This window comes from Lemur catta, chromosome 19 (assembly GCF_020740605.2).
Source record: "Lemur catta isolate mLemCat1 chromosome 19, mLemCat1.pri, whole genome shotgun sequence".
In the NCBI taxonomy this organism is placed as follows: Eukaryota; Metazoa; Chordata; class Mammalia; order Primates; family Lemuridae; genus Lemur; species Lemur catta.
Genome location: NC_059146.1, coordinates 12,972,518 through 13,115,860, shown reverse-complemented (window position 1 = coordinate 13,115,860; position 143,343 = coordinate 12,972,518). Strand labels below are relative to the sequence as shown.

Here is a 143,343-nt window from a genome sequence, read left to right as displayed (position 1 = left end):
TACAACAGCTTTAGAAAATAAACAAATGCATGGGTAATTCCAGAGTGGCTTATGTTAATAATTACCGATGATCGTGAATATACTGATGTAATATTAGAGACATAGTCTCCTCTAAAAATTCTCTTAGCACTTTGCTTTTCTTATACAAACCTAGGGGCAACATATATAGTGCATGGGAATTAAATCATGCCTATATATCAATATGTGTATATGTTTGTTTTATCAAAGCACAAACACTTTATATATCTTTGGCTACATTATCCCAACTCCTTTCAGGAAATTACTTTTATATTCTCATGACAACTCTCTTGTGTCATCAATGTTTTCTTTTCTTTCTCTCATTCAGGCAGACCCACTACGTTCTATGAGACAATGAATAAAGCTGACATGTGGCTTATTCGAAACTATTGGGATTTTGATTTTCCTCGCCCTTTCTTACCAAATTTTCATTTCATTGGAGGACACCATTGCAAACCTGCCAAACCCCTGCCTAAGGTGAACATATTCCTATTTGTTTGGTTTTGTTTATTTATTGTAAGAGTTGAGGCTCTTCACCATTATTCTAGCTTAAAAGGAACACTGTTCCTCACCAATATAAAGGTGTTCCCAAATATTGACAGCAAAACTTGTTTACTTGTTTCATTCCAGCATTGAAATTATTCCTCACTGAGACCCCAGAGTTTTACCTCTTAGAGCATAAAAGGGATGGTTTACCTTATCAGAGCAGGTGTTTCCTGCCTTAGGCCAAGTCTATAGGATACCTCAATAAAGCTTCCTGAGGAAACTTTTTGTCTGGACATCATAATGGCCTAACAGAGAAGTTCAGAGTAAATGTACAGTCCATATATAATAAAGATCAAATAAATTCTATTAATTGTATCTGAAGAATGACCTTAATTTTGAGTTACAAAACAATTCTGCCAGCATATGAAATAACATTCCATATGATGGAGCACAAGAACCCAATATATTTTATTGTGATATCATACTTTTAACACAAAAGGAAAAGTAAGCTTTTTAGTGCACTATCATATTAATGTAATATCTTAGGAAATATTTTTGGTCTACCTTTTTATTAGCACCAACATAAAACTGAAATCTTATTCAAAGATAAAACCCAATATTTATGTTGAGTACAAATTGCTTATGGTAATTTTCACCAGAGACAAAAGGAGAGGTAAGATTAATGAAAATTCTGTGCACTCTAACCCTATTAATAAATTTCCCCACCTACTTTAAGGGAAGATGATAATGCCAGTAAGAAGGGAAGAGAGTAGGAGAAGGAGGATAAGGAACAGGAAAACTAGTAGTAAAATAGTGATAAATACTAATACTAGCCATTGCTACTAACTTGCATAATGATTTGAATTCAAGTCAATAGTTGTGAAATGTATTCTCTAATTATTATATAAAGTAATTATTCCTACAAATTGCTAACTTTTCCATTAAATATTAAGTTCTGAGATAATACCTGTGTACTTTAAAATAGTAAGACATTTGGCAAAATATATCAAGCATTTTAAAAATGCATATAGCTGTTGGTTTCAAAGTATATGTATATGAAAGTATATAAACCAAAAATAAAACAAGGTGGGCATATTTAATATTTGTGGCAGATATTCATAAAATTAATACTGGAAGTAGTTTAAATATCTTATACGAAAAAAAGATTAAAAACTTATCCTATGTTCATGCCATATTACTACAATAATTTTACCAAAAAATAATTAATCAACCATAATGCAAGTTTTGTTGGAAACTGAGGGGCAAAATGATGAAGAGAACAAGATCACAATTTTTTCTATGATTTCAATTTATATACAATAAGATTAAAATTTTCTAAACATACGTCACATAAATACATTGAGTTCTATAAACAGAATAAAAATAATAATGAAAGCACATAAACTTTAAATTGAGACTATCTGTATACAGAGAGTTTGGATGAAACTCAATATCTTTTTCTTAATGTTTCATACTATTACAAAATTTCTTACATTGATCTTATATTATTTTTATAAAGGTGTCACAGAGTGAGATCAGTAATGAATCTGTAAAGAGAAGTTGTATTACTTCATACTGAATGAACGAAGGTTTTTATAAGTAGTCAGCCAGTGAGACAAAACATTGAACACAAGTTACATGAAATGTGGCTTCAGGTAACTTGAATCACACAGAACACCTGGATGTCCCATGTATTACATGGAATAGTGTTAAGAGTGCAGTGACTCTCCTATTAAAACTAATGTCATTGGTTAAGACTATTTTTTTTGTGAACAATTGTTTTAAATAGATAGTTCATCCCAAGGATTAACATATGAAAGTTTACTTGTTATGTAGAAAGACATTGAACATTATTTTGCAGAGAGAAAGAAACAAGGAATTTAATATGAAAGGAACAATGACAAAAAAAGAGTATATGATTTGGATGAGATGTACAGGAAACACTTGGTTCTACATGTCTTTTTGTAGTTTCTACTCTTTGCTTTTTTTCAAGGGGGGCGGGGGTTGGTTGGTTGTTTTCTTTGGTGGGAGAATACATTGAATAGTTTAGAATATTCCTATATAGAAAGTATTAAAATTTAAAAATTGGCATAGATGGAAAATACAAGTCAAAATAATTCTCAATCCATTCCAAGCAAGCACATAGTCACCAAGAATTTCACATATTGCCAGTGAACTACTCAGGAGAATCACCAGATCTCCATGACAGAAAGGCCTGGTGGTTCTCTCCAGTGTGGCAAAGGTGCTGTCTGTGGGACACAGTGAGAGAATAATGACAGTCCCTCCCAGACAGTTATAATAGCACATCAATTTCAAGTGTAATTGCAGAATAAAAAATGTCTCATACCTAAACAGTGACCTAGGAAGTATGATCATTCGACTATGTAACTATATACCATCTACTTCTATGTATAAATGGAATCCTTGGGACTATTTCACTAAAATTCTAAACCACAATATCATAATCCTGAATAGCAGTGATTATTAACCTTCACCTATTTTGTGTGTGCGTGTGTGGGAAAGACTGCCAAATTTTGACAAACTTTAAGTGAGGTAGAAAAGATTGGAGAACTGAAGAAATGTAGATATAAAATCATCCCAACTCTTAGTAAGATTTCCTCCTTGTAATACTCAGAGAATGACTCCAATGGCTCCAAACCAAACAAAAATCTACAGAAAAATGCCTGAAATGAACAAAAGTAATTTAGAACTACAAACATATAGAATTAAAGCCAAATGAAGCCGCCTTTAAAAACTAAATTATAATAGCAAATACAATAATAAATGGAGAGTCTGGGTATAATATTTTCTAGCATTGTCTCTCCCAACTACATTGTAATAGCTCTACTTTATTTCTTCCTCCTGCACACACACATACATGCATACACTGCAAGCACATATTTGCACAAATATGCACAATAAAAGCCATCTATCTCATAATACACATTACGTTCCAAATAAACTTAGTGATTAGCTCAGTTAAAAAACAGCCCTTGCTGTAATAATTCCTGATAATACTTGATTTCCTCTTCTTAGATGTTTTTAGCAATCTTTTCAAGTATGTTTCTTATACTGATACCTGTTTGTGATGGCCACATTCTTTCTTCACAGGAGATGGAAGACTTTGTCCAGAGCTCTGGAGAAAATGGTGTTGTGGTGTTTTCTCTGGGGTCGATTGTTGGTAACATGACAGAAGAAAGGGCCAATGTGATTGCTTCAGCCCTTGCCCAGATCCCACAAAAGGTTAGATAAAGTGCCTGATGGTGGACAGCTACTGAATGACTCTGCTAAACTTTGTAAAGAGCACAGCTGCAGAAATTTTCTGTCCTAAAGATTATCTGTTAGGATAGCTCTACTTATGTCAGATATCAGCTCAAAATCTAAAATATATATGGAAGATGCTACAATAGTAAAGAGAAGGGATTTCATTTTCAATAACTTTGACATTAACTTTGTGATCATAACAAATATACTGAAAGATACAGTGAAGTTTTGATATTATTAAATCTCATGGTATTGAAAACATGTGCACAGAAATCACCAAATTCTACCCTGTCATTTAATCCTATTGTAACAGACTTCCTGAGGGCACCATATACACTACAGATATTATCAGAAAGGAGTTAAACTGTAGTGAGTGTCTGCACTAGCACAAAAACAATAAGCACATATTGAAAAAGTCTGCACTGCATTGCAGTTTAGCCTTCCCATGCAATCTGACCATTTGTACCTCCTATAAATTTGGAATAGGCCTATTTGGTGTGCTGTTCAGGGTTCTACTCAGAGAAAGGATGGCCTGGGCTGAGAAATCACCACTCCAGTTACCCGCCTAGCCAAGTAGAATCAGAGAAAGAAAAACTTGCCTGCCTTCCTGGAAGGGGCCTGCATGGAATGTAAAGATGCAGATGGGATCCTGCCCTTACAGTAGAACCTGTGCATTATAAAACGTGGTCCCACAAGACTCTGATCAAACCACTAGACAAACACCTCCTTTGGATTGAGGAAGGAGCATGGAAGAAAGGAAGGGGTCAATCAGAATGAAGGCAGGAATGGGAAGAGGTTCAGATAGATACCCCTTCCATAAGATATAGTAGGAAAGTTATTTCCCATTAATAATATAAACAATACATTTGCAGTCCATGTGTATTTCTGAATTACTTTTTAAGTTTTCTATCTGACATAGAATTCTTCTAATGACCTGTGCTACTTTTTTGCTGAAAATTCAAAATACTTCAACACTCAAATAGCAAGTGGAAGGTAAACACTTCTAAATTTTATTCAGGTTTATAAAGATTGTCTTGGAAGTCTACAATCAGCTTATTTCAGTACTGGGCATGGAAATGGCTCAGTTATAGCAGACCATAGGAATCACTGCTGTAGCCTGTCATCTAAGTGTTAATGATCTATGAAGCAAAATTTAACAAAACACAATTTTAGACTTTTTCAACAGCTGTGTTGTTATTCATAAATTGACTACATTCAAAGAGTTTTCAAAACTAAAAATAGCAGTGACACTCTGAATTTTTGTCAAAAATTGCCACTTACACTTTTTCTTAGAAGAAGTACGGTAGCTGATCTTACAGATTATTTTTGTAAATCAAATAATGTCAAACTGTAAAGAAATGACTTATATAAAAAGTAGATATAAACAAACTACTACTCATATCACTCAAATCCTTGAGGTGACAGCTACCACAATTATCATGATTTCAATGTTACACATTATATGCCTGTATGAAGATATCATGTTTACATATGTACAACTATTAAGTGTCCAAGATAATTAAATATAAACATTTAAAAGAAGGAATAAACAGAAAATTATTAAATTTAGAAGATGGCAGCTACTAGAAAATACACAAGTAAAATAAATGCAAACATCATTACTGATGTATGTGTTTTATACATACATTGTCAGTTTCGTAAGCACTTGAATTTACCATTGAAAATATCATTAGTCTGTTACTTAAAATTGTTTATATTCCAAAGTGATTGTAACCATAAGCACGTGAAATCTGGTTATCCTATTTACCTCGGAGTTTTAGTAGTTCTCATTACTTTAGAACCTTGTTCTCATTTCTTCATGGTTTTTTTTTTTTTTTTTTTTTGAGACAGAGTCTCACTTTGTTGCCCAGGCTAGAATGAGTGCTGTGGCATCAGCCTAGCTCACAGCAACCTCAAACTGCTGGGCTCAAGCAATCCTCCTGCCTCAGCCTCCCGAGTAGCTAGGACTACAGGCATGTGCCACCATGCTCAGCTAATTTTTTCTATATATATTTTTAGCTGTCCAGATAATTTCTTTCTATTTTTAGTAGAGACGGGGTCTCACTCTTTCTCACGCTGGTCTCGAACTCCTGAGCTTCAACGATCTGCCCGCCTCGGCCTCCCAGAGTGCTAGGATTACAGGCGTGAGCCACCGTGCCCGGCCCATTTCTTGATGTTTTATATGGAGAGGATTTAACCAGATGATTGATAACCCCGTTAGAGTTTTACTGTGCCATAACTTCAAAGTTCCACCCATAGAACAAGGTATTTTCTTTACCTTATCAGGTTCTATGGAGATTTGATGGCAACAAACCAGAAACCTTAGGACCCAATACTCAGCTGTTCAAGTGGTTGCCTCAGAATGACCTTCTTGGTAAGATACTGGAGAAAAAAATACTGAATATGTGATTAACAGCCAATTAGAGTGAATGTAGGTCAACAGCAACTAACATATTAAATATTTATTTTTGAAACCTCAAAAATAAACCTGACTATATTTATTTTCAAGCCCTAGGGGGGAAGAATAAACTATAACCATTGGCATTTTGTTAGGTACACTCATATTCTTTATGACCTAAAACAAAGTATCTTTACATGAGGTGTAATTGCTTCTCAGATAATTTTTCAATAGCTTCCTGGGTTGTCTCTCTGTCTCCTATTTCTACAACTGCACCCCTACCCTTTTCCCTCCTGCAAGGTTATTCCACATGACACGGAAAAATAACAGTCGCTCTTCTATTACCAGTGACTGCATTTTCTCTGGGAGTAAATCCCTAGGCTTTATTATAATGTGTTAACACCTTCGCAGTGAAGTGTGGCCTGTCCTTCCTCTGATTTCAGCCCTGCTCCCATGACACTCCCTGCTGCCTTGGACACTCTACGTGTCAGACTCAGCGACTGCGCTATTTCTTTAAGAGAACACATGTTTGTTAACATATGCCCAATCTTTTTCTTTTCTTCTTTCTTTTTTATTTTTCACACATTTTATTTCTTTTATACAAAATGTGCTTTTTCATCTTCTCTACTTGCTAATCTTGTGTTCATTTTTCCATTCTCAGGTCACACGCCTTTTCTTCCATGCAGGTTTCACTTTCCTCTCCAGCAAAAGTAGGTGCTTCCTCCTGTGAAATCTGACAGCAATTTCTGAGCAGTTTTATGGGTATTCTAATCTGTTCTCTGGAAAACATTACCACTTTCAATGTCCTGTAGTATGCGTTTCTCATTTTATTCCTAAGACTTGTAATGACTAATTTTACTGATATTCACCCAATTCTAGGTCATCCAAAAACCAAGGCTTTTATAACTCATGGTGGAGCCAATGGCATCTTTGAGGCCATCTACCACGGGGTCCCCATGGTGGGCATTCCTTTGTTTGCGGATCAACCAGACAACATTGCTCACATGAAGGCCAAGGGAGCTGCTGTTAGATTGGACTTTGAGACAATGTCAAGTACAGATTTGCTCAGTGCTTTGAAGACAGTCATTAATGACCCTATGTGAGTATATTAATTTTTTTGCTCTGTGGTATTTATAGATAGGTTCTCTTGTCAACAAGGAAGATGAGATTCATCCCTTTTTAGTACATTAATATTGGAAGAATTTAAATTACACAACCAATGTGAAATCTGCTTTTATTTTCTACCAGTTCAATGCAATTTCACAGTTGCATTGAACTCTACAAATTTAATGAGTATTCAGTTAGTGCAAAAATCTTCTACATAAAAATAACTTCTGATATATAGATAAGTATAATGGATGAATTTTAAAAAACAAGACTGAATTCAAAGTTAAAAGGAGTAATGAACTTAGAAATATGATAAAATATTTTAATTCAATTCCTAAAATTTCTGAATGTTACTTTTTTCTTGCCCCAAAATTTACTTTTATATTATCATCACTTTAATAGGTTTTGATAACATACAATTTACAATGCATAAAATTCACCTATTTAGAGTATAAAATATAAATATATTTAGTAGCTTTAAAAAATCATTAAGCCATCACAATAAGATAAGTTTAGAACTTTTTTATCAACCCCAATGAAACTTCATAGGGCATAGATATCTTTTGCAATAAGCCCCTAACCCCAGGTAAATATCAATTTATTTTTGTCTCTGTGGATTACCCTTTCTAGAAATCAGACATAAATAGAATCATACAATTTATGGTGTTTTGTAAATAGTTTTTTTCACTAAGCGTATTGTTTTTAGTTTTATCCATGTTGTTGCATGTACCCACCCATATTTTGTTCCCTTTTATAATATCCTTTGGTATATGAATGTATCAGAATTAATCCATCCACTTATCAGCTCATGGACATTTTGTTTGTTCCAATTATAAACATTGTTATACACATTTTGGTGTGAAAATATGTTTCTTATATTATGGCAGTAGAAATTATTAGTGGAATTGCTGGTCAATACGACAAATTTTATTTATGAAAAACTGCCAAGTTGTTCTCCAATGCACATGCATCATTTTTCATTGGTACCAGCAGAATAGGAGGGTTTCAATTTCTTCATATTGTTTCCAACACTCCTCATCTGTCTTTTTATTATAGCCATTATAGTGGGTGTAAAGTAGTCTCTCATTAGTCTTAATTTGTACTTCTCTTATGGCTAAAAATATTGAGCATCTCTTCCTGTGCTTACTGGTCATTCACATATCTTCTTTGGAGAAAGTTCTATTTTAATCTTTTGGACATTTTGTTAATTTTAATTTATTTTATTATTGATTTATAAGAATACTTTATATATTGTGATAACATCTCTTATCAGATACATGATTTTTAAATATCTTCTTCCATTCTGGATGTGTTGGTTTTATACATTCTCAATGATACCCTTTGAAGCACAAATTTTTAATTTTGATAAAATAAATCTTTAATAATTAATTGTTTCCATATTCTTCAGGAAATAATTTGGAAAATGTTATGCCTAAACCAGCTACTATCAATTCAGCACTTCTTACTACTATCGATAATATTGCTATATAAGGAGGTATCACCTAAAGGAATACTTTAAAAAAATGGTAAACAATAAGTGATAAGAATACTTTAAAAGAAGGCAACAAAAAATTAGAAAATAAAAATAAAACAGATTGGAAAATTGAAGAGAAAATACAGAATGAGATGTTAGATATAAATGTAAATATACCAGTACTTGTATTAATATAAAATCTAAACAAAGAAAAGACAAAATAATGATTAAGGACATAAAGCCTTTGAAGAACACAATATAAAAGTGTAATCTATGTGACATATGTTCAGATATTTATGTATAGCTTATATATGTACGAGATGTATATGTACATATGTTTATGTGTGTATAAACTGGAAATACACATTTGTCAAGAATATATAGAATAGTTATCTGAACTTACCATATAATGGGTTATAGATCACAACTCAGTAAATTTTTAAAGATTCAAAATCATAATGATACATGGTCTAGCCATCCTATATATATGATTTAGAAATAGTCAAGGAAATGATAATTAAAAATTTTATATTTAGTAATTAAAAATATACTTTGATAAAATTCAGAGTCAACAAAAAAAATCATAGTTATGCACACACCCTTGTCTGAGAAATTCCTCACCCAAATATATAAGAAGCAGAAATGTATAAATACATAAACCTGATGATACATATACTAGAATATTTATACCAGAATTATTAGTAGTGTCCAAAAATGTTAACATCATAAATATCCATCAAACGTAATACAAAGAAATAATCTGTAGCATTTGTCAATCAAGAGGATACTACACAGCAATAAAATTAACAAAAACTGCTAGAGAAACACAAATACAGACACATTCTATGACTTAATGATATAAATAAGCAAAGCTAATCTATACTGTTAGAAATCAGGGTCACACTTAATTTGAGGATGGGGGTAGTGACTCAAATGGTCTATGAAAAGGGGATCCTACTAGGCAGTTGTGATACCACATGTCATGATCTGAGTAATAGGTACGTTGGCATCTACATAATTTTTGTGTTAATTTTTAGCATTTGAGCTGTTTAGAGTATGTACATTTATCTTATGCATTTCCCTTTTAATGGTTTATTTCAGAAGATATACAACATATTTTAAAACTCTAAGATCAAAAGAAAAATAAGCACACTATAAAAGAGGAAATCCTAGGGGTGCCACCATACCAGGAAAAGCCTCTCTGAGAGTTAACATTTAAGGGGAAGCCTCAAAAAGAGATAGAAGCAACCATTGTGTTGTTTCTGTGAAGAATGTTCCAAGTTAGGGAGAGAGGGGACAAAAAGTTTAAGGTGGTAAGGTGAGCACACACGTGGTAGCTAAAAGGACAAGAGAAGGACAACTTCCCTGGAAGAGAAGGTGCGTGGGGAAAGTGTTAGATGTTCAGGGACCAACAATGTAGGGTCCTGTAGAATGAAGAACAGATTCTTAATGTGATGAGAATCCAGATGGAAATCTTATTCTCGGAGTGTAATAATATGACCCTTGTTTCATAGAAATTCGTTTTGGGTATTGGATAGGAAACAGAGAGTAGGAGACAGAAAAGTAGAATAGAAGCAGAGAGACTTCTCGGGAGGCATTTCAACCACCATGACAGAATTCCCTTTGGAAACAACAAGATGATCATTCTCAGATTGCATTTCCACTATCTTTCTTACAGCACATGGAATGGCTCATATTTCTTCTGCTAGAAAGATATTAACTTTCCCGCCTGACCTCCAATTTTCCCTTTTAAAAATATATTTAATGATAAAATTCCAATATAAAGATCAAGCTGTCTATAATGACTCATATTAAAATATTCAAATTCTATGTCAATTTTGTGACATTTCCTTTGAATCATTTGTATGACACTTTTCAAAAACCTTTCATGAATTTGATATGTTTAGTCAATTAACTTACTTTCAGTGTTGGAATCTTTATGTTTTTTTTTTTCCAGGTATAAAGAGAATGCTATGAAATTATCAAGAATTCATCACGATCAGCCCATGAAACCTCTAGATCGAGCAGTCTTCTGGATCGAGTTTGTCATGCGCCACAAGGGAGCCAAACACCTTCGGGTTGCAGCCCACGACCTCACGTGGTTCCAGTACCACTCTTTGGATGTGATTGGGTTCCTGCTGGCCTGTGTGGCAACTGCTATATTCATCTTCACAAAGTGTTGTCTGTTTTTTTGGCTGATGTTTGTTACAGCAGGAAAGAAGGAAAAAAGGGAGTAATTAGATTTAGGCTTGAAACTATAATCTCTGATAGATGGGAGTCCTTCAGTTTATTTGAGCAAGAAGAGTTTGTGATGTAAGATTCCCTTCCTCCTGTGACTGCTTGATTTTTCACAATCTAGTTTGTAAAATCAAAGTTTGTTTATGAAATAGTTGATACTTTTTTTAAAGTTAGAAATGTTTTATTGTGAAGTGAAAAGAAAAGCTGGGGGAAAATAAAAAAAATTAAATATGATATGGGTTTATGTAGACATGTACTACTCTAATTCAGAAATTATATCAAAAATATTTATTAAACTTTACCATTTACATAATGTACATGAACATGAGACCACCAAGATATCCTGTCTCAGTATTAATATTGTTTTACAGATGCTTAGAATTATTAACTTCATTTAGGTATAGTATTTGAACTGTCGAAAACTGTTCAATAGTTAGAATTGCATAAAAACACTTACTAGAGAGAAACAGGGACAGATGGCCAACCTGGGTCATTGGTCACCAGATCATCCTAAATAGAAGAATAAGTTTCAGGGAAGAAACCAAAGACCAGGTGAAATATGTTGGAAAGGTTCCAGAACCTACCCTTACTGGAGATCACACGGGAAGAAGTTGTGGAGCAGAACAAAAAGGAGAAAGGTTTTGGCAGAGTCTAAACACTGAGGGATTCAGCTCCTGGTGGAAGAGGCAGGTGGGAGTGTTGACTTTTCCTCCCCTCACGTCTGTGCCAGTCTTCCAGCTCCCAATCTGTCAGAGAGCTCCTCTACCCTGACAAATCCAGGCCCTGTGGCCATCGCTGAACTGAGGGCTTCTTGGGAGCAGACCAGTGGGCTGTGGGCCCATGGAGGGTTGCTTCCCCCACCACATGCTCCATCTGAGATGGCAGGTGCCATAGTGCCTGCACACAGGCTGGGGGCCTCTATCCTGTGGGGGAAGTCACAGCCCCTTAGTCTCCCTTTTACTGGATCCCACACCAACATTCCCAAGAACCCATTTGGAATGAGATAAACGCAAAGGAACAGGGAGATGCAGGAGAGCAACAGCATTCCTGGAGTTCTCACCCATGAGGCAGGCTGCTTCAAGGGGCCTGGGGAGTGCCACAGTTGGTTTCTAAGGACAGAGGAAGGCAGAATGCACAGTCTCCTGCACCAAAGGGACACTGGCTTTTGGGTGCCACAGGACAAAAGCTACCACCTCCTATAAGGGAGGGTGGGGCTACCAGTTCTCTCCTGAGGTGCCTGTCCCTTCTGGGAGGAACTTACCACCACTGGAGGCAATTAATTGGCACAACCACACCTCAACCACTGAAGCATTTCAGCCCCGTCCCACAGCCAGTCTGGTATCCTTGCACACAAGAGGTTGAACTAAATTCCGCACCTCTCTTGCCGCTGGACACAGGTGGGAGCTGGGAATCTGGGTGCTTTTGTGGTCCTGAAGGACAGAGACTGCTGAAACCGCCAAGAGAGAAAGTTGAAAGCAGCTTCTACATCCCACAGCTGTCTGCCTCTACTAATCTCACCCAGAGGTGCCCACGTCTCCTGACCCAGGCACCCAGCGCATCCACCTCTGTCCAGCCTGAGTATTCTTCTGAAGCAGGAGATCACCCAACCCATCACTATCACAGCCAGCCCCTGAACCCCAGGAAATGTGAGGGCAAGTTGGCCAGCTTGGTCTCCATCTAGTGCCCCCAGGACTCACACACACCATCCAGGGGACTGGACATAGGGGATTACCTAACCTATGCCATCACTACTGACAGCTGAACACTTCCAGGGGTCTGAGCCAAGAGATCCAAATTTCTAGCCACACCATAGTTGGTACCTACCAGCATGAGTGAAAATTCAGTTTACCTCTTCTTCTTTACACTGATCAACAGAAATCCTTGCAGAGAACAGGAGAACCATGAACCTGTTTAGTCTGAGGAAAGAGGTTCCAGGTAAAAAAAAAGCCAGCATAAGGATACATAAAGGCAGGCTGTTTCAACACCCCCAAATGATCACACTAGGCCTCCAGCGAGGGACTGCTACCTAAAAGAAATTTTAGAAATGTCAGATATGAAATTCAAAACATGGATCACAAGTAAGATCAATGGTTTTGATAAGAGATTTGACAACCAACACAAATAAAACAAAAAAATAATTCAGGATATGAATTAAAAATTCATGCAGATGATGCGCACTCACTAAAAAAAAAATGAAACAAAAAAACAAAAACAAAAAAAGTATAAAAAAGGAATTAAAAATTCAGTAATAAGATACATCTTCAAAAATACAGTCTAAACTATTGGAAATGTGAGTCATTTAAGGAATTGAAAAATACAGAGGAAAGTTTTAAAAACAAACTAAACCAATCAGAAGAAAGAATTTCAGGACTTGAAGACGAAGCTTTCGAATTAACCCAGTCAGTCAAAAATAAAGAAGAAAAAAAGAATAAAGAGAAATTAACAAAATCTCCAAGATGGTGGGGGCAGGGGAAGGGTGTATACATACATAATGAGTGCGATGCGCACTGTCTGGGGGAGCTCTGACTGGGGGGGGAGAGAGGGGGCAAGGGCAATATACGTAACCTAAACTTTTGTACCCCCATAATATGCTGAAATTAAAAAAAAAGAAAAAAGAGAACGACAAAAAAAAAAAAATGATGGGACTTTACTGCAATATGTTGATGACATATTAGTTGCTAGCACCACAGAAAAGGCATCCAACCAGAACACTATACTAACTCTAAACTTCCTGGCTGAGCGAGGGTACAAGGTGTCCAAAAAGAAGGCTCAGATTTCACAGCCTTCAGTTAAAATCTTAGCTTCAAGTTTTCCCAAGGACAGAGAAACCTGCTCCCTGATTAGACGGGGGCCGTTGCAGCAGTAGCGAGATCTCCCACTCGGTGATAGCGGTAGAGCTTCTTAGACAGGCCAGTTTCTGTCGCATCTGGATTCCTGACTTTGGACTTATTGCTAAGCCTCTGTACGATGCCTTAAGGGGAGGAGATAATGAACTGTTAGAGTGAACTGGGGACTGCCACAGGGCTTTCTTAAATATCAAGGAAAAACTGTCGACTGCCCCAGCATTGGGACTCCCAGGTATAAGAAAACCTTTTGATCTTTGGGTGCATAAGAAGCAAGGAACGAGTCTAGGAGTTCTAACTCAGGACCTGGGAAATATTAAGAGACCCATTGCTTATTTCTCAAAGCAACTGGACATTGTCACAAAGGAATGACCTTCTTGCATTCGGGCTATCGCTGCCAGTTGTGACCCTCTTCAAGAGGTAGAGAAGTTTGCCATAGGCCAGCCCACCGCTGTGCACACCCCCCACAGTGTGCTCCCCTTCCGGGAACAGAAAGGAGAACACTGGCTGACCTCTGGGGGGCCTTACAGATAGCAGGTCATCCTTTTGGATAATCCAAATACAACACTGAGAGCAGTCTCTACTTTACATCCTGACACCTTACTTCCTCAGATGCCATCTTAACCTGAGCATGACTGTTTACAGTAATTGAACAAGTTTATTCTAGCCGGCTGGATCTGACTGACACACCCCTAGAAAACCAGACCTAGAGATATTTAGTGATGGAAGCAGCTTTATGGGTCAGGGACAATGGAGAGCTGCCTATGCAGTGATAACCCATGAACAGATATTAGGGGCTGAAGTGCTCCCTTCTGGAACCTCGGCCCAGAAGGCAGAACTCACAGCCCTTGTCAGGGCACTCCAACTAGATAAAGGCACACAAGTGACCATTTACGTGGACTCCAGGTGTGCTTTATCTGTTGTTCCTGCTCATGTGGCCATCTGGAAAGAAAGGGGACTACTCACATCCAATAATAAAGAAATAAAACACATCAAAGAAATCCTAGCCTTGCTAGAAGCCATTTTAGCCCCCAAGGAAGTAGCTGTAGTGCATTGCCTTGGTCATCAGCAGACAGACAGTCTAGTGGCAAGGGGCAATCAGCAGGCAGATCAGGCCTCAAAGGAAGCAGCTACCCTTGGCATCATAGTAAAATCAATTTTCCTGTCCTCTGTTGGCCCTTGAGCCCTGGCCTGGACTGCTTGTGCTGAAGGCAAGGGCCGTTCGGGGTTGTTCTGAGCACATAGGAGATATTTTTCTGTAACCGCATGAACAGTTTTTTGGTTTTTTTTTTTTTAGTAGAAGATTTTTACACTAATTGGTTACCCATTAAATTTACAGAGTTCAATGCAACTGTGAAATAACTGGTGTAAAATAAAAGCAGATTTCACATTGGTTATATAATTTAAATTCTTTCAATATTAATCTACTGAAAAAGGGATGAATCTCATCCTCCTTGTTGACAAGAGAACCTGTCTATAAATACCACCTAGTAAAAAAAATTAATATACTCACATAGGGTCATTAGTGACTGTCTTCAAAGCACTGAGCAAATCTGTACTTGACATTGTCTCAAAGTCCAATCTAACAGCAGCTCCCTTGGCCTCCATGTGAGCAATGTTGTCTGGTTGATCCGCAAACAAAGGAATGCCCACCATGGGGACCCCGTGGTAGATGGCCTCATAGATGCCATTGGCTCCACCATGAGTTATAAAAGCCTTGGTTTTTGGATGACCTAGAATTGGGTGAATATCAGTAAAATTAGTCATTATAAGTCTTAGGAATAAAATGAGAAACGCATACTACAGGACACTGAAAGTGGTAATGTTTTCTAGAGAACAGATTAGAATATCCATGAAAATTCCCTGAAATTGCTGTCAGATTTCACAGGAGGAAGCACCTACTTCTGCTGGAGAGGAAAGTGAAACCTGCATGGAAGAAAAGGCGTGTGACCTGAGAATGGAAAAATGAACACAAGATTAGCAAGCACAGAAGATGAAAAAGCACATTTTCAATAAAAGAAATAAAATGTGTGAAAAATAAAAAAGAAAGAAGAAAAGAAAAAGATTGGGCATATGTTAACAAACACGTGTTCTCTTAAAGAAATAGCGCAGTCGCTGAGTCTGACACGTAGAGTGTCCAAGGCAGCAGGGAGTGTCATGGGAGCAGTGCTGAAATCAGAGGAAGGACAGGCCACACTTCACTGCGAAGGTGTTAACACATTATAATAAAGCCTAGGGATTTATTCCCAGAGAAAATGCAGTCACTGGTAATAGAAGAGCGACTGTTATTTTTCCGTGTCATGTGGAATAACCTTGCAGGAGGGAAAAGGGTAGGGGTGCAGTTGTAGAAATAGGAGACAGAGAGACAACCCAGGAAGCTATTGAAAAATTATTTGAGAAGCAATTACACCTCATGTAAAGATACTTTGTTTTAGGACATAAAGAATATGAGTGTACATAACAAAATGCCAACTGTTATAGTTTATTCTTCCCCCCTAGGGCTTGAAAATAAATATAAAGTAGTCAGTTTTACTTTTGAGTTTTCAAAAATAAATATTTAGTATGTTAGTTGCTGTTGACCTACTATCACTCTAATTGGCTGTTAGTCATATATTCAGTATTTTTTCCCCAGTATCTTACCAAGAAGTTCATTCTGGGGCAACCACTTGTACAGCTGAGTATTGGGTCCTAAGGTATCCGGTTTGTTGCCATCAAATCTCCATAGCAGCTGTTAGGGTAAAGAAAATACCTTGCTGCATGGGTGGAACTCCAAAGTTATGGCAGGTAAAACGCTAAAGGGGTTATCAATCATCTAGTTAAATCCCCTCCATATAAAAGATGAAGAAATGAGAACAAGGTTGTTAAGTAATGAGAACTACTAAAACTCTAAGGTAAATAGAATAACCAGATTTCACGCGCTTATGGTTACAATCACTATGGTATATAAAGAATTTTAAGTAACTTAGACAAATGATACTTTCAATGGTAAATTCAAGTATTTAAGGAATTGACAATGTATGTGTAAAACACATACATCAGTAATGATCTTTGCATTTATTTTGTGTATTTTCTACTAGCTGCCATCTTCTAAATTTAATAATATTCGGTTTATCCCTTCTTTTAAATGTTTATATTTAATTATCTTGGACACTTAATAGTTGTACATATGTATACATGATGTCTTCATATGGGCATAGCATGTGTAACATTCACATCATGGTAATTGTTTTATCTATCACCTCAAGCATTTGAGTGATACGAGTAGTAGTTCATTTATATCTACTTTATTTTATTTTTTTATTTCAGCATATTATGAGGGTACAAAAGTTTAGGTTACATATATTGCCCTCTTCCTCCCACCCCGAGTCAGAGCTTCAAGCGTGTCCATCCCCCAGATGATGCGCCTCTCACTCATTATGTATGTATACACCCATCCCCTCCTCCCCTCTCCCATCTGCCCAACACCTGATTAATGTTATTGCTAAATGTGCTCTTAGGTGTTGATCAGTGAAACCAATTTGATGGTGAGTACATGTGGCGCTTATTTTTCCATGCTTGGGATGCTTCACTCAGTAGAATGGGTTCCAGCTCTATCCAGGAAAATGCAAGAGGTGCTAGATCACCATTGTTTCTTATAGCTGAGTTGTTATATCTACTTTTTATGTAAGTCATTTCTTTACAGTTTGACATTATTTGATTTACAAAAATAATCTGTAAGATGAGCTACTTGTGAGAAAGATACCAATGCTGATGTGGTAGTATGCATGACTACTGTTAGGTAGAATTTATTAAGCACTTCCTCCAAGAAAAAGTGTAAATGGCAATTTTTGAAAAAAATTCAGTGTTATTGCTATTTCTGGTTTTGAAAATCCTTTCAATGTAGAAAAATAGAGCCAGTGGTCAATTTATGAATAAGAACACAGCTGTTGAAAAAGTCTAAAATTGTATTTTGCTAAATATTACTTAATAGATCATTGCCACTTAGATGACAGGCTGCAGCAGTGATTCCTAGGGTCTGCGATAACCGACCATTTCCATGCCCAGTACTGAAATAAGCTTATTGTAGAATTTCCAGACAATCTTCATAAACTTGCCTTCAGCACAAGCAGTCCAGTCCAGGGGTCAACGGCCAACAGAGGACAGGAAAATTGATTTTACTATGATGCCAAGGGTAGCAGGAAATTTCAGATATTTACTTGTTTTTGTGGATACCTTCTCAGGCTGGGTTGAGGCCTTTCCTTGCCAGGCAGAAAAAGCTTCTGAAGTGGTTAAGGCCTTAATAAAAGAGATTATTCCGAGGTTTGGAGAACCAGTTTCCACCGGGAATGACAATGGTGTGGCCTTTGTGGCCCAGGTAACACAGGGTGTTTCCCAAGCCCTCGGGATAACTTGGAATCTCCCACAGTCTGGAGACCACAGTCTACTGGAAAGACTGAAAAGATGACTTACACTGTAAAAAAGACCTTATCTAAGATTTGCCGAGAAACTAATTTGACTTGGAATAAAGCACTGCCAATTGCCCTGCTTAGAGTAAGAATGGCCTCTAGAAGCAGGCTCAAGTTGAGCCCTTATGAAATTCCATATGGGAGACCCTTCCTGTGCTCTGTCTCTAGACTAAGGGACCCCAACAGCTTACTCATCAAAGAGCTAGATATCATTAGACATGTACAATCCATAGGTCTGGCTCTATGGATTTGTGAGATTGCTTCCAGCAAGTTGTGGTTCCCTGTGGATGTTCGTTACATCATATCCAGCCTGGAGATTGGGTACTGCTTAAGACCTGGAGAAATCAACATCCTGACAAGCCCCAGTGGCTGGGGGCCTATGAAGTCTGGCTGGTGACCCACTCCTCTGTCAAGCTCAAGGGAGTCAAGCCTGGCATTCATCACAGCCAAGTGAGGCCAGCCAGCCCTGCCTGACTTCTGGCCCAGCAAGAAAAACCAAGGAGATAAACTGAGGGCTCACAGGTGAACTAGTGAGCCCATGACAGACCTGAAATATCTCTTCAAGAAAAACCCTAGAAAAGTCGTTCCTTTTGATCTTGGCCATTGTTGTTGATTTATGGGAAAAGGTGTGATACCCCCCCACACCTTTACTAGATGTATAGTTCATAGGTTATTTTATCATTGCCCCAGTTATCATTATTACTGGGATTATCTGTATCTGAGATATTCTATGCCATGCCAGAATGGTCCCCTGCTAACCTTGGTTTAGACACTCTCACTCCTTATTTCAGGGCTTAGTATCTATCTAACATTTAGGCTTTGGTGTTATGACTTTAGCCACCCTTCTATCCCCCTTCCTTTGCCGCATGGCCTAGAATGGCATGAAAGCACAGTAGTTAAACTATCCCAAAGTATCACAATAGGGGGAAATCTGTTGAATCATTGGATTTGCCAGCATCTCCCCAAATCCAACCAAGATAAACATCTGCCATCTGTGACCCCTGTTATTGACTTTTTAGACAACCCTGATATGACCACCCACTTAGATCTTCCTGTCGTTACCCACTTTTCAAGTTCGATTGATCACTCGTCAGGATACCCCTACCCCACGTTATGACTTGTCCCAACTCCTCAAGATCAGTAGAAAACAGTGGTCCACAGGACCACCTCAATCCCTAGCTTATTGGACCAACAGATATAACCGGGATGGATGGAGAGTCAGGTGAGGGAGGTGTCAGCTTAGTGCCAATAGGTAAGTCACCTGAAATACCATGTAGATGGACTTTGGAAAGCTTGTGAATATTATGACTCTTGTTTTGATTCTGTGCTGGTTAAACTCCCTATGAATGAATCCATAAATGAATACATGCTTGGAGGAATTACATGTGCACCCCAAGGATATACGTTTGTCTGTGGCATGGGGTCTGACCCTCCATTGCTGTGGTGGGCCCAACGTTGTTTAGACAGCTTGTACATAGAAGGCTGCTGCCTGCTAGGTCATTTCGTAACTCCATTTACTATACTCCCTAACAATAAGAGTCTCAACTCCTTTCCACATAGATTTAAAAAAAGGTTGCCAGGAGGGTACCAGGACACATGGCAGCAAAACCTGGTGAAAGCACTTGTCCCTAGTTATGGAGTATGTGCCAACAGGGACAGAATTAGAAACCATCCCGCAACTCTAGGACTGATCACAGAAGAAATTGCAAAAAGCCTTAGGGCTCAACAAAGATCTCTCAACTTGCTAGCCCAGCTAGTCTTAGATAATCAGGCAGTGCTAGATTTCTTGTTGGCTAAAAAAGTGTACAATCAGCTCAGTGAAATCTACAAAACACTACAGAAAGTAATTAAAGAATATATAATTAAATGAAATAGAATCTCAGGTTCCCAGATTGAAACACTTAGTATTGTTATAATGGCCATATTATATTCCCCAAATTGATATATAGATACAATGCAATTCTAATAAATATCACAGCTCACTTCTTTACATAAATTGATAAGCGGATCCTAAAATTGGAAGAAATACATCTTGCTTTTAAAGACAAATACAAATCTATGGTAATCAAGAGAGTGTGGTAGTATGTGGTATAGTCATGAAGATAAACATATAGATCAATGAAATAAATTTTGGAATGAAATCCAAACATATACCCACACATTCATGGTTTTTTTTTTTTTTTTTTTTTTTTTAGAGACAGGGTCTGGCTCTGTTGCCTAGGCTTGAGGGCAGAGGCACAATCATAGCACACTGCAACCTTTAACTTCTGGACTCAAACAATCCTCCCACCACAGCCTATCAAGTAGATAAGACTACAGGTGCATGCCACCTGCTTGCCTAACTTTTTGTTTATTTGTTTTAGAAAACATGGTCTCGCTAAGTACCCCAGCCTGGTGTGCAACTTCCAGACTCAGGTGACCCTCCTGCTTTTGCCTCCCAAGTGCTGGGACTACAGGCCTGCACCACCATGCCTGGCCACATTGCTGGTTTTTGACAAAAGTGACAAAACAATTTAATGGCAAAAGTACAAGTAATTTAACAGATGTTGGTGGCAAAATTGATTATCCACATACAAAAGAATGAAGTTGAACTTCGTACCTTAAACCATTTAAAAAATTAACTCAAAATAGATTTGAAAAAACTTAAATATAAGGGCTAGAACTAAAAAACTCTAAAAATAGAACATAGAGATTAATCTTTGTGACCCTGGATTTGCTATTAGTTTCCTAGATATGACACCAAAAGCAAAAGCAATCAAATTAAAATTGAGAAATTCGACTTCATCAAAATTAGCACTTTTGCATTTCAAAGGACATGATCAAGAATATGAAAAGAAAGCACCCAGAACTGGACAATATATTTGCAAATTGTATGTCTAATGCAGGACTATCATAAAAAATATATTTTAAAAATACAACTCAATAATAAGACAAATAAGCAAAACACAAAGGGGAAAGAGATCTAAATAGAAATGCTGCCAAGAAAAATATTCAATGGATGATAAACACAAAAAGAAGTCTCAAGACTTTTAGACAACAAGGAAATGTAAAACATAATGAGATATCACTACACTCCCACTGGCTATAATCAAAAGATATATAATAAAAAATGCTTGCCAGGATGTAGAGAAATGGAAGTCCTCATAGATTGCTGGTGGGAACGGAAAATGGTGCAGCCATTGTGGAAAAACAGTCCAGCAATTCCTCAAAAGGATAAACCTACAGGTAGCATATGACCCAGTAATTCTACTTATAGGCATATACGAAAGAGAAATTAAAATATGTCCACGCAAAGCTTGTACCTGAATGCTGATTAACAACATTGTTCATAAAAGCCAAAAATCAAACAAAATCAATATCCATCACTTGATAAATGAACAAATAAAATATTTATATCCATACTATGGAATGCTATTTGGCAATAAAAAAGAATTAACTCCCTATATAAAGCATACCATGGATGATCCTCTTTAAACATTATGCTAAGTGAAAAATGCCAGTCACAAAAGACCGCATATTTATGATTCTATTTACCAAACTGGCCAGAAAAAGCAAATTTATAGACACAAAAATTAAATTAGTGATTGCCTAGAGCAGGCAGGATGGAGAAATGCAGAGTGGAGAGATAAAAGCAAAAGTGCACAGAGTTTCTTTTAGGGAGATAAAACTATTTGTTGTAGTGGATGCACAATTCTGTGAATATACTAAGAAATATTGAATTTTAAACAATAATGGTGAATAATATGGTGTATGCATTATATATCAAAACAGTTTTACAAAAAATATTTGAACCATGTTAAGCGAGAAATACTGACTCAGCTGTATAATTACTTTATTTCTAGTTCTGTGTCAAGGGACTGCAGAGGCAGGAGCCTCTCACTTGCCACTATTTTTGACAGTGCTCTAAGAGATATTACATGGGGCATATTACTTGCACATGCCAGGTCATCAAAATTAGCTGGATTAATGCACTTATAAACAGAAAGGGACATTAAACACACTTGAGTAAACACGAGGTCATCTGCCTTTGTTTTGTCCACTTGCCAACCACATTCTCAGACTGCTCAGAGAACGTACTTTTAGTGTAGGAGTTAAATTTTACCTTGATTGATTTATCCTTACTTATAAGCATGAGAAATGACAGAAAGGACCAGCAACTGGAATAAAAAGCATTGCATTTCACCAAGATGGCTACGAAATTGGCTTCAGTTCTCCTGCTGATACAACTGAGTGGTTACTTTAGCTCTGGGACTTGTGGGAAGGTGCTGGTGTGGCCCACAGAATACAGCCACTGGATGAATATGAAGACAATCCTGGATGAGCTTGTCCAGAGAGGACATGAGGTGACTGTACTGGCATCTTCAGCTTCCATTCTTGTTCATCCCAGCAAAACATCTGCTATTAAATTTGAAGTTTATCCTACATCTTTAACTACAAAGGACTTTGAGGATCTTTTTATGACACTGATCGACAAAGTAATATACGATATTCCAAAGGATGTATTTTGGTTATATTTTCCACAAATGGAAAAACTCATGTGGCAATATTCTGACTTTATTAGAAAGCTTTGTAAAGATGCAGTTTTAAACAAGAAACTTATGACAAGGTTACAAGAGTCAAAGTTTGATGTGGTTCTTGCAGATGCCATTGGTCCCTGTGGTGAGCTCCTGGCTGAGATACTTAAAACACCCCTTGTGTATAGTCTCCGCTTCTCTCCTGGCTACACATTAGAGAAGTATAGTGGAGGACTTCTATTCCCTCCTTCCTACGTACCTGCAGTTATGTCAGAATTAAGTGATCAAATGACATTCATGGAGAGGGTAAAAAATATGATGTATGTGCTTTATTTTGACTTTTGGTTCCAAACATTTAATATAAAGAAGTGGAATCAGTTTTACAGTGAAGTACTAGGTAAGTCATGTTTTTAATTCATGGTTGTTAATTCCTGTCTTTCCTTGTGAATTGGAAGGTGAGCTTGTATGAATATGAAATCAGAGGACTGCACGTTTTGTAATCAAAATGATTAATGGAAAATATAAAATGATCTATCAACTGCACAAACATTATGGAAAGATTATAGGATCACTTAGAACCTTGTGGCTGTCACTCCTATAGGACAATCCATGAAGTCATAAATGTGCAAATTAAAGCATTTAAGATTTCTTTAAGCAATCCCATATCCATTGTACCATCCATTTTTTTCATCTTTAATAAAAGTTCATAGATATACCAAGAAATATCTTGATGAAGGCAGATGTGTAGACTGAGGAATTACACATTGTTCTAGCACAACTATCAATGTAGCATTGAGGAAATGTTTCTCCTTGTATACCTTATTTTCCTTATTTATAAATTAAAATATTTTTCAATATATCAGAAGAATTCCTTCACAGTTGAGAGATGGCTGTATCCTAGAAACAGACACTTGAAATTTGAGGTTTCTAATATTTCTACATTCCTTCACTAAGGGCTTGGAGATTATTTATTATTTCTACATTCCTTCACTAAGGGCTTGAACATCCAAGTTTTTATCTATATTTTATAAAATATACCTCTACATTGTGAAAAATAGGAGCTAAATGAAGGGGGAGCAAAAATTATCCATTTCTATAACTTTTGAAAATTTCCACCTGTCATTTCCAAGTATGTTTATTTTTAAAATATTAATATTATTAAGATCGTCACATGAACCAAAAGCTGTAATAGGTACAAGGATTTCAACCCTATTTTCAAAAAACTCTTGATATACTTGGAGAAGCAAGGATCATGAGACTAGCTTCATAAATTGAAGAAACAAAATTGAGTACTTATTAGAAGGAAGTTTTTATCAGTTTGGTAGGAATAATTGATAGTGGAGCTCAAAGAGTTTTTAAATGTATATTTGTTCCTATTGCAGCTTTAGAAAATAAACAAATGCATGGGTAGTTCTATAAGGGCTTATGTTAATAATTACTGATGATTGTGAATATACTGATGTGATATTAGAGACATAGTCTCCTCTAAAAATTCTCTTAGCACTTTGCTTTTCTTATACAAACCTATGAGCAACATATATAGTACATGGGAATTAAATCATGCCTATGTATAAATACGTGTATATGTTTGTTTTATCAAAGCACAAACACTTTATGTATCTTTGGCTACATTATTCCAACTCCTTTCAGGAAATTACTTTTATATTCTCATGACAACTCTCTTGTGTCATCTACCTTTTGTTTTCTTTTTTCTCCCCTTCAGGCAGACCCACTACGCTATATGAGACAATGAATAAAGCTGATATGTGGCTTATTCGAACCTACTGGGATTTTGAATTTCCTCGCCCACTCTTACCAAATATTGATTTCGTTGGAGGACTCCATTGCAAACCTGCCAAACCCCTGCCTAAGGTGAACATATTCCTATTTGTTGTGTTTTGTTTATTTATTGTAAGAGTTGAGGCTCTTCACCATTATTCTAGCTTAAAAGGAACACTGTTCCTTACCAATATAAAGGTGTTCCCAAATACTGACAGCAAAACTTGTTTACTTGTTTCACTCCAGCATTTAAATCATTCCTCACTGAGATCCCAGAGTTTTACCTCTTAGAGCATAAAAGGGATGATTTATCTCATCAGAGCAGGTGTTTCCTGCCTTAGGCCAAGTCTATAGGATACCTCAATAAAGCTCCCCGGGAAAACTTTTGTCTCAACATCATAATTGCCTAACAGAGAAGCACAAAGAAAATGTACAGTCCATACACAATAAAGACCAACTAAATTCTATTACTTAGATCTAAAAAGTGACCTTAGATTTGATTTACAAAAGAATTCTGCCAGCATATAAAATAATATTCCTTATGATGGAAACTAAGAACCTGATATATTTTACTTTAATATCATACTTTTAAGATTAAAGGAGAAAATGGGCTTTTTAGTGCACTATTATATGATCTTTTACAAGATCTTTTTTGTCTACCTTCTTGTTAGCACCAACACAAAACTGAAATCTTATTCAAAGATAAAACTCAGTATCTGTGTTGAATGCAAATTGTTTATGGTAACTTTCACAAGAGACAAAAGGAGAGGTAAGATTAATGAAATTCTATGCAATCTAACCATGTTCTCAATAAATTCCTCCATTCACATTAAGGGAAAGTAACAGTAGGAGGGGGAAGAGAGTAAGAGGAGGACAAGGAGCAGGATGAGTAGTAGTGCAATAGTGATCATTACTAATACTAGCCATTGCTATTAACTTGCATAATGATTTGAAGTCAAGTCAATAATTGTGAAATCTCTTCTCTAATTATTATATAAAGTAATTGTGACCCCAAATTGTTTGCTTTTCCACTAAATATTAGATTCTCAGATAATGCCTGTATATTTTATTAATAAAATAGTAAGACATTTGGCAAAATAGACCAACTGTTTTAAAAATGCATATAGCTGTTGGTTTCACAGTATACTTACATGAAACTATACAGAGAAAAAAATCAAGATGGGCAGATTTAACATCTGTGGCAGATATTCATAAACACTGGAAGCAATTTAAATATCTTACATAAAAATGATTAAAAACTCATACAATGTGCATACCATACCAAAACAATAATTTTACCATAAAATAATTAATCAGCAGAATGCAAGATTAGTTGGAAACTGAGGGGCAAAACAATGAAGAGAACAATATCACACATTTTTGTAAGATGAAAGGTATATAAAATAAGATGAAAATTTTCTAAATATATGTCACACAAGTATATTATGTTAAATAAACAGAATAAAAACCATAATCAAAGTATACACATTTAATTGGGAATATCTCTGGAAAGAGAATATGGGTGAAACTCATTATCTTTGTTCTACATTTTCATTCCATTACAAAATTTCTTACATTGATCTTGCATTATTTTCATAAAGATATCACAGAATGAAATCAGTAATGAATCTGTAAAAAGAGGTTGTATTACTTTGATACTGAATGGATAGATGAATAATGTTTTGGCGGACAGTTAGCCAGTGAGACAAAACATTAAACACAAGTTACATGAAATGTGACGTCAGGGAACTAGAATTACACGAAATACCCTCTTTTCCCAAGTATTATGTGGAAGAGTAACATGCTGATTCTCCTATAAAAACCGATGTCATTTGGTTAAAACTATATTTTTCAAATTTGGATTTTTTTTTCGTAAACACAATTGTACACAGAAGGTTTACTCAAGGATTAATATATGAAAGTTTACTTGTTGCGTTGAAGGAATGATTATTTCACAGAGAAGGAAAAACAATATATGAACTTAGTATGAAAGAAACAACAACAAAAAATGAGTATATGATTTTGATGTAATATCCAGGAAATGCTTGGCTCTATGTTTATTTTTTTTTCTCTTTGATTTGTTTTTTTGTTTGTTTGTTTCTTTCTTTCTTTTGTGGGAGAATACATTGAGCAATTTGGAATTATTCCTGTATAGAATGTATTTAAATTTAAAATTTGGCACACAATGGAAAAGAGCAGTCAAAATAATTCTCAGTCAACTCCAAGCAAGCACATAATCACCAAGAGTTTTATAGAGCTCGATTGAACTCTTCCAGACAGTCACCAGATCTCCATGATACAAAGCTTGGTGGTTCTCTCCAGTGTGGCAAAGGTGCTGCCTGTGGGACACAGTGAGAGAACGATGACAGTCTCTCCCAGACAGTTATAATAGCACATCAATTTCAAGTATAATTTCAGGATAAAATATGTCTCCAGCCAGGCACGGTGGCTCACGCCTGTAATCCTAGCACTCTGGGAGGCCGAGGCAGGTGGATCACTCGAGGTCAGGAGTTTGAGACCAGCCTGAGCAAGAGCGAGACCCCGTCTCTACTAAAAAATAGAAAGAAATTATCTGGCCAACTAAAAATATATATAGAAAAAAATTAGCCGGGCATCGTGGTGCATGCCTGTAGTCCCAGCTACTCGGGAGGCTGAGGCAGGAGGATTGCTTGAGCCCAGGAGTTTGAGGTTGCTGTGAGCTAGGCTGAAGCCACAGCACTCACTCTAGCCCAGGGAACAGAGTGAGACTCTGTCTCAAAAAAAAAAAAAAATATATATATATATATATATGTCTTCTACCTAAACAATGAATTGGGAAATACGATTATTCAACTATGTAACTATATACCATCTACTTCTATATATAAATGGAACCCTTGGGACTATTTCACTAAAATTCTAAACCACAATATCAAAATCCTGAATATCAGTGATTATTAACCTTCACCTGTTGTGTGTGTGTCTGTGTGGGGAGGGGGAGAAAACTGGGAAATCCTGACAAAATTTAAGTGAGGTAGAAAAGATTATAGAACTGAAGAAATGTAGATATAAAATCATCCCAACTCTTAGTAAGATTTCCTCCTTGTAATACTCAGAAAATGACTCCAATGGCTCCAAAAGAAATAGAAATCTATAGAAAAATGCCTGAAATGAACAAAAGTGATTTAGAACTACAACCATATAGAATTAAAGCCAAGTGAAGCTACCTGGCCTATATTATAATACATGTTTAAAAAACATATAATATATTTAAAAAACATATATTTTAAACATATATTATAATAGTAAATACAATAATAGAAATGAAGAGTCTGGGTATAATATTTTCTAGCATTATTTCTCCCAACTACACTGTAATAGCTCTACTTCATTTCTTCCTCCCACACACATACATACACACACATGCAAACACATATTTGTAGAAATACCCACAATAGAAGCCATCCATTTCATAACACATATTGCTTTCCAAATAAACTTAGTGATTAGCTCAATTAAAAAATAGCCCTTGCTCTAATAATTCCTGATAATACTTGATTTTCTCTTCTTAGACGTTTTCAACAATCCTTTCAAATATGTTTCTTATACTGATACCTGTTTGTGATGGCCACATTCTTTCTTCACAGGAGATGGAAGACTTTGTCCAGAGCTCTGGAGAAAATGGTGTTGTGGTGTTTTCTCTGGGGTCGATGGTCAGTAACATGACAGAAGAAAGGGCCAATATGATTGCTTCAGCCCTTGCCCAGATCCCACAAAAGGTTAGATAAAGTGCCTGATGGTGGACAGCTACTGAATGACTCTGCTAAACTTTGTAAAGAGCACAGCTGCAGAAATTTTCTGTCCTAAAGGTTATCTGTTACGATAGCTCTACTTATCTCAGATATCAGCTCAAACATTAAAATATATATGGAAAATGCTACAATAGTAAAGAGGAGGGATTTCATTTGTAACAACTTTGATATTAACATTGTGATCATAACAAATACACTGAAAAGATACAGTGAAGTTTTGATATTATTAAATCTCATGGTATTGAAAGCATGTGCACAGAAATCACCAAATTCTACCCTGTCATTTAATCCTATTGTAACAGACTTCCTGAGGGCACCATATACACTACAGATATTATCAGAAAGGAGTTAAACTGTAGTGAGTGTCTGCACTAGCACAAAAACAATAAGCACATATTGAAAAAAGTCTGCACTGCATTGCAGTTTAGGCTTCCCATGTGATCTAACCATTTGTACCTCCTATAAATTTGGAATAGGCCTATTTGGTGTGCTGTTCAGGGTTCTACTCAGAGAAAGGATGGCCTGGGCTGAGAAATCACCACTCCAGGTACCCACCTAGCCAAGTAGAATTACAGAAAGAAAAACTTGTCTGCCTTGCTGGACGGGGCCTGGATGGAATGAAAAGATGCAGATGGGATCCTGCCCTTACAGTAGAATCTGTATATTATAAAACATGGTCCCACAAGACTCTGATCAAACCACTAGACAAACACCTCCTTTGGATTGAGGAAGGAGCATGGAGTAAAGGAAGGGGTAAATCAGAATGAAGGAAGAAATGGTAAGAGGTTCAGATACCCCTTCCATAAGATATAGTAGGAAAGTATTTCCCATTAATAATATAAACAATACATTTGCAGTCTATGTGTATTAGTGAATTACTTTTTAAGTTTTCTATCTGACAGAATTCTTCTAATGACCTGTGCTACTTTTTTGCTGAAAACTCAAAATACTTCAACACTCAAATAGCAAGTGGAAGGTAAACACTTCTAAATTTTATTCAGGTTTATAAAGATTGTCTTGGAAGTCTACAGTCAGCTTATTTCAGTACTGGGCATGGAAATGGCTCAGTTATAGCAGACCCTAGGAATCACTGCTGTAGCCTGTCATCTAAGTGTTAATGATCTATGAAGCAAAATTTAGCAAAATATAATTTTAGACTTTTTCAACAGCTGTGTTGTTATTCATAAATTGACCACCAGCTCTATTTTTCTACATTGAAAGAATTTTCCACACTACAAATAGTAATAACACTCCAAGATTTGTCTAAAATTGCCACTTAAAATTTTGCTTGAGAGAAGTGCTTGATAACTTATTTCTAACAGTAGTTATGCATACTACCAACGAAGCATTGATATATTTTTGACAAGTAGCTGACCTTACTGATTTGCTTTTTTGTTAATCAAATAATGTTTAACTCTAATGAAATTATTTATAGGACAAGTAGATATAAACAATTATTCATATCACTCAAATGCTTGATGTGACAGATACCACAATTACCATGATTTGATTATAACACATTGTAAGCCTATATCAAAACATCACATGTACCCCATACATATTTTGTGTCCAAAATAATTAAAAATAAAACATTGAGAAAAACAAATAAACAGATTAATATTAACTTTATAAGATGACAGCTAGTATAAAATAAACAAAATAAATGTATAGATCATTACTAATGTATGTTTTTATACTAGAATTACCTTGACTGTCAAATGATTTCTTAAATATTTGCATTTATCATTGGAAATACAATTTTCTAAGTTACTTAGAATTCCTTATATACCAAATTAATTATAACAGTAAGCACAAGAAATCTGGTTATTCTGTTTACCTCAGAGTTTTAGTAGTTCTCATTACTTAACAACCTTGTTCTCATTTCTTCATCTTTTATATGTAAGCGGTTTGATATATGATTGATACCTCTCTTTCAAGTTCTAACATGTCATAACTTTGGAGTTCCACTCACAGAACAAGGTATTTTCTTTACCCTAATAGGTTCTTTGGAGATTTGATGGCAAGAAACCAGGTACCTTAGGACCCAATACTCGGCTGTACAAATGGATGCCCCAGAATGACCTTCTTGGTAGGATACTGGAGAAAAAAAAAAAAACTGAATATATGTGCAACAGTCAATTAGAGTAAGAGTAGGTCAACAGCAACTAACATATTGAATATTGATATTTGAAAACACAAAAATAAAACGTAACTACTTTATATTTATTTTCTATTCCTGGGGGAAAGAATAAACTATAACAATTAGCATTTTGTTACATGTATTCGTATTCTTTATGTCCAAAAACAAAGTATCTTTATATGAGGTGTAATTGCCTCTCAGAGAATTTTTCAGTAGCTTGCTGGGTTGTCTCTCTGTCTCCTATTTCTACAACTGCACTCCTATTGTTTCCTCTACTGCAGGATTATTTCACATGACACTGAAAAATAACAGTTCCTCTTCTATTACTGGTGACTGCATTTTCTACGGGAATAAATCCCCAGTCCTTATTACAATGTGATAACAGCTCCACAGTGAAGTGTGGCCTGTCCTTCCTCTGATTCCAGCACTGCTCCCATCACACTCCCTGCTGCCTTAGACATTTACATGTCACACTCAGTGACTGCACTGTTTCTTTAAGAGAACATGTTCTTACATGCCTGACCCTTTTCTTTACTTTTCCTTTTCCATTTTTTTATTTGCACGTTTTATTTCTTTTATCCAGAATGTGCATTTTGTCCCCCTGCTAACCTTGTATTCATGTTTGCATTCTCAAGTCACACACCATTTTTCCATGCAGCCTTCACTGTCCTCTGAAATCTGACAGCAATTTCAGGGCAGTTTCATGGGTATTCTAATCTGTTCTCTAGAAAACATTACCACTTTCAGTGTCCTGTAGCGTGCATTTCTCATTTTATTCCTAAGACTTGTAATGAATAATTTTGTTGAACTTCACCCAATTCTAGGTCATCCAAAAACCAAGGCTTTTATAACTCATGGTGGAACCAATGGCATCTATGAGGCCATCTACCACGGGGTCCCCATGGTGGGCATTCCTTTGTTTGCGGATCAACCAGACAATATTGCTCGCATGGAGGCCAAGGGAGCAGCTGTTAGAGTGGACTTCCACACAATGTCAAGTACAGATTTGCTCAGTGCTTTGAAGACAGTCACTAATGACCCTATGTGAGTATATTAATTTTTTTTACTAGGTGGTATTTATAGATAGGTTCTCTTGTCAACAATGAATGAAATTCATTCCTTTTTTAGATTAACTTTGAAAGAATTTCAATTATTTAACCAATGTAAAATCTGCTTTTATTTCCACTAGACTGTTATTTCACAGTTGCATTGAACCTAATAAATTTAATGGGTAACCAATTAGCACAACAATTTTCTACATAAAAATACCCATAACTTCAGATATACAGATAAGTATAAAATGATGAATTTTTAAAAATAAGACAGACTCCACAGTAAAGTAATCTCTCATCAGTCTTGATTTGTATTTCCCTATGGCTAAAAACATTTAGCATTTTTCATGTGACTACTGGTCATTCACATATCTTCTTTGAAGATAGTTCTACTTTAATCTTTTGGACATTGTGCTATTTTTTAATTTATTTTATTAATGAATTATAACACTATATATTATGGTTATAATCCCTTATCAGATATATGACTTTCAAATATTTTCTTCCATTCTGGATGGGTTCATTTTTATACATTCTTGATGATATTCTTTAAAGCACAAAGTTCTTAATTTTGATAAAATAAATCTTTAATAATTAATTGTTTCCATACTCCATAGGAAATAATTTGGAAAATTCTATGCCTAGACCAGCTACTATCAATTCAGCATTTATTACTACTATCAAAAACATTGTTATATAAGGAGAGATCACTTAAAGAGATACTTTAAAAATATTTAATCAAGAAGAAAATAGTAGGACAATAAATGATAAAAATACTTTAACAGAAGGCAGGAAAAAATTAGAAAAGAAAAATAAAACAGATTGAAAAAATAGAAGAGAGAATTCAGAATAAGATGTTAGATATGAACATGGATACACCAGTACTTATATTAATCTTAAACAGATAAAGAAAAGACAAAATAATGATTAAGGACATAAAGCATTCGGAGAACACAATTTAACCAAAACCTTTGTGGTTAGGGCTTTTTGTATCCTGTGTAGGAAACTTTGTATTCCCCAAAGTTATGATATCCTCCTATGTCTTCTTTGGAAACTTTATCATTCTAGGCTTTAGATTTAGGTTTATATTCCATCCTGAATAAATTTTTGTGAATGGTAAAAAAAAAAAAAAGTAACCCATGCGATATACATATACATAATTATGTGAAGCAAATACATATGCAATATATATGTACACATATATGTGTGTATGTTTTATGTATATACTGGGAATATATATTTTTGAAAAGCATATAGAATTACATACACTCTTGAAATTCAGTTATCTGAATAGACCATATAATGGGTTGTAGATCAAGAGTCAATAAATTTTAAAAGATTCAAAATCATAAAGATATATGGTCTAGCCATACTATATGTATGAGTTAGAAATAGCCAAAGAAATGATCATTTTTTTACATTTTAGTAATTAAAAATAGACTTTGATAAAATTCAGTCAACAAGAAAATCATAATTATACATGTACCTTCATCTCAGTAATTCCTTCCCAAGTATATAAGAAGCAAAAATGTATAAACATATAAGCCCGATAATATATATACTAGAATGTTTATACCAGAATTATTAGTAGTATTCAAAAATGTTAACATCACAAATGTCTATCAATGATAATATGAAGAGATAATTTGTAGCATTTGCCAAGCAAGGAATACTACATGGCAATGGAATTAGCAAATAACTGCTATAAAAAAAGTCAGACACAAATAAGGACACACTATGACTAAATTACAGAAATAAACAAAGCTAATCTATGGTGTTAGAAGTCAGGATAATACTTAATTTGAAGATGAGGGTAGTGACTAAAAATGGTCTATGAAAAGGGGACACTACTAAACAGGTGTGATACCAAATATCAAGATCTGAGTAAAACGTACATGGTGTCTTCGGTAATAATTTTTGAGTTAATTTTGAACATTGGAGCTGTTACTTAGAGTATGTACATTTATCTTATGTATTTCACTTTTTTTTTTTTTTTTTTTTTGAGACACAGTCTCACTTTGTTGCCCGGGCTAGAGTGAGTGCCGTGGCGTCAGCCTAGCTCACAGCAACCTCAAACTCCTGGGCTTAAGCGATCCTCCTGCCTCAGCCTCCCGAGTAGCTGGGACTACAGGCATGCGCCACCATGCCCAGCTAATTTTTTCTATATATATTTTTAGTTGTCCAGATAATTTTTTTATTTCTATTTTTAGTAGAGACGGGGTCTCGCTCAGGCTGGTCTTGAACCCCCCACCTCGAGCGATCCACCCGCCTTGGCCTCCCAGACGGCTAGGATTACAGGCGTGAGCCACCGTGCCTGGCCTGTATTTCACATTTAAGGGTTTATTTGAGAGGATATACAACATATTTTAAAATTCTAAGATCTAAAAGAAAAATAAGCACACTAAAAAGCAGGAAATCCTAAGGATGGTACCATACCAGGAGAAGTCTCTCTGAGAGATAACATTTAAGGAGAATCCTCAAAAGAGATAGAAACAAAGCTTTTGTTGTTTCAAGGAAGAATGCACCAAGACAGAGAGAGAGGGGACACAAACCTTACAGGTGCTAAGGTGAGAAAACATGTGGTAGCTTAAAGGACAGTAGGAGGCCAATGTCCCTAGAAGACAGTGTACAAGGGGCAAGTATTAAGAGAAGATGTTCCAGTGACTGATGACGTAGGAACCTGTAGACCAAAGAACAGAGTTAGATTTTATTCTTCATGTGATGAGACGCCAGAAGGAAATCTTAACCAGGGAGCATAATTTATATGACATTTGTTTAAAAGAAATTCATTCTGAGTACTAGGTGGGAAACAGAGAGTAGAAGACAGAAGAGTAGAGAAGCAGAGAGACTGGTTAGGAGGCATTTCAACCACCATGACATGATTCCCTTTTAAAATCAAGACAACCATTCTCAGATTGCATTTCCACTACCTTACTTATAGCTCTTAGAATGGCTCATAATATTTCCTCTGCTAGAAAGATATTAACTTTCCATTTTTGATTTTAAAAATATTTGTTGGCTGGGTGTGAGGGTTCGTACCTATAATCCCAGCACTTTGGGAGGCTAAGCTGGGAGGATCACTTGAGGTCACAAGTTTGAGACAAACCTGGGCAGCATAGTAGGACCCCATCTCTATAATAATTTAAAAATAAACTAGCCTGTATATGGTGGAGCACTCCTCTAGTCCTAGCTACTCAGGAGGCTATGGCAGGAGGATCACTCAAGCCCAGTAGTTCAAGGTTACAGTGAGCTATAATCATGTCAACAACTGCAGCCTGCGCAACAGAGTACGATTTTATCTCTGTAAAAAATAAACAAATATATATTTTTTTCTATATGCTTTTATGTATATATTTGTTAATGAGAAAATTTCTATTAAAAACCAAACTTTCCATAATCACCCAAGTATAACTGTACTTCTCTAAGGCAATTCTATGGCATTTATTTTGATCCTTTTGAAAAAAATCTTTCATGGATTTTATATGTTTAGGCAATAAACTTACTTTTGATGTCGGAATGTTGATGTTTTTCCTTCAGGTATAAAGAGAATGCTATGAAATTATCAAGAATTCAACGTGATCAGCCAGTGAAGCCTCTAGATCGAGCAATCTTCTGGATCGAGTTTGTCATGCGCCACAAGGGAGCCAAACACCTTCGGGTTGCAGCCCACGACCTCACGTGGTTCCAGTACCACTCTTTGGATGTGATTGGATTCCTGCTGGCCTGTGTGGCAACTGCTATATTCATCTTCACAAAGTGTTGTCTGTTTTTTTGGCGGATGTTTGCTACAGCAGGAAAGAAGGAAAAAAAGGAGTAGTTACATCGAAGCCTGAACCTGGGATACCTGAGCGATGGTTGTCCTGCAGTTTATTCCAGCAAGAAGGGATTGTTACGGAGAATTCTCTTCCTCCTGGGACAAAACATCTTTTCAGTACTTACTTCGTCAAGTCAAAATTTGTTTTCCAGAGATTTAGTACCTATTTAAAAGTTAGAATTGTTCCATGTGAAATTGAAAAAATACTAGGAAAAAATAAAAATAATGTAAAATATATGAGTTTATAGCTAAATTTATTGTTCTAATTCATAAGTTATAGCACAAACATTTATTGAACTTAACTATGTTTCACACATTGTACATGGACAAAAGAACATTGAGAAGTCCGCTCACAGTATTAAGACTGTTTTGCTAATACTCAGAAAACTTTGGCTTCATTTTGAGCCGAATTTTGTTGTTTTAATTGTTACTGAAGAAACTATTCAATGATTAATTTCTGTAAAAGGTCTCTTCCTTCCTTTTGATATTGTGGTACCAGCGATGCTACTTGGCTTTTACTGGACATGCAACCTCAGTACATCTTCTTTCCTAAAAGACATGGCAAGACATTTATTTACCTTCTTAGAACTTCAGGTATTTCCCAGGGGGAACGTATGTGGAATTAGAAATATAGTAACTACTACCTGTTTCCTACAGTAAATTGAACTATGTTATAAACTCTTTGGTTTCACAAACCAGTTTTTAAGGCCATTTTAAAAGATTTACCAGAACGATTTCCCAATTCAAGGGTCTACTCAGAGTCCACGTGGGTCCTTGGCTGAAGAATTTAAGAACAAGTAGACACTTAGAAAACACGTAGGTGAGCCCAGCTAACACCCAGACTGTGAGAGATGATAATTAAATAATTATCATTCTTTTAAGGCCCTACATTTGAGGGCCATTTGTTACGCAATAGTACCAATATTTCTACATATTTTAAGTTATCCATTTACAATAAAATTATAATTGATCAACACTTATGTGCACATATGGGAAGTAACATTCACAGGATGTTGGGCAGGTGGGAGGGGGTAGGAGGGGATGGGTAAATCCATGCCTAATGCTAGCGAGTTCACTTTAAAATATATATATGTATAGTTACAAAATGCAAACTGGTGGGGGGGGGGATGGCAGATTAGTGGCGACCTCCTGGCTCTCTGCTCCCAGAGTAGGAGGTGAAAAACAGGGACAGCCACACACCAGTGCATCGCTCTCCCACGGGAACTGCATCCTGAATCTGCAGAGAAGCAGCTCTGGGGGGGAGGAGGGAAGGGTGCATTGGAGAATTGACCACTAAGTTTGGAGGGTGTGAGATACACAATAGGGAATACGGCATGGGACGGCCCCCGCTGGCTGGGCGGGGCAGTGTGGTCTGACCCACAGGAGGACGACTCTTCCTCCACCGACCTCCACACCCACTCAGGCAGGGGAGTGTCTGAAGTCAGTGGGAAGCTGAGGCACGGGCTGAAGGGTAGTGTGCAGGAGACACAAAGCCAGGGGACATTTGAACTCTCCAGTGCAGGGTGCTGGGTCCACATTGGGCGGGGGAGGGTCAGGTCTGAGCGGACACTTTCCAGATCCGCAGCAGGGAGTTTGGAGACAGGCTTCTCGCCTCCGGAGCTCACGGGGTCCAGACCAAGGGAGAGGTGAATGCCCAGGGAGAGGTGAATGCCCAGGGAGAGGCTCTGCCCCCGGAAACCACCGAAGATTCGAAGATTCGGCCAGTGCAGGGTGGGACAGAGTTTGTGGGACTCTCTACTGGATGGGCGTGAGTCAGAGCGTCGGGGAAGCGGTTTTGTAGATATGCTTTATTGTTTTTTATACTCTATTTAGGTTCTTGCAACACTAATTTATTGCAATATGCATTAAATTAATAAGATTTATCATTTTTTAAAATTGAAATGAAAAATTAGAATAAATCCTCACAGTCAAAGATCACCTTGACAAATTTGTTTCGGAATGATCCCAATGAAACTTCTTTTGTAGAATCAAAATTAAGCAAGAAACCAGCACATTCTGTAGGTCTAATTTTCTAGTCATTTCAAAAAAAATTATTAAACTTATGATCGAGTACCATATTTTTGAAAACTAGACTGTAGTTTCATTACAGTAACTGTCATAATAGCTACCATGTCTTGAGTACCTACTGTGTTCCAAGAAAGTGCTAAGCACTTTTTAAACATTCTCAGTTTTACCCCAACAACAATCATTTGAGCAAATATTAATATTATCTTTTTCATAAAGGTGAGTAAATTGAGGCTTAGAATATTTAAATCATCGATCTGGTTTAAGTCACACAGTTAATGTAAATCTGAGATTACTTTTTAAAATCAATGTGTAAATAATAATAAAGCTACGTTTTCTGTGTAATGCAAAAATAAAAGTCATTTAACAACATTTATTAAGAGACTTATACACAGACCACTTTACTAAGTGCTATGGAAAGAAAGATAAAAGATACAGAAGACGAACTGCCTGCCTACCCTCTTGTACAATTAATAAATATCACAGTCGTGTCTTCTTAACCTTCTCCAATGAAATCATTACCACATAATGTCAAAATTACAGACTATTTTTCAAAAGAAGTTACCATTTTATAAATATGATAGTGTATTATCTATTTCTGTATGCACATAAAGTCTAAACTATTGCATATATGTTCACTGTTATCCAAACCTTTATTTCTCAAATCCTTTGTAAAATCAACACGAATTAATTTTTAAATGCCATTTTCAAAGATGAATTGTATTCTTTTGGCTTTGCAAGATCTTTATACAGAATTTAGAGTACAGTTTTCATTATTACTTAAACATCCAGGCATCCTTCCTGAATCCGGACGGCGGGCCTCCCTTTATCTTTCTACAGCTTGAGGGCTCCACCTAGAGGCCCAACTGCAGAATATACTCAAACAAGGGAAATTCATCTTTAACAGAACACTGAGAGCCATTTAGTTTGAAATGTACTTATATCTTTACTTAAAATTCAACATTTTTCTCAATATTGTTGTTTCTCAAAGGATTTTATTAAACGGAACAAAACAGTTTGTGCAAAATATTTAACACTGTCAATTCATGTCAGTTTTTGTATCTTATTTTCGCCAAGTGCCTAAATTTTATCAGTTCATATGTCAATGTTATTCAGGTCAATAAAAGTCAAATTTTTCCTGCTAATGTTGGTTTTCAAAGTGGCTGTTGTAAAAATACAGAACTTATATTAATAGCTATATACAACAAGGAAAGAGTAACAAAAAGATTCAGTAAAATCTAAACCTCAACATGCTGTATGTCTTGGCACCAGTTCTAACTTCACTATGGCCTAGATCATTTGAATGTTGTGTCTCTAATAGCTCAGTCATAATTTGCCAAAACCAAAATTATAAAGATGGCCAATATTATGCATTTACTCTTCAGTTTTGTATCCAGGCAGTTAGCAATTTAGTGTCATACTAAAGTCAGCAGGGAGGCAGCTTCCAGGATATCTTCCCATCTCAGCTCAGATGAGTCTAACAGGACCACTAGCCATGTGCAGACTGTAAACACAGCAGCAGGGGAAGAAGAATATCTGCAAGCATCTCAAAATGGAGGTCCAAGACCCAGCTTCAGTTGCAAGACTACAGCTACACACTGACACCTGGACCTTACTCCCTTCAAGGATTTGCAGTTTGGGAAACCGTTAGATGCACAAACACTTCGTGATAATCCCACCGCAGTCAATAGTTTGGACTGGTCCTCTCTTCATTCCCTGCCATTCAATGCACAATTATTTTACTACATTCTGATTGTTCTTAAATGAATTTTCATTCTAGCCTCCCATTTTAAAAGAATTTATAATAATAAATTAACTAGTAACATTTTCCCCATCTTCCCTTTCTTCATGGATTATCATATTATAATGTCAAGCAAATGGGTGATTGATTTATTTTTTATTGTTGTATATGGACATCCTCAGCAGTGCAATGTTAAATAAATATTGTTTGCTATAACCTGTTTAGAGCAAGTACATTACATGGAGTTTGTATAATTATTGTAGGTCACAGAAAACAGAATCTTCCTCACATTTTCCTCAGTAGTTGTTTGGAAATAAAAATAAAGCTAAATCTTAGTTTCTCTCTGGACTTCCTTAATTGAGTTTCTATTCTTTCTCCATCATGAAGCAGTTGAAATTCTGCCGTCTCTGTCTTCTTAATCTATCCTAATAAATATGATCATTTTTCACACATTGCACTATGAAAAAAAAATACTTTTCTGTACACAAAAAAATGTAGGTTTTTTCTTTTCATATTTTCTTTTACTTCTTGCCCTTTACCTTGAAAGCAGACATTTACTAAGATGAGAGAAGCTTAAGGAAATCAAGGAAGGGATTGCTTCAAACTGTATATAGGCATGAGAAATTTATATCAACAAGTCAAAACTGTGATGACAGAAATCTTCTAGAAAACAAATGAATGCAGTTTGGGACAGATGATCTGGCGGAAGCAAGATGCTCATATATAGAACAGAGCTAAGAAGGAAATATATGCATCAAGCTGACAGTTTAATGAGATCAGTCAGATCCGGGCGATTTGCAAGGCTTCTTCTGCAATTCTGTATCTGGAAGAATGGATGATACACAAAAAATGTGTTCCATTCTACCAGGTTTTTCTTAGATACCAGTTTTGGAAGCGATCCAGTCCCGGAAGGCAGTAACTCTAGTGTAAACACCAGGCTTATTGGGCTTTGCGCATTCATCTCCCCAGCTCACTATTCCAGCGAGGTACCAGATATCTCTAACATCTGCACTGACCAGTGGTCCTCCAGAGTCACCCTAAAGGGGAAGAGAGAGATTAGTAATTCATAATTCAACTCATCGCAGAGAAATTTGCTATTTTTCTAACTTAAAAGGGTAATAAAAGGAGTGATTTTTAAGTCTTCAGTGTGTTCAAACTCAGAAGCGATTCTATCCATCTATGTCAGTTATCCACCTAATGGAAGAGCTCTAATACCTGGAAAATTGATTTAGCCTCAGGGTTCGGTACACTGAGATTGAAGGCCCCATCTCTTTGGGGAACAGTATTCTTAACTTATCTGATACATCTGACAAAATAACTTCCTATACAAGTTACCTGTTTATTAATGTGACATAACTCCAAAATAAAGGTGGGAGGAGCTGGTAAAAAGTCTATTACTGATAGGAAGCACAGAAATTAGAGTCAGACACCTGGGTTTCTACCTCAAGTTTGGCCCTTCCAAGCTGGCAGACCTTTCATTTACATATTTGTAAATACTCCTAATTTGTAAATGCTCTGATAATTACTATGAAGACTATGCAAAACAGTGAAAGTAAAGTGCTTAGTCCAGCACAAAGCAGAATTTAGGGAATGTATATATAAAAAGATAAATTCTAATTGTTTCTATCCTGCAAATAACAGAAGTCTGTTTCTTCACACAGGTCATACAAACAAGGTATTGACTGATCATTCCTGGGACGCTAGTTATTGATCACCCATTTAAGTGCTCAGCACTCTATGAAGCTCTTAACTAACATATTATCTCATTAATTCATATAATTCTTGCACAAAAATCCATAGAGTTAGATTTAATATTCTCCAGTTTAGCAATAAGGAAACTGAAACTCACAGAAATTAATGAAATTGCCTGAGATCACATGCTAGTCAGTGGCAGAACTTGAATTTGAATCCAAAGCTATCTAACTGAGAAGCCCATGCTTTTTTCCCTATATTACACTAAATTCCTTATGGGTTTTCTTTTGTCCATTTACAAATATCATAAATTCTATGAGAAAGTCACTGTGTAATTCTATTTATACAACATTCAGAAATTACAAAATTATAGAAATGTAGAACAATTTAGTGATCGCCAGACATTAAGGGTAGCGAGGGGTGAAGAAAGCTACTCTTGAGGTAGATTTTTGTGGTAATAGAATAGTTCTCCATCTTAACTACAGTGATGATTACACAAATCCACACACATGACAAAATGCCATAGAATTAGACATACACTTTATACCCCTGTCGATTTTCTCAATTGTGTATTGTACTATAGCTATGTGAGATGTAACCATTGAGGAAAACCGGGTAAAGGGTACATGTGACTTCTCTGTACTGTCTTTGCAGTTCTATAAATTTATAATTCTATAAACCCATAACTGTTCCAAATAAAAGTGAACAAAAAGTTATGCAGCATATTAATAGGTAAAACCATTTACCTGGCATGCATCTTTTTTTCCTTTTAAGAAGCCAGCACATAACATTCTAGGAGTTATAGCACCATTGTAAGCTTGAGGTTCATTGCAGGTTTTAGTGTCTATGAGAGTCACCTGTACCTGCCGAAGGTGATTTTGACTAGTACCTAAAGGGAAAAAAGTCTTTATATTTGTAGATATACATATATTTTACAAACCTGAAGAAATTCTTTCATAATTATTGGATAAGATAGTGTATAGTTTTAGATGCAGTAATATTTCAGAAAAGAATTCTTTCCTAACTACTTTAAATGAAAAGTTAGATGCTTAGGAAAGAATCTCAAGTTATTTAACTCCATTCTTAAGATTAGAAGGAAATTTTGGTAGGGGAGAATGGTCGCTTTATGATTGATCTTCGCAATTGGATACACTAAAGATCTCTAGTCTCTTAAGTGATAATTCCCTAATAAAAAGTTCAGTGGCTAGGAGACATATTTGCTCTTTCAGAAACCTCATCAGCACCATTGTTATAGTACTAATGATGCACTGAATAGTAACCTAGGGAGGAAGGAATTCATGTGTCTTCTAAATGACTTACTTCATCAGTAGGATCTGACTTGGCCTGAGTCCATATGACCAAACAACAAACATTTATTTTGGCATAATGGCGCTTCATTCTTTAGATGCCATAGAATAACAAATTAGATTTGATTTCAGTTTCTTTTCAGATGCTCACCATCATTTTGCAGTGCTCCAAATCCTGTCACAAACATCTCATCACCTGGGTGGAAGTCATAGGATGCATCAGGGAGACAAACTCTATGTACTGCATTTGTGTAGGATACAGGGCTGGAAAGCTCTGCAAGTGAAATGTCATAGTCATGTGATGGGTATTTGTATTTTTCATGGACAATTATCCGCCGGAGACCTCGTTTCATTTTCGCAGGTCTTAGCGTTACTCCAAAGGAAGCAGTCCATCTGGCTGGGTCCTTATATCTGGGGAGAAAATATGAAGAATTAATTCCAGTCTACCATGCTACCAATCAAATAATTTATATTAAATAATTTAGTCTATAGGTATAGAGGTTTTTTTCTCTTTTTAAAGTTATAGTTTCTGGCTGGGTGTGGTGGCTCACGCCTATAATCCTAGCACTCTGGGAGGCCGAGTTGGGTGGATCGTTTGAGCTCAGGAGTTCCCAGCCTGAGCAAGAGCGAGACCCCACCTCTAATAAAAAAAAAATAGAAAGAAATTAGCTTGACAACTAAAAATATATAGAAAAAAAATTATCCGGGCATGGTGGTGCATGCCTGTAGGCCCAGTTACTCAGGAGGCTGAGGCAGGAGGATTGCTTTAGCCCAGGAGTTTGAGGTTGCTGTGAACTAGGCTGATGCCACAGCACTCTAGCCTGAACAACAGAGTGAGACTCTGTCTCAAAAAAAAAAAAAAAAAAAGAAAGAAAGAAAAGAAAAGCTATAGTTTCTATGTATAAAAACAAACTCTTTCTAAACTGAGAATCAGGCTCAGGGGTCAGATCAGGTGGAAAAGCCACTGTTTCCTAAGACATACATGCTACTCCTTGTGCCAAGTCAACCACTCCACATTCTAGAAACTTTTGACATTTCTGGACACCAGTGACTCTAAGGGACATATGGAAATAACATCCTTTACAGAATGAGAGAACTAAACATATTCTATGTGCCTCATGTCTCCTACTCAAAAATATATACATATCTCTGAAAGCCATAAAGGCCACACAATAATTTAACAAAGTAAAAATGTAATTTTACTACTCTATATTCTCCTGCTGCCACCCATGGTCCTCCATTTCTTGTAATGTTACTATAACTATTTACTCTATTCGATTATACAATTTGCTACTTTCAAATTTCTTCATACTCAATTATCTTTCTTTTTTTTTTTTTTTTTTGAGACAGAGTGTCACTTTGTTGCCCGGGCTAGAGTGAGTGCCGTGGCATCAGCCTAGCTCACAGCAACCTCAGACTCCTGGGCTTAAGCGATCCTACTGCCTCAGCCTCCCTAGTAGCTGGGACTACAGGCATGAGCCACCATGCCCGGCTAATTTTTTTTTGTATATATATTTTTTAGTTGGCCAGATAATTTCTTTCTATTTTTAGTAGAGACGGGGTCTCACTCTTGCTCAGGCTGGTCTCGAACTCCTGACCTCGAGCGATCCACCCGCCTCGGCCTCCCAGAGCTAGGATTACAGGCGTGAGCCACCGTGCCCAGCCTCAATTATCTTTCTTACCATGTAGAATTTCCCCCCTGTGCTCAAACCTACAACCTATCCAGCCTCCATCTCTGCTGGAGATACTCAACAGAGAGATACAGCACTTCTCTTTGACATCAAGCTCAAAGTGCAAAGATGATTTTAAAATTCCTGCTTTCCTTGACAAACTATTGTGTATTTACCAATAAATAATTTATCTCCATGTACTTTGGTGCTGTTTCCATTTCCAGTCTATAAAACCTCTTAGTAAAGTTTATGAGTTTCCCATTCCCTTTGTGATACACACATTATCTTTAATTTATACTAAATTCACCTCTTTCAAAATTCATGAGGTATATCCTTTTTGCCAACACCCAATGCACTTTGTTAAGCCCCAGTCATTCACAAGGTTCAAGACTTACGTTCTAAAGCAGTGAGCGGCACTCACAAGCCACGTGGCATTAATCAAAGTCGCTCCACAGCGATGGATCCCATCCCACTGCAGGCTAGCTTGCCACGGCCATTCACCCTCTTCTACCTCTGTCCCACCAATGATCCTGAGACTCTGTCCTGCAGATTTACTCCTTCGTGTCCCACAGCCTGCCAAAGAGAAAGTGCATTAGTTAGCTGTTGTTTTAAGCATCAGATTGTGTTAGTTGGCCCAAAATTGTTTGTGTTTTGTGCTTCAATAGTATCAAACGTTTTCTCATGCTCTTACTTTTCCATAAATTGTAATGTTTCATTTAGTTAACTCCTATTCATCTTGTAAGACTTATATCAGTTGTTTCCTCTTCTAGGATGTCTTCTCTAACAATTCCTCTGTCTCCAAACTGGATTAGTTATAACTTTCTTGATGCTTTCATAATAATGACAATAATAACAAATATTCTCTCTCTCTCTCTCTTTTTCTCTCTTCTCTCTCTCTCTATACACACACACATACACACAAAATGCCATAATGAGGCATTATATCTAGAGTATCAAATTTGCCCTTGTTTGAGAACTGTTGTTTCAGAATTACATGTTCATGCATTAGTCTCATGCATCTAATCCCATTAGGGTATCAGCTGCTTTAGGCAGGGATTATATCTTGCCTGTTTTGTATCCCTATTGCTTTACACACTACTAGCACACAGTAGGTTCCCAATAAATATTGGTGGTAAGAATATATGCCATTTAGATAATGGGATTATCTCTGGATTTTTGTGTTTAGTTGAGTTTATAAATTAACCACCATTCTGAGCTGACGGGTAGCACATTTTCTTCCATCTTTTAAGATAAATGTAGTATGAAATAATCCTGTAACTATTAAATTTATTTTCTAAATCATGATGGGGTACTCTGCTATAGTGGAAGGAAAGTACTAGGCCTAGAGTCAGCACTTTTAAAATGCAGGTAAAGATATTATCTAGATAGACCTTCAGGAATTTCATCAAAATATATCCAACCCCATAATTGCCTGCAATTTCCACATGGGATTAATAACATCAAGAAGATTTTATTTAAGGTAAAGCAACAATCAAGTTTCTGCCTCTAGCTAAAAAAATTGACATACAGATTCCTTTTATATACTCTTTACAAAACTTTTATGAGAGTATATTATAGACATCTGCAAACAGAACATTGATAAGTGAACATTTTTTGCCTCTTTTTTTTTTTTTTTTTTTTGAGACAGAGTCTCACTTTGTTACCCGGGCTAGAGTGAGTGCCGTGGCATCAGCCTAGCTCACAGCAACCTCAAACTCCTGGGCTTAAGCGATCCTCCTGCCTCAGCCTCCCGAGTAGCTGGGACTACAGGCATGAGCCACCATGCCCGGCTAATTTTTTTGTATATATATTTTTAGTTGGCCAGATAATTTCTTTCTATTTTTAGTAGAGACGAGGTCTCACTCTTGCTCAGGCTGGTCTCGAACTCCTGACCTCGAGCGATCCACCCGCCTCGGCCTCCCAGAGCTAGGATTACAGGCGTGAGCCACCGCGCCCGGCCTTTGCCTCTTTTTTAATAGTTGCACAACTCACTTCTACACATCTGCCACCCATACATCCACTCCAAAGTTCTCCCAATTTTATTATTTTTTACTAATAAAGGGTGCCTCAGAGATCAGAGAAAGCATTAGGAACTTTGCACAAATAAATCAAATTTTATTTGTTCTGTCCCTATAAAATCAACACAAAGTATGCCTAAATGATCAAGAGTGTTAACTTTTTATATTCAAGTAATGCCATTTTAATAAATATATTAAACTTACAATTGTTCAGGTAGTTGTCCGTTTCTGTCTTGTTGATTTCTGAAATACACAGACACGGTGAATAGAACAGGGTCAGCACATCAGAATTGCACTATGCCTCTGAGTATTCCAAATATTAAAAAGCTTCTTGATTACATTAGAAGATAATATCTCCAGGTTATAAGGAAAACAACATGGTTAGTTTATCATAGACATAGTATGTTTGTTGTCTTAGGAAGGAGGGCATACATGAACAGTGTTCCTTAAACTTCAATATGGGTAAGAGTCATACAGGGAGTATATTTATAATGCAAACTCCTGTTCCCCTTCCCAGCAATTCTCAGTAGTTTTGTATTGAAGCCCAGAATCTGAATTTTACACCAGGAAATAAGATACAGCTAGTTCAGAGACCCTCTTTAGGAAATACTGATCTAAACCATAGTATTCATTACCTAAATGTTTACTGACCGTTATTTTTACTGACCATTACTTCAGATCATTTCACTAAGCTTATAAACGAAGTCTCATTTGTATAACACATGTGGGTAGCATATCCATAAATTAGTCCTCGCTCATATTTAAAAACAATGCTATATCTAAGTCTTCTTTATGTTATGTTTTAGAAGGACAGTCTGTTCTCTGTCACTCTGTCATTCAACTCCAGCCAATGACTCCTTCGCTTGTTGACTTCTCAACAGTCAGGCCTATGCAAACACTAACTCAGCCAATAGATACCTCAAACTCTAAACCCAAACTTTACCAACTCAGTAAATTTCCAGTGACCAAACTGTTTTCTTTGAACATGGCAGGTTGGATGTCCTTAATGCAAAAATATTAATCTGTCAATTTTTCTTTTAGTATTGAATAGTACGGATTTACTGGAAATCTGTATTCTAGAAAGTATTCTTTCTGACTTTATGTATTCTGGCTATTTGTGGGCAAAATGGCAAAAATAAGGAATAATTGGCCCTTTATTCTCAATTAACACTGAAAGAACCACCTTATTTCTCTATTTCAAATAACCTATTCTTCTCTATCTCAAGCTGTTCCTATGGAAAGTTCTGGCTTTGCACGTCGATACAGCTGAGAAGGCTGACTTCACGTAAGTGTGACTTATACATCCACAGGGTCCCACAAGCATAATTTGGCCCTGTGCTTGGTAAAATGTTCTGCTGTGGCTGACTTGAAATTCTCAATAATTTTATCTTCTAACTTGTGAAAATGAAGTCCACTAGGATAATGGAACATGATGTGAGCAGAGGAGATACATACAATGTGTGTTTCCACCATTTCTCGCCACCCCATTTTCATATATCATTCACAATCCCTATGAAATCAGAATTCCAGTGGACCCACAATGTGTGAGAGTTCCATAAGACTCAAAGCAAATATAAGACAAGTCTGTTATGCCTTCCACTAAGTGAACAGGGGGACTCTGACAGTCTCAGGAGGCCATGTTTTCTGTTTGAACCAGAGATTGCTTAGAATCCAGAAAGAGGGCAATGGCATTCTAATAAACACAAATGAACAAGAGACGCTATCATATGCTTTCTTGCTCCTGTGACTTCCTATTAGCCAACAGCTTTTGCTGAAAATAAGGACATAGAAAGAGAGAAATAGGGAAATCCAGAGCTCCTTTTTATTTCAGTCTTCCTCACTCCTCAGCTGAAGGTAGAGAGCATTGTTAATGTGTCCATGTCAACAAGGGAAATATTATAAAAAGAGTCAAGTTAGCCTTGTGTACCATTTCCATTGATTTGGCAAAAATGAAAAACATGTTTGAGCTACGAAATACAGCTCAGTAAGTAGGGTGGCTGACCATCACTTTAGGTCTCCACTTAGATGTAATAGGTCTTATGTTAGCACTTTATATTCATCGTCTCTACTTGTCCCCTATTCTCTAATTTCTAATGTGCCATATCTGTCACCATATCCATCAGCCACATGTGGCCAGGGAGCTCTTGAAATATTGCTAGTCTAAATTGAAATGTGCTATAAATATAAAATGTACACTAGATTTCAGAGCTTTAGTTCAAAAAAACAATATAAAGTATCTAATGAATAATTTTTACATTGACTACTTATTGAAATAATACTTTGGATATATTGGGTTAAATAGATAAATTATTGGAATTAATTTCACATGTTTATTTTTACTTTTCTAATGTGACTACTAGAAAATGTAAGATCATACTTGTGCCCACATAGCATTTTTATAGACCTGCACTGTTCTATAGCACATGACTTGGCCCTTAACCATACCTTTATTTCCACTGAGAATCTCGTATTTCTTACTTTCTAATAGTAAGAACCTATCACCACTTATTTTGTCCTCTGTGGCTCCACAAACAACAACAAAAAACAAACACCACGACAAAAAAGTCTACCTCCAAATTTTCACTTATAGTTGTAATATGTCAAAAATAAATATAAGTAAATTATAAATTTTTCATTGGTAGATGATCTAAGGGAAGAAGCTATAACAAAGTATATTAATGACATTTGAAAGCAAATGTGTGGATGGCATGAACCTTTCATATATCATACTCTCAGAACATAAAATGAAAGCAACAAGAAAAAGTAGAGGAATATATACAAAGCCACTTTCTCCATTCATAATTGGATTCTATAGCCAAAGTATAGGGCCCAACATAGAAGAACCTGTCCAAGAGTTAATGAAACTATACCTCTCATACAATAGTTTTAAAAATTAAAATACTTCATTAGGACCAATTTAGTCCCAAAGAAATATTCGATTGGTGGCAAGATCCCAGAATTCAAGAATATTTTTTTTTAAATTTAAAAATAAGCTGTTCTATGTAAGAAGAATAAACTAAATAAGGGCAATCAACTTACTTTTAATTTCAACTGATTCAGGATCTACTTTAGGGGGTCCTACAGCATCTCGCAGCTTTTCATGTAGAACATGTTGAACAATTTTATTTACTGTTTCAGGGTCTTCAGTAGTGTGAAATTTACAAATCAGCAGCATATGAGCCAACACTCCATGTTTTTCTTGACTGTGGACAAAAAGGAAGGAAGGACGGACGGAAGGAAGGATTGATTTATGGTATCACAATCAGGTTTTTTTCTTTGTAATTTATTTGAAGCACATAAAAATAAATCTATAAATGCTTCTTTCTATATTTCTATTGTTTAATATGTACAGAACCCCAAACTCAGCCGCCCTGATTGTAATCTAGTATGTTCCTGTGGTTTCCCTCATCACCAACGGGTCTCATTAAGGACACGGCTATTAATATAAAAAGACATTTATCTTGTCAACCACTCAAAATTACTAAATATAATGTAAGTTAAATATGAAATCAACTGTGCCTTTGGCTTTCAGGTTTCATTCCCATGACTCAAATCCAGTGATCTCTCCTAAGCAATCTTCAGGTTCTCCTATACAACTCCTAACCTAAGGGTATGAGAAAGCTTGACCAAATTGTATTGACCTCATGTGACTGTATTTTCAAGATACAGTATTAATTAGCCTTAATGTTATTTTTACAAATTGCTACCTTGGAATCATTCTGCCAGCTATTTTACCCCCGCCTTTTCATAGCCAGTTTTCAAAGAATCTTACCACTCACTATACACTGCATCAAATCCAACTCTCATAAACTTTAAAGGGGAATATAAATTGGTATCTTATTTTTAGAGGGCAGTTTTGTTTATCTGTTATAAATTTGAATATCCATCTTCTCTGACAGAGCATTTCTACTTCTAGAAATTAAATCTTCAAATGTACTCTCAAGTGTGCAAAGAGTACAAACATGTTCATTATGACCTTGTGTTTATAACAGGAAAATAAATAACAACCTAAGTGTACATTAATAGGGCAAATCAACAGTGTCTAAATCAACACTGACACATACTTGTAGTGAAATACTATACAGCCAGCTAAAGAACAAAATAGATCTATATGTAGTCATTGGAAAGATGTTCAAAATAAATTAAGAAGATGTGTTGTTTGTGAGAGTGGAATTATTGGACAGGAGGCTTTCTTGTTCTACTTTACATAATACTGTGTTATTTGAGTTTTGTATAATTTTGTATTGCTTTTGTAATCTGGAAAAATAGGGCTTTAAAGACATTATTATTATGTATCTCAAATCTTTTCACTGCCTCAACAACTCAGTATCATCAATTATGTATTATTCTTTCTCTTAAACTAGTCCTATACCTGCTGGCTGATAAAAATAAAAGCAAATAAAATCGTCTCTCAATCTTGCTATTCTATTCAATGCAAACCTTCTTATCATAGAAAACCTTCTTGAAATGATGAATTACTCTCTACCTCATACTGGCTTTCTCACAGTCTGCTTCTCTCCTTCATTTCCAGAGTTGTTTCTCTGCTCAGACACCAATGGCCTACTGGTTGACATACCCAGTGGATTGTTTTCAGTATTTATATTATCTGGTCAGGAGTATTGGTCAGTGCTGGCCAATCTCTCCTAGAAACTCCTTGTCTTTAGCACAAGGGTTGCCTCGCTCATGATTTTTCTTTTTTCCTGCTCCTTTCCTGTTTCTAAGGTCCCTGTTTTTCTTCCATCCCCTTAAATATTCTTGTTCTTCAAACTTTCTTCATCATTCTTTTTTTTGCACCTTGTATTACCCTTTTCCTGAGAAATTTACACCCATGCTTTCCAAAATTTTGATTTGATGATGAGCAAATTTATATCTTGCACTCATTTCCCTTTCCCTCCACCAAGTCACACTCGTTTTATAGTCCCCTAGTATCTTAGCTCAACCTGTCTAAAACGGACTTCATCTTTCTAATAAACTTGCTTTTCTTACTGTTATAGCAACAGAACAAAGAATAATGAGTAGCAGTGGCAAGATCACTGGGATGAAGAGGTAAACAAATTACAAAGTGATTTGGGAAATAGAATTGGTAGAACTTAGTTATTCATAAAGTATGAGGGGCCCAGAAAAGGGAGGAGTATATGATGACTTCCAGGTTTCTCATTAATGTGACTAACTCCCTTGAGTTAGAGAATTTTCCCTGGAACTTCCATGTGGAGATGTGCATGGGCAAGCATATAATTAGAAAAATTGAGAAAATAATCCAGACTGGAGATACAAACTGGATTTCCAATAGCACATGAAGCCACATGTGTAGAAGAGGTCCCTTGAGAGAGTGGAAATTTAAGGATCGAAGAAGTAGATGTAGTTCCAAGAAAGGATACTATCTCAAACATCAGAGAATACAGAATTTTCAGGAGAAAGTGGTAAAAGTAATGCCTCAGATGTTAGCTAAATAATAGACTAGGAAGTAACTTCCAGAGTTTTGTCTTTAGAATAATATTGGTAACAGTTCTTATCTTTTTGAAAAATACAAATAATTTGTATTAAGACAATATATTATTTAAAATCCTTATATAGTATTTTGTTTAAAATGTTAAGTTATGAGCCTATTTATTAATGGCTGATTAACAGAGGAGATCTTCTTAGCTAAATATTTGGAACATAAAGAGGTGGTATAGAGGAAAGTAAAGAAAATTGGCTGGGGCCGGGCGCGGTGGCTCACGCCTCTAACCCTAGCACTCTGGGAGGCGGAGGCAGGTGGATTGTCTGAGCTCAGGAGTTCGAGACCAGCCTGAGCAAGAATGAGACCCCCGTCTCTGCTAAAAATAGAAAGAAATTAGCTGGACAACTAAAAATATATAGAAAAAATTAGCTGGGCATGGTGGCACATGCCTGTAGTTCCAGCTACTCGGGAGGCTGAGGCAGAAGGATTGCTTGAACTCAGGAGTTTGAGGCTGCTGTGAACTATTATGACGCCGCTGCACTCTAGCCCGGGCAAGACTGTGTCTCCAAAAAAAAAAAAAGAAGAAGAAAGTAAAGAAAATTGATAAGGAGGAGAACCAGGGGCTGAAGACAAAATCCATCTACCACACTATTTTACACAGGGCACTACTTACTATTAAACCCAGGATGTGTGTTAGGTCCCTATTTGTACTAGATAGAATTTCCCAAAACAATATTATAGCATAGGCACTAATTATACTTCTGTCCCTAGCAGTCATCTTGCAAATGCTTACTTTTGGATTTAAAGAATGAATAAGGGACTTTATAACTTGTGACTTACACAGAGCATGTGCCAAATAAGTGTTTATTGAATTGAATTTCATCATGTCATTAATACTTCCAAACATGCTTATTGCTGACCAGGTTAACAGCTTCAGCTTTAAATTAGATGCAGAGGTCAGCATTTTAGATTTACATACCTGAACTTGATAACATGAGACTTGACAAATTCTCTCCTTAATGGAGATCTATAAAATGCATTTTTCACCTGTTTGAAAAATAATGAACATATGTCAGCAAGAACAACTCTCTGAAATTCCTCAAGTTAATTCAAAGCTCTATGGAAAATTAAAAATCAAAACAAAAAAACGTTGACCAACATTTCACAATGTGCTGAACCTGAAGAAGACTGAGGAATCGTTTTTGGTATTCTCAGGGATTTCAACTGAATTCTGCCTTAGGAATGATAAGAGCTGGGGAATTATAGTGGGGCCAGAAGAAACATGTGCTGTTCCACACTAAGAAAGAGACCAAAGGGAATGAACATGCTACGTCTTGAAAAGTAAGAGTGAGCACTAACGCCCTGAGAGAAGGACTTTTACTACATGTAGACAAAGAAAATAAAACAATTCTGCCAGGTGGTAGTTGGATCAGAGAAATGAGCGCATGGCAGTGTCACATGGTTTCCAAACCTAGTGAAAAAGTTGCCAAGTGTCCTGGCATAATGTGTATCCAGTTCAGCACTTAAAATGCTCTTAGAGCCGTGTGCACTGGGATACGTAGCCTTACACATCTGTGTTACTTTGATAAAATGAAAGAAGGTAATTTGTAAAGCTATTTCTTACTATAATGAAATAAAAATAAGAATTCTAGCCAACTTAATGTCTTAAATTAGGAGTTTAAGTAAGGAAACACTTCAGGTGTTTCTTGTCTTCAGTATTTAGATATATACCAAACAATTACTACAAGCTGGTGATGGATTAACAGAAGCAATGAGCCTTTTTATTCTTTCTTATGTTTTATTGACTCCTGAGTTTTCATATCCAAGCATGATGCCTACAGTTATGAGACAAATCAGCACAGTTCAAGTAAGTCCTCTAAATAGGATGACGGTATTCACGGGGCAATTTTTATGTAAGGGTTTATTTTTATCAAGTAATTTAAAAAGTATTATTAACTATAAAGGTATTAAAGAGTCCTATAGATTTTAGATTTCTTTAGATTTAAACTCATCTGGCTTTCACTTATTTAAATAAATAAAATGTATTTGGGTGAATAGAACCATACACAATAGCTCATGCCTGTTATCCTAGCTACTCAGGAGGCTGAGGCAGGAGGATCGCTTAAGGCCAGGAGTTCAAGGCTGTCATGAGCTATGATCATGTCACTCCACTTTAGCCTAGGTGACAGAGTGAGATCCCATCTCAAAAAATATATATATGTATTCACCAAATATACACATATATATATGTGTGTGTGTGCATATATATATGTATGTGTGTGTGTGTGTGTGTGTGTGTGTGTGTGTGTGTGTGTGTGTGTGAATGGTACAAAGAACTAGGAAAATAATTGTATGTTTCCTTGACCTTTTTGGTTCCATTTCCTTTCCTTTATTTTGCATATGTATTTACCCTTATAGAAGAGCTTCTTCACCTATTTCCCTGATTTGGTGTTTGCAAGTACAAATGTAAGCAGGATTCAATCTCTGCCTCAGCCAGGTGGCCAAATCCTCAGGCATCCAGTCTACTAGGCAATCTCTGGGAACAGAGGGATGGGCGGGGGGCACTTCCACTTTGTCATTATCCCAGATATTGGAACTGGAAAGCAATTTGGAAATTACCTAACCTAATACCTTAATTTTCATATAAGGAAATTTGTCTAGAATGATAAAATGATATGCCAAATGATACACCCTTAGCTAGTAGATGGTACTAGAACTAGGTGTTCCTCCCAACTCTTAGCTCAGTGTTATTTACAGCACATTGTACCACTAATTACCTCACAAGCTAACAGAAAAAGTGAAATATTCTTTAAGTAATCTGACAGTGATGACAAGTCATCACCCAGGCCCTTGCTCTTTGGGCCTATACTGCTAATTTTTCCAGTTTCTTAAACATTTGATTCATCCCTTAGGATGAATGTTGTGATGCCTTAAGGATAGAGATGAGTATCCATGGATTTCCTATAGACTTTCATGCCAAAAACCTGTTGAAGTTTAGATATTTTTAAAAAAAACTAAAATGCTATTTAGGTATGAGTCTGAATAGTTTCAATTTTGGCAATCTTTTGCTGGAGGTCTCTTTTTTAGGACATCTAGGATATAACAACCACATTTGGGGCCACCTTCACAGTTCTAAACTTTCTGGACTCTGCTGATCAAGAGTGTAGCACTAGCTAAGTGAGAGTCAGTAGGAGGGACATCAATGAATGGCTAAAAGTGCCTTCGTTCAGCCTTGCGAGGCTTAGGCTTCTGAGCCACGTAACTGTCAGTTTTGTTTTACATCCCTTAGACAAGGCCTCTTCCCGTTTTGCAAAGATACACAAGGATAACTCGAATGGATGTTTTAGATGCTAGGGTACTAAAAAATATGGTAAAAAGTGACAGCAAATGCCCTGGAAGTAGAGGGAAAATTGCTTACCATTAATTCAAGTCTGTGGCTCATTTCTGTAAAATTTTTAGAAGCCTCTCTTCCGAAGTCAGCATACAGTTTGTCACTTGTGAATGACAAGGTGCTATAGTAATTATAGGTCTTCCTTTGATCTACAAGGAAAGGGACAAAAATCTCATCATAATTTTTATCAGATATGTGTAAAGCATCATTATTTCTCTATTTGGTGGTTGGTAGAAATATTGAGACAAGGAGGAATACTCCCAGTCCAGGTTATCATCTTCATCATCATCCCACCCAAGATCATAGTTATCTCAAGATAAAGGACAACAACATTCATCATCATATAATTTAGGGTATAAAATCTATAAGAAATGCCTGGTGTTCCTGCAGCATTGCTCACATACTGCGGTGGCGCTGTGGGCTGATTACTCACGTGTTATCCATTCCCGAATATAAGCCACAGGGAGAACAACTCACGCTATCTGAGCACACAAACACGGACGGATTCAGAAGCTTCCCAAGGGTGAGTGCATTTTTATATTCCAAAAGTAGATTTCCCTCTTCAGTCAACTACACATCAATTCTGGCCACTAGAATTCTAGTATGAGAAAATTTGTTTTGGCTAAAGAGGAAGATGAAGGTAGATATTAAAACGCTAGGGATTCAGTAAGTAGAAGTTTCAGGAGCTAGAGCTGCCACCTGGCATAAATTCCAGGGACACTGTGTCATTTCGCCAGGCTTCCTTGTTACTGCATTTTTTTTTTTCCACCAACCACAGGGGTTGGTTTGGTTTGTCTGCTCCTTAGCTACTGTCTCCACTCTCTGCATTCAGTTTAAGCAACCCACAGTTTTGGCCTGCCGAAGAGTTAATGCTATATGTATGCTTCTATCCTCTACCCTCCTATTCCTGAAACAAGAACAGAGCCATCAAAAGATTCATTTATTCATTCAACAGATATTAATGCTACTTTTCTGTGAGTGACACTGTGCCAATCATTAGGAAAACACTGGTGATCAAGACAGTTGTATGTGGTTATTATCAGAAAACGGAGCATGGCTCATCCAATCTTAATCTCCCTCCCTTCTCATTCTTTCCCTCTTCACCTAAACCCCAGAGGAAAAGGAAACTAACACCGAGCACCAGCATCCCAGGCATATACCCATAACTCCTTTAAATCACAATAGCCCTATGGGAAGGCAGTATCATCCACATTTAACAGACCACGTTCTCAGAAATTTAAATAACTTGGCTAACCTCAACATGGCATAGCCTGAAAAAATAGAGTTGAGCTTCCAGCCTAGGCCTAACTTCTAAAGCACAGACTAATCTTTTACATATTGCTCACACAGAAAAAAAAAACAAAGCCACTGATTGAAGCTATAGGAGAAGTCTTTTGTTATATAAAAGTTATGCAAAAAATTACGGGTAAATTTCAAAAGAGCACCCGGGACACCAGAGGCCAGAGGATTTGGTGGGAAAAGAGGAAAGTTGCTGTCGGACTCTAACATAGGCCTAGGGAGGGGCTGGTGATGAATAAAAGAGATGGAGGGCAACCTGGAGACGCTGAAAGTTCAGGGTATCCTGAGCATTAGGGCCCTAGGTGGGGAACTAGGGAGGTTTTGCCCCTCTTCTATCCTTTCTCACCTCCCTTGCCCGGAATGGCCAGGGTGACATAAAATGCAGGCAGGTCCCTGGCAATATACATCATTTCAAGTAAGGTTTTAAATTTATTGAAATATTGAAAAATAACTCATAGCTATCTTTGTAAATGACTGTTCTATTACATTTGCATTTTTTAACATCTATCTAGTGGTTAACTACAACTTTCTGTGTGGTTGCATCCATTGTTACAGAATGCAGCTTTCCAAACTTTAATGTGCAAATGCAGATTCTGTTACATTAGGTCTAAATGTGGTTTTGCATTTCTAACAAGTTCCCAGGTGATGCTGATGCTGTTGGTATCTAATCACACGATGACTAGGAAAGTTCTAAAGAGGAGAATAATAGACACTCTTATACCCTTAGACCTGGTTTTTTAAATTATTATATTGATTCATTCGAAATTGCCATAAATATAGGTCAAAAATGGTCAAATATTGGCAATTTCATATAGTTCAACCAAATTAACAACTTATCATTTATATTCAATATTTTACTTTGCTCTATAGACTTAAACAGGCCACTAAGTGTTGAAACATATTCCCAGCTGCCAGAAATATATAGTATGTATAGTTACTGAAAAATATCATTGGAGACATTAACAGAAAAGTAAAATAAATAAGGATGAATGTCAGTTTGTTGATAATTTTCCAACAGGTTTGTTATTCCATAACCTGCAATAATGTTGCTCATAACAGATTCACCTTCTGACATCCAAATCACACAGGGGCAGAAATGCAGCCCCAAGGCCCTAGACACAAGCTACACATAGAATTCTGTGCTCTCTCAGGCTTTATGAAATGAGAGTCAAAATGATGTTTTGGCCAAATCCAATTACCTTCATCTGTATCTATCTCTGGGACAGATTTGTTTGGTTATTTTACCATGCTGGCTCCTAATTGCTCATGTGCTTCTTACCTCCCCAAAACAGAGGGCAGGTCACAAATATAAGACAGAAACACACATCACAGAAATCACTGTTTATTCAGGTGTACGGTGTAGACAGAAGTTGTGTGTTCCATATGACTCAACTGATCATCACAAGAAGATCCAACAACAGGTTACCGGAAAAATCCTGTCAGGTTTTCTCTGTACACATATGAGTAAGATGTATAAACCTTATAAAATTTGGCTCGGGAAGAAGCAAAGGAAAAATAGTAAGGAACATTTTCTTTCATTGAGATAATCAGGCCCCTAGCAATATTAGGAATTCCTTGTGAAGTCAGACAATGCCCCAGGAAAATATCATAAGTATGACTCATTCATTTGTATCACCCAGTATTCAATAAACATTGATATAGAACTTGATAGGTGCCAGAATTCTGCTAAGTTCTGGAAATACAGAAGTGAGTAAAACATAGTCCTAGGCAGCAATAATGAGCTTAAAACACAATGGGACTCAATATACTCAACAACTGTATAATTGTAAAGTTATTTCAGCAATTCTTTTTTATTAAAAGCATACTCAAGAAAAATCTGTTATCAAAATGCAGATACCCCAAATTTAAAGAATTTAAAAAATTTTTAAAAAAGGCTTTGCTTTAAATAGTTTTTTAAAACTACCCAGGAGTAATCCACCTTACTTTGGAAATCAAGATTGAACTTTTATGGATAGTGGAGGAAGATAGTCAGTTTATGGATCACTCTTTCTCTTTATAGGAAAGCAACTTCAGCAAATTCCCAATTAAATTAGAATCAAGTGATTAGTTTCTATGGTTACAGGGCTTTGAACATCCAAGTATAATCTAGTCACAGAGGGAGATATTAAACTAACAGGTCATAGTTGAGTCAACTAATTAAAGCGGGAGGCAAAGTAGAAGGAAACTTCAGAAGCTTTGTTATACTCTAGAAGAACAGCCCTGAAGTACCCTGGAGACCTTCCTAATAACATAGCAATAGCAATTCATCTAGCAGTGAAGTAGCTGATAACCTCAGACTGAACCTTGTTACAACTAACCTCCTCAGCATATCCTATCCTCTTTAATCACTGACAGTGTATCCCAAGATGAGCTTTAAATAACAGAAATAGGCACTTATTCAATAATATGTCATTGTGAACATTTTTCCAACTTACTAGTACAGAAGAGAGCCTAGTTCTCTATGACCCTTGATTGTGTAATTGATTTCTGGGAATGTCAGGATTTCAGTGAGTTGGCATTCTTTTGAATCAAGATGATTGCCCTGTGACCTCAAACAACTCAAGACATTAGGTTCTAGCTATCCTATGGTTTTCTCCTATTTACTACTTGATTATTGCTTATTAATGAATACAAAAACTAGCATGCTATTATTCCCAGCAGAAAGCAATGCAACATCAAAGACAGAAGAAAGAATCCTTCTTAGCTTATTAAATAAGATTAAATAAGAGATTAAATAAGGATTACATAAGAGACAAAGCAGGTAAAGTGTTCTTTGTACCAGCTATGCAAATGAATCATAGTGATGAATAAACAAGCCGGAACAAATCAAAACAGGAAGGTACAGCGGGAAATATATTTGCAGTAAATCACAGGACAGCAGAGCAGCTCCTACTTACTGTATCTCACATAATGAACAATGAGTCCAATGCACACCGCCAGGACAATCAGGGATATAAAGGTGATGAGGCCAATAACCCAGGGCTCCAGACACACTCTTCTCCTAGCCCTTACCACAGCTTGCCTACGGAAGAAAGTAAATAGATGGATTATATCAGAGCTCCCACCACGTCCACTCCTTAGGCAAAATGTATTTCTGGGGAATAAACATTCAGTTAGGTGGTAGTGTACTGTCTTGATTTGGAACACAACCTGGTCCCAGGCTGCTCAAGCCAATCCTGGCTCCGGCTGCCTGAACTTAGGTGGGAAACTTGACTTCTCCGTGCCTCAGTTGCCTTCATCCGTAAAAGGAAGATGATAATGACAGAATTAGTAAAGTGTTCTGTGTAAAGCGCCTGTACATGGAAAGTGCAATGTAAGTGTTAGTTATCCCTTGCCGAGCTTGCTATGAACCTGGTATAGAGAGTTAGGCACTGTAGGAGCTACAAAAATGTTTCAAGGCTGTTCTAACACCCTGGAATCTTAAATGGCCTGTGAAATGTATTGTAGCTCGAATCATATCTGGTTCCTGATAGAATTCGAATTCTATTCTTCTTTTTCTGATTTATTTCCAAACCAAACTTTGAGGATATACGTAAGAGATAACCAGAAACCCCCTTCTAAAGCACCTGCATTTTTGAGCTAATATTTACCTCTGAGCTTCAGGAAATCCTTTCTGCCTGAGATTCCTTTAACCCCTTCCATTTGTTCTGCCTCCAAAAACATATGTTACTGAAAAATATTGATCAACCTTGTTTAGTTGTTGAAGCTGTTGTTCCCTTGGGTTATGATAATGGGGAAGCAAACTCAAAAACAAGAGAAAATGAAATATGTAATAATAAGTCAGAACTAAGGAGCTCAAATATGATACTGTTATTTTAAATTTTTTTGAGGCATTTACCATGCTGGTATGTGCTGTACTTTTTTCCAAAGCGCTACCTGTCTGGTCCATGAGGACTTGGGGGAAATGTGATGTTCCCCTGGAGAAGCACCGGCTGTTGAATCAGAATAAAGAGGATCCTAAGTCCAGCCCTTCCATTACCAGCTCTGAGACTTAAACAAAGCATTTAAACTCTGAGTTAAGTTTTTCCATCTATCAATAGGGGGCAGGAGACTCATTCTGTCTAACGCACTGTGGGACCCAGAAGGAGATCATGAATGTGTAAATTTCTTGCAAACTGCAAAGCATTTCACAATAATTATTTTTTGCTTATAGAAATCAAGGAGACTCTGTTTCCTGGTGATATAGGAACAGGAACTGATGCTATTAGCATACTGGTCCCTGCCACAGCAGGGAACAAAGTCACAGAGGTTAATGGTGTTATCATTGCTACATAACTCTGCCCATGCTGAAGGCACTAGGATGTAGTGGAAGACTCCAGAGACTCTACTTGGTCTCCTCCCTTGTTTCTAGGATTTCCCCACAGGGCTGTAGCCAGGGAAACCTCATCTTCCTCTCCCCAACCTTTCCTGTCTCCAGTTTTCCCTTGAGTGGGATTCCAAATACCTGTTCCTAGAATGGCAGTCACTGCAATATAAAGAGACTTATCCATAAGGAGGTTATTTCTTTATGTGCAATTGTACCTAAGAAGCTCCCAAAACTGACTCCTGTTTCCTCATCCCTGGATGCTTGCTATTCATCTGTTGGAGAAGAAAGGAGATGTGTATAGCAGACGTAAGCAAAACTTTGAGGGGAACGGGGAGGGAAGGGTTTCTCAGCTAATGTCAAAACATGCCATTTGAAGAATATGAATGTGTGCTTAAAAGAAATAGGATAATAGTAAAGTATATGATTGCTAGGTAAACTTGTGAAATGCCAAACAAATTCTATTTGTTCTGTAATAACTTTTTTCCCTAAAAAGTATCAACTAGAACTGATATAATAGCTTTTTTTAATCAAGACAGTAAACAATGCAGTCATTAAATTGAGGAGGTAGATCTCATGTATTAACATGAAAAAGGTCAATGATACATTTTAAGGAAAAACATTTTCAGATAATATGCATTTTATGTTCTAGTTTTTATAAATAATAAAACCATATATATGTGTGTGTACATTAAAAAATGTATAGAAGGAGACACACCAAATTGTTAACAGTAAGAAGTAGAATAAGAAATAAGAGAGAAACTTTCATTTTAATTTATGTATTTTTTTGGTTTCATGGTGGATTTCTTTTTAACAACAAGCATCATAGCTTTTGAATTAGATGAGAGGGAGAGAAAGAGAGATTTTTTAAAGAAGAAAAAATAAATGAGGAAGATTACACATGTCTTTTCATGGAGTTCACATCACCACTATGTTCAAGGTACCATGATGCCCTCTTTCCTGACTCCCACAATTATTTTAGTGACATGCTCTTCTTGGTGGCTTAGAAGCAGACAAGAGGGACAGCATAGGATAAAGAGAAAAGAGAATACAATCAAAAACACTTTGAATCAACAATTAAAAGTTTACATTTCTGAGCCCCGTAACCAAGTTATTTATCATATAATCTTATACCAGCAGATTCAGTTCTCTCTCTTATTTTCTCCATATGAAAAACAGGCCAGCCTAAGCAAGAGCAAGACCCTGTCTCTACTAAAAAATAGACAAAAATGATCTGGACAGCTAAAAATATATAGAAAAAATTAGCCGGGCCTGGTGGCGCATGCCTGTAGTCCCAGCTACTTGGGAGGCTGAGACAGATGGATTTCTTGAGCCCAGGAGTTTGAGGTTGCTGTGAGCTGGGCTGATGCCATGGCACTCTAGCCTGGGCAACAGAGTGAGACTCTGTCTCAAAAAAAAAAAGAGAAACAGGGATAATAATTCCTGACCCCTCCCAACCTAACGAGCCATGTAGAGATAAAAATGACAAGATGTTTTAGTACTTGGAGCTCCCAAGTAGAAAAATCACTGTATGAATAATAAGGATGATTATCATCATTATTTTAATTATTAATAATAATGGTAATACCCACATTACTAACATGTTTGTCATTTGAAACATTATCTTCTCCTTATCCAGTCTGTATGGCATTGCTTTTCAAACTGATTCACTCTATTCTTTTTCAGCTTTATTGAGGTATAATTGATCCTGTTTCTTACTTTTTTTTCTTAGCAAGTGATTCAACACTGAATAACTCCAAATTAGATGTGGTAGGCAGTGTGCTCAAAAAAAATTCATGAAATGGAGGAACAAATTAATGTTATATATCAATAGATACTTGTGTAATTAACCTTCTCCTGTACGTAAATGCTTGTCCAATCATTATTTCTACCTGTCTAAACTGAACTGAATCTTCTCGTGTAAAATTACCTTCATATAGACTGGGTGGATTTTAATAGCTTCAAGGGTATTAAATTGCTTTCTATGATCTTTGTTTCCAATTTTGGGATGTGTAATTAGTGACAAGCCAAGTGACTATAGCAGTTAAAGTATGTGTATGTTTTTATTAGCCCCAAATTGTCAGAAGACAAGCAATATGTCCAGAGTTCATTATCATTATTATTTAATATGCCATTCTTTAGTGCTAAAAAGAAGCAGCAGCAATAATAACAAAAAGGCAAGGAGAGAAATGCGCTAATGCAAATAAACCTTGTGGCAAGTAGTGGAAAATGCTAAGTGAAGGTGCGCAGTGCTTCAAAGGAGAATTTACCAGAACAAGCCCCTACACACCACCACCACCACATACTGACCAACAGTGGGTCATCTCGAACTCTGCTCGTTCTTCCTAATGATAAGCAGCACTGATACTCTCAGTTCTCGTGTTTTACCAGCTTAGTCCAGCTAAGCTGTTTTGAATGAACATGTTCACGATTTATATAAAATTGGTGGTTCCAAAGCATTTTTATCAGCTACTTAGGGGATCGGCAGACTTTTCTGTAAAGGTCTCTCTTAGCCTAAGAGTCCCCTCTTCCTGAAGAGCTCTTTGCTTTTATTCCTGCTGCCTCCTATGTGTAGTAACTTGGAGTCTATTTTTGGCTTGTATCATCAAGCCCTGTGTGCACTTAAGAACCAGTTCAAAAATCCCCTCACTCTAGTCAGGTCTATTCACTCCTGAGCATCATGTTGACACATGCATTTTGAGCTCCTAGAGGGTGGAGTCTGAGCCTTATTTTTCTCTATATTCTTTGACCACATGCTCAAGAAATGTTCACAGAAGAAAATTGATTTGAAGTTGACTAAACCAATTGAACTGACCATTCATCAATACCACAATACGGGTCACTCTCTCTCAATGCACTTGGAGTCCACTGTAGTCCTAGAAAAAACTTTGACTATTACCCACAAGGGAAGACAGATCAGGCATGATGAAGAACAACTGATATTTAAGTAAAGCCTGATTCAGTAAAATACTTCATGCAATGATCAATCTTTGTGGTTAATATTTCTATTTAACCGGTATTTAAATTAAACGACTTCTCAACTACGTGTTCTGTCTACTGTGAAAATGTTATCATAGCACAGAAAGTGCAAATGCAAATAAGAAGACATTAATTTCAGGTGACACATATTATACAAGGTCATTGAATGTATGAACAAAAGCACAAAGAAAGAAAGTCATTAGAAAAGAAAAATGAAGTAGCAGAATACTTCTCTACGATATTGCAAGTTTCCTAAGTCAGTGCTTAAGATTTAAAATATCAATTAATAAATATATTCAGGATTTATTATGCATTTGACACTAGCTTTGGTCATAGGATTGTGCCTGCTTGTGCTGTCCACACAAATATTTTAGATGTTTTTTACTTTGTGGAAATCTCATACCAGCAGACATTGATGAGATCTTCAATTTTTCTCATACTTTCTAGAACAAGACTATAAAAATACCTACAGTAGAAATAAAATATAATTTTGTATATGTGTGCATGGACCATGTTTTCATTGCTGTTATTTAAAAAAAGAAGAAATACAAGGAAATTACTCCTCATAAAATTACAGGCCAGGCATGGTGGCTCATGCCTGTAATCTCATTGCTTCGGGAGGCCAAGGTGGGAGGATTGCTTGAGGCCAGGAATTTGAGACCAGTCTGGACAACAGAGTGAGACCCCCATCTCTACAAAAATAGAAAAATTAGTTGGGTATAGTGGTGCACACTTGTAGTCTTAACCAATAGGCAGGCTGAGTTAGGAGGATGGCTGGAGCCCAGGAGCTTGAGGTTGCAATGAGCTATCATTGCACCTCTGTAAGTGCAAGACTCTGTCTGTAAAAAAAGAAATTACAAATAACATATTTCTTTCCTTTCCACTGATAAACAAAACACATTTGTAAAGTATCTAATAGTGTCTGCCAGGTCCTTGGACTGAATTATAATGTGCGCATCCTCTAAAATGATAAATATGTATAGTTCTCATACAGAATTTACAATTATAGTGGCCGGGAGTGGTGGCTCATACCTGTAATCCTAGCACTCTGGGAGGCTGAGGCAGGAGAATCACTTGAGCTCAGGAGTTCGAGACCAGCCTGAGCAAGAGCGAGACCCCCATCTCTACTAAAAATAGAAAAAATTAGCCTGGCGTGGTGGCACGTGCCTGTAGTCCCAGCTACTCGGGAGGCTGAGGCAGGAGGATTGCTTGAGCCCAGGAGTTGGAGGTTGCTGTGAGCTAGACTGATGCAACAGCACTCTAGCCTGGGCGAGAGAGCAAGAATTTGTCTCAAAAAAATAAAAATAAAAAAATTACAATTATAACAAGATGCTACCAATTATTTCCATTTTCTTTTTATAACACCAGACAAATGATGGGAAATTCATTGTTTTGATTATAAATGTTTCTATTTATATCCCAACTTGTACCAGACTAATTTAAGGGTGGCTTATAAAGACATTATACACACACACACACACACACACACACACACACACACACATATATATGGGGGTGTGTGTATGGTATTAAATTAAATTTAGAAATGTAAGATGAAAGCAAAACATAAAATGGGAATAATGCTAAAACCACATATTATAATTCCCATCTAGACATTTACTTAAGTCAGCCCACGATACTGGTAGGTAACCTTCTAGTAGCCAACTCAGAAACAAAACTAAACAAAAGCAAAACATAAACAAGCCAAACCCTGTTCAGGAACATTTTTCATGCTAGGCATAAGATAAAAACAGCAATACAATTATTTTAGGTTGTTATAAAAAAAATGCTAAGTAATGTGACAAACTATAGTCTCTACAATATTGTTAGCATGGAAACAAAATTAGTTTTTTAATACTCAGTATATTCTTAAATACTGGCCAATGGCATCAATTACTACTCAGTAAAAGCAATTTGCTGTAGGGGTAGGGTAAGGGGGTTATGTGAAATCATTGAGTCACCAAGCTCTGTGATAATTTCTTTAAAATATCTGATGACCCTTTCTTAATTATTGTTGAAATGGCTCCAGAAGGCATTTCCACATTATAAAGATATTCTAAAGATTATTGAAATAGTAGGCATAAAACTGGACTTTTAAAAATATGGTATTACTTAGCATAGCAGTAAGTTCTTGGTAAATATTGTGAGTGAGAGAAAATCCCACCACTTATTAACTGTTAACTTTGGCAAAACCCAGAGTTTAACCATTTCTCTATTTAACCAACCATAAAACTCAAGTGATGGTATCTTTCCTCCCATCTACTTTAAAAAGAGGTTGTGAAGACTGCATATGATATCATCAGACCGTGTTAGGTAGGTGTATCATGTAAATATTAGTGGCAACTCAACAGCAAGCAATGTTCATCTTTTTTGTGTAATCATCTAGGTCTTCATTAAGTTCTCAACCAGATACGGTGCTGCATAACTTGCTACAAACTGATATTTAAGCTGACACTTCGACCTCTAGGAACTTACAATTACAGATAGATGGGGTGCAAAATACTTAAAGTTATGATTAAGTAATAAGGTATGGATTTATAGACTTATAAATTGAGCTATTGCGAGTTTTAATTCCACTAATATATTTGCTTTCTTTTCCTCAAACTCTTTGCAGTTTGAAATATAATAATAAATTGGTATGATCTGAGTTAGCAACTTTATTTATTTATTTATTTATTTATTTATTTTTTGAGACAGAGTCTCACTCTGTGGCCTGGGCTAGAGTGCCATGTCAAACTCCTGGGCTCAAACAATCCTACTACCTCAGCCTCCCGAGTAGCTGGGACTGCAGGCATGTGCCACCATGCTCGGCTGATTTTTTCTATATATTTTTAGTTGTCTGGCTAATTTCTTTCTATTTTTTTAGTAGAGATGGGGTCTCGCTCTTGCTCAGGCTGGTGTACCCACCTCAGCCTCCCAGAGTGCTAGGATTACAGATGTGAGCCATCGCGCCCAGCCTGAGTTAGCAACTTTAAAAGCAGCAATATCCTACAGAGAAGTTAACGAGGGATGCCAATGCAGCCAGTCTTAGGGAATTGAACACACTTAAGAAAAATGGTTAAGAAACCTGAGCTAAAGACACTCTTGTGACCGCTAATATATAGCTTTAGACTTTCAGAAACTTTTTGTAATGTTAGCTATCTTCCTACGAAATCTTGCTGGTGACTTTGTCCCGATGCCTTCTACGAGAGTTGACATGATACAGTGGAAATAGCTCTGAACTGCAAGACCAGTGACCTGTATCTTAGTCTCAGTTTGAACAGATGAAAAATCTGAGAGCATATTCAACATCACACAAGTTCCAGCATCCCCTGGCCCCCAACGTGTATGATGGCATGTGTTCTCATTTTCTTCATTTGTTGAAAACCCAATGGAGATTTAAATTGACCTAGAGATGCCCTTTAATTTTTACCAAAACTAATGTTGCATGTCTCAAATAACCCAGAATGCTTAATATAATAATTAAAATTCAGCATTTATTAAACATTAGCCTTCATGTAGTTTTTCAAATGCACCATTTTTCTGTTGACTACAATGTTAGAAAATTTGGAATAATTTGTAGTCACACTAAGGGACTGCAAGTTATTTGAAATAATCCAAGTATACTCACTTTAACTTCATCATATTCTAATATATTGTCACTTTAATAACATAGTGAAATAAGCTCAGGTTCATATTAGAATAAGGTAGAATTTTCTGTGTAAATTAGCAACATAAAAATTATAACAAAAGTAATTATTTTATCCAGAAGAACCAAATATTTTTAGTTACCAATGTCTGTGAATTTACTTCGTAGCTATATGCTGATGGCTACCAAATCCATAACTGCAGCTCAGCTCACTTGCCTAAACTTCAGACCCATATATCACCCACATACTGTTCATCACAATGGGATGTACCTCTTATCATTGAAATTTAATATATCTATGTTAGAGATGTTAGAGATTCCCAGATGCTTATCCCAGATATTTATTCTTTAACTTTGATATTTGGTTAGGCACATTGACACCTGGAAAATAGAATAGTGTCCCTTGTTCGTACGAGTCACCATATGATTAAGTGCTGACCAATGGAGTCTCTATTTTGGTGGCTAGAATCCTAATGTGCACTTCACAGAAAGAATACATATTTGCTAACCACAGCTCAGACAGCCACATTTCCCCACCAACAAATAGAGACGATCGGTGATAGAACCTAACTCATAGGGTTCTTCTGAAGGTCAAATAAAATAACACAGAGCATCTGGCACCATGCCAAGCACACAGTAACTACTCCACAAATGTTGGCTATTGTCATTATTTCCTCCTTCATAATGAGAAATTAATTTTCAAGTGAGTTGAAAAACCTGTCCAGATGCCTCACGTGTGCCTGAGGGGTAAGAGGAGGGAGGGAAAGCAGAAGAGGCTTCTAGCCTCTGTCCCGCCCACTCCAACAGCAATTCTGCTCCAGACATCAGGGGTTTGTGTCAGGCCTTCTGTGCAAAAAGAGATTCGACTAGTAAACGAACTGTAGAAAAGCACTCATCTTTGGACCCAGCTGGCTCTAAGAGTTTATGAGTCAGGCAGCTGCCGATTGTCAGCCATGATGTACATAGTTCAGTGCAAGGATTTAGAACACTTCCTAAAAGGCCACATCCAGCTTTGTTGTTAAATCCAGTAATTTATGTGCAAGTGCTTAATAATGGCTTGAATGTACCGTGTAATTTGAAAGATTAGTGTGAAACATTTTAGATGTCTTCATTTATCATCGGTGATATTTTCTTGATTAGAAAAGTTGAGACATTAAGATTAAGCCTAATTGTCTGAAGGTCAAGGGAAGTTAGCTCTGCTTAACCAAGAGAGTGTCTGTGATTCCCGGGATCATGACTTGGTAGAGGAAGCAGAGAGGACTAGAAAGTACAGGGCCGAGGTGAGAACATGTGTGTTCAAACTCGAGCTCTATCGACAACTTACTCAGAGATTTGGAAGTCTGTCTTCCTAACTTTTGGTTTTCCTATCTGTAAAGTCAGGGTAATATTAAAATTATCTGCCTCACAGGGTTATTGATAAATACCAAATGAGAAAACATATGTTGGAATTGTATATATGGCATATACATACACACACACACACAAGAATATATGCATACTCACACACATATATATCAAAGAATATTTTTATTCCTACTATATGTACTCTCTCTAAATTTTTCTAAATGTGACCTGACAAGCTTTTGACATGAAATAACTAACTTTAAAAGGACCATATATTTTTATACAGGCTCAAATGATAATAAGTAATAATAATATTTCTTGGGTCATGTAGTCCTCTGTGTTAATTTAACTCTTCACTTGACTATATTGGACTCAGTAGGCAGGTGCACTGGGAGGACAGATTCTACGTCTGGTATTGATTGACTCACCCATTCCTGTGGCCACATGCAAATTATCTAATCTTCGAGCATTTTAATCCCTTACTTTATAGAATGCATACAGCAATGCTTCCTGTCTACCAACTCCAGAGGTCTATTTCAAAGATTATCCATTGAATATAACATTGTTCCTTGGAAATATAAATTTTATATATTTTAACACAATAAGACAGTTAATCAGAGTAGTAGAAGAACCAGCTAGGCAGACAAAGAAGACATGGTGGGAATGGGATAGCATTGTGATTAAGAGCATAGGACAGGCTTTGAAGTCAGGTGAACCTGTGTAATTACCAGTCCTGCCATTTATTACCTCTGGACAAATAATGTTACCTGTCTGAGCCTCAGTTTTCTCATCTGTAAAATGGGTATAATAATATAACCATAGGTTGTTATAAAGGTTAAGCACACATGATGTTTTAGGACAGTAGTTGGCACATAGTACATGAGAAACAAATGATGGCAATTACTATTTTGTCTTGCACTGACTCACAGTTCAACTTTAAACAAAGGGCTAAATCCTCTGTGTCTGCTTTTGCAGCTTCAAAAAGGAGGTATATCATTTGGCATCTTCAGATGAAAGGTTACAAGATAGTATGGTACTTTGGATTCCCCTAAGATTTGTTCTGTTATCTTACAATCACCATTCTAAAAAATCTCAAAAATTAACCAACCACACAGGCTACGTACGTACCGGGCAGAAGAAGGTTGGGCTGGCAGGTTCTGGCATGAGTTGGTGGCTCTGCAGCCCATTTTTCTTTCTCAACCTTTTAAAACCTTCCCACTCTCTAATCCAGTGATTTCAAACCTGTTCAATTATGTCTGAATCTGTGAGAATATTCTTCACAATTCTCATACATTATCTTCAGTGAGAGCAGGTCCAAAAGAGTGTACTTGAAGAACTTCTTAGTGCAGTTCCTCTAAACCCTAACCCTGATAGAGCCATGAAACAAGCCAGAAAACTCATTTCACCACCTACCATCTCAAAAGATCTGCTCCACAACTGCTCAACCCACCCCATTCCCAAGCTCTAAAGCCATCAGGCACAATTACAAACCTCAGTACTGATATTGAAATACATGATAGTGCTGTTTTTCTTGAATGTTTCTATTTATTTACTCTTTATGTTGAAGCAATGACATATTTTTGGAAGAAATCAGACAACAATGACAGAATTACAAAGGTCCATTTGACAGTTAGTTACTACAGACCAATATATAAATTAGTTCCCTAAAATGCTGCACTAAGGTGAACTTGATTTTCACAATATAACAAATGTAATTCTTTTTAGAAAACAGAGATGATGCAATTGAAGCATGACACTCTCAGTCACTGATCACCTTTTAAATAATATGGAAAAATTAGGTCACTGCTTATCTTATGTAAATACAAAGACAGTTTTAAGAAAATTAAATAATAGTAGCCAGTGAATTCTTTAAATGTTTCTAAAACCTATAAATAAAAGCAAAATTGTACCTCCACCCTCCCTCCCTCGACATAAATGTGCATGATTTCATATTAATCTTTATAGTACCAGGTGTTTTTTGCCAATACAGTCACATTTTCTCCATATGTGTATGTGTGTGTGTGTGTGTGTGTGTGTGTGTGTGTGTGTTTCATTTCTGTATTAGAGCATAAACTTTCCAAAGATTCTGCTTTGGAAATGCGTTATAGGGAAAAGAACATAGACTTTAAAGCCAGAAAGACCAGGGTTAGATTATAGATCCAAAATTTAATAGAAGCCTGGACAATCAGCACCACAGTGACTTCATCTTTTAAAAAGGAAAGAAAACAATACCCATTTCTCAAAGTATTACCAAAATTCAATGAAATTGATTTTATAAAATGCACAGTATGTAGTAGGTGCTCAACAGATAGTTTTCTTCAACAAAGGACTTATTACACAAGAACTCACTAATAGTTGTTATATGGATCAGGGCTGGTCTTAGATGGAGGAGAATTGTGAGCACATGTTAAATACTTGCAGAACAATCATACATTAACTCAAAGCCTAAACTTCAATGGAGTGTCCCTTCAGTATCACCATTGACTAATATCAGGGGGTGACATTGGTAGATTAGTTTTACTATGAATAAACAGATTTTCAAGATTCAAATAAAAGCACATTCTCTATTTGACACAAACTACCCCAAAAATGTCTGTATCCTCCCTTTATTTTCCCATACCTTCTTAAGTTATCCTGTCCTCCTGAATCATCACTCTGTTGCATAAATGAGTACTCTTCTACCTCGGAGGGAAAGGTGACTCGGGAGACAGCACCTCCCATTAAGATATAATTATACCAATTTAAATAAAACAAAGGGTCACCTCTTTTCAAATGACCTATTTCATTTATGCTTTAATTTATTTCAGCCTCACAAATTCCTTTCCTTTTTGTCTTTACACAGTCAGTGCTTCTCAAACTTTAGGGTGAATAAGAATTATATTGCGTAAAATTTTAAAATATGACTCTCATGCCTCAACTAGAGATTCATTAAAATTTCTGGGATGAGAACTGGCCTTACCTATTTTGAGTAAGCACTCATTGACTCTACTCAGGGGGTCCATGGGCCCCACTTTGAGAAACAGTGCTTACTCTATTACATAAAAATTAAAATTATCCATCTTGTTTCATTTCAATATTACTCATTGCACCTTCAGCTACCTAAATGTGCATAGATGTGAATGTCTATAAATTCGGTCTGCTTACTTTTAATTCTAATCAGTCACGCCATTGCATATAGTGAGCATATACCCCCAACAGCAATAAATATATTTGATAAATATGAGGTATGGTCTTCTCTTCCCAAACCTCTTCCTGATAGTTTTCTTTAACCTTCTGGCGTGTGTGTGTGTGTGTGTGTTTACAAAATTCATGTGTTGATCATTCCATGCTCAAAGAATAGTATAAAAGAAGACTGTGGAGAAAATGGCAGCATCAAAAGAATAATGTTTACCTGCTCCAAATTTTTCTTACCCTTAAATTCTAAAAAAGTGATTCTCATTCAGGTGAAATGAGGGAGGAAGCTATCAGAAATGTGCCTGAAGAGGGATGAGTGTGCTATTTAATAGACCTTCCTGCCTGTTTCTTATATGTTTTCCCAGTTATAAACAAACGTCCTTAGAAAGAAATTATCTACTTATATCCCATTATTTCAATTATAACTCTTTTCTTGAGAACATTGCTGTTGGCACACTTACATCAGCAAATGTGCATAATAAACTTAATCTCTTTCCCACTCTAGCCCATTTTCTTAACATTGCATCTCATCGAGACCTACTTGAACATCCATGTGCTTCATCTTTTGTGCAATCTTCAGATCAGGAAGATGCTTTTGTTAGTGGGTTGGTTAGTTTTGTGGTTTGGGTTTTTTCCCTGAGAGGTAACTTACATTTTCTCTGAAGTAGGACTTTGAAAGTTAGGCACATAATTTGCTTCAAAGTAGAGACTATACTCAGAAAAATTCACTCCAATATCTCCACATTATAACTAACTCTTCTATACATTTAGAATTAAATTCTGACTTACTCAGATCTAGCATAGACAAAACTTGGAATCTATTTAGCATGTTGAGTCTGTTGGGAGCTTTCTTGAAGCACTGTTTTCTACAGCAATATTCTTAAAGAAAATGAGGGAAAGAAAGTAGGATACAAAACCATCATGGATAATAAATACTTGAGATGTCTGACTAAATTTGTTAATATCTATAGCTCTTAGTGGCTTCACTGATGTTATAGAATAATATTAAACTTCTCATTATAAGTATGTAGAATGAAATTTCTATCGATAAAACCCAACTGTTTTTCCTTATTAGATGAAGACCACAGATTTTACTGGGAGTTCAATATTTTTCAAACTTTTCTTCTCAAAGTAGAAATTAATCAAAAATGAGATGCCAATATGTAAATCAGAGAAAATAAATTTTAATCTGAAGATAAGATTATTTTCAGAGTCAAAACTGGTACCCTGAAACCTTGTTACTAGTTGGTTTCTAACTCTGAAAGAAAACAACCTAAAAACGACTATGACCTACCTGTTAGAGAAGTTGATTGTGACCAGGCACATCACTGGATTTATTTTTAAAATCCGACTATAATAATTTAGTCATACCAACTTCTTAAATTGCTTCTGAGTCTTTAAAAACATCTACAATTTTTAAATTTTAAACCACTTACAGAAATAAACATAATTTTGATTGGCATAATTTCACATTTTTTTTCACTTGTATACTTGCTGAAATAAAAGTATTTCTCCATAAGATAAATAAAGCCCAAGCTAAAAGTACATTCTGTTTTTCTTGAATCAAACAAATAAACAAACTAACTTAAAGACAGCTGTCAAACACCATGTACATTTACATTTTGTAGAACCTTCTAACTAACAGTATACAGAAAAACACTGTGCGCTAGAACACGAAAGGACAGGGAGGACTAATACAGAAAAGGTAGAAATCTATGTCTTGATATAACTTCATATAAAATCTCAAACATATTTATCTGTATTAAAAATACCAATAAATTGAAGATGTACGCATTCCTTGGTGTGGCTTATGCCACTTTAAACTACAAGTTACCTTAAGACAGAAAGGCAAAGGGACTCACCGATACATTGCTGACCAGCAAGGAAGAGTCTCGTGAAGACTGAGGTCTACAACCAAGCGTGTGCATCCAGCTCTATCAGTGACTTGCAGGCTGGATTGAAGTGAAGAAAGAAGTTACTGATGATCTGAACAGAACCAGTCTGACGAGTCTTGACTAGTGTGGTGGGGACTGTTTGTGTGACTAGTAGGACAAAGACAAATTTCACAGGGAGCCTGAGCAAAAATAAATGATGAGCACTTTCTAGGAGTGGGGACTTAAATACTATTGTCTTAAGATAATTTTTTTTAAAAAATACTAGCATAAACCAGATTTTTTAGAAGTCAGATGTATAAATCTAGAAAGAAATTTTAAAACTATCTTGCTCAGCCTCCTCACGTTTCCAGTGAAGAAAATGAGGTTTAATTAAGTTAAATGGCTTGGGCAAAAATCCCATGGTTAATGAACTGCCAAACCAGAACTAACACCCTTATTTTTTCAACTAATCTGATACATTTTCCACTTTATCTGCATTATAATAAATGTTTTTCTTTGGTATTAACTACGTCAGCTCTTGAAAATACATGAGAGATTAGAAAAGCATTTTCATCTTAAAATTATGTGACATCATGTTTTCCTAGAAAAGTCAAGTAGTTTACAAATATTAGCCCCCAATTGAGACGGTATATTTCTTTCATTATACGGGAGACAGGCATATCAGCTAACATTGGATCACTATTATCTTATTTCTGGAAAGTAAATAATGCATATTTTTTAAATCTGTGCTCACACATTGTATGCAAATATCTGAGTGTTTGTGTTAGGTTTAATCTTTAAATTGCCTCCTCTGCTCCCCATAAACCAGATCAGGTGTTTCTCCTCAGTGCTCTCATGGTGTCATAACATTTACCTCATTATTCTGTAATAGAATTTTTGCTTAATTGTATCTCAACTCCACTAGGCTGTGAGTTCTTGACCGACAGGAATTCCTAGCATATATGGGCTCTCAAAAATATACATGAAAGGGACAGAAGGAAGGAGGGAGAAAGGAGGGGTTATGTGTGATCAGTCTTAAAAAATCACCATAAAGAAAACAAGTAAATCCTATTTAATTCCACTACACGTCCATTTAGCCAATGGCTCACCTGAACAGATGCAGAAGTTGGGATTTATGGTAAAGTGTGGGATTAGGCTGCCAAGAATTGGAATCCATCACTAGCAGTAACCCAAGAAACCTCTGTGTTAGGGCAGATTGTGCCGGGCTCTAGAACCATATATCCTTTTATTCTGGTCAATATATCACTTAACAGTGATGAATAGCAGGTATATTTATTCACTTGGAGTTATGCAATGTACAGTTCCTGTCTACTCACTTGAAAATTACAATTTAGCCAAAAATAAAGAGGTAACAACATAGTAAAAACTTCCCGGTTATGAGATTAAGCTGTTGTTCTTATACAGCCTTAAAAAAGTGAAATCTCTGCCAATGAAATCTCAATGTGGCTTAATAATACTATATTCTATTTTATACTACCATTCTATGAAAATACTGATTTTTCTCTTGCTTTCAAAGGAAAATAGATTGTTCTTCAGTGTAACTTTGGGCCAAGACTTGTCAGACTCATTTTACAAAAATCTCAGGAGATTTTGTTTTCTTTTACAAAATCCAGATTCTAAATTTATGGCCATATGGTCCTGTGTACTTAGGTTTACGTATAACTTAGAAATGTAGATGCAGAAAATGAGATGGCTCCCATGAATTTTTTTTTAAAACCCTGTGAGTATAAGCTATAATTTGCAGAAAACCAGAGATTAAGGGTGTGTAAATAGAGGATAAGTGGATGTCAGCCTAAAAATAATCATGTCTGTCCTTTAAATATTAATGGCCTTTGCTCCAGGTTGCTCAAAGGTTATTACAGTATATGTCATTAAATTTCATGATATACCTCACATTTTAGTAGATATTTGAAGAATGATGGGGAGAGACAGAGGAATGAAACATCAGACTAAATTATACACTGAGTAAGTCATATCATGTATTTAGGTATTTCTTTGATAGTTACTCTTGGAGTAGTAGGATATAAAAGCAAAGTGAATCATTTCAAAATTAATTGATCTATAATAGAAAAAAAGAGATGTTAAAGTTTGTCTTTCATTCAAATATTTTTTTCTTTGCTCTTTTGTTGAAATTGTAAATTTTTTTTCTTCAATCCTTTTGTCCTTAACTATGGTGCGAAGAAAATATTTTCAAAAAGTTACCCTTCTCTCTTGTGCATGAATCAATTGGTCTGTCTTCCCCGTGCCATTCTGTGCAATGGTAAGAGCAGCGTCAAGAGAAATATATTTGTAGACTTGAGTCTCTTGGAAACCCACAGTCGATATGTTACACTGCATAACAAGGAAAATAGCAACTTGACCACAGGCATTTTTATCAGCCAACAAATTATTCCATAGTCCTTTCTATACTTAACAACGTCATAGCAATGAGGCATCTAATGGCCTTAAGCTGCAGAAGTATAGCGCCAGCGTGGCTAGTCATGGATGATTTTTATCGTTGTTTGAACATCTCCTAGCTTGTACCAAGTTCGTTTATGCCTGATAATACATAAATGCCTATGTTTAAGAATCTGATTAATTTAAGGAAGCCCTTAAAGTTATACCTGGGTTATGTCTCTATAATGCTAAAGCAATCATTTTATTGGTCAGTTTATTGGGATGTACATTACAGACTGGCCAATGTTGTTAAACTAGTGAATGAACTAGTTGCATAAATACAGCTATGGTCATTGTGGATCCATTCCCTCTTATCATATACTGTTTTGAAGGTATCCATATGCCTTAATTTTTTTAACCTGAGAAAACAAAGAACATCAATATAATTATTTAATAATTACCCTTTGTCTCTATCTCATCAAGAAGAGATCATGTAAAAGTGCTGCTGGAGAACAAGCCATCACTACTCTGTCATTGACTCTGTTTTTCTTTGTCTTGGATTCTTAGATAAAATGGGATCTGTCTTCTCTATTCCTTTATAAGAAGTTCTGCAACTACTATAAATGTCTTCATGATGCTGTGTGTAATTTTTCTGGACATTAACGTGAGGATCTGCTAAGATTTACAATACATAGTGTTATATATAATAAAAACCAGAGATAGGGCTTTTAGAATTAACCGGCAATAATAATGCTAAAACAATTCCTTTATTGTTAAATTTATTGGAATATACGATACAGACAGGTTAATGTTGTTAAACTAGTGAGTGAATGAAGATAACACTTTGGACCCATTTTAATTCTCAGTTTTTTGCAATTCGTCTTGAAAACACTTATAAGATTAATCAATTTCTTTTTTTTCCTTATTATCCTTAGTCCAAAGTCAAGATTAATCAATTTCATTATGATGTATCATCTATCATTCTTTGAAACAGACTCTTAATGTGATATGAAAAAATTATTTACATATATTTATCTGTTTACAAATAGACATTCCCCCACAACATACAATAAATTGGTAAAATAGGGCTCAAACTCAAGAAAAAGTAGAAATGCAAATATGTTCGACACACTGTTTAAGACACTTGCTCTAATAGATCTGTAAATCTGGCTTTGAACTTCCTGGCAGCAAGGATAACAAAGGAAACTTAGAAAGTTTTACAATCATCATTATTGAAAACAAAGGAACACATCAAGAGAGAATTCTTCCTGCCACTAAGTTGATGAAGAAATTTCTCAAACAGAGATTACACCCAGCCATGCATTGAATAATCAGCAATATGTTCACCAAAAAAAAATAATTTTATATAACTATTTCTTATGAATACAGTCATCCCTTTGTATACTCAGGGGATTGGTTTCAGGATCCCCCAGCATATACCCAAATCTGTGTACCCTCAAGTCCAGTCGGCAGCCCTGTGGAACCTGTGCATATGAAAAGTCTGCCATCTGTATATGCAAGTTTCACATCCCTCAAATACTGTATTTTCCATTCACATTTGGTTGAGAAAAATGATTTTGATTACAATAAAGGGAAAGGCTGAGATTTCAATCTTTTTTTTAATTGATATATCATAGTTATACGTATATTTTGCAATCTCTAAGAACTTTCCTCTTGTTTATCTTTTATTTCTCATAGAATCTCGCACAATGCCTAGCACAGCAGGGACACTCAAAAGTTGCTGCAGAATTACTGGAAACATTGCTGTAAAATATGTTGTTCTGCTTGTTTAAAACTGGACCTATGTGAACACCTTTTTGGTTTTCCTCTAAGACCATAAACAAGACTATTTTGATCTCTGGAAGCCACAATTTCCTATCTCTATCCCAAATCCTAGTTGACTACAGTAATCTGTTTTCCTACCTATTAGTGGTTTTGTTTGGGCCTAGTCATGTTATAATTAAATACATAAGTGATAATAAGACCTGCCCTATGTGTGGAATATCCGGAAATAGGAGATACAAATTATTAAAAATAGAACCCTCCGACAGTCTGTCAGAATGAACATGCCATTTCTTTATCATCTGAAAAGATTTATGGGAGAATATTCCATATTGAGTCACTTTCTATAGCATTTCATATATACCTGAAAAAGAACAGAAAAGATGGCTAAAGCTGGAAAAGAACAAATCTAGACAAAACAGGCTTTTGTTTAAATAACTCAAGGTGCAGGACTACATATCCATAGGAGGACACGTGCAGGCCTTTCTTCATCTGTTTTCCTATTCCTCTCCATTACTCAGCCCTGATGAACTGTGTGTCCTCTATCTCCACCTTAGAGGAGTTCACCAGTGCCTGGGTGTGTCTGTTTCTGAATTACTCAATGGGAAATGAGCCTCACATCACGTTTCATCCTCTAGGAGAAATGCCAACATCACCACCACTATCCCATTCTTTTATTGAGAAACAGGAAAGAAAAAATAAACCTACACTTTCTGAATACTGAAGAGTAGAGTCTTTTAATGACTACGTAAGCAAAATAATCAGTTGAGTCCGAAAACAGAATTAAATTTTAATCAACTTAATCTGTAGATTTTTTTAAAATATCTATTATGGTTCAGTACAATACAGAGTTCCGAGGTAAGGAGGTGGAATGGTTAATGTCCCTCTAGTAGGAAGGCGTAGGAAGAGACGCGCATAGGGATGTTCTGCATGTGGTGTGGAGATGAAGGGCTAAGAGAAGAGAAAGAATGGGGCGATGGTTCTGCCCAGCAGGACGACTGGTTTCTGTGAAGGGAACACGGTTACTGTCCAATCCACAGCCACAGGTAATCAAACTCTTCACACGTGTCCCCTCTAGATGCGTCAATGTAACAAGCTCCCATACTGAATGCTGTTTTTGACAATCCCTTTACTTCTAAGAAACCATCCTTCGTGGTTGAGCAAGAGTAAGTTTTTATTGAGATGGAGAAAATTACCACCGTTTCCTTTTCTTTGTTCTCATCATACTGCCTCACATTCTCGGAAGACCTCCCTGATCCACTGAAGGGACCCTGCATTGTACTTCATAGGAGGCAGTACTTCACCCAACTGAACCCTTATTCACTCGTTTAGTAATTGTCTAAACATTTTTTTGTGACCTTCATGTCTTTAGCCTTCTTAAAGAGAAGGCTTCTGTCCTTTTTAACCCATGTATCACCAAGGCCTAGCTAATTGCCAGAAACATAGTTGGCGCTAAATAAGGATTTATTCAATGAATGAGTACCTTACACCTTGTGGTTTATGGATCTGAGATCCTCTTGCAGGGTGTTGGGCCAGGCCTGGCTAAGGCAAGAGTCTACAAGGCTGGAAAGTGAGGATTAGTTCTAGGGTAGGGCATACAAATTGAGGAGGTCTAAAGTGGAAAAAGCAAGAGGATTGAATTCAAAGCAAAGTCCTCAAAGAGAATGGGGTTTCAAAGTCAAGGAAACGAAGCCAAAGGGCAGAAGCAGGGTCTTAAGTGGGAAAAAAATCTATCTAGGCTGTGCCTCTTAAACTGGGGACCTTGTGTTCACAGGGGTATTTGTCAGGGTGCCTCGGAGGACAGGAAGCCATAAGACCAACATGGACCGTCTTCCTACAGTGTCAAATTTATTCAGTGGTGAGTAATTTAAAACATCCTATTTCTATTAAACATTGGTAGATAAAGTAAAACGAAAATTTTACAGATTTTAAAATAAAAATGAGATGTTAAAACAGCTGCATGTTTTTGGTGAGCCACTTTCTTGCATACATACAAGCCCCCAGGTTTATATGCTTTTTCCACTGCAGTACAAATTTTTGAAAAGCATAGGTAGGGTAAGAAACTAAGAAAAACCAAACTTTCAAAGAAATATATGTCTTTGCCGGCTGCAGTGCTGTGTCCCTGTAGTCCCAACTTCTCGGGAGGCTGAGGCCAGACAATCACTTGAGCTCAGGAGTTCAAGTCCAACCTGGACAACATACAGAAACTCCATCTCTAAAAACTATATGTGTGTGTGTGTATGTGTATCTAGAGAGAGAGAAAGAGAGGGAGTACTATTTGAGAGGAATCTTGGGGCAACTGACAGAAATGATATTGGGCTATCCTTAGCTAAATTCTAAATTCTACTGAATTGCTTTAAAGATATCCTATGGATAAGATAAAATGTTAAGCAGGTGACTAGATCTCAGCTTCTTTTTGACTGAAATCAACTGTTTTTCTTATTACAAAACAATGCATGGAACAATTTTTTTTACAAGTTGATAACGGTTAAAGTCAGGTGATTAATACTTGAGGGTTAATTGTATTATTCTCTTTATTTTTGAATTTACTTGAAAATTTCCCTACTAAAAGGTTAAAGAGATAAAAATAATACATGCTTATTTACAGAAGACTATTATATACAGGAAAGCAAAAGGAAGAAAATTAAAAAGAAATGTAATTCATTGTCCAGATAAAATCATAATATTAATTTTCTAGAATATTCATAGATAGAGATTTTTAAAATTATGTTTGACTTCCCAAATGCATGCCACCCTGTTCTCCATAGAATGGCAGCACTCTGATTTTGGAAACTGATCTTAGCTCAGTGGGTGAGACTGACTGATCTAAAGATAGTCACATTCCCTTTGTCAACCATCAGTTGAGAAATCAGCATATGATGCAATTCTAGCAAATAATAAATGAAGAGATGGTTGCTGCAGACTTCTAGAAAAGTTCCTCTTTGGTCTTTGCAGAAAGTGACAGGAAGCCATTCTCTCCTTCTCCAGCAAATGAATGAGGAAGCAAGTAGTTAAAGCCAATTGCATCTGGGATGTATCTTACAGTTATTTGGGGAACCAACTGCAGGGTAAAGCAAATATTTTAGGTGACAGAGCAGAGAGATGGAAAGAACCTGGTTCTCTGATAACATTGTTGGGTCACTGAATCAACCAACCCTGAAGCCTGCCCTACCTTTGCAATCGATTAATTAGATTAATAAATATAATAATTATAAAAGTAAATGTCTTTCTTTAATTCATTGTTAATTGGATGCTCTTTTATTTGCTGCCTAAACTATCCTGACACCACATATTAGTTGACTCTTTTTGACCACTCAACGATATATCATAAACATCTTTCCATGTCAGTAAATGCAATTCCACAGTCTCATACGGAATGCCTGTGTACTCCGCTGTGTCCAACGTCTACTCTTGCACAATCTTGTCAAATGAGTGAAATTTTTTAGTGGTGAATCTGCTGAAGACATGGTCCCATTATGAGTACTCTTTCGATGACAGAACTGTTCCTCCATAAAATGATCACTATAAATAAGATAGTAATTATATGTTCAAAACCATTTTATCTAGGTTCAGGATCTAACATCAAGATAACCCTTCATTCTGATAAACCTGTGAAAAGTTTTCCATAATACTGTATTCTCTTCACTTCTAATTAAGGAAAGGTTACTACAACCTGATACTAAAACGATAGGATGCTATGCAAAGTATCTCCTCTCTGAGCTCCAGGCAAAGGTAGGGCTCAGAGGTAAGAGATTTGTTATGATTGTTTTCCTGGCATACTCATGTATCACTCAGAAGAATCAGAAAGTAACGAAACTCTGGCTATGGTAGGGAAAGACAGGTTTTGAGAGACGCATTTAGGGGTTTTTAAGCTTAATATGCCATGTTAACCACATAACTTTGATTGGCTGCAATCTTCTCAAAAAGGATATTGCATTACCAGATTAAGAGTAGGGTTACATGAGGAGAATACACAGTGATTTTTCTTTTAGCTATCATGTCTTTATCTGTTACTGAGGAGCCCCAATATGGGTAGAGAAAATGTGAAAAAGGTCAATAATTCATATATGTATAGTCATTTCAATAAATAGCCATAGAAGATACTATATCATGATGAAACGAACATGACTGTGTCATAAATATCACAAGTATCAGTGTTTTCGTAAATACAACTGCCTCTGCATTACTTTCCTGGCTATTGGCCTCTTCTTAAGGTGAATTTCATGTCAAAATCTTAAATACGCGTATCATTTTGTATTTCATGCAGAGGCAAGCCTATTTATTTTCCATTATACTCATCTGTCATGATGAGATAATTGCTACTGAATTGGTAAAGGTCTTAATCCAGATTACTTTATGAATGGAAAATTAAAAGAAAAATTACGGGCACAAAATAAAACCACAGTAGATACTTACTGCAATCTACTCTTCAATTATCAATACCTAGCACATATCCAAAGACATACCTACAGTCTAAAACTTCCCCCACCCATCATAATCCATGTGCCACCTAAAATCCCCACCTCCCACCCAATGGGAAATTACACAAAATCGTGTCCGTTGGACCTTTTCAGAGAATGTCTGGAGGTCCGTGCTCTGCAAGTCCAGCATTCTGTGAGATGTACAGTCCCCTTCAGTGCAGTTGAGTCAGACCCTAACGTGAAGTTCCAAAATACCACAGTCTTGAGTTCCATGATGAGTTTCACTGTCCTATCAATCAGAGTTCCAAGAAGAAATAGAAGGCACATTTAAAAAGGAAATTTTCAAGAAGGGACTATCTACTAACGTATGGATGTAGGGGAATCGTTACAAAATATAATTTTGAGGTTTTGCAGCAGTTAGGCTGTTACCCCTAGGCCAGAAGTTACCAAGGGAGTGAGAGTCACACAGGGTCATTTGGCTTGAGATGAGCATTGCCCTGCAATTGAGGGACACAGGAAGCAACTTTGCAGGAAGGGAGGCTTGAGATAAGTACCGGCATCTTACCCTCCCACTTCCCTCATATCTCCTGCTTTGCCTCCCCATTGGATGAACCCAGATGGAAGCCAGAGGACATAAGAATCCACTGAGGTTGTTCCCAAGTCAGCGTCCCAGGACAGAGAGTAGAACAGAGGAGGGTCGATGGTGGAGAGCGGACTCAGACAGGCAAATGAAGGCGCACCAAAGGCAGAATAACTACAATTAAATGTCTCATTTAGAGAGAAGAAAGAGGGCAAGGAATGATCCCTTATTAGGAGAGTGTACTATAAAATGCTGTTGACTTGCTTTCTTGGAAGTAGAGGAAATGTCTTAGATATGCCAATCTGCACCTTGAGTTCTCCTCCCTTCTTTCCCTTGTCTTCTAACTCTCAGAACTGCCTCTAAGAAGGATATTGGAAAGATTCTTTCTAGGTAGCTGTGTTGACTTTTCAAATCTAAACCTTCTTACAGTGTAGATACTTATGCCTGAAGATTTCATTACAAGTCGAGAAATCTCTCTCTGTTCCTAGGGCTAGGGGTTATTTCCCCCCCTAGAAATTTCAGTTAGTTTAAAACCTTTTCTGGCTTCAAGTCAATGTGAATTCAATAGACCCTATTGGCTAATTACTAAAAACAAAAGGGAGAGGGGATGGGTGTGTACATAGTGAGTGCAATGCTGCAGCACCGGGATGGAGGTGCTTGAGGCTCTGACTGGGGGGTGGGGGGTGGGGGTGGGCAAGAGCAATGTATGTAACCTAAACTGTATTATGTTGGGAGAATCTTAGAACCTGACCCTTTGGTCCCATCATGACAACATTCAGGCATTTTAACAATGTGCACGTTAACAACTGGTCACCAGCATAATTTCTCTGGGATTTGCCTACTAATCTCACCACTCACAGAAACAGTTGTGAAACTGTTGATGTGTGTAGTCATTTTTTAAAAGCCCCAAGATAGATATTAATTATAGTATAAAGATGAGTGGATGTATATAATTTGGAATTTAACTCGGAGATCCCTATCTAGAAACTCCCTGACGATGAAACTTAGTGATGCCTTCGCACATGCAGAGAGGACTCAAATGCCTGGAAAAGAGGGTGTAGCAAGCTGGGTGGTGCTTTGGTTGCAAAGCTCTGGGGCAAATGCTGAACACTGGTGTTCCTCTTTGGCTTTCCTTCCTTTGTTTTCAGTCTCCTAGATGCTGAGCAAGCTCATTCACAGTAAAGTCTGAAAATGTGAAAGTGCTTGAAAATGAAATTGAAAAATTAGCAGTTTCTCATTTTCAGAAAGCAAAGAATCTCACCTTTGCAGGGAAGAGGAAGTCATTTTCCAGTGGATTGGGAAATCCTTTCATTTTTCCCTGGAAAAGACCTCTTAAAAGCTGCTTGAGCTTCCATACCTTTTTAGCTAAAATTGTCAGTTGAAAGTATGATGTGTGATTTGGAAATCTTTTGTCCTGTCATTAGAGTGGAGTCATTGACTCATTTCTAAAAGACTATCCTGAAACCCTCATTTGAGGAGCCACTACTTTTTATCACGAAGTTGAGCAAGTTTTAAAATTAGTGACATGCAGAGACAATCTCTGAAGTATGAGTCAGGCCTCTACCTTGGGATGAATAAGGATTTAAACACTGTAACTATCACAGGGTGCATCTAACAAAAAGAAGGGAGGGAGAAAGAGAGAGAGGGAGAAAAGAGGAACTCTCTTTCTAGGCCAAATCACAGTCATTAAGACACCACCCCCCCCACACACAGAGGCATAAATACTCATTTGGGATAGAGTCATCCTTCAAATGATGAGTTAATACTAAAGAATTGTTAACTGAAAAAAATAACAAGTTTTATACTTTGGAAAAAGGAGAGCTTTATTTCTCATAAAGGGTAGCAGCCTGCTGGGTGTCCATTGCAACAGGTTAGGAAGCAGTGCCCCACCAAAAGCCAGGCACACATGCTTCAAAGGACAGACAAAGGGAACAAGATTTTATATACTGAGCAGGGTGGTCAAATATTCAACAAGCTATAGGAGGAGTCACGAATATTTATGAAGGAAAATCATGCCCATGTGCAATTGTGCTTTATATCTCTCCCGTCCCATCATGGCTGGGAACTCAGTTTTAAGGTGTTTCTGGGTCTCTTTGGCCATTGCTAAAATGGGCCTCTTGGCCCTAAGAGGGGTCCATTCAGTTGGCAGAGGGCTTAGGATTTTCTTTTTATTTCACAGAATTTATCCAGAGCAGGATTCATGCGGACCACACTGTTTAAAGACTGACAATTTCTAGTGTCCCTCAAATATGATTTAATACCCATCTCTCCTCCTTGTTCCACAAAGTTCAGCTCTCTGAGGTCCTTCTGCACCCTACAGACTAAATTAGCTACTTCCTTCTCTTTGCCTGCAGAGTACTTTATAGATTCTGCTACTGCAATCAAAGTATATAATTTACCATATGTTGGACATTGTTCTAGGTTCTTTAAATATATTAACTCATTTAAATGCCAAGTAAGCCCATGGGAAGGTTCTATTACTATGCCCATTGAGGCACACAAATGGTAAATAACTTTTCAAAAGTCATGCACGCAATCTGGTTTTGATTTCGTGTTCTTAACTACTATACTATTTCATTAAATTGGATCAGAATCTTTACATGTCTCGTTCCTCCTTACGGACTGACTCTTCACTCCTTGAAGGTAGGGGTTGTAACTTACTCACCTTTGTATCTTAAGTACAGTACAGGAGCTTAATAGTTTTTGTTGAAATGAATTACAGACTCTTTAAAGACTAGAATCTTTATTCTTTGAACACTCATAGTATTCAGTGTAGTTTGAATGCTCTGCGCACTAGGAGTAATAAACATAGTGTTAATGGGGAAAAAATATCAAGCTCTGTAAAATAATTCAAAGAGGTTTATTCTGAGCCGAATAAATTGATGGCCAGGAGATTCATAAACCCAAGAAGCCTTGAGTAAATGGTGCCGAGGTGGTCGGATTACAGTTTGGTTTTGTACATTTTAGGGAGATAGCAATTGCACGTAAAATCATAAATCAATACAAGGAAGGTATACATTGGTTTGGCCAGAAAAGGAGGGACATGGGACATCTCAAAGCAGTGGGGGGCAAGGGGGCTTAAGGGACTGAGTGTACTTACAAGTCATACGTGAGTTTAAAGATTTGATTTGTAATCGGTTAAATAAATAAAGCTTTGCTTAAAGACTTGGAGTCAGGAGAAGGAATGCTTGAGTTAAATTAATGGGGTCTGCTACCCGTCATATGATGCTTGCTATGCCAGAGTGAGGTTGCAAAGTAAGCCACATTACCCTGGATTAATTTTTTAAAAATTCATTTAACAGGCTTTTATGGTTTGTAAGGCCTGACTTAACCTTTGCCTTGCATGGCCTTAGGTCCTGTTTGCAATTTGTTATAGTACTTATTGCCACAAAGAGTCTGTTTTGTTAGTCTTATGGTCTCTATTTTATCACTAATGTTGGTGTGTCTAAACTCCAAAAGGCAGGGAGTACTAGGGGATGTGTCTGACCTCCCTGTCTGTCATGGCAGGGAACTCAGTTTTAAGGTTTTTCTAGGGTCACCTTGGCCAAGAAGAGGTCCATTCAGTCAGCAGGGGACTTAGGATCTTATTTTTAGTTTACAATAGATAAACGAACGAGTTTCTCTCCTTATGAATAGATAAATCTTATCAAAGAGAAAGGCAGCAAATGCTGAAAATATAAAATATAAATAGAATTTTTTTAAAGTGGGAAATGTTAAAGATTAAAAAGCCAGCAAATCTGACTCCTCTTCAAAAAATTCACTTTTCTGTCTCCTTCACAAGTTTCCCAACAATTCACTTCTCTTAAAACCAGATTTGCATCATTGTATGCACTGACTAAATTTTTCCTTGGGAATTCTTAACCACTTGTCTCAGATGAACAATCCTGAGCCTTTTTTCCTTCTTGACGCAGAAGCTCCTCCAATAATACAAGCTGTGGGTAACACAGGACTAGCTAAAACTTTATCCTTTCCGTCCATGATGTTTTTTCATGTCACTCGAATGCCTCCCACTCCTTCCTAATATTCTATCCTAGGTGACATCCAAACTCCCATTCCTAGGCTTGGAATACCACTTCTTAACTTCTTGTTTGTTTCTGGGTTTTATTCTGTTCTGAAGAACTAGTTATTCATTCCCACTTTTCCACCTATTTCTTCACTAATAATCCTATTTAAGTATGGAATATACTTTGCTTTCCAAGAATTCCTTTTTATATGATCCCCTCTCTGTTCCAACAGACCAACAGATAAAAATCAGATTGCACAGGATTATTGATCAATCATATATACAGATTTATTTAATCTGATAAACATAATTTCTTCTATATAGTATCTTTGAATATGATAGTTATTTTATTTGCCATGGTAGGACTTGCTGGCCACTATAAACAGCCATCCCAAAATCTCAATGACTTAACAAAACAAAGTCTCAGTCCAAAGTTGGACTGGCAGCTCTCTACAGCAGCTCTCTTGCAAGTGTTGACTCAGAAAGTTCCACTCTCCCAGAATCCTTTGCTTATAGTCATAGGACAGTAGACAAAAACCTCCTGTCTGAGGACCCAATTCTTTTTTTTTTAATTTTTAATTATTATGGGTACATAATAGTTGTATATATTTATAGGGTACATGTGATGCTTTGGTACAGACATGCAATGTATATTAATCAAATCAGGGTAATCACCTCAAGCATTTATCATTTCTGTGTGTTAGAAATATTCCAATTGTACCCATTAAGCATCCCACTTTATCCCCTCTCCCTGCTACCTTTCTCAGCCTCCGGAAACCATCATTCCACTCTCTGTCTCCATGAGATCAATTGTTTTAATATTTAGCTCCCACATATGAGTGAGAACATATGAGATTTGTCTAATGACCCAATTCTGATGCTGATTTGATTGAAATCGGTTGGCAACACAATTTCTAAATTTCCTCCCTGCAACTATTAAAATATAATTAACATTTTATTAATATTTAAAGATAATATTTTTAAGATCATAAAAGAATTAAGATAAGACAAAATACTTCCCACAAAAGGCCTGATGTTGTGAATATTCTGTTCACTGTCCAGCATGGGTATTTTTTTTCATTTCCAGATTAGGTAACTTGACACAATTTTAGGTTGTTTTATATAGTTTGTTTATATATAAAAACTTAACAAAACAATGGTGAGGTGTGTCTGATACTATAATGTGGTTTTCTTTTTAAATGTTTGGGTACATTTCGGTGTCAAAATATTTCTTCTTTGGAATTTGCTTTCCATTACCCGGTGTGGCCACTAGATGGCGATCGATGACAATTTACCGTTTTGTGGTCTATGCTGCCTTGGAAGATAGCTGTTTAATTATAATATGCCTGTACAGGGTCTTGTCTTAATGAGGTGAAAAATTAATATTCTGGTTTAAAAAGGGAATCTAGAAGAAGTCTTTTTTCCCCTAAAGCACTAAATATGAGCTTTTTAAAAAGCCTTCTTTGTAATGCTTCCTCTAAATCTCCCTTTTCTTATTTGGGAAGAAAAAGGAAGAGCTTTAGCCCCGGGAATAGTAAAATAGTAATAATAGTGAAATTCTCATGGGCTGGGTACTGTACCTGCTACCTGCTAAAAGAAAAAGATCTGAAAGATGTTGCCCTGACAGCCTGAGGGGACCCTAGGAATTCATTAGGCCTCATTAAATCAGGGAAGGGATTCCAGCAGGTGGAAGGCCGGCTCAGGATGTTTGGAGTCATGGATGTTTGGCTTCCCTGAGTCATAGAGCTCTTCCCTACAGAACTTCCTTCTTCCACGGCTCTTACTGTGAGCAGCCAGACATTCAAAGCCTGGGCCCACGCACAAGTAACCCTCAGACTTCATAAAATTATACTGATAGATACTCAGAGGCTTACATTTCAAGTCTAGCATTTGCACCTAAATTCAATTTGCCGCATCATAATCAAATTACATAATCTTGTTCTTAAGTTACAGCCTGCAGGCTTCAACTAAGTTTAATTTTAGAGATAGTAAAAAGAAGAAAGTTTCCTTGGTATTTACTTGAAAGACCAAAAGAGTAATGTCCTTTTATCAATATAGGGTTACAGTAAGAGGTCCCTAGATTTTAAAGTTATCTATGTCACTAGTGATAGTTTTACATGGATGAACAAAGCAATCATAAGTTTCCCACCATATGAGATAATTTATAAATGCATTCCTGAGAAACACTGAGAAACAGGTCGCTGAAGACTTAATTGTAATGCATCTGTGATGAGAATTAAACTATTCAAACTCACTAGCAAAAGAAATTCAAAGTTTTTAAGTGATTTCTCATTTTCCTTTTGAAAATTACCTACAAATGTGTTAATCATGATTGACACTATGGAACGAGAATGGCTGGTAGGAGTATAAACTGGTATTGGTTTTCAAGAGGGGCAATTTTGCAATCATTATCAGAAACTTGAAGAATATTCATACTGCTTGACTCAGTAATTTATTTTATTTATCATAGAGAAAACTATGTAACAACCTAAAAATCTAAAACCCAAGGAACGGTTAAATAAGTTATGATACATTGCTCTTTTTCCATTCCAATATACATCTAAAGCGCTTTCTGTGCCTTGGAGGTTGGAGGGTAAAAACTACGTTTCCCAGAAGCCTTCACAACCAGGGCTGCGGACGGGCTTGGGTTCCGCCAATCAGATGCACGGGATCCTTGCGGACCGGAAGAGCCGCGGGGGCCCTTTTTGATGCTGCGAATCCAGGCGGAAGTGGCTTTGTTCTGCCGGCCGCAGCCTCGGAGTTTGACGGCTTCCCTGGGGCAGCGCTGGCCTCGGGTCGCGGGACTGGCGGTATGATGTTTGGAGAGTGGAAGCTGTTCCTAGACACTCACTTAGCGCCGGCTCCTCCCGTTCCAACGAGTTTGTAAGCCATCGCATCGCCAGTAATAAATTCTTTTCTGCGTAGTTATTTATGCTCTAAGAGCTCTCGGCAGCTGAACCACATCCAGCCGAGTATCCAAATGGCAAAATAGGGCAAACCAATTTAAAAAATCACATCGTCAAATAATATTTAATGATACAGGAATAAATTCTGTAACTTTTTTTACTGACTCGATTTATTTTTCATTGATACATAACTTAATCGTGATTTGATGCCAAAAACTATTTTTTTTCTCTTTCTTATTATTATTTTTTTTTCTTTTGAGACAGGGTCCCAATCTGTCGCCCAGGCTACAGGGTAGTGGCTCCGGATCATAGCTCACTGCACCCTCAAACTCTGGGCTCAAGAGATCCACCTGCCTGAGAGTCCGGAGTAGCTGGAAGTACAGACACGCGCTACCAGGCCTGGCTAATTTTTAAAATATTTTGTAGAGATCAGGGGTGTTGCTGTTTTTCCCAGGCTGGTCTGGAACTCGTGGCCTTAAGTGATCCTCCCACCTGGGCCTCCCAAAGTGCAAGGATTACAGGAGTGAGCCACCACACTGGGCCCAAAACTATTTTCTTAAAGGGCCTCGTGTCTTTTAGGGCAAACACATATGAGTAGTTCCAACTCTTTGTAGGGAAAATTAAAAATTATTTTTTAACACAGCACTAAAAGGATATCCCTCCTGGGCTTAGCCACGATTCTGTGGCTGTACTAACCCAATTTTCCTCAAAAGCATTTTTTTTCCCTACGTGTAAGCCATGTATCAACCAAGGTAGCCTGATTTAGAAATTTAAGCAAATTTGACTCAAACCTCTTTTATGTAAATGTAGACTTCCTGCATTCTTTGTGGTTTCAATTGTTCAATTATTCTTGGGAAACTGAAGGAAGATGAGAGTGTGATTTAGATGTCCTTTCTTAATTAATTGAGTGATTTTTTTGCTTGCTGTCTCCATGTTTTACAAAAGGGGAAAGGAACTCTTCTTTTACCCCCTCCGATGTGAATTACAACACTTCCCATAACAGGTAGAAGCAGCACAATTTTAGTTTCAAATGATTTTTTTCTGCCTTCATTTCACAAGGCTACTGAGTCATCCCCTTTTAATTTGAAAACTTTGTAAACCTGAGTACACACCAACATGTTCTGCATATGTTTGGAATAAAGAATTTTCAATGTGGAACAAAGGTAAGATTAGTCATTTAGAGAAAGGACTGCAAGACATTTTCTAAAAATGTCCTTTTTTATATTTTTTTCTCAAGATTTTATGAAAGAATTTTAGGAAGAAGCATGCTTCAGACTGCAGTTTAGAGCTAATTGTGTGACCTTTGTTGCCCTACTTAATCTTCCCAGGAGGCCACACCCACTTTAGACCCCTAAACTGCCAAGTGTCTGGGAGGCAGTTTAACACATTAACTGCCATGTAAGTTGTATTTAACTCACGCTAGTTTTGAGCCTGGGGCCTCATGAAGCATGTATAACTCACACATCTCTTTACCTTGGGAGCCATGTGAACTATTTTTCAAGTTGCATATAACTCACACCAGAAAACAATAAAAAAATAGCAAATTGTTCATTAAATCAGAAAGGATAGTTTTGTTTTTGAAGTTTTTATTCTATTTTCGTAATAGAACTCCTTGGCCCCAATGAAAAAAAACTTTTTTTCTAGTGTGGCAGTCAATGTGTTAATATGCAGGCTAAAGTGGGATTTAAGATCAAATAGTTCTGGATTCAAGTTTGACTTCTTCCACATACTTTTGCTTGGTTAAATAAGTGAACCTAAATTTCATTTTTAAAGACATCTTTAAAACTGGGCTTATAATAGTAATTTCCTTATAGAGTTATTATAAAGATTAAATGAGGCCAGGTGCGGTGGCTCACGCCTGTAATCTTAGCACTCTGGGAGGCCGAGGCGGGCGGATCGTTTGAGCTCAGGAGTTCGAGAACAGCCTGAGCAAGAGCAAGACCCCGTCTCTACTCAAAATAGAAACAAATTATCTGGCCAACTAAAATATATATAGAAAAAATTAGCCAGGCATGGTCGCGCATGCCTGTAGTCCCAGCTACTCGGGAGGCTGAGGCAGGAGGATCGCTTAAGCCCAGGAGTTTGAGGTTGCTGTGAGCTAGGCTGACGCCACGGCACTCACTCTAGCCCGAGCAACAAAGCGAGACTCTGTCTCAAAAAAAAAAAAAAAAAAGATTAAATGAGATAATGCATGCATTTAAATTATAGCATGTAAGAGTATAAGGCCCTAGATATATGTAATTGGTGAAGAAATTGACCCAAACTGAACTCCGAATCTTCCCGTCAATGCCGATTCTTTTTCTATATTCCTTACCTGTGTTAATGACATCTTTTAGTTGCTTGTCAAGAGCAGATGCTATTTCCTTCTCTGGGCTGGGTATAATTTTGGTTCTTTTAAAATAAGCAATGAGAAGATTTCAGAACAGCAATAATAATACCTACTACTCAGGGATTTAATAAGTATTAATGAATACATGGAAAGTGTAAAATGATCATTACTGACACAACACTTTCTGCCTCAGAGGAGAGAATACAAGCAGTCAGAACACCTCTCTACTTTGAAGCAATCATCTAATCATTCTCCAAGAGCCTGACCACTTACTGTGGGCAAAACTTTATGTCCTACCTCTCTTGCCTCTAAAAAATGGAGCCATGGTAAAACTACTGCCAATAATAATAATTATTATTGTATTATAATAATTATACTATTACTATTTTTATAGTTACCTTTTTTTGAGCACTTACTGCCACATGCCAGATAACCCACATGCTTAACTTGATAAATCTGCATAGTATCTCTCTGAGGCAGATATTATGATTCCCATGCACCCTAACAGATGAAGACACAGAGGATGATGAGGTTAACTTGACCAATACAATCAGCTGAATAGCTCCTAAGTGGCAGAGTTTGGATTTGAACAGAGAGCCCGATTCCAGAGTTTTTAAAGAGAGACATAAAATTTTGCGTGGTTGGGTTGCCCACCAACCTAATCACTAAGCATTCTCTTAATTTCATAGAGGTTAATGGAATTATCATTTAAAAATATAGGCAGGTACAGTGGCTTGTGCCTGTAATCCTAGCTACTCGGGAGGCTGAGGCAGGAGGATGGAATGAGGCCAGGAATTTGAGACCAGTCTGGGTGATATAGCCAGACTCCATCTCAAAACAAAAAACAAAACCCTGTATGTATAAATATGATCATGTTATTCCCTGAATCACTTGAGTTAGTTGTTAAAATGGTAGATTTTCAGGCGCTACAACAAGCCTCAAATCTACTTAAGACCAGCAATCTGCATTTTCAACAAATTTTCCTTGTGAATCATATACGGAACGTAGTTTGAGAACATCTGATCAAGAGGATCAAGTTCAAACTCTCTATTTTGGCATAAAAAACAATGGCTTGGGCAGTGCCCATCTTACAATAGATGTTCAACAAATACATGTGGGAAGAAACCCAAGAAGGCAGAGAGGGAAGGAAGTGAGGATGATTGATTAGGCTACTTAAGTTTTGGGTAAAATTAAGCCCTGAGAAGAAGGAAAAGAGGATGGACTAGATCCTCTACAGAGATTCTGCACATACTAATTTCAAACTTCAGTTGGCTTTCTGCCTTGTTTTTCTTTTTTCTTTCTTTTTTTTTTTTTTTGGAAACAGAGTCTCACTCTGTTGCCCAGGCTATGAGCTAGAATGCTATCGTGTCAGCCGAGCTCACAGCAGTCTCAAACTCCTGGGTGCAAGCAGTCCTTTTGCCTCAGCCTCCCGAGTAGCTGGTACTACAGGTATGTGTCACCACGCCTGGATAGTTTTTTCTGTATATTTTTAGTTGTCCAGCTAATTTCTTTCTATTTTTAGTAGAGATGGGGTCTTGCTCTTGCTCAGGCTGGTCTCGAACTCCTGACCTCGAGCAATCCTCCCCCCTCCCAGAGTGCTAGGATTACAGGTGTGAGCCACCTCGCCTGGCCTCTTTTTTTTTTTTTATTTGAAAATTATTGTTGTTTATTTTGAGCATCTGCGTGCAGATGAGTGGAGGCCAAAAAAAGCAGTCCACCTCTGCCTTGTTTTTCTTTCTCCAAAAGGTTAGGTAGCCTTTGAAAAACAAATGCAATGATTAACTAAGTATAAATTTAACTACTCAGCTTTTAAATGCCTCTCATTCTTTCTCTCTTTTTATTACAGCTTTCTCCACTTGCACTGGCATGTAAACTGGTTGTGCTGGGCAAATGAATCAGTTTAGATGAGCATGTTATTAATAGTTTATAAGAGTGTACTTGCATTGACATCTTTCAGAGGCATGCACAGTCCCAAATGCACAAAAGTAGTGGCTGTGCATCTGTGTTCCAGTTAGACCAAATAACTTTTTTTTTTTCCTTTTCTTTGAATGGCTCAAACAATTTTTAAGATATTCCTAGAAATTTGTCCTAGAAGCTGCTTCAGAAAGTCTGGCACAATTAAGTCCATACTTACCTAAATGAGAAGTCTCCTATTGATTTTTCAACCATGTCCCACCCTTCACCCCCACCACTGCTCAAGAAAAAGAAAAACGACACATAATTCTACCACATACCACATTAGAATAATTGGAAATTGGAGCTAAAAAGAAACTTAAAAATACTAGGAGCCATACTTAAAATTTTTTATAGCATTTTATACTTGTAAATGTACTTTCGCATGCATAGCTCATTTGATCTTCACAATAACTCTATGAGGTTGACAATATATTTTATAGATGAGGAAATTGAAGCTATGCGATGTAGGAGCGAAGGCCCTTGGCCCCGTTTGCTAAAAGTTGTGGAAGGTTTGCTGAAAAATCACTGGTATGAGGCAGATTGATTAATAGGAGAAAAGGCATACAAATTTATTTGACTTGTATACACAGTAGCCTTCAAAATGAAGACCCAAAAAGACAGGAAATTGTCCATTTTTATGCTTAGGTTCAACAAAGTGTGGACAGTCGTGTAGAAATATGATTGTACAAAAAGGGTATGATCTAAATGCTAATAGGCTGAGTGGGGAAACCCAGCAAGACCTGTATGTCTAGATTCTTGACCTCTGAGCATGCATTTATCCCCTCTGGGTATGGGGCAGGACCTTCTCTGGAATGGGGGGGTCTTATGGCCTACAGTCAAACAACATAGGTCAGACAATTTCTTTATGGCTAATGTTTACACAGAAGGGCAGAGGGAAAGCTAGAGGAATATTTTTAGGTTTTATGGCTGGCTTTGGGAAAAAGGATTCTGGTTTCTATGACCTGCCTTGATTGAGGAAGAGAGACTCTAGTTTCTATAGGTAGGTACTGGGGAGAATGGGACTGAGAAACAGGAGGGCAGGAGAAGGTCAGAGAAAAACTTTTGCTTCTGAGGCAGCTGCTGAGGCCTTCATTGTGGGTTGTTTTTCTTCCGAGCCCCATCAGTGACTTTCCAAAAGCCAAGGGAAAATTCAAATCCAATTTCTTATTGGACAAATGAGAAAATGAGGGCAGAAAGAGAACCTGTACAGAGTGTTGAATCTCGTCACTGGCAGAATCCAGACTTCCTGATACCCTCTGTTTATTCTTTTTTTTTTCTTCTCTTCACTGAATACTTGTTTGGTACTTATGTGCCAGCCACTCTGCTGGGGTTCCATAATAGCTTATAATTTATCTGTAATTATAGTTGTTACAGTAGAGACATGTACAAATGTAGTGGGAACAAAAAAGGAGCACCTAATTCTGTTAGGGAGAGGTTGTCAAGGAAGAATTCCTAGGTGAGATGCAGAATGAGCTGAAACCTGTAAGGTAAAATACTGTTTTTCAGGTAGTCAGTACCAAGAGAATATTCTAGAAAGAAGGTACACATGAATAATTGATAGAGTTATTCCCCTACTATATGTCTTTGTAGTATTGTATATTATTCCTGTTGTAACTCTTGCCACCCAAAGGAGTAGATTAGCCATTATCTGTATCTTAGCTACCTTTCCCCTTCATTCCCACTCTCCCACTGTACTGCAAGTGCTGCAGGTGTGGGTTGAGAGAAGAGGATAATTCCCAGATCCCTTGCATGAGTAAGTTGGTGGACAGTGGGGGCTGGTAGGAGATTAAGCGAGTACTGTTGAACTTTTAAAACTTGAGCTACCCATGAGACATCTAAGAAAAGATATCAAGGAGACAGTTGACATGAGATGAGAAGTATGGCTGAAATAATCATGACCATATAGATGACGATTAAACCGTGGGAGCCATTGGGCTTGCAAAGGACTTCTTCCTTCTTCAATCAGTGACATTGGCCATAAAGCAATTGAGAGGGGGTTGTGGAGGCCATGTCTCCTTGGAAAGTGCATGCCCTGCACACAAAAACCATCCTGTGTTAAGGAAAATCTTAGGTTAGCAGGCACCAGTTCACAACCTGTGATATGACCTGACCTTTGCCTGATTAATAATGAATATTGTGAAACACATGTTTCATAAATTCTAGATTTTCTTGTTTTCTTAATTTGTTTTCTGCTGCTATAATAGAATACAATAGAATAAAATAATAGACTGGGTAATTGACAAAGAAAAGAGATTTATTTGGCTCCCAATTCTGGAGGCTGGGAAGTCTAAGACCAAGGGGCAGCATCTGGTGAGGGCCTTCTTGCTTCATCATGACATAGCAGAAAGGCCAACAAGAGAGGAAAAGACGGCCGAACTGCCATGATAACTATCCCCCAGGATAACAGCATTAATCTAGTCATGATGGCAGAGCAACAACCACACCAACGCAACCACAAAGGCAATCAAGTTTCCAACACACGAATTTCTGGGAGATACATTCAAAGCATAGCAGTTATCTTCCTTTGAGGGGTGTTGATCACCCCTTGGAGGGAGGCTTCGTTTTACATTTCACAGGTGTAGATCCGTGGAAAGCCCAAGGTGTTTCCTGTTCCCACCTTCCAGTGGGCTCAACCTCTAAATTCTGTCTCCCTGAAGATCTTGTACTGCTCTTGTTTTAAGTCGAGTCATAATTAGGTCCTTACTCCCCAGGTGTGCCTTGTCTCTCAAACATTATCTCAGCCACCTGCTCTCTCACAAATTATCTGGGTTCCAGCTCACTGGTGTTCTCCTTGGACCCTGGACCACATCAAGGTCTTTTTCTCCCTCAGAGACTTAATATGTGCTCTTCTCTGCCTGGAAGACTTGTACCTCCACCTTTACTGGAGAGCTCCTTTGTACCTTTATGTATCAATCACAACCTCTCCTCATAAGGTCCTTATTAGTTTTTCTACATAAAAAGCCTCTCCTCTCACTGTATCAGTCTCTTATTTGTTTCTTTCATAGAATCCATTATGATTTTTCATTTTCTTACTTATGCCTTGCTTCCCTAACTAGAATATAAACTCAAACTTCCTTGAGGACAAAGATCAGATCCTATATTTATATATACAATTGTTTTAGTCCATTTTTTGTTGCTCATAACAGGATACTTGAAACTGGGTAATGTGTAAAGACAAGGAATTTATTTTGTGCAGTTATGGAGGCTGGGAAGTCCAAGGTTGAGGACGTTTTTGCTGGGGGCTGGCTCTGTGGCATCCTGCGGTGGTTCAGGGAAACACTTAGAGAAGGAGCTGAGCATACTAATGTGCTAGCTCAGGTCTCTCCGTCTCTTCTTATAAAGCCACTAGTTCCCCTCCCATGATAACCCATTAATCCATTAATGGATTAATCCTATTGTTAAGGGCAGAGCCTTCATGATTCAATCACCTCTTTAAGGTTCCCTCTCTCAGTATTGCCACGTTGCTGATTAAGTTTCAAAATGAGTTTTGCAGGGGGCATTTAAACTATAGCAACTATATAAAATATACATTTATATATTTTAACCCCAGAGCCTAGAGCAATATTTGGTACTAACTAGAAACTTAATAAATACTAGTTGACTGAATTAATAAATAAGTAGATCATCACATAACAATACTCTTCTTCATTCATCCTCTTCTTACCTAACCCAGGGGTGGGGAATATTTTCATGTTGGAAAGCTGAATTAATTTAGTTGTAATCCAATGAGACTGCATTCAAGAAATTTCAACTAGATATACTTAAAAATGTACGTTATTTTGTAAAAATCTAAAGAAATGAAAACTATTTGTTAATTTTAAAGTTAAGTAACCTTCTAATGACTTTGTTATGTCTGCTTTTTGTTGGAAAGCATTTGAATATTTGGTTGCAGCATGGAGGTCTACAGTTTCAGTTGATCCTCTAGATGGGTGTCAGTCATTTGTAACCTTAAGGGCAGTCATGATTTGGGTTAGGTACGAGAATCTCAGCAGTAAGTGGTTGAAAAGCAAGAAAGCATTTGTCAGGCATGTTGCTGAAGTCATGGGTATTCTACTGCATTTTTCCATATTTCAATTGGATCTTTCTTAGCATCAAACAATGACTTTAAAATGTCATCTACTGAGAGCTCAATGAATTCCATCTGTAGTTCTTTAGGTGCTTTGGTGATATCAACTAAGTGAGACCAAAATGCTAATTTGAGTGTGATGTCATGATTCTCAAAGTCAGTGAAGCTTTCATTGTATTCTCCAATTAATAAGTCTACAACAGGTGTGTATTCTTCAAATGATTCACATATATCATCCTGCTCATCAATGACCTTTGCTAACTGGGGAAAATGATCATCCAAATTTCCTTTTGAAGAAGTATTTTGAAAGAAAGAGAGCTTTTTTCAAAATGCTTGGATTTTTTGCCACATATCATATATAGAACTAGTTTTACCTTGCAAAGAAATATTCAAGTGATTTTGATTTCACATGATATTACATAGAAATGCTGCATTCCTATAGAAATCTTCTTTCAATAATTCACGTTGCTGATTATGTTCTTCATAAACCTTAACTATCTGTTCTCATAGAGATAAAATTTTGGTTAACATCTGTCCCTGCAATAGCCAATGCACTTTAGAATGTATACAACAAATCCACACTGAATACTTCATTGTTCAACTTTAGCCTGTTACAAAACTGACAATGCTGTGTTGCATTTGCTCGAATATGTTAATAGTTAACAATACTTATAACTTGTTGCAAAGTATCACTTAAAATAGTAGCTTTAGCAGAGAGAGTTTTCTGATGCAAGATACAATGAAAAGAAATGAGAACATCTGGACCTGTTAACACTTTTTTTTTTTTGCTCTCTCTGTTGCCCTGGCTAGAGTGCAGTTGCATCATCATAGCTCACTGCAACCTCAAACTCCTGGGCTCAAGGGATCCTCCTGCCTCAGCCTCCCGTGTAGCTGGGACTACATGCATGCACCAACATGCCCAGCTAATTGTTTCTATTTTTTTTCATAGAGATGGGGTCTTGCTCTTATTCTGGCTGGTCTTGAATCTGTGCAATAAACCCTTCATGTTTTCCTGTCATGGAAGGTGCACTATCTGTACATACACTTACTAAATTTACCAAAATCAGTCCAACTTCACAATATTTATCTTGAAAGTTGTTGAAGATATCTATTCCCCATGTTCTGTTTGCAAGAGTGCCCAAAGCAAGTAACTCTTCATAACAAGGAAAACCTTCTGTTATGACCTGAATGAAGTATAAAACCTCTGCGGAGTCAGTAGTATCAGTTGATTTATCCAAAATGATTGAATAATATGTATTTTCCCTTTGAAGTATTGCATGAAGTTGTTCTTTTAAATTGAAGGCTAATTCATGCTGCTGATCAGTTATGGTTCTTAGGCAGTTTGTATTACTTTGGAACATTATCAGAGTCTAAGCATCCTACAACTTCAACAATGCTTTCTTTCACAATTTCTATATCACTGAATGGCTTCCCTTTTTACCCTGAGTATATAAGTTACTTTATAAGTTGCTTCAGTAGCATTATTTCCAGGTCTTATTGTTGTTTGAAAAAATTGTCTTTGCTTTTGCTTTTCATCTGTTAATTTCTGCAATATGACCTTTCATGCCTCTCTCTCTAATTTAAAATATTTGTGTTCTTTATGAGTGTTATAATGCTGATGAGCATTGAATTTCTTTAATGTTGATATTGCAGTATTACAAAGCAAGCAAATCATCCTATCTATAGCAGAAACAACATAATATTGCAATTTCCAATCCTTATTAAAAAATCTGTTTTTTTCCTTTAGCATTCTCTTGGTCTTCATTGACATGATGGGCTGTTAAGCAAACAGAATTAAAAAAATACCGGGGAGCTACACAACTATTCACAAATTCCACCTCAAACAGAAACACAGTGCACCGTTGTCAAAAGCTGATAACAGACTGACATATTCAACCTCCCTAAACTCTCACCAACCAGCCTTGTGCGGTAGTGGCGCCAGTGAGGTAGGGGAAGTTAGAATTAAATCATGAGTGTAGCTGCCGTCTATTTAGCCCTCTGGCTTACTAATATTCTAATTGTGCCAGTCAATCTGGGAGGATCATTTGGTTGAAAGTTATTTTATTCTTTGGTATTTTAGATATGTTCATTTCAAAAATAAAATAAAAAATATAAAAGACGAACAAAAATTTATTAATACAAATAATAGGATTTGTTCTGTAAAATGTGGATTCAGTTAAGAGGCTGCACTTGAGGACCTAGATGGCCACAAGTGGCCTTAAGGCTTCAGGTTCTCCACTCCTGATCTGACTATTCAGTACCAATCTGAACTGAACCAGGGGCAGCTCTGCCAGTTAGGACCTTTTCACTTGAAAACTATCCCTCTGCTTTCCCTTCTTGTCATTTCTCCCCTTCACCTCAACTAAGTCTTTTCAGTTTACAGTTAGGGTTTATTTCCCTTTCTGCAGAAAGCCTTCCTTGACCCAGCTCTTTATCCTCCACCAGTCTAAGTGACATGCCTCTCTGGGTTCCAATAACACCCTGACCTTACTCCACAGAAGACAATATTATCAAGAGTAGGCAATATTATCAAGTGGGTGGGGGCTGGAGCCAAGTTATATGGATTTGAATCATGCCATGTTACTTACTACCAGCCATGTTACTTACTACCAGCCCTGTGACATTGAGGACTTTAATTTCATATTACTTCTCTTTCCCTTTATGTAAAACAGAGCTAATAATATAATAGGGTTTTTGGAAGATGAAATAAAATTGTGGAAGCCAAGTGTTCAGAGCAGTATCTGGCACACAATAAGAACACACCATTTTTTGCTACTATTCTTACACAATAATTTCCTGATAACTTGCCTCTTCCCTATTTTACATTGAAAATTCCTTAAAAGCAGATATACTGTCTTGTTCACCCTTGATTCCCTAGCATCTGACACATGGCTGGGTGTTTTATTCACTGAATTGTTTTTCTACTCTCACTCTTTCCCTCCAAGCCAACCTCCCCATGGCTCCAAACAAAGCTCTGTGTTTTTCTGCTGCTTACAATCTTCTCAGTCTTCAGTTTGGCCTGAACTCTTGGCCATCAATGACCAACACTCTAGACTACTTGTCTTTCTTTGAACGTGAAGTTACCTTGTTACCTTTCTTCCGAATTTTCTTTCCCTTGTAACTTATAATGCAGTGAAGCAAAATTACATCTTCATTCTTTTGGACAATGAACCTTATGCAAGTTTCTCTTATGGGCTTTACCACATTATATAGGTACGTAACAATTGGTCCACTTCTGTAGTTTCCTCAATGATGTGTTTAAATCAACAGTGTACTGTAGGGCCTCAATAAATGTTTAAATTTTTATGTGAATTCCAAAGGCATATTAAAATGCAGTATAATTCCTTTCCTCAATTAAAAACAAAACAAGTAGGCTTTTGTGACTACAGGTGAGTCGGATGCTTGCTGCACTACCTTTGGGTAAGCCCTGGGACCCCAACTAAGAAAGTGCATCTGGTACACAGAAGGGACCAGCCCAAACCTGTCCTAAGTAAGACCCGGATTTCTAGAACTGAATCGGGAGTCCTGTAGCGCGACACGAAGCACGTTTGCCTCCGGGTGACAAGGCCTGCCAGGGTCTCCGGGGCGTTTCAGATGGGCAAGCTACGCCATCTGCGCGTGCGCAGCACAGCAAGCCATTCATCAACAACCTGGGAAACCTAATCACACAAATTAAGACTGCTCCAACGGCGCCTGGGCTGCGGGGGGCGGGGCGACGTGCTGACGTCACGCCACGTCCCCCTGGCCGTCCCGCCTCCCCGCCTCTGCGCACTGTGACGTTCCCGGAGAGGAGCGAGGCGTAAACAGCGCAGGGTATTTCGGGAGCAGGATTGTCTCACGCAGGAAGCAGGCTCCATTTTAGCGCCGCCCGCCGTCGCCATCTGTTTCCCTTCCCTCCCCCTTACCCTCGCCCGTGGCCGAGTCCCAACGGGAAGGCTGGGCCTGGGTTCCTGGGGGCCGGAGTGAGACGAAGGAAGGGGGAAAGGGAAGAAACGGGCAGAGTCAAGAAGAGCGAGTGTTAGAGGCCAAGTGCGAAGCGCGCAGCCGGGCGGCGGGACTGACGGACGGGCCTGTGCTCCTGCTGCCGCGGCTGCAGCGCCCGCGCGAGTCGCGTCTAAGCGGCGGCGGCGGCGGCGGCGGCAGCGGACACCGGAGGGGAGCAATGGCGGCGGACAGCCGGGAGGAGAAAGGTTAGTGCGGAGAAAGGTGACGGGCGGAGGCGGGGCTCGGGGGTGGGTGGTGGAGCGGTGGTCGTCGTTGCGGGGCGGGGCGGGGGGTTGGGGAGTTCAGCGTGCCTCGCGCCGAGCCGGTCGCCCCCTCCGAGACACTTGGACTCGTTGGCAGAGACCAGGCCTGTCCTTTCGTCCTCGGTCTCCATATGGCCGAGCGTTTCATCTCGCCTAGGGTTTTTCTTTGATCCAGATTTCACGCTTGACTTTCCGTTTAGCTGTCTGGGGCGCGGCGGCGAGAGGGCCTGTTCCGAGTTGCAGGCCCCTAGATTGATTTCCTGGTAAGATTATGCGGACGTGATGCGTATTTTCAGGACAACCTTTTTTTTGTTAGGCTAAATTTTGGAAGCCTTTAATGTCGCGATTAACGCTTTTAGTCTGCTGACTGAGCATGTTTAAGCAGTGGTACAGGTAGATTATTAATCTCTAGAAATACGTACAGGTAACTTCTGGCTGTTCCTATTAAAATGGCAAAGTGACAAGAATTGCCCATTTTGTTACTCGAATACTTATTTTGGAAAGCATGGTATTTGAAAAGAATTGTGACTTGGTGCTGGCAGAAAAATCCTGGGTACTGTTCTGCTAGATACACGTTATGTGTAGCTGCTAGAGTGTGCAAGTTATGGAGAGTTGGAGGAATAAAAATTTCAGTGAAATATAGGAAGAACTGATGTTATTAGAATGGAATGTCTTGAAATACCGAGCTCCTGAGCTCTGGAGATGTTACTGTAGATCCTGGATCAATACCTGTCTGGAACGTAGTCTAAATTAGATGCTACCTAGAGATCTATTTCAACCCTAAGATGAACATGATAGTCTTGGAAGGTTATAGTTGATGAAAATATGACACAGTTGCTGCCTTGCATCTCACAGATCTCATCTGTATGGCTAATTAATTTGGAGTGAGAGTTTGTTAAGTTGGGCTCTAGGGTCAAGTTGCATTAGGCCTGTAATCTTTGTTTCTTCAATTTTTCTGATTTCTCCATCAGGAGAGTCTTCATGCTTCATTGACCTGCTCTAGGGTAGGGGCAAGCTTGTGAAGTGGAATGGGTGGGCATATGCTTAAGATAGTGCCCTTATCCTAAAGCAGTCCATTGAATGGGTTATAGCAGTTTTATTTTCCATGCTTAAACTGAATCCTAAAAACCTCTCCTACCCCACCCCCCCTTTTTTTTTTGAGAAATCCAGAAGGAATGTGGGCATAGGGTTGTGTGGTGTTAGTGAATAAAGGAAAATGCTTTTAATTAGTTGTAAGCTTAGTTATTAAAATACTTAATCAGTAAGAATTCAGTAATAAACATTTGGTTGTGTAATTTATGAGCTGTGTGTATGGGAGTCTAGTGGTTGTGATAGGTGAGATGAACCAAATACAAAAATGAGTGAAATTCATTACTTTTCAAGAATTTATTGTCTGTTACAGTGAACATGCTTAGAAGTCAGGTAATAGCGGAGATGCAATAATGCACATCGAAGAAGAAAACTAGATTTAAAAGTATTGTTTTTGACATGGATTTAGTGATAATAATGCACTCCTAAGTACATAAACTTTATAACTATTGTTGGAAAGTTGTAATGTCACTTATTAGTAATACATAGGATAAATTTTCCAACTTTTGAAAGGGTTTTTTTTTTTTGCCTCACATTTGTTTAGTTTTTCTAAAAAACTTAATTTCCATAACTGAACTTCTCTATTTCAAAAATTATGATGTGGGCTGGGCACAGTGGCTCACACTTGCAATCCTAGCACTCTGGGAGGCTGAGACAGGAGGATCACTTGAGATCAGGAGTTTGAGACCAGCCTGAGCAAGAGCTGGACCCTGTCTCTACAAAAAAATAGAAAAAAATTAGCCGGACACAGTGATGTGCACCTGTAGTCCTTGCTGCTTGGAGGCAGAGGCAGGAGGATTGCTTGAGCCAAGGAGTGTGAGGTTGCAATGAGCTGTGATGACTCCACTGTACTCTAGCCCAGGAGACAGGGAGACCCTGTCTCAAAAAATAAAAATAAAAAAGTCCTGATATAAGTGCTTTTCTTTATAGTTTAGAACAGAAATTGTCTCTGGGCTACATGGAACGCTAGCAAATACCTACTGGAATTGGTTTATTTAATTTTGGAAGAGTTCTGGAATAACCCACAGGATGTATCACTTGCTTGAGCATTGTCATTCCCCTAGAATTGTAGAATTGGAAACAATACTTGACGATGCCTTTCTTAAATACATGGGAATCTAAGCACTTTATTCTCATCAGTTATTTTATATGAAACATTAGGAAATCATAAAGATAAACACCGTTAGAATCGTAGTCATGTCACAAGCCTTAAATCCCTTTTTATTAGGATAATATGAAATATCTGATTTCCTTAAGTACTAAGTTTGACAGTTGGTACCTCTGACATTTCCCATTGACACTTCTTGTTTTATTTTTATTGTGAAGATACATCCTCAGTCTCCCAAATGCACATTTTGGCTTTCAGAGTTGTTTGTTTGTTTGTTTTTGGAGCAATTTTTGTGAAACCATGGATAAGTCAAAAATTCATGTTATTTTTGAATATGAGTTCCATCGTGGAACCAATGCAGCACAGACAGCTCGAAATGTCAACGAAGTATTTGGAAGGATGTGGCTAATGAACACATAGTACATCGATGGTTTGAGAAGTTCTGTTCTTGTGACTTTAATCTTGAAATGGAGCCATGTGGGTGACCCAAGTCCAAAGTAACATGCTTTCTACCTTAGCAGACTGGAAGCTGATGGGCATGAGGGCCAGGAGTATGTCTGTCTTGTTTATCAGGGGGTTTCTGTCTCAATGCCATGAATATTTACAAGGTTGAACTTCATTAATAACTGACTAGCAATATGACATCCAAAGCTAAGAGTTTCTAAGTTTAAGTTATACAGTAGGCCCCTCCCCCCAGTCCTTGGGAGATATGTTCCAATACCCATGGTGGATGTCTGAAACCATGAATGTCACAGAACCCACCCTAAATATACTGTTTTTTCCTATACATACATACCTGTGATAAAATTTAATTTATAAATTAGGCACAGATTAACAACAACAATGATAAAATAGAACAATTATAACTATAATAACATGCCAGCATTCCTACTCTTGTATTTTGGGATCATTATTAAGTAAAATAAGGGTTACTTAAACATAAGCACTGTGATAATGTGACAGTTGATCTAACCAAGAAGGCTACTAAGTGACTGATGGCAGGTAGCATATATAGTGTGACTATACTGGACAAAGAGATGGTTTCTATCCCTGGTAGGGCAGCGTGGGACAATGCGAGAATGCTAGTCAGAATGGCATATAATTTAATATTTACGGATTATCTATTTTTGAAATTTTTTATTTAATATTTTTTGACCATGGGTAACCTAAACCTTGGAAAGCAAAACCGCAAATGAGGAGGGGACTACTGCATATATACATACACAGATGCACACACACATACACACACACACACACACACACAGAGTTACATGTATACATACATACACAGTTAAGTGTTGCTTAACCATGGGGATACATTCTGAGAAAGGCGTTAAGCAGTTTCATTGTGTGATTGTCATAGAGTGTGCTTATGCAAACTTAGACGATATAGCCTATTATAGTCCAAGGCTAAATGGTATAGCCCATTGCTACCATCATATGCTATAGCACATGCTATGTAGCATGTTACTGTACTGAATATTGTAGGCATTTGTAACACAGTGGTAACTATTTGTGTATCTAAACATAACTAAACATAAAAAAGGTGCATTAAAAATACAGTACTGTCATCTTATGGGACCACGATTTTATATGCAGTTCATTGTTGACCAAAACGTAGTTACGTGGCACATGGTTGTATACATATTATGGCACTACACAATAGTAAGTCTTTCAGATAAAATTGCTTTCCCTGGTTTACTTTAGTTAGGGCTCTGTAAAGCATAGAGTATGTAATTGGTATTCCTATGTGTTTGTTTTACCTATAATAGAAGTAAGGTAGAAAATTAAAAATGCTATTCTTACACACTTCAATTGTATGCTTTTTGGAAAACAGGGAGTTTGACTGGACTGGGAACTCCAAGTCTCTTAACTTCATTTAGAGCAGCGGTCCCCAACCTTTTTGACACCAGGGACCAGTTTCATGGAAGACAATTTTTCCAAGGGAGTTGGGGTGGTGTTGGTTTCAAGATGGTTCAAGTGCATTACATTTATGGTGCAGTCAAACCTCCCTGCCAGTGATAATCTGTATTTGCAGCTGCCCCCCAGCTCTAGCATCACCATCTCAGCTCCACCTCCGATCATCGGGTATTAGGTTCTTAAGGAGCACGCAACCTAGACCCCTCGCATGCACAGTTTACAGTAGGGTTCGTCCTATGAGAATCTAATGCCATTGCTGATCTGACAGGAGGTGGAGCTTATGCAGCAATGTGAGAGATGCAGAGCTGGTGGAGAGAGGCTGTAAATAAATACAGAAGAAGCTTCCCACTGGTCACCTCCTGCTGTGTGGTCTGGTTCCTAACAGGCCACAGACCAGTACTGGTCTCTGCCTGGCCTGGGGGTTGAGGACACAGATTTAGAGGAGTGACAGTTTTGAATGACGAAAAGTAGCTGAGAAACTGGTCTAAATGTAGAATGTACATTGCAAGATAACAGAAGGGGAAGTTCCAGGAAATCTTGCACCATTGCCAAACCCCGCTAAAACTATATAAAGTGAATTAAAATAAAAAAAATGCAATGTACTTTATTGCCTTGGCTATTGGGAAATAAAATGTGTAGTATATTTAGCCTTTCTTTAAATACTAAGTCTGATGCTGGACCCTGAAATACTTTATATCTTCTGACCCAGAAGCTTCTGGGATCAAAAAATGACTGATAAAGTTTAATTTTCTACACTGATAACCCTGGAGTTAAGGTTTGTGACCTTCCTGGGCCTAGAATTTAAAGATTAAAGTAAATTTGGGTATAATGGAAAAAGCACTGAATTTGGATTCAGAGTTTTGAGATTTTAGTCAATTCACTTGAGTTCTGTGGGCTTCATTTTGGAATTTTTGCTGTGTACATAACCTTCTATGGTTAAACTACTTTGAAAGCCAGCTAGATTAAGTTCCCATGTTTACCTAAAACAAAAACTCCAATCAAGCAACAAAAAACTAGGATTGTTACATCTAACATCTTGTCAGTTTTTGAACAGGCTTTAAAAACAATGATTGTCATTCTTTTTATATCCCTCTTTAACCTCATATACCCTGGGAATCTGTACCTTTACTTCAAAACTCAGTTTGTGGTGGTAACTAAGATTGTGCTAGTTTACGTCACTGACAACAGTGCAGCCCATATACAGAAGATAATGTGGATGCGAAACACTCACCCATGACTGTACTTTCACAGAGGAATCAAGCTAGCAACCAACTGTTTTTGTGTGTGTGTGTGTGTTTTTTAATTGAAGCAACATTTAAAAGTTAGACAATTCCAAATAAAAATTAGTTTGGGAATCCTTGAAAATTTGGAAGATCTGACAACACTGTGCTTGCATCTAGAGTTGAGTAGGTTTGTCCCCTTTAGTGTTCTGCCTTTTTTACCTTACAAAGTATTATATACTGAATTCAGAAACTGGAGTTTGATGTCTCTGTGCCTCAGTGTGTATTGAACTGGACCTTCATTTATTTGAAGTTGTTTAACATCATTGTTATTCAGGGGTTGCAGACATATATGTATGCTAGGGTCAGACAGACAAAGTACTTGCTTAATATAATGGGTAGTAGTATTATGGTGGTTTTTTTTTTTTTTTTTGAAGAGCAGGCATGGTGTATGTTCAGGCAGTAATAGTAAATACACTGATTCTCCAGGTATAAAGTCAGATTGTCTCATGCAAAACCTTGACATATGTTACCTTCTCTGTGTCTTGACAGAAGACTATCAGGACTGCTCCAGCTGGTTGTTTCCAGGTGAGAATCTGGGCCCCTTAATGGTCAAATAATCCTTTTAAAAAGTGGGTTTTTTTTAAATATTAAATCCTTGGAATTTTCAAAAACAAAGCATCCAAGAGCTGGATTTATCATGTAAGTTACTAATGTATAACTTTTGGATGGATTTGAATTTTAGTTCTAAATGGAAATGAAGTATTGTTTTATTGAGCACTGGCACCTTATGAAAAAAATCTATATTGTTGTGGCATCTTAATTTTGAAGCAGTTTTAGAGATTTAAAAATGTTTTTTAAAGTCTGTATAGTTCTGTATAGACATCAAAAAAATTTTCATTGTGAAGTGCCTTTTTTTTTTTTTTTGGAGGTGAGATCTCACTCTGTTGTCCTGGCTGGAGTGCGGTGGTATGATCATAGCTCACTGAAGCCTTGAACTCCTGGGCTCAAACAGTCTTCCACTTCAGCCTCCTAAGTAGCTGCCACCATGCCTGGCTAATTTTTTTTTTTTTTTTTTTTTTTTTTGGTAGAGGCTAGGTTGCCCAGGCTGGTGTTTAAACTTCTGGCCTCAAGCAATCCTCTTGCCTCAGCCTCCCAAAGTGCTGGGATTACAGATGTGAGCCACTGCACCCAGCTGTGAATTGCTTTATCCTATAGAAATTAGGATTATTTTTGTAGTCATGAATTGTATGTTTATAGAAGTTTTCTTAATCTGGCATTTTCTAACCTTTGTCCATTATACTGCTAATATTCTTTGTTTGGGGTGCTACTGCCAACTACTGTGAAGTAATTGAATGTATACATACTCTATATAGAATATCAGTACTATATTTCAAGACAAAGAAAGTGATTTAAAACATTTATTAAGGGAGTTTTAAAAAGTCACCCGAGAACTAGCGGATGTTACTTTATTTCTTAAAGAGATAATTATTTCTTTCCAAAAAAGATATGCCAATGATAATTATAGTCTTTAACGGCAATAGCTTATGAGAGTATTAAAATGTTTCCTTTCTTGATAACTAATTCATTCTAAATTGAAAAAGTGAATTAAAATGTATGTAAAGTGTATTTTTTCAAGCCAATGAAGGAAGTGGCCAGAGGAAGCAGCTTATGTTAGCTTTATAATCCAATACTATAAGCACCAACATTGGCCTTTGATAGCCAGTTTTTGATTTTTAAAAATGCACCTTACATATATAAGTAAAATCCTTATAGTTAAATAAAACTAACTATATGTGGTAGCCTTGAAAACCTCCACCACATATTGACACTTCTCCCAATAATAAGTTTAATATGTGTTCCCTTTGAACCTGGGTGGGCTTTTGTGATTGCCTCTGAATAAAATATTGTGGTAGTGTTGCTGAGTTTCTCCATGGTCCTTTCTCTGGAAATACACATTTAAGAGTCCTAATCCTCCATGTCAGAGGGCTGCCTAGCCTGAAGCTGCTGTAGTGGAGAGGGACCACAGAGAGGTCCAGTGCCTCCGAAGCTCCAGCTGCTTTGAGTCTTCCCAGCCGAGGTGTCAGCCAGGCTTGTGAATGAACAAGCCTTCAGATGATTTCAGCCCCATGCATTTTGCTGCAACCACATGAGGGACCCTAGTTGAGCCCCAGAACCAAGAGCCATAATCAAAAATAATTGTTATTGTTTTAAGCCATCAAGTTTTGGGGTGATACACAGCAGTAGCTAGTACTTGTTTTGTTGAAGAAAGGATAAGAAAGGATTTTGTTTTATATTCTGGACCAGATTTTGTATATTATGTCGCCTAGTCATTAGTAAAAGTGCTGGGGCAGGTAGGGTTTATTAGAGTCTGTTAGTCATTAGAAAAGACTTAAAGTTTGAAAAATTCATTAGGAGATTCAAATAATTGTCCTCTTTTTTTTTTCACTAACACTGATCTTTCTATTCTACAAATGCCTGTGATCAGAGGTAAAGAAACTTGATTTCAGAAGAACTCTGACTTTCCTAATACCTAGCTCTTAAGCAATAGCCTGCATTTTCTTGCCTCCAAATGTCTTTCCTCTGTTTATCGTATTTCGGTAAATATATAAATACTTTCAGTGATGGAGAAAAGTAACTTAAAAATGTGATCATTTATATCAGGGTTTGGCAAGGTTTTTTAATTATTTTTTTTAAAGCCTTAAAAATATAAAAACCATTCTTAAAGCCATACGGAAACAGGCCATGAGCCATATTGTGCAGGTTTTAGTTTGTCAATTGTGATAAAACCAATCACACAGCTTATTGATGTCATGGACTGTAATATGGATAAAAATGTGTGCATCATCAATTGAGGATATTGTAGTTCATCTCAAATATCCAAATAAATTTAAGACGTTTTAATGTTGGAAATACAGAACTTTCTCATGCACTAATTTGAAATTAATCTACATGCATACGATCTTTTAATGTTTTGCATTTGTGTTGTGTTCTTTATGCTTAAGGTGTGTTTAATGTTCTCCATCTAATTTAACTGTAGATGTAGAAAGCCAGAACTCCAGACAAATATCCACTGTTATTAGAGAAATGTATTTGGTCAGCTCAAACTAATGTTTCTTTATCTTCAAAGTAATGGGTGATAAGACATGCTTTATTTATTTCGTATCGTATGTATATATAATACATGTGATGATGATAAAATGTTAAAGTGGCAAGGTATTTTATTAAGGATTGGTTAATATTTGTGTTGCAAAAGTTTGTAGGTACTTTTATAAAACTGCAACTAATATGTGAATTTGAATTCATTAACACTTTTAAAATAGTAATACCCCTTTTTATAGGGAAACCATGATTTAGACATGTTTTTAAAATTTAAATTGATTTAAATTCACCTCCTGCATAATTCCTTTCATTCTATATTTATTAAATTTGGCACATATAAAGTATGTAATTTCATGTAAATATTCAGGCTTAGGAGTGATCTTTCTAATTAAGATCTAGTGACTTTATGAAAAGATTTGTGTAGCACTATATTTACTTAATTGCCTATTTTGTTGTGATAGTTTTATATTTTTTCTTTTTGTCTTCTGCAAATACATTTGATTCTGGCCATGCATGATAGTTCATGCCTATAATCCCAGCATTTTGGGAGACTGAGGCAGGAGGATGGTTTGAGGCCAGGAGTTTGAGACTAGCCTTAGCAACATAGAGTGAGACACTGCCTCTACAAAAAATAAGAATTAGCTGGGCTTGGTGGCATGCGCCTGTAGTCCTAGCTACTCTGGAGGCTGAGGCAATAGGATTGCTTGAACCCAAAGCTGCAGTGGCCTCCCAAAGTGCTGGGATTACAGCCATGGGCCACCACGCCCGGTCACCGTGATTCAGATCTTGAGGGAATTTTGTCTTTAGTGAAAACATAAATCTAGAGGATGAGAGACGCTTTTTTGGTTGGCATATCTTGATTTTAAATGACATCTAAAAAAATAGGTAAACAAAAATAAAAATCCGTTAAACAAAAATAAAAATCCGTTATAGTATATTTTCATTTTAGGAAAATGGTGAAGTACAGATCAGCATTGATACCACCTAACAAAATTAATTGTTATGCCATTCCAGGCACAGTAGTTTTCAAATATCCTTCTTAAATAGAAACTGTGTCTGTCTCCAAATATAGAGGAAAATGTTACGGTTTCCATTTCTTATATTTCCCTTCTTACATCCTATATTAACTATTTCAGTCTCATTAGGCACTGATTTGTACCCTTTTGGGAAAATTTGAATCTCATCTAACCTGTTTATAGACCCCAGATTAATTAATAAACTTTGCTATACTTAGAGTGGGCTTTGCTTTTTGCTTGGAACCATAAATACAAGTTTTCTGTCTCATTAGTTTTCATGACTTTGTACTTACTCTTTGCAACATCTTAAATTTGGAAAGACATTTTTGATACTGGAATACTTTGTGCTTAAAAAAAGTACAAAGCTTTTAGTACATTATTAAAAAATGAGCTTTTTTTTTCCTTTTCTCTTTGGAGAGAAAAGGAAAAAAATCTAAGATTTATTTTGTCTTGTTGGACAGGGTGGTGGTAGGGAAACAAAACTTTGCTATTTACATGATCCTTGAATGTCAATATAGTCATAGTTACCTTTTCTGAACAAGTTAAACTTATATAGTCCATACCAGCAGGTTGCAACTTTTTTGATTGTGTAAGCACATCAGTGATTTTTTTTAACTTTTTATTTTGACATAATTTCAAATACACAGAATAGGTACAACAGTAGTACAGGGAATTTTCTTTTACTCTCCAACCACATTCTGCAAATGTTAACATTTTATTGTGTTTTTCTTATCCTCTTTCAATCTATGTGCACATGCACAAGTTTTTCTTTTTCAGAATCATCTGTCAGTTGCAGACATGGTGCATCTTTGCCCCTAAATACTTAACTATTTCCTAAAAATAAGGACTTTGTTTTACTTACCCGTAGTACTATCAATTCAGAAAATTAACATTGATACTCTAATCTACAAGCCGTATTCAGATTTCACTAGTTTTCCCAGTTATATTTCAGATTATGGGTTGTGTTTAGTTATCATATCTCTTTAGTCTCTTCTATTATGGAATAGTTCCTTAGTCGTGTTTCATGACAGTGACATGTTAGGATGCTCTTTAATTTGGGTTTGTCTGATGTTTCCTCGTGTGTAGGATTAGATTTTGCACTTTGCATAGGAATATCACAAAGGTATTGTTCCGTTTTTCTTAGAGCATCATAATGGGAGTTCTGTGCTACTGATTTGTCCCATTATTGATGATGTTAACTTTGATTACCTGATTAAGCTAGCATTTGCCTTATTTCTGCACTGTAAAGTTACTAGATTGTCCTTTGTACTGTTGTGGAGAGTAAACATTTTGATAAATGTTATTTATAAATTGTACACATGTATTTCTAGACTGATTTATTGTGTACATTTTAAAGCCATCACAAGTTAGAAATTAAAAGTTGAAATAAAAATCCTTTTGTGTACCCCAGTATATCTTTTTATAGCCTATGGGATATATACTCTTAGCTTTATAGAAGACCTCTGTATATATTCTTTACCTTGTATTGTTTTATAGAAATCAATCTTGTGTCATAATTCTGAAATAAAAACTCTTTGGGGCTTATTATGATCTCACACTTAGTAAATACTTAAAATAAATGCGTAATGATACTGATTTTTTTCCTATTAATTCTTAATTTTATTTGCAGATGGAGAACTTAATGTTCTAGATGATATATTGACTGAAGTACCAGAACAGGATGATGAACTGTATAATCCAGAGAGTGAACAAGATAAAAATGAGAAAAAGGGTATGTAAGATTTGTACTATTTTTGTTAAATGACTGTAAATAGAGGAGATGCAATTTCTTAAGAACTGCATTTGTACTTGTTCCTTGAAGGTGGTTAACACCAAACATGTAACAGACTGTTTTTTTTTTTATATATGAAACTTATTAAATATATGGATTTGTTCCAGTAGTCAAAAGGTATGTTTTCTTTCAGATTAACTCTGGAGTAAAAATACTTCAGAAGACATTTTAAAGAAATGAGGCTTTATTCTCCCCGATGTATATTATCTGTTAATCCTTGGTGAAATAAGTGGAATATTACAAATATTTTTGTGTCTTTTAAATTGTATTTTAAAGGATCAAAAAGAAAAAGTGATCGAATGGAATCTACTGACACCAAGCGACAAAAGCCTTCTGTCCATTCAAGACAATTGATTTCTAAGCCATTGAGCTCATCTGTTAGCAATAACAAAAGAATAGTTAGTACAAAAGGAAAGTCAGCCACAGAATATAAAAATGAGGAATATCAAAGATCTGAACGAAATAAGCGTCTAGATGCTGATCGGAAAATTCGTCTATCAAGCAGTGCCTCAAGAGAACCTTATAAGAGTCAACCTGAAAAAACTTGCCCCCGGAAAAGGGATCCTGAAAGGAGGACCAAATCCCCCACGCCAGATGGTTCTGAGGTAGTAATATTATTGCAGATATAAAACAGCAGTTCTTTTTGATGCTTTAGAACTATTCATTCACTCTGACCTTGTCTGTTACATGACTGCTGATTCCCTTTTTCTTTAAACATCAGAGAATTGGGCTTGAAGTGGATAGACGTGCAAGCAGATCCAGCCAGTCTTCTAAGGAGGAAGTGAACTCTGAAGAGTATGGCTCCGACCATGAGACTGGCAGCAGTGGTTCTTCTGATGAACAAGGCAACAACACTGAGAATGAGGAGGAAGGAGTGGAAGAAGATGTAGAGGAAGATGAAGAGGTAGAAGAAGATGAAGAGGTGGATGAAGATGGAGAGGAGGAGGAGGAAGAAGAGGAGGAGGAGGAAGAAGAAGAGGAGGAGGAGGAAGAAGAAGAAGAATACGAACAGGATGAGAGAGACCAGAAGGAGGAGGGAAATGATTATGACACTCGAAGTGAGGCCAGTGACTCTGGTTCCGAATCTGTTTCCTTCACAGATGGGTCTGTCAGATCTGGTTCAGGCACAGATGGATCAGGTACTACTTTTTATGTAAAAGTTTGTCTTTGGGGGAGAAAAACTTTGACTGGTTTAGTTCTTGAAAATGTTCAAATTGTACAGTTTTTGAGAGATGGGGGATATTAGTAGAATTGTCTTGTGGTCTTTTCTAGTTAATTATATGCTATTTCGTGTTGTGAATACATGTGAATAATTTGAATGAGATTTGCATATTTCAGTAAAGGTATTTCCCAGCTTCAGGTTGATTGTGTGTGTTGTAAATGAACACAAATTCAGGCTGTGTACAGTGACTCACACCTGTAATCCGAGCACTCTGGGAGGCCGAGATGGGAGGATTGCTTTACTTCAGGACTTCGAGACCAGCCTGAGCAAGAATGAGACCTCATCTCTACTAAAAATAGAAAAATTAGCCAGGCGTCATGGTGTGCACCTGTAGGCCCAGCTATTCAGGAGGCTGAGGCAGGAGGATCACTTGGGCCCAAGGAGTTTGAGGTTTCAGTGAGCTACAATGATGCCACTGCACACTGTGGGGGGAGACAGAGTGAGACTGTCTCAAAAAAAAAAAAAAAAAGAACACAAGTCCAGTTGTTTCTCTATAAGGAAATATATTTCAGATTTTTATGTTGTAAGTTCTTAAGTTTCCATACCAGGTGACAATAGCTTATTTAAAACACTGATGTACTTGAAGTATATTCATAAGAAACCTGTCCACTGGGTATTACAATATTTTCATGGGAAAATGCCCCTAGATTTCTGTCATGTGGCAGCAGAACCAAAACAGATTCTTTCTTTTTTACTTGGGAGCACAAACTTTTTTCTTAATTCTGTACCTGTGAGTTGACTGGCTGAGACAGGATCCACAGAGGGCTGGGGTGAAAAGTTACGAGATGGAAAAGAAGAGTATAAATAAGATTCTTGTGGAAAGATTGGGTAAGAGCTTATCTTGGGTCATTTTTTTCAGTACTGCATGTCCTACCTCTTTTTCCCTATCTCATCCATGAGAAAAAAATGTATGACTATTGGGTAGTTGCAGTCACTAGGATGAAGGAACCCTCTGGTCAGAGGAAACCCAGAGAGCACAGCAAAGAGACGTCAGGGTACTTACAGACCACTGGCTACTTTATGGTGATTATAGTCTCATAACTGTGTTATGTAAAAGTGCTACCAGATTGCTACATAAGCAAAATGTAGTAAAATCACCCTTTTGTTCACTAGAGTTGTAGGTTTGGGAGTTGAAACAAGTTTTTTAAGGACATTAAAGAGTTAAATAGATGAGTAGTTAGGTTTAATGTAAAAACTAGATTCTTTAATTTCATGCTCCCATCATGCTTTTTGCAAACTGATGGGACATATCTTTTATAATTTATAATAATGGTTAGGGAACAAAAATTACATTGGCAATATGCATTGAATGTTCATTTATTGTGGAAGATGTGTGAAACCACCCAAGGGAACATTTTGTTATGAGAATCTTCTTTTTGATATCTTTTAGAAACAGTGTTTCTTAAACTTGAATGTTTGTGTAAGTCAAAGGGGACTTATTTAAATGGATAGGGCCTGAGATAATCTGCATTTTTAATAAACTAGATGAGATAATGCCAGTATTATAGCTAGGTACTTGATGATACTTTATTTTTGTGGAGAAGACATTTCAAACTGAATGATAGCCTGTATTTTTTAATAAATTTTGATATCAAAACTGTTAATGGAAGTTGTTCATTGTTTTAAAAGAGATACCTGGAACCCTTATTTTCCTTATTAAAGGAGAATTCCTTATGTGGAACATACATTCGGGTGCTGTTTTTAGTGTGCAGCAAATTATTTTTTTCATATGTAGTTTGTTTTTATAATTCATGAAAGAAAAATGGGATGGATTTGGAACTCTAATTAGGAGATGTCGATTTTGGGTTGTTTTTTTTTTTTAAATAGAGAAGGAGTCTCGTCTTGTCACCCAGGCTGGAGTGCAGTAGTGTTATCATAGTTCACTGCAGCCTCAAACTCCTGGCCTCAAGCAGTCCTCCTGCCTCAGCCTCCCAAAGATCTAGGATTACAGGCGTGAGCCACTGCACCTGCCTATGGAGATGCCAGTTTTTAAATGCCAGGGATCTCACAGCTTAGTTCCTGTTATGAATGTTCTGGACTGCAGTTTATTTTACCTTATTTTTTCCTCAGAATTTTTAGTAACATCTTTATAAAAGCAATATGCTGGTTGATAAAACTTTTATTAGGTGACTTTCATTTTTTTTGACCCAAGGGTAATAGTTGGGGGAGGGGACAATAAACGAGAGCAAGTGGGAGTTATTAAAAAAAAAGAGGAAAGTTCCTTTTAGATTTTTCATACTAATGCTAGGTTTAGCATTATATAAAAACAATTGGGCAGGATCTCTACTTCTATTTTGTCCCCTGCATTATCTCAGTGAGAGATCTTTAGTACTTTGAACCATAAAATAATCTTTTTTTAACAGCCAGAAGAGATGCATTATCTTTTTTTGAGACAGAGTCTTACTCTGTTGCCTGGGCTAGAGTGCCGTGGCATCAGCCTATCTCACAGCAACCTCAAACTCCTGGGCTCAAGCAATCCTTCTGTGTTAGCCTCCCGCATAGCTGGGACTACAGGCATGCGCCACCATGCCTGGCTAATTTTTTCTGTATATATTTTTAGTTGTCCAGCTAATTTCTTTCTATTTTTAGTAGAGACGGGGTCTCCTTCTTGCTCAGGCTGGTCTTGAACTTCTGAGCTCAAATGGTCCACCTGCCTCGGCCTCCCAGAGTGCTAGGATTACAGGCGTGAGCCACCGCGCCCGGCCAAGATGCAATATCTTTAATGTGATCAACTGGTAGTGCTTAGACTCCTGAAAGGAAATATCCATGGAGGAAAGTTTAAAAGAGACATATGAGAACTTTTGAAGGAAATAATAATAATAATTAAAGCCTCAAAACTAATTAGACATGTAGTCCCCTTTCAAGGACAGTAGTAAAATATCTTTTTCATTCACTCGATAAGAATAGAGCTCAGGGCTTATACTCTCAACCCAGAGGACCTGCCTTTGAGTCTAAGTTCTGCCAACCAGAAACCTAGACCCTGGCCAACTTGGGACCCTGGCCAAGTTGCCTAACCCCCCTATAACCTGAGGTTTATTCATCTGTAAATGAGAATAGCTCATGAACTTGTTCTGAGAATTAAGGGAAAGAATTTATTTAAAGCTCGTATAGTTTTTGAACAATGTCTTTAAAATGGAACACTTCCTGAGAAAATTGAGGGATCAGGAGAGAGGTAAAGATTGACTAATATAAGGGCTATGCAAAAACCAGACACATGATGATACATTCTTGTTTGATTACTTGTGTTAATTTCTGTATTGTGATATTTGAAAACTGTTATTTGGATTCTCTTTAGATGAGAAAAAGAAGGAAAGGAAGAGAGCTAGAGGCATATCTCCAATTGTTTTTGATAGAAGTGGAAGCTCTGCATCAGAGTCATATGCAGGTATTCTCATTTTACCTTTATTTGTGATCATATCTGATTGATTCTAATGTAATCTGCTTTAGAAAGTGTGTGGAGGCTGTAGTTTAGTGTGAACTTGTTGATGTCCATTAGTACTGATTTTGGCATGTTCAGTGTAATAATTCTAGAGGAAACTAAGCTTTTTCTTATTATTTTAATCCTGTTCTGTTATTGCTTAAGTGGAATTTTTACTTTTTTTTTTTTTTCTTGGAAGATGATGATTCAGTGACTAGTTTTCTGAGTGGGAAACTGTTCAAATATATTTTTTAAAAATTCCAAACAACCCAAAAAGCAAAACACTCGTACACATTGAGAAGTATTTTTTTGTGTGTGTGGGTGCGCCAGGAGGAATAATTTGTCTTGAATGAGAATTTTATGTGACAAGACTGTAGAAATTTTGTCTTATCTCTATTAAAGCTCAATCTGAACAAATGTACTTTGGCTAAATACAGGTTCAGAAAAGAAGCATGAGAAATTATCATCTTCCGTTCGTGCTGTCCGAAAAGGTATCATTTAAATTTGAAATTGTTTCCATTGCATGCTGCATAAAGTCATTATTTTGCCTTATTAGTTCTCCATTAATAGTTGGTTTTAATGTAGTAATGTTCTGATATATTAAGGGAAAAAATTAATATGATCTTACATAGAAAGCTCTGTGTCTACTTCTTATTGCCTATTTCTTAGAGCCATACCAAACATTTCAGGATATTTTAGTTTTTGGACAAAATGGGATGGTATGTATGTATATATATATATATTTTTTTTTTAATAGCATAATGGTCCATTATCACTCTTTAAATTAATCTGAGACAAATTCTATAAAACTTGTAGCCATTTTCATTCTTAAATATGGATCTGATATATCGGAACATCACTAGATTAGATTTACCTTCTTGCAAAATGCTGGTTGTCCTTTTTTGACTTCACTTTATTACATGTTGTGGCTTAGCTTTCCAGGTTGAATGGGTGATTGTTGAGTTTTAAAAGTTTAGCTGGGTTGTGGAGGGCTAATTTCAGTTAGTACAGTGTACACCCCTTTATGTGGTAATGGCCTGTGATTAATCGATTTGGATGTCTTTTTTTCAGATCAAACCAGTAAACTCAAATATGTCCTTCAGGATGCAAGATTTTTCCTCATAAAGAGTAACAACCATGAGAATGTATCTCTTGCCAAAGCTAAGGTATCAGTTCTGTTGAAACTATCCTAATCTTGGGAAATTTTTAAATGGGAAATTGGACTTGAGTTATCTTCAGTAACATAAGATATTGTGCTTTTCATTGTAGCTTTAAAGATCCACAGCCCAGTTGCCACTTAGAATCTGGTTTGTGGCCAGTTACTACTAGGCAACTTACTAGGAATTTGGGTTTTCTTTTATTTTATAGATGGATTTTAGGAGTCAGAATATTCAGTGTTGAAGACTATATAGTTTATACTGTAAAAGATCTGCCTCTGTTGATTTTTGTTTCTGTACTTTTCAGTTGCTAATTTATTGTGCTAATAGTTTTAAATTTCTTTAGGTAACCAATTTTTGTTTTATGTTGATGCTTGTTTTACACTTTGAGATTCTTTTGAAAAGAAATTGTTCCTTTGTGGAGAGTTTCTTTTACTTTTTAGAAGTAAGATTACTTGGGGTTAAGATTACTTCTTGGGTTTAGAAGAAAAGGGAAGAATTAGCTTACTGGCCCACTCCAGACTTTACAAAAAGGATATGCCCACTTGCTGTAGGATGTTGTAAGATACTAATTTTATGTTTTTGCTACAAAAATAAATTTGTGTGTTACACCAGCTATTATAATGTTTTGCTATTCTTGGTTTAAATTGAGTAACTGGTATAGTTTCAACTGATTTTCAAAAAATTAAAACTAAAGTTAATTTTTTTTTAACCATATTTCTGTCAGTATGCTGTATATTTCTAACTTAAGTGAAGGTTTACCAATAAAACTTTACAAACAGAAGGAAACAATACACCAGATAGCCTATGTAGTGGTAACTTACTCTGTTATCCAGCTAAAGTGGGTGTAGGCAGAAGTACAGTGGCCCTCTGTATCCATTGGTTCCACATCTTTGGATTCAACCACAGCTTGAAGTGTGAGGGGAAAAAATAATGCAACAATAAAATATAATTCAAAAAGCCAATACAGTATAACAGCTGTTTACATAGCATTTAATATTGTATGAGGTATTGTAAGTTTTCTAGAGATGATTTAAAGTATACGGTAGGATGTGCATACGTTATACACCAATACTATGCCATTTCATATGAGGGACCAAGCATTTGGGGGTTTTGGTATCCACAGTGGGTCCTGGAACCATCCCTCACAGAGACTGTAGGGATGCCTGTAATTAAGCACTTAGTGTGAATGAGAAGATGTAGTTTGTATGAACAGATTGGTGTGAGCGCAGTTAGAGCTTCTACCTTATCTTACGTATTACCAGTACATCTCTTTTTATCTTTTATGAATAAAGAAATTGATTAAAATGCTTCAGAAATTGTTAAATTAGTATGTTCTAGCCTAGGTAAAACACAGGCATCTTTAGCCAAACATACATAAAAATTTGAACTTAAATAGAAAAACTGCTTAAAAAATAAAATGAACTTAACTGTAGAAAAATGCTAGAATCTTGGCCGGGCGCGGTGGCTCACACCTGTAATCCTAGCTCTGGGAGGCCGAGGCGGGTGGATTGCTCAAGGTCAGGAGTTCGAGACCAGCCTGAGCAAGAGTGAGACCCCATCTCTACTAAAGATAGAAAGAAATTATCTGGCCAACTAAAAATATATATACAAAAAATTAGCCAGGCATGGTGGCTCATGCCTGTAGTCCCAGCTACTCGGGAGGCTGAGGCAGTAGGATCGCTTAAGCCCAGGAGTCTGAGGTTGCTGTGAGCCAGGCTGATGCCACGGCACTCACTCTAGCCCAGGCAACAGAGCGAGACTCTGTCTCAAAAAAGAAAAAAGAAAAATGCTAGAATCTTGACAGAAATTCTTCACTTAGGAGTTTACTAAAATAGTAATTTTTGATTATTTGATGAGGCACTGTTTCTCAGGGAGATAAGCATACAACTTGCGATTAACCTTCAGTCACCATGTATTTATCACAGTAAATGGTTGATTTTAAAATAATTATAGCCGATTGTTTTTTTATAAATTATTACTACATTATTTTGACAGCTGATGAATTAGACCTTTCTTCGTTATAGCTTACTGAAATGTAAAGCACACTGAAATCTGTATGTAGCCTTGCTCCTATGCAAATATCAGTGGAGATACGATTGATCTGCAGTTAATTTTAATTTGTGGTCTTTATGTTATTTGTATAGGGTGTATGGTCCACACTCCCTGTAAATGAAAAGAAATTAAATGCTGCATTCAGATCTGCAAGGAGTGTTATCTTAATATTTTCTGTCAGAGAGAGTGGAAAATTTCAAGGTAAGAATAAAAATAATTTGGACATATAACCACATTAATTATATTAGCATCTACGTATAATGTTGTGATATGATTCCCTTAGGATTTGCAAGGCTTTCTTCAGAATCACATCATGGAGGATCTCCTATACACTGGGTGCTTCCAGCAGGAATGAATGCTAAAATGCTGGGAGGTGTCTTTAAAATTGACTGGATTTGCAGGTAAGTTATACCCTTCAGTATAAATAAAGTTTCCCTTGTTTTGAATAGGCTACCAGTTGGAAATAATGTATTAAAATAAAAACGACATCATATGCTTATCTTGTTCACTGTCTTTATAATCTAATATAGGCTGCAAAGGGCAAAGATTTATTTAGTCAAGAGTTTTGTGTATTCTGTGTGTTAATAATATAGCAGTAAATTGGACAATTCTTAGAATGCTGTCTGGCATATCTGTGTAATTTTAGTGTCAGTTACTGTGGAATGGGAAAATAATTACTCTTTGACTTGGCTAACAGTTTTGGAGGTGATTACTTAAGTTGTGGACAGTGTATTTTAAGGAGGTTAGCAAACAACATTTAGTTGGCATTGTGATCTTTTGAGATTGGGTTAAGATTTAACTATGTTTATTAGAAAAATAATTAGACTTATTTTGAAAACTGAGTTTTACCACTATTATTAGTTTCTTACCAAATCATTGTACACGAAAAGCTAATTATTTTAGTGAATTTTACATGGCATGCATAATTTATTACCCTATAATATTAATTTTAGTTAAAAAATTATCTGAAAAGATATGGATACTTTGAGTTGTAAGTTGGCTTAGGATGTTGAATTTTGATGGGCATGAAGGAATTGGTTAAGAATAAAGAAGAAAAAAATGCTATCCATATTCAAGAAAGCAGACTAGCACAAGGAAGAGCATGAAAACAAACCATTGGGGGGGTGTATGGGTTTGTAATGAGTGGAACAGAGTCACCTTTTTTTTATGAAGCAGATGGTTAGTAAAAGAGAAGAACAGAAGACAGATGAATAGTAATGAATGAATGTGGGGCAGCCTAAACTTTTACTATAAGATAGTGAGGAATTATGAAGATACATAGGCAATGATTGAGTAGAAACAGCTTATATTTGTGTGTTACATCCGATGTTTCCGTCAATAAGGAGCCACATAGATGACCATGGTCCCATAAGATTATACCACAGTATTTTTACTGTACCTTTTCTATGTTTAGATACTATGTTTAAATACTTCCCCTATGTTACAGTTGCCTACACTGTATGGTAACAAGTTGCATGGGTTTATAGCCTAGCTGTGTAGTAGGCTATATCATCTAGGTTTGTGTAAGTACACTGTGAGATGTTTGCATATTAACAAAATCACCTAATGACACCTTTCTCAGAATGTATTGCCTCCCCCACCCCATCAGTAAGTGATGCATAACTGTATTAGGCTGATTGTCAATAGAGTAGCAAAAAGCTATATGCAGAAAAAATAGTCATCCCATCATTACTTCCTATGGGGAAAAATTGGAAGCCATCTGAATTCTTCCAGAGAGAAAGTTGATTTAATAAATTACAGTTTGTCTCTTAAATATAGTATGCAAAAATAATTATCCATGTAATAACATGGAAAGATACAGCAGATGAAAAAAATACATACTATGTCAGAATGCAGCGTTACAGTGATGAGACTGTCAGTGACATCCACCCCCCTCCATTGTCGCCAGGGTTTTAAAATTTATAGTTTGTTAGAAATTAAAATTGTAATTGTTAAATTTAAGTCTGGTGACAATTTTTAGGAAGAACCAAGGTGACAGTTATTTTTTAGCAGAGAGACATTTTTATTTATTATTATTTTTTATTTATTTTGTGCATATGCAACTGATTGTAAAAGGCCAAAAGGAAGTTATGTTATTGTAAAATATTTGGAACTGATGCTTCTTGGGAATAGGATAGAAAATAACTTCCCATTTTTAGATAGGTTGCAGCAGATTTTATTTTGAATGTTAGTTCTGTTAACCTTTGTTCTCACATTACTGATAAGGAAATTTTTTAATTTTAGAAGATGAGTTTAATTCAGAGATTATTCAGTCTTCATATTCCTCTCCATTGACTTATTGAATATTTTACTAACTTGTTTGAAATAAATATAGCAACAGAAGAGGTAAAGAAAAACCCAAATAGTCCATCCTGCTAATACCAGGTGTAAAATTTTGAGCAGTAAAGTGCTTTTATTGTTTTAAAATACAGTTTAGGTTTACTTAGAAATATTTTTAAATGAAAATACTATAATTTTCATTTTTTTTTAATACCTATTAAGTTCTGTTAAGAGTAATTTTATAATACTTCACAGTTCTGGAGGCGTATGATATTAAGTGCATTGATAATTTCCTTGGGTAAGTGACTTGAACTCCTCGAGTTTAAGTTTACTGTATAAATGAGAATTACATTGAACTCTCCAGAATTAAAAGGATTTGATGTTTATAAATCCCAAGACTTAGCTATTAATAGCAGTAACTGCTATTAATAGTTTTTCTTTTCAAATGTGATAGTCATTAGACTTTTATTCAAGGATTCTTCAGATTTAATAACTAGACTAAGTTTCTTTTTTAAACAAATTGCTTATTTGTAAACATTTTTTTTAGCAACAGTGAGCGTGATTAACTTCTGTCCATCATATTTTTTCTTTTTTTATTTTAGAATATTACAGGGGTACATTTTAGTTATATGAATTACTTTTGTACAGTTTGAGTCAAAGTTATGTGTGCCCATCACACATAACTTTGTGTGCATTGTACCCAGTAGGTGTGAATTAACCCATCCCATCCTGCCCCCTCCCAACTGCTTGATTTCCATTGAATTTTACTACCATATGTACACGAGTGTTGACATTTAGTTCCAATAATAGTGAGTACATGTGGTGTTTTTTTTTTTTTTTTTTTCATTCTTGTGATACTTCACTTAGAAGAATGGTCTTCAGTTCCATCCAGGTTGTTACACAAGGTATTAGTTCACCTTTTTTTTATGGTTGAGTAATACTCCATGGTATACATATACCACATTTTATTAATCTCCTCATGTGTTAATGGGCACTTGGGTTGTTTCTACATCTTTGTAGTTGTGAATTTTGCTGCTATAAACATTGGAGTGCCGGTTTTTTATAAAATGTCTTGTTTTTCCTTTGGGTAAGTACCCAGTAGTGGGATGCTGAGCCAAATGGTAGGTCGACTTTTAGCTCTTTGAAGAATCTTCGTACTGTTTTTCATAGAGGTTGTACTAATTTGTAGTCCCACCAACAGTGCATAAGTGTTCCTTTCTCTCTGCATCCATGCCAGCATCTTTTGTTTTGTGACTTTTTGATAAAAGCCATTCTTACCAAAGTTAGGTGATATTTTGTTGTGGTTTTGATTTGCATTTCGTTGATGATTAGAAACGTTCAGCATTTTTTCATAATGTTTATTGGTCATTTGTCTATCTTCTTTTGAAAAGCTTCTGTTCATGTCTTTTGCCCACTTTGTAATGGGGTTGTTTGATGTTTTCTAGACTGTTTCTTTAGGTGTGGTCCCAAGTCTTAGTAGCATCTGGTTGTTAAAATGTAGAATCCTGAGACCCACTTTAAACCTGTTGAATCCCTTATGGCTCAGGTACTTTGTAGGCACAAGGAAATTTGAGACTGGATATGTTGCATGTTAGCTGATAAGAGAGAGGTGTAAACAGTGACTTACTTAAGTTGCTACCTGTAATTAGCTCAAAATAAGGCTATGATCATGACTGATGAGCTGTCATTCATCCAGAATTAAATCTAATTAGATTTTATACTCACTGCTTTCATGTTTGTTTCAAATAACTCATTTCTCTTTTCTTTCAGTCTCTCCATTATTCCTTCTAATGTTAGTAAACAAACCACTGTGCAGTACATAAGAGCCTCTGCACAATTTTATGTTTTGTTAAATTTGCCCTATTTGCTAAACTGCTTAGGTCAGAGAGTCCCTTCCGTGTTCTCTAATACAGCACTCACAGTAAAGGTAGTTGTTTCTGTAGGCTTCTTCTTAGCATGTCTGCTCAAAAGGTAACTGTTGGGATGCCTGTTCCATAACTGATCCAGAGAAGAAAAGATAAAGAAAAGATGATGCATGAACCACGGACCCTACAGTTTTCTCTTAATTTATTCTGAGCCCTTGGGCAGACCTAAGGCTTCATAGTTTTCTATGATGCTCTGGCTCTGAGATTAACTAATATGTTGAAATAGTAAACAAGTATCTCTTTAGTTAGAGTCAGTGCCACCAAAGAATCTCAACCCCAAATGATGCATCTAGCTCAGCATATGCCTTTACTTTTACTTTAAGTCTTGGGTATTCCATTGCTTATATTTAAATTACAGTAACACCATTAATAATTTGTAACCTCCCTATATTTTGGTGGCTGTAGGTTTTTGCTTTTTTCTTTCCTGTAACTGTTGTAAATTGCCAATTTAGAAGAAAAATCTAAAGTATTGGACAAAGAAATAATGAACTAGAGCTCTGCCTCTGGATAGTCTAAGCTTTTGGTATGTGCTTGTTGTAGTCTTTCCACCTCCAGTAGCCTGAAGAGGAACTGAAAACCAGTACTCTTGCATCACTCCCGATGGATGAAGTAACGTGTATTTTACTAAGAAATTGAGCTTTTAAGCAGTTCCTAGTGGGCATTTCTGTTACTCACTACACACTCCCCCCGTGTGTATACATACCACACCACCACGGAGCATGCCACCTTGTTAACTGAACTCTAATATACTTAGCTCTCCCTGTAAATGTCAGAAGTTTTTCTGAGTTTTAAAACAAGTTATATAAAATCTGAGCATTCATTATTCACCCCTAGGAAAACTTGTATAAGGTTAGACTCAACAGTTATGTAGCTTGTCCACTGGGCCAAGGTACTTCCGGTTTTCCTACTCCATTATGCCTGTGCTCAAGCCCTTCTCTTTATTTCAAATGTAACCTTGTTTTACCTCACAACATATGGCTTTACCTGAGTTGCTTTTCTTTCAAACTTATATCAGGTACCACTTCTGATTGCTTTTCTTTCCTTCAAAATATATGAGCCCACCCCCATTAAAAACAAAACAAAACTTCTGTATTCTGCATATGGTACCCATTCTCCTACAGAATAGTTGTGTGTGCCCATTTATTCTTTGACTGATGGCTGTGGAAGAAAGGGTGAGGATGCAAGCTGCTTTATCTTACTCATCTTTGCATGTCTTTTGAATAAATGCTTCATTTGTATTGTAGGTACAGTGAGTAGTTCTTTAAACATTTATGTATTTTGGTATTTGTTTTATGTATAGGAAGATAAAAACCTTATCAAATGTTAATTTCTGATAATTTCTTGGCACCTGGCAATTGTTTATTGTGTCATCTTTATCATTGTGTTAAGTTGATAAAAAACTGTAAAAATACAGGATATCTAAAATTTAATGAGACCGTTTCACCCTGTGGTTCAGAGATCCTAGAGCCAGGTTATTAGTGTTTAAATTGTAGTGATACTGCCCTTGAGTTTAAGTAGAGGGCATAATTAATACAAATATATGAATTTATAAATGAATAACTTATTGTACAACTCGAGCCATTCCATGGTGGTGAAGAAGATTGCCTGGTTGAATTGGGGAAGACATTCGAATCTGGGAAAGCAGCCCTGAATTAAGGATAGGGGACACTTCTGTCTCCATTTGTTGTTAACAACCAGGTTAAAGTTCAGCTTCTTGTTGGTCAGACAATTAAAATTTTTTTGAGTATACAAAAGCAAGGGATATGTAAATATTTTGTGTCATTTTATTGTAAACTTACGTAGAGCAACTATGAGGTAGATGATGATATCCTTATAAGATGAAGAAACTCAGGCTCAGAGAAGTTAAGAGGGGGGGGCTGGGGTTTAAGCCTCAAATTGTTTTGGTTTTCAAGCCCATTCTCTTAAGTGCTGTATTATTTTAGCTTTTTTTGAGAAAAATGGAGAAGATGGAAAGAGCTATTCTGTGAAGGGGCTTTCTCCATAGGGAATAAATTCTACCACTATAAGTGATTTTTAAAATTTTAATCATGTTTAAATCTCAATTAACATAGGAATTCATTACTAACGGTAGTATAAGGTCCTTAAAGGATTCCACCAACTAATGTACTTGATATTACTTTGTATTTAGGCGAGAATTACCCTTCACCAAATCGGCTCATCTCACCAACCCTTGGAATGAACATAAGCCAGTAAAGATTGGACGTGATGGACAGGTTTGTAGGTTTAATTCTTTAAAAAATACATACATTTAATCAACCCTTTTAGAGATCTTAATTGAAGGACATCTTTTAACCATTTCTGAAAGAACTCATATGAAAGTTTAGGAGAATACATTCTTACTTGGAATTCATGGTTACTGTGATTAAGACCCCCATAATGTTGAAATGTAGGTAGCTTTATATGGTACTTTCGTGTAATACAATTGAAGGAAAAAATTTTAAAGAGAATTGACCTGATTTTAAATGATTTTTCATGATACCACTGTTGAACAGGTTCTGTACTTTACATAGTACATATTAGAATTGCTATTTAGCATATTTACTGAAGTTTTCTAAGTAGAAATCAGTATATAGTATATATACTCAGGTTTCCAAATCTGCAAGTGAAATTGAAAGTGTATAGTAACTGAAAATCTTTGACCTTCGTAGTTCCCACACATAATTCTGAGGCAGAAGTAATATTATGTTTTCATTGCTCATAAGTAAAGATGTTGGTACTATAATTGAAAATAAGACTTAATTTTAAAAAGCCCATAGGTTAGTCTGCCTTTATGGTTAACCTAATGTATTTCAGTGCATTTAGCAGTTCTCAATTACCAAAGTTTTGGGCACATACACTAACATGTATTTTTCCTTCTCTGTATTAAGATGGATGACTTTGTCCTGGTATTTTGGTTTTTTTGCACAAAAAAGTATGATTTCAGAGGGTGATTGTCACATAATTTTAAGCAACTGCATTTGTGTATTTTGCTCTGGAGATCCTACAATTCTAGTTTTTACCCTTTATACAAATACATGAAACACTTTTGAAAGGTTTATATATATGGAAGTTTTTGAAATCCTGTATGATCATCAGCCTTGGGAAGGAAGCCTCTAAATCAGTTTTTGTTCTTGTACATCAGGAAAATATTGTGAAAGGTTCTCCTGTTTTTGTCTTGTAAATTGCTACTTTCCTATTCTAGGAAATTGAACTTGAATGTGGAACCCAGCTTTGTCTTCTATTTCCCCCCGATGAAAGTATTGACTTGTATCAGGTCATTCATAAAATGCGTCACAAGAGAAGAATGCATTCTCAGCCCAGATCAAGAGGACGTCCATCCCGTCGAGAACCAGTCCGGGATGTGGGAAGGTTAGAAACGTTCTTTGGACTGATAATAGGCACATGTGTCAGAATAACATGATGGAGGAATGTGATTCGTCAAAAGTTTGTTCTGCGGTAAAGAAGAAAGAGAAAATCCTCAAATCAAGCTGCATGGACTAGTTTGTGGCTTCATTGAGGATTTCACATGGTCACCTTGGTCTCAGTCATTTTTCAAGAGGAAAATGGGGATCTTTCCTTATGCAGAGAAAATTATTTGCTAAAGAGTGATAACCAGTTTAAATTTAATAATACTCTGATAATACAATGTATACAATTGAAATGAGGTAGGCATTTGTTAACTAAGAACAGGCTAGAAAGGAGGAAGAGGAGGAAGTCTTTTATTTGCAAAAATTGTTAATATTTTGTAAAAAGCCTTTTCTTTCAGGTGTGTCTCTGGATAAGCCTTATCAGATATGGGACTTTTATAAAGGATCACTAATATTTTTTCAGAAGATGACGCCTCATTTAGAGGATAAAATATTTTAAGTTATTTTGATATTCAAGAGGAGCAATACTGGGACTGTTTCAAATTTTATCACCGTGATGTGTTAACCCTATTGCCAGATATTCTCTAACATGTACCCAGTGAATTCACACATCTTGCTGAGCTTCCGAAAACAATAGGTTCTTTCCAAAGGGGATGAAGTGGCCCTGGGAGACCCGGCAACAAACCAAAACGAAGGGCTGTTGCTGTGTCTGTTTACAACTTTTCCAGATGCTGGCAGTACCTGTGGACTTAAAGTGGTTTTTAGAGGATCGCCATGGTTATTGATCACTGCTTTATGAACTAAACAGCATTTTCCAGAAAAAGGGGGTTTAACTTGTTACAGAATTGGAGAAGTCTTTGCAAAGGACTGATTTAAGCCCTTCTATCCAACACCTTCCCCTGTATAGATTTACGTACAGCTAAATCTAAAATATTCTGCTAAAGACTATTGGATGTATGGTTGATGGGATGAAACCTTTGGTTAACAAAGTTTCCTTTTGGTGGAAACATCCTGTGGTAGGTACAGATAATACAACAAGAGTCCCCATTTCTTTGAGCTTAAAAAGGACACTGTCGAGTAGGTAGGAGGAAACCTGGCAGAGCCCCTTATTTTTGGCCTAAAAGGACTGAGCACCAAGATGTCTTTTGAAGTTTTAAGCTAAGAGATTTCCAGTGCAATGCAGTATACACAAGTGAAGTTTTACCTCAGTTTTGCAATGGACTGCAAACTATACTTATTACACCACTACACCTTCTCTCAAGCCTGCCAGGGCCTTCCTTTATGTATGTGGCTTACAGCTTAAAGTCAGTAGTTGGACTACTATATGAACTGTTACTATCATGTTTTATACCGGTCGTAAATGCACTCCCCAAACTCTACAAGAAAGCGGTATGTTTATTTTTTAAACCAGCTTTTCATTTTCTTAGTATTATTTATTGTAGATGCAACTGTTTTCATTCTGTTGGGGGGATTGGGGTTATTGCACTTAATATTGCAGTTTAAGTGAACTTGTCTTGCAAAAGTTAATGAAAGCAGTTGTTATTCAGAGAAATAGCTGAAAAACTAGTGATGTCAGGTTGTAATAGAGTTTTTATTTGACATTAAGGGTAAAAAGATAAATTTATTATCTAAGTATTTGGGATTTTTTTATTTTTATTTTAATTCTTTATTATCTACTAAGAAAATTGAAGTGTATTTAATGATGTGTTATATTAACCCTTAAGATTTCTGGAGGACAGTAAAGAGTAGCCCTTTGTAGAGAGTAAAATTTCACCTTCTAAAGAATATACTTTAATTAATATGAACTTTGTTAAAATTCTGACCTGTTACTTGCTGATTTATAAGAGCTAATTTTATTTTGAGGCATTGTCTCTGGAAAAAAATTTCCCTAGTTCCTGTTATTAAGTGTAGAAAGAAAAAGTAAATGTTATTAAGAAATACTAAGAAATTAGTGTTTCCAAGTATTAAGAGTTTTAAAACTTTCTTGTAACTCGCTTTTAATAAGTATTGAATTTTCTGTATTATCATCTGAAAAGTATAATTTTGTGCAAAGCAGAGGAAAAAATATTTAAGAAATTCTTAATTTTGTTTAGACATACTCAAAATGGCATTAATAAGTTTAAATATATAGATTTTAGAGTAACGTGTTGTACAATGATGGTAGAGGGGGTTTTTCCCCCCTTTTTTTCACCTGGAGACTTTATTTGAGAAAGTGTATTTAAATTGTTAAACTGGATATTTACTTTAGTTTGAGGAGGGCTCATTTACTTTTGTTTAGACTGCTAAAGTGTGATTTACATGTTCTGATCAGATTACTTTTCCTGGTTGTCTCATAGATAGCATGAGATTGCAGAGAATATCTACCTTCAGCAATTAAAGGTTTGGTTCATAGGGATGAATTTGAGGATTTAAAAATTAGGAATTTTAAGACAATTTGTTCATCAAAAATTAAGATGTTAATTTAAAGGAAATAATTCTTTGTAATTATTTCTGTCAGAAACTACTCTTGCTTTACTGTTTATTCTCCCAGCAGTTTTTGGTTTAATTTCTAATGTGTCTAATTTGTGTAGGCGTCGACCAGAAGATTATGATATTCATAACAGCAGAAAGAAACCAAGGATTGACTATCCCCCTGAGTTTCACCAGAGACCAGGTTAATATTTTATAATCCTGCAGATATTTGACTTAAAATTATTTAAAAACAAAACAAAACAACTGACTGTAATCCTATAGCTTTAAAAGTGAGAAAAATTCAGGACATGACTCCTTAAACCTTGGGAAATCATTAATAGTTTCATTAGTAATTCTTCCCCCACTTTGTTAAAGTTGTCTAATCTATTCCACTGTGACTCGTCATAATCTATTTAAAATTACCTGAAATTGCTAATTTTGCAAAAATGGAATCTGCTCTGTACATGTGTTTAAGTTTAAATGTAGTTAGGTAAAGCAATGACCGTAATACTTTTTGTTCCCTGTGATACTTAGTGTTTCATGTGGTATATATCTTTAGTTGGAAAGTGAAATTATGCAATTTTTTTAAAAATGAAAGTCGTTAACTTCGTGTTTTTGGAGAGGAATGGGAAATATTTGACTTGTAAGCTAAATGCAGCTTTTCAGTTAATCTATCCCTTACTGGAATTTAAAAAAGCAAACTACATTCAAGAAACAGTACCATATATTTAGAACAGAGTCAGTAACACACTTGTAAAACTTGCAGTTTGGAAATTGGTGTTAGTGGGCATTATAGCACCATTGTGTAACAAGTGGCTTGATAGGTCTCATTCATTTCCAAAATGGAAAATTCTGTTGCAGAAAGTGAAAATAGTTTTTCCTCAGTAACATGGCCACTCAGATGTTTTTATGTTTTAATTTGCTGGGTCCTAACAGAAGGAAGAGGAGGAAAGAGCATTTTTTTCTATTTCCCTGGTTCTTTGATTGTATATGTATACATCTTCATTTTTGCAACTTTTGCAATTTTGTTTCCCTCCCTCTTAAGTTTGCATTTTTAAAAACTTATGTATGGTTTACTTAGCATGGCCTATAATATATATACCTTAGGTGGAAGATAAACATTTGTTTTAAGGAAGTCTTACTACGGTATCCTCAGGATAGTTCCTCTGCCCTTACCTTCCCTATGGTGCAGAATGAAGAAATTTCCTATTTAGCAAGATTTGAAACGTGAATTAGAAGATACATTTGAAAGCTTCTCTAGCAGTTTACAATTCTGTGATATTATTATTTAGTTATTTTCTCAATTATCATGTCATTTGAGAAGAAAATTTGAAAATGGAATAATACAATAATAGCATCACTTAAAGTACATATTTCATGGAAAGATTGAAACAAGTGGTAAGGAAGGTTTAATTATAATGCCATAATAAAAAAATATATAAATTTGATTTACTGAAATACTTGATGTTTGAACAGGGTATTTAAAGGATCCACGATACCAGGAAGTAGATAGGTAAGTCGGGTTCACTCTTGCTTAGCTTTGAATTACATTCTTGGAACTAGTTTATGAATTACCTGAATTTAGTTTCACAAATCTTATTCCCAACAGACGATTTTCAGGAGTTCGCCGAGATGTGTTTTTAAATGGGGTAAGCATTTAATTTATATATTTAATGTAGATAAAATCAGGATCTGATTTATTTTATAGTTCTGGGATGATTTTTATTTATATTGACATTATCATCTTTCATTTTAGTCCTACAATGATTATGTGAGGGAATTTCATAACATGGGACCACCACCACCTTGGCAAGGAATGGTTTGTATTATTCTATTTTTGCAAGTTATTTAACTTCATTTGCGGTTCCTAGTATTTTGAGTACTTAGAATATTCATTAAGAGACTTAAAATACAAATTTTTAGTGATTGATAATTGCATGCTGTCTTTAAAAACTAAAGACTAATGAATAAGTTGATTTGTGTTAGTAATACAGTACTGACTTAGTTGAGAAGTGTGATAGTGTATTATAGCAATGGTGAGTAGTGCAAGCTGTACCTCGGTTCAGATACGTTCTTTTCTCTTCCCAATTCTATGACCTTGGGTAAGTTTCACAATGCAACTCTTAGTTTTCCTCATCTGTAAAATTCAACGGATATTCATTGCTTTTTATGGCTAATCAAATACAATATTTAGTATGTTCCCTGTGTGAGGCACTGTGCTTGTTCTGGGTATACAGTGGTGAATGAAATGGACATTACACCTTTCCTTGTATAGCTTAGAATTTAACATAATAGTGTCAGTCTCATAGGATTGTCAAGAAAACAAATTTATAAAATGCTTGTAAAGTATAGCATAGTACCTATGTAATACCTAGTAAATTTAGTTCTCTGTGTAAAATAAGACTAAACACCGAGTAGTCTTGATTTTAAATTATTTCCTTTAAGGAAATTGGATATCATTTTTAGAGTATGTTTTAGATTTATGAAATTTAGATTCTATGAAATTTTTAAAAATGTATGGTCTTGACTGCAACTGTGAAAGTAATTTTTGACTTGCCCTTTCTTCATTTTATAACAGTATTTAAAAGATCATTAGCTCCTGGATTTTTTTTTAATAATAGATTTGTGCATAGTGGTTAACCAGCTCACCAATTCTAGAACCAGGATGCCTGATACTATGTACCTACTTTACCCCTTTAATAACAGTGTGACTGTAAGCAGTTTACTTAACCTGTTGGTACCTCAGTTTTCCCTTTTGTAAACTAGGAATGTAATAGCACCTGTCTCATAGGGTTAATGTGAAAATGAAATGAAACTTGTAAAATAGTTAGAATAGTGCCTGGCTCATAGTAAACATTATGTAAGTGTTTGCTGTTTCTATTAATATCTAGATGATATGAGTAGAAAAGTATAAACATGTTAAATTTTAGAAGATGTGTAATCAAAGAATTTGTTGCACACATTTGTTTTCAACAAACAGAAAGGATATTTTGAAGAATCTTAATGCCACCAAAGGAAATTGCTAGTACAGATTATTTTAGGGGGGGAGGTGTTGGTGGTTTGGGTAGGGGAATGCTAAGAATGCTTTCTTTACAAGGATATTGGGTAGATTCTTATGAAAGTGATTTTCCTTTTTTAGCCCCCTTATCCAGGAATGGAACAGCCTCCACACCATCCTTACTATCAGCATCATGCTCCTCCTCCTCAAGCTCATCCCCCTTACTCAGGACATCATCCAGTACCACATGAAGCAAGATACAGAGATAAACGAGTAGTAAGTTAACAAGAAGGCAAAGGTGTGAGGGAACTACTTAGAATTCTATCGGTATTAGGTCATTAAATATGAAATGTCCGATTTTGAATAAAAATGTAGTGTATTATATCTCAAACAAGATGCAGTACACTTAAATTATGCACCTAAACTCTTGACATGGTTCTGCCCTCTTAACAGTAGCTTGTTCATGTAAGCAGGGAAGAAGCCTGGAGAGCGAGTAGCTATGAAATCATGAAAGGCATTTTCCACAGCTTTTGAGAACTGAATATTCTTCCCTGGAAGAAGTGGTAGTCAGTTGGTGCAAGGTCTGGTGAACACGGTGGGTGACAGAATTTCCAAGTTCTAGCTTCTGTAGTTTGAGCAGCATTGTTTGTACGACGTGCTCAAGTATTGTCTTGCAAGAGGATTGGCCTGTCTTTCTTGACCAGTCTCGGCTGCTTAATCGCAAGCATCCTCATCATTTCATCCGGTTGGTTGCGGTAGACATCTGCCATAATGGATTGACCAGGTTTCACGAAGCTGTAGTGGATAATGCCAGCTCTGGACCACCAAACAGACACCATTAGCCTTTTTTGATGAATCTTCAGTTTGGAACTGTGTTTTGACACATCATCTTTATCTAGCCATTGTGCCAAAGGCTTGCAATTGTCAGAAAGAATCCATTTTTCATCACACGAAACAGTACGGTACAGAAATAGTTTGCCTTTATGTCATGACAGCAAAGAAAGGCAAGCTGCAAGACGGTTTCTCTTTTGACCCTTGTTTAATTCATGTGGGACCCATCTATCCAGCTTCTTTACCTTGCAGATTTGTTTGAAATGGTCCAATGTTGTTGGAACAGTAACATCAAACCTTGCTGCTAATTCACACATAGGTCAAGATGAATGTGTGTCCACTACAGCTTTCAGCTCATCGTTATCCACCTTGGTCTCAGGTCACCCACGTGGCCTCATTTTCAAGGTTAAAATCACTGGAACAGAACTTATCGAACCATCAACATGCTGTGCATTCATTAGCCACATCCTTCCCAAAGAATTATTGATACTTCAAGCCATCCGTACCACATTGGTTCTGTGACAGAACTCATTTCGAAAATAACATGAATTTTTGACTTATGGTTTTACAAAAATTGCTTTAAAAAAAAAAAAAAAAAACCTTGAAAGATAATCACAAGCCAAAGCATGCGTTTGCAAGACTGAGGATGTAGCTTCACAATAAAAATAAAACAAGAAGTGTCAAAGTGAAATGTTAGAAATACCAACTGTACTTAAGGAAATCGGACATTTGATACTTAATAACCTAGTAATTTAAATATGAGGATACCAGATTATGTCAAATGATGGACCATTGTGTATTCTTACTGCAGACTGTTTTGGAGTAGATCTCAACTTGTTTTTAATAAAAATGGCTGTTCATGTCACCCTCCACCCCTTTGGGTTATTTAGATAGATGATATATCTTTTACTGTCAAATCACAAAGTGCTATGGCAAACTCCTACATATATAACTCCTCTTAGGTAATATCCTAGGCATATAATACCTAGGATATGTTCTTTCTGTACTGAGATCTTAATTATAACTATGTAATTAATACAGTTAATAGATATTTCTGAGCTTTTTGTATAATCTGGTAGACTTAATTTTTGTTAGATAGATGGTGAATATTAAGTTAGTTAATAGATAATTTCCAATATTATTTAGTCATTTATTTTTATTTCTACTGAAGTTTATTAAAACTAGCAACCAAGCAAATTGTTTCACCTCTCCTTTACCTCTGGTTATTGTGATGATGATAGCGAACAACTAGATGTTAAAAAAATGTAGTGAGAGAATAATTGTCCTTTAGTAATTGGTTCTATTAATTATTTGATATGATAGATGTGAAAGCTTTTTTTTAATCACTTCAAAACAGGACTAATGAAAGACAATTTCTACTTTGAGTTTTCTGGGTTTTTATTATACAAGTGAGGCTGAGTTTGTTTATTAAATGCTGGTCTCCCCCCACTCCCAATAGTACTTTTGTTTAAAAAGTGGAAATTGTCATCTCGCACTTGTTGGCAGCATAATCCATGTGCATATAAGTTTGATAGCCTTAGAAAGGTAGTTTTGTTGGTAAAGTAGGATATATAAGTTGAAATTTTTTCCCCCCTACTAGGGTAATTAGTTTGGGCAGGGCCAAATTATCTTCTCACTATGATGAAGAGTGTGTATATTTTACAGAGCCAGTTAGAACAATAATTTTCTAGCCTGTCTTTGAGACATTGTTATGTGTTAATCATTTATTTTTTTATCATTATAAAGATAGTAATTCTTCAAAATCAAATCGTATTAGGACATTTAACATTCTTTAAAACAATTCGAGATTCCTGACTAATTAATAGAATTTAAATTAGTTGGTTTTTTTTTTCTTTCAGTTAGTCACATGAGGAAAAAATACACAGCCTATGTATGATGAAATCTTAGTTGGCTAGATGGGTTGTGGTACCTTAAAAAATGCCTATAAATGATCACATAGTTTTTTAAAATAGTCTTTCTCAAGACTTTTTTTTTTTCTTAATTGAAGTATACTTGTCTTTTTTTAACAAGTTCTAGGCTGGGCATGTGGTTCACACCTGTGATCCTAGCACTTTGGGAGGCTGAGGCAGGAAGATCACTTCAGGCTAGGTGTTCGAGATTACTCTGGGCAATATATGTGAGACCTGTCTCTAAAAAAATAAATAAATAAAAAATTATCTGGATGTGGCAGCTCACACCTGAAGTCCTAGCTACTTGGAGGATGAGGTGAGAGGATCACTCAAGCCTAAGAGTTCCAGCCTGAGTGAAGAGTGAGATTCTGTCACAAACAAAAAAAAAAGTTCTATTTGATGAATCTTTATATAGTAATTTTTTGATTAGTATATATATATATATATATATACATAGTCTGCTTATATAATCACATATTCATTATATATGAAAGGTGTGGAATTGTGTTTTTGAACTGTATGTTCTTTACATTTTAGCTGAATTTTGAAAAGGGACCAAAATCAGTAAGTAAAGATGAGCTGAGAACTGAGAGCAGAAAGCGTACACTAAAGCAGGGGTCAAGTTTAGAAGTAGCCACAACTTTCCTTTGCTCCTCACTTAGACAGTGGCACTTCTTACCCTTTCTTGTCCTCTTCAGCCTCTAGTATGTTGTTGGCTCTGTGTGGAATAGACTTCACAGCTTATTGTAGTACATATTTTCTTAAAATGCCATCAAATTTCATAAATTAAGTTTGCTTTGAAAGAACATCTGGAACATAAGACTTCCTAATTTCACCTTAAGGGGGCAGAGTTGGTTCCATTTGTAGAACTGAAATTTGTAGACTTGAAGGAGGAAAAGTAGGGTTAACCTGTTGTAGAATAACACTGATGACATCTAGCATAATTGGCAGCATGTATGCGTAATGGTTGAGGGTCATGACTAGGCGATTACTTTGGACTAAATCTTCCTAAGGGGTCAGATGGAAAAGTCACTAAAGTTGAATAAGAAACTACATGCAAAGATTTGAGTAATCTTCTGTCTTAGGTATCTAATGAGACATCAAAATCCTTTTTCTAAATAATGTCAAAATTACGATTTGAATTAATTGATTATTGTATTTCTCTAGATTCTTCCTCTCTCAGACAATTATTATATAGAGACTCATTCCATTTGCATTTTTGACATACCTAATCCATTTCTTCCCTTTTCTAGCATGATTATGATATGAGGGTGGATGATTTCCTTCGTCGCACTCAAGCTGTTGTCAGTGGTCGGAGAAGTAGACCCCGTGAAAGAGATCGAGAACGAGAGCGAGACCGTCCTAGAGATAACAGAAGAGACAGAGAGCGAGATAGAGGACGTGATAGAGAAAGAGAAAGAGAGCGATTATGTGATCGGGACAGAGACCGAGGGGAGAGAGGTCGATACCGAAGATAATGCGCTTTTTGCAAGCACTGATTGTTCAAAGATAAAAAAAAAATCTTGTATTTTTTTTGTGTGTGTTTACAAGTAGTAAATTTATTTTCAGCTGTCTACATAAAGTTCATTGTGTAGAAGGATTTATTATGACCCCCTTTGTTCCAAGCATGCAGTATAATAAGAACTGGAAAAATTCAAATCCGCCAAAAATACACAGTTGACAGTTGACTTGACACTTATTGGGGCAGAATGGAACAGTCCAGGAATGTAGATATTGATTCATTCTTCGTAAATGTTCATCTTACAGTGTGTTCATCCTAGTTATTTTTTGTTTGTTTTCTTTCTTTTGGATCTTGATTGATAACTGCCATGATATGTTGCTTTGATGTGTTTCTACATGTAGTTGCACACGGTTCAGTAAAAATGCTGCTATCAAGTATGCAAATATTGAAGTATGATGGTTTGACTATATGGCAGTGTTGTAGCAGCCTCTTGGTTTTTTCCTTTTCCTGTTTTTTTAAACTTATAAAGTCACTTTTTATTTTTCTTCAGTCTTCAATGATGAGAGCAATATTAAGAAGACACTGCTATCTAATTTTTAATCTTTTTAAATAAAAAATTCATATGTTCAGTAGCATGGTTGATGCTATTGTTTATCCTTCCCCTCCAAACTGTATACATTGGCTTGGAATGTTCACAACTTGCGTGTGTGGCAGCGGAAGATAATTCCCATATTCTACATTGCTACTGTTTTGTATAAAATAAATTGTAAAGATTGACACTCACCTTTTGTATTTCGTGTCTGATTGTAAGTTTGTTTTATTATGCATAAAAGAATGCTTTTTGTTTAGGAAATTTTAGGAACCTCATTTGCTTTTTTTTTTTTAATTTTATTTTTATTTATTTATTTATTTATTTTGAGACAGAGTCTCGCTCTGTTGCACAGACTAGAGTGCCATGGCATCAGCCTAGCTCATAGCAACCTTAAACTCCTGGGCTCAAGTGATCCCTTTGCCTCAGCCTCCCGAGTAGCTGGGACTACAGGCATGTGCCACCACGCCCGGCTAATTTTTTTCTCTATATATTTTTAGCTGTCCAGATCATTTCTTCCTATTTTTAGTAGAGACAGGGTCCCGCTCTTGCTCAGGCTGGTCTCGAACTCCTGACCTCAAGCAATCCTCCCACCTGGCCTCCCAGAGTGCTAGGATTACAGGCGTGAGCCACCCTACCTGGCCCTCATTTGCCTTTTAATTGTTTATTTTTGACATACTTAAGCAGAAATGATTGACCTAGGCCAATTAACAGCTTATTAACAAAATGTTGGTATGTTTATACCATGGAGTCCTACTCAGCCATAAAAAAAAAATGACGAACTACCTTGTATTATCCTGGATGGAACTGGAGCCATTCTAAGTGAAGTATTACAAGAATGGAAAAACAGCTTACTTCTGTTTCTAATACAAGAACGGGTGGTACACAAGAGTTATGTTGATATTTTGGTTAAATATTTATGTATCCAGTAAGACTCTGGGGTCTACTTTAATCACAAAATTGTTTTCTTACTCCTTTTAGTTTTTCTGTTTCAGTCTTCTGTAAGTGAACTACTTTGTAGATATTTTCTATTTTAGTTATAAATGGACTTTTAAAATTTAATCCTCTTACAGTTAGTTACATATTTTAAGTCAGTCTCCCAGTAGTAACAAGCTAACACATAGAAGTAGAGCCACACAAGAAAAGTTTGTGAAAGAATTTTTTTTTTGGCATTTTAATTTCATGATTTATACTTGAAATTATGGCCTTTATAAAGTTGAACATCTAAACATTAAGGATATTTGAATGTTCGCATACTTCTAAAAATTTTTTTCACACAGTGTCATAGTTTCACTGTGTACCAAATCATAATACACAGTTTTACTTTTAATCTATATTGGCCTGAAAGGGAGAACACGAGCTTTCATCTTAAAGGATATTTAAAACCATAATTTTACTGCATTCATATAGTAGCATTTAGAATATTTTTCCATACATTCACTACAAGTAGTTTTATTGCCAATCTCAAAAATTAAGCCAAGGGTTTATTTTAAATCTGTGCAGTGTGGGAGAGAGGAAAGAACATTCAACTCTGTTTTAGGAAACCTGGGTTCTAGTTTTGATGTTGCCTTTGATTAAACTAAGTCACTTGGTGCTTGTCTCTGAATTTTGACAACTAAAATGTATACATACAAAATAAATCAGTTGGTGATGTATGTCAGTTCACTTATATTTTGTTTGTATTTAGCAGTAAGTTAGACAATATCTAGTTTTTTTCGTGTTCTTAAACTGAAGAATTTCTTTGATTTAGAAAAATTGCCAAAAATGTTATGAGATACCCAGTTACACAAAACCAGTTGATAATAAAGTTATTTGCCAGAAATAATAGTAATAAATGTTATATAAGGTTGAGCACTTGGTAGGCAACGCTTTTGTGTTTCTGTGTACTGACTTATTTCATCCTCACGGAACATCGTGATCTGTATTTTTGTAGAGGGGAAATAGGCTCATAGAGGCTAGAAAACTTACCCACAAGTTAGTTAGAAAGGTCGTAATTGATGGGGCCAAGATTCAACCCATATTTTTACGCAATTTGGAGTTTCCAAAGAAGCCACTTCATCACTTGAGAAAACATATAAATTAATGTCTAAATTGACGGTGCCAGGCGTTCTGTTGAGAATTTTGAACATCAACATTTTCTTCAACCTTCATTTAAGCAGAGAGTTCTCCTCAAGTGTCCGTCCACATAGATGTGTTGTGTTTTGTATTTTGGGTGTTAAGGAGCTTAGTATTGAGTTAATCTTCTTACTAAGTATCAGGCATTATTCTAAATATTTGAGTTAGGTCACTTAATCCTCACAGTAATTGTTTTCTCCTTGAGTTTTTTGTTTTTGATGGAAAAAGTGACAGGAACATTATTTAAAAGATTACAAGATAATTTTTCTGTACAGAGGAGTCAATATATAAAGTTATACTTTTTGATTTAATATTTGAAGGCATAACAGCCTTTGTCACCATGAGAGACATGGTTTGTTCCCGTGTGCTCTACGATGTTTTGATTCTAGAATTTATACGTCAGCATCATGTGTTCATCTGAAAAGCAGGAAATTCAGTCGTTCAGAGTTTAGAAATCCGGGTGAGTGGCCAGAGTAAAAGTTTAAGGAAGTGAGAATGAATTCAGGCATGCAATTTTTCTTTTGAATTTACTTTGCTCTAATAAATGATGGCTTTTACTCAAGCATGGTCTAAATGTCCTAGAAATGGCCGCTGCCATCTCCAAGCTTCCATTATCCATGTAATTATCAGTGTCAGAAGGAAAGAGACTTTTCCACTCAGCAGCTGTGTCAATTCTACAAAAGGACTGAAGAGCCATATGGTTACATGGAGCCAGTGCTAGTCTAATCTGTGTGTCCAGGGAAACGGGGTTCCTTGTCTAGCCAGCTTGGGAGGCAAGGGAGGCAGATGATGTTATGGTCACTTCAGTGGGGATTACATCAGGAGGGACAGCTTCCAAAAGACATGGACAGACAAAATCAACAGGTGTCTTAAATGCCTGATCTAACCAACACTTGAATGTTGGTTAGACTTACTCAGTATTTTGTCGGCATAGGCATGGCCTCCTGCTCTTAGCTATCTCTGCATCCTTCCGTAGAATGCCTTGGTCACTCTTCTGAAGGGCACATCTTGCTTTGCTATAACGTTAAAAATTATCAGTCCTCAGGCATGTCAGGTGTACGGAATAGAAAAAGGAAGAAGGAAATGGAATTGTTTCTGGTATTTCCCTGACACAAGGTAAGGGTGGTTGTATCACACATGGATCATTTTATCCTGATCTTTAAAATGTTGTTTGATTTGGGTAGGAAACATTCCTAATGCAGTTTGATATGCATTAAAGTTAGGGCACATGGGATAAAACTGGCCCAAATTTAGACCCCAAGTTTTTTATAGCAGGAATAGGAATCTTAAAGAGCAAACAATTCATGGTATTCTACTCTCTGTTGTATGTCATTTCATCTCTGTTTTTTGTTCGTTTGTTTGTTGCTTATTTCTAAATCCCACTTTGTGTTTCCCTTTCAGTTTTTTCTATGCCTTAAATTTGTGGCATCTGAAAAGTTTAGTCTTTACTAATGATGTTCAGAGTATAACAGGTCAGTAAACCATTCCAGATCTTAGGTCCCACTGAAGTCACTAAAGGAATTTGCCTTCAGATTATGTGGTGAGGAGGCTCCAGTTAGCCTCAGTTTCCAAGGGACTGTTAGTGATTTTAAATGTGATCTGTTTAATCAAGCATACCTGTGATTTGGCTGGAAATATTAAGTTGAAAAACAGCTGGCTATGGGATGCACAAATGCCTGCTTCCCACTGCATTTACGGTGGTTTTCTGAAATTAATAAGAATTTGGTACAAAATGAAGAATCAAGTGGTTTTTATGAAAGCATCCTCTTCACGTTAAAAAATATTTTCTGTACTATGGAAATAATCGTGATTTTTCCTCTGTAACTTGTAAGTTTTTAACTGAAATCTAGGGAGATAGTATATTATTGGGATTAATTTTAAGCTGTGAACACACTTTTTTTCTTAATTAAACCATTTAAATCAAGTATATGAACTTTCTTCTTGGCATTTTGGGTAAGGTTAAATCCCCATCCTTTAATATGAGTCCTTCTCACTCCTTTCATCAACTCCCTAAACACTGCTGGGGTGTTCTCTGACAGTCACAGCATGTTTTCTCCAACCTCCTCCTGTCCTCAATCTCTTCTCCAAGCATCCTCTTCATCTTCTTGCTCACACTGGAACCTGGCCTTCCTCCAGTACACAGATTTCTTTGCCAACATCTTATCTGGTGCCTCTTCTTTCCCCGCCATCCCTTTTACTACTGTCCCTACAGTGGAGTGTGTGTCCTCCGTACTTCTCATTGTCTCTTCTGGATCACTGTCCTGCTGCTCTGGGAATTCAGACCCGAAAGAGCTACTCCAGAGTCCTGGGCATTGCCTGCTCTAGTCTTCTTAAATATTCTGAATTGCTACAGAAGTGTTAATTTAATAAGAGACTAAAA

General features: G+C 36.6%; 4 protein-coding genes across 8 annotated transcripts in view; 3 read left to right on the top strand and 1 right to left on the bottom strand.

Annotated features, from left to right (window-relative positions):
* The window catches only part of LOC123624868 (UDP-glucuronosyltransferase 2B4-like), a 12,966-nt gene extending 1,752 nt beyond the window's left edge, over positions 1 to 11,214 (top strand). Inside the window, exons 2-6 of the mRNA XM_045533090.1 lie at positions 347 to 495; positions 3,616 to 3,747; positions 6,055 to 6,142; positions 7,046 to 7,265; positions 10,705 to 11,214. Coding sequence (XP_045389046.1) covers positions 347 to 495; positions 3,616 to 3,747; positions 6,055 to 6,142; positions 7,046 to 7,265; positions 10,705 to 10,984 — 869 coding nt within the window. The 3' untranslated portion in view covers positions 10,985 to 11,214. The remainder of the gene's footprint in view (positions 1 to 346; positions 496 to 3,615; positions 3,748 to 6,054; positions 6,143 to 7,045; positions 7,266 to 10,704) is intronic.
* An 11,204-nt stretch (positions 11,215 to 22,418) lies between these two features.
* Positions 22,419 to 35,371, top strand: LOC123624867 (UDP-glucuronosyltransferase 2B17-like). 2 transcript variants are annotated; one of them, XM_045533089.1, is made up of 6 exons: positions 22,419 to 22,932; positions 24,511 to 24,659; positions 28,193 to 28,324; positions 30,359 to 30,446; positions 31,322 to 31,541; positions 35,087 to 35,371. In XM_045533089.1, the coding sequence occupies exons 1-6, from the start codon at positions 22,461 to 22,463 to the stop codon at positions 35,364 to 35,366; spliced, it is 1,341 nt and encodes a 446-aa protein (XP_045389045.1). In that variant the 5' UTR covers positions 22,419 to 22,460; the 3' UTR covers positions 35,367 to 35,371. The 2 variants fall into 2 exon arrangements, with proteins under 2 accessions (XP_045389045.1, XP_045389044.1); XM_045533088.1 differs by having other exon boundaries at positions 22,419 to 23,184.
* A 4,508-nt stretch (positions 35,372 to 39,879) lies between these two features.
* Positions 39,880 to 73,302, bottom strand: LOC123624139 (transmembrane protease serine 11E). Its single transcript, XM_045531755.1, has 10 exons — positions 73,237 to 73,302; positions 58,844 to 58,968; positions 54,675 to 54,796; positions 52,236 to 52,303; positions 48,856 to 49,019; positions 46,021 to 46,059; positions 44,194 to 44,371; positions 42,280 to 42,539; positions 41,568 to 41,710; positions 39,880 to 40,166 (listed from the first exon to the last, which is right to left on the bottom strand). Exons 1-10 carry the CDS (start codon positions 73,242 to 73,244, stop codon positions 40,005 to 40,007), a joined length of 1,269 nt encoding a protein of 422 aa, XP_045387711.1. The 5' UTR covers positions 73,245 to 73,302; the 3' UTR covers positions 39,880 to 40,004.
* Positions 73,303 to 101,487: 28,185 nt separating this feature from the next.
* On the top strand, positions 101,488 to 139,042 carry YTHDC1 (YTH domain containing 1). Of its 4 annotated transcripts, none has more exons than XM_045533085.1 (18): positions 101,496 to 101,878; positions 107,828 to 107,860; positions 113,021 to 113,122; positions 113,459 to 113,787; positions 113,904 to 114,321; positions 117,700 to 117,789; positions 118,260 to 118,313; positions 118,894 to 118,988; positions 121,127 to 121,235; positions 121,318 to 121,435; positions 127,389 to 127,473; positions 128,442 to 128,608; positions 131,178 to 131,260; positions 132,535 to 132,571; positions 132,644 to 132,707; positions 132,815 to 132,877; positions 134,198 to 134,332; positions 138,051 to 139,042. In XM_045533085.1, exons 1-18 carry the CDS (start codon positions 101,851 to 101,853, stop codon positions 138,273 to 138,275), a joined length of 2,235 nt encoding a protein of 744 aa, XP_045389041.1. In that variant the 5' UTR covers positions 101,496 to 101,850; the 3' UTR covers positions 138,276 to 139,042. The 4 variants fall into 4 exon arrangements, with proteins under 4 accessions (XP_045389043.1, XP_045389041.1, XP_045389042.1 ...); XM_045533086.1 differs by having other exon boundaries at positions 107,825 to 107,860; positions 132,668 to 132,707; XM_045533084.1 differs by having other exon boundaries at positions 107,825 to 107,860.
* The last annotated feature ends 4,301 nt before the right edge of the window (positions 139,043 to 143,343 follow it).

Coding starts and splice junctions, on each gene's coding strand:
- LOC123624139 (XM_045531755.1), bottom strand. Junction 46,060..48,855: donor TGAATCAGTTGAAATTAAAA/GTAAGTTGATTG, acceptor TGTGTATTTCAG/AAATCAACAAGACAGAAACG. Junction 42,540..44,193: donor GCCGCTCACTGCTTTAGAAC/GTAAGTCTTGAA, acceptor TTTTCTCCCCAG/ATATAAGGACCCAGCCAGAT.
- LOC123624867 (XM_045533088.1), top strand. CDS start 22,461: ATGGCTACGAAATTGGCTTCAGTTCTCCTGCTGATACAACTGAGTGGT. Junction 23,185..24,510: donor GTTTTACAGTGAAGTACTAG/GTAAGTCATGTT, acceptor TCTCCCCTTCAG/GCAGACCCACTACGCTATAT. Junction 28,325..30,358: donor TTGCCCAGATCCCACAAAAG/GTTAGATAAAGT, acceptor TTACCCTAATAG/GTTCTTTGGAGATTTGATGG.
- YTHDC1 (XM_045533084.1), top strand. CDS start 101,851: ATGGCGGCGGACAGCCGGGAGGAGAAAG. Junction 107,861..113,020: donor CTCCAGCTGGTTGTTTCCAG/GTGAGAATCTGG, acceptor TTTTATTTGCAG/ATGGAGAACTTAATGTTCTA. Junction 127,474..128,441: donor AGATTGGACGTGATGGACAG/GTTTGTAGGTTT, acceptor TTCCTATTCTAG/GAAATTGAACTTGAATGTGG.